We start from the raw sequence: 144179 nt of genomic DNA, 5'->3' as shown, positions 1-144179 counted from the left end.
AAAATTGTGCATTCATGAAACTTGTGCAGTGCCCATTCTAAAGCTGTGTGGAATGGTCTGTTCTCTTGGCCTGTGTTAATGCTCTGGAGAGTTATTCAGAATTATTCACTCAGTTTATATTGTTTGTGTGCTGGACGTTGTGTGCAGAGCTTTTTATATAGTGTGTGGTGCAGAGTGAAGTTAGAAAACTTTGTGTTCATCATACCTGGTTGATCTGCGATGAACGCTGTTGTGCGGGGATTCACAGATTTTATGGTCAATGTTTAATGAATTTGCTTTATTATTGCTCATGTATGTGCTTTGTATGTGTTTGAATGATTAATTTAATTGCTGTTATTTTGCCATACATTGCATGTTGATGTAGAGGAAGACATGCCCAACTTGGCCCGCAGACAGAAGGCGTGTCGAGATCTACTTTCTACAGGCAGACGTTTGTGAATATACAGATGTTATAAAATGTTATGTTTTCATTATTCCCTTTATTTCTCTCTGTGATTGTGTGAGGCCTTTGACACACTCACACACTGTAATTAAAACAAATTCCTTTGAAAGGACCTAATACCTCAGAAAGAGTTTGTTATTTGGACTGCAGCGCTTGCAGGCGATCCATACATTGTGCAGCTGTCTATAATTGATGCTGTGAGTGCCAGTTATTTTTCTTTGTGCAGTTTTAAAGCCCTTGCAGTATTTCACCTGGTTGGTCTAATAAACCTCCCCCCGCACACATAAAACACATGTGCTGACACTGTGTGGTGTAGACCTCACATACAGGGCATACAGTAAGATTTACTGTACTGCTTTGATTAGAGCTGTCATCATTCTTCACCCAGTCGATTTGATTGGCTCTGGGTTTCTAAGTGTGGCGTTCAGCTTGTGAAGCCTGGTGCTGGGTGGACAGTGAGCAGACGTCTGCTTTGGCTCAGTGTGTCATTACTGAGGGAAAAATTGGGCCCATGCCCCGTTAGTCGCCATGTCTCTGCTCCCTTTGGGACAGCGTACACCTCCACAGTCAGTTCAGACGTAAAATGTTTCCCACGAGTGCGACTACAATGATGAATAATCCTGTCCTCTCCATTGTGTGTGTTCTACCACCACCTCTGTTTTGTGACTTACTGCATGCAGGAATGTTTGTCCCAGGCCACACAGCTGCACTAAGGTACAGTATGGTGCTGCTGCCTGATTCACGGCCAAGGTTTCACACTCTCTTTTCAGAGCTGTTTTATTCTCAGTTTCACTGAGCAGATTTACACATTTCCCCCATTCTGTTCCCCGCCTCATGCTGGCAGGGTGTAAATTCCAAGTCAGAAATGGAGCTCCAACACTTTTTCCCTGTCGTATATGTCTGACTTTTGTGTGCATGTGGTCCCCATTTAGCTAAAGGGGTCGATCCCTGCCAGGGGTAGGGCTCTGATCCCAATACTGTGATGATGCATGTAAGAAATTCAAAGCAATGTGTTTTTTAGATGTGGGTTTTAGATTTCTGAAAGCTCTGTAATTCTTTTGCATGTATTTAACCTTTTCTCTGAAGGAGGACTACATTATAAAGACCCTCATGCACGGAAATAAAAGCTGCAGTTTTTACACCCTCCTAATCCACAGTATTTGCATGGTCACACAGTCGGACCAGCATCACCCTGGAGGTCTTATAAACCTTCTGAAACCTGCATGTGCAGAAGCTTGTCGAGGGCAGCACCTCCAAACCACAGACCCTTCTCCTTTGTGGCCTTGTAATGTTGCTAACCAGCGGGTCTGACCGTTCAGATCTGTCCTCTGTGTGAGGGAAGAGGCTCCGTCCTCTCCCACACAGTGTGTTAATCCCTCCCGTCCGAGGAGGTCATGGCCATGTATGTTGTGAGGCATTCCAGACATAGCCACCATTTGTACCCCATTAAACCAATCACTGTCAGCCCTCGCTGCCCGGCTAGGTAGCCCAGTGTGACGGATTAGGATATAGCTTCACATAAATTCAACAGCTTTTATTTACATTTACGATAAGTTACAGTAGCACTGCTTCGATTTATGGAGGTCACACATTAGACGGGGATTTTTACATTTTTATTTTAACATTTTTAGAAATTAAAGATAAGAAGAAATCGTTCTTTATCATCAGGAAGTGTTTGTGCTTTTGCAACATTTGGGGCAAGTGGCTCGACTTGATTATTTATTGTCTTATCTACAAAGTGCTTAAGTAACATCCTCTCACTAAGAGTTGTAGTCTTTTTCATCATTGTTTTTCTCACCTTAGTGGTCTTTCATTGCTGTGATGTTTCTGCTCTGCAGCTCGTGGAGAAAAAGGACGTATTGTACCGCAGTTTGGATTTCTGAAGGTAATGCTCTTTTCTTTTTTTTTTTTTTATACTTTATTTTTAAAGAAGCAAAGATACATTGAAACATACATACATACATACAGGGAACAGAAAGTTGGTCACTTATACATTATAAACTGTTGGTACACTGATGGAAGTAAATGTCATTTTACACAGTAGAAGATCAGTGATGGTCCTGTGAGGTCACAAACACAATCCATTTTTCCCAATACCACAAAAATGTATCAATCCGTAGATTCAGCGAAAAAGTCATTCTCTCCATATGTTGAACATCAGTTACAATATCTGTCTAGTCGGTCTCTGTTGGAGGTTCGGCATGTAGCCATTTTCGTGTTACAGCTTTCTTGCTGGCTGCTAACAGTATCTTTACCAAATATTTGTCCTGCACCAATAGGTGAGCTGCGATGTTGCCCAGATAGACTGTAGAAAAGGAACAGTCGAATCCATCTCCAAAAACAGTCTTTATTACTTGTATTACCACCTGCCAGTATGGCCCAATGGCTGGGCAGCTCCAAAAAATGTGGAAATGATCTGCCAGCTGTTCTCCGCATTTCCTCCAACCTAGACCCGTTCCTGCCTCACCTGTTTGTGCATGTTTTAATTTGGGGGTTATGAAGTATCTAAACAGATTACGCCAACAGAAATCCCTCCAAAGGCCCGAGCTGGTGGAAGTGGACTGCACAGAGCACATATTTGACCAGTCCTCCTCCGAAATGACAAGTCCAGATTCTTTCTCCCATTTTAATCTAACCTTATCTGTTGAGTGTTTTCTATTGGATTGCATACTTGAGTATAATTTTGAAACAAGTTTCCTGTTGTCCATTGTTTTATACATGTCAATAAATATGTCAATTAAATTGACACCACATTTATCCTTGGATTTAATCTCATCATTAAAATAGGACCTGGTTTGTAAATACCTACAAAAATCCAGCTTTTCTAAACCATACATCTCTGACATTTTCTGAAAACTATCCAGTTCTCCCTTTGATGAAATTGAACAGTAAGAAGTGATGCCAATTCTATGTCAATATCTAAACCTCCCATCAATCCCCGCCGGCTTAAAGTCTGGGTCAAAAGCGACCCATCTCAACAGTCTAGACCGTCTTTCAAATAGTGGTGATCCACATTCCTTAAACCAGATTCTAAGAGGAACTTTTGTCCATTGATTTAAACTTTTAACATGTTGCTCGTACAAGATTCTGCAACCCAATATGGATTGTAACAGTATATCTAGCTGTGAAGTTTCCAAATCTTTCCATTTTGCTATATACACTGGGTTACAGCAGCATGCTAGTGGTCTTAATTGCGCCGCCTTGTAGTAGTCTGTCAAACATGGTAATGATCTACCCCCTTTTTCTTTGGTAAGTTGCAGTGTTTTGAATTGAATTCTTGGTCTTCTACCACCCCATATGAATCTTGATATCCACTTATCCCATTCATTAAATTGTTGCAGTGGTACTACAGCCGGCAAGGATTGAAAGAGGTACAAGAGTCGGGGGAGTACATTCATTTTTATCGTTTCTATTCTATTATGCATTTCTAAGGGCAGTTGGGACCACCTGTCGATATCTGCCTTGATGTTTTTACTTATGGGGCCATAATTGCGATCATATATTTTGGAAATGTCTTTAGGTATTTGAATTACCAGATACTTAATGTCTGGGGAGTTCCATTTGAAACCAAATCTATTTAGCATGTCTTTCTGAGGGGTGTAGTTATAACTTAGAGTTTGCGTTTTTTGCACGTTTAATTTATATCCAGAGTAAGTTCCAAAATCTTTTAGCGAGGACATCAGTCTGGGAATGCTGACCTCTGGTGTCGTAATAAAGAGCAAAACATCATCTGCATATAGACAAATCTTCTGCTCTGAACCTCTAATCATGACTCCTCTTATCCCCTCATCATCCCTGATTAACTGTGCCAGGGGCTCTATAAATAAAGCAAAGAGGGCGGGGCTGAGGGGGCAGCCTTGGCGGCAGCCTCTATCCAAGTTGACAACCTGAGAGAGGTGTCCATTAATCTTTATTCTGGCATTTGGTGAGCAGTATAGAGTTCTGATACAGTTAATAAAATCTTCCTTAAAACCAAATCTTCTCAGCACCAAGTACAGATATTTCCAGCAAACCGAATCAAACGCCTTTTCCGCATCTAAGCTAATCAGTGTGGCTCCAATATTCTCCTTATTCACATGGTCAATAACGTGTAGCACCCGTCTAATATTATCTTGTGTCTGTCTTTCACGCACAAAGCCAGTTTGGTCTGGATCCACTAGTTCTATTATTATATGCTCCAACCTTTTTACTAATATTGACGCATACAATTTGTAGTCTATATTGAGTACAGAAATCGGTCTATATGCGCCACATTCTAGTCTATCCTTTCCCTCCTTAGGAATAACCGAAATAAGTGCCTCTCTCCATGTACCTGGTGGTTCACCTTTTTTAAGTGTATAGTTAAAGCACTCAAAAAGCATAGGCACTATTTGATCCTTAAAGGCCTTGTACCACTCGGCTGGGAAGCCGTCCGTACCCGGCGCTTTATTAGCTTTTAATCTAGTGATTGCTTTCCCTATTTCCTCCATAGTAATCTCTGCCATCAGGGCTTTATTCTGTTCTTCACCTATAGAGGGTAGATCCAATGACTCCAGGAATGAATTTATTTCCTGAGGGCTAGTTGTATTTGGTTCCTTATACAAGTCTCTATAGTCATTTTCAAAAAAATGTTCAATATCCTCTAACTTATGGCATACATTTTTAGTTTCAGGGTCCCAGATTTCATATATGGAGCTGTCTGCTTGTTGTTTCCTTAACCTCCATCCCAGAAGCTTCAGGGCCCTTGGTCCATTCTCATAATATCTCTGCTTTGCAAATTTGGCTCTTTTCTCTAATTCTTCCTCACATAGTTTGTTTATTTCTTTTCTGACATTTCTTATTTGATCTAGAATATTGGGTTCCTTACTTTCAATGTGTTCCCTCTCTAAAACTTTAAGATTCTCTTCTAATTCAGATAGTTTTTTATATCTTTCCTTTTTTCTATGTGAGGTCAGTGCTATAAGCCTTCCTCTAATCACTGCTTTTGCAGCGTCCCACAAAACACTTGGCGATACTTCTCCATTATTGTTATTGTCCATATAATCTTTAAGTTCCTTCTGCACATATTCCTTGCATGTCCTGTCATTCAAGATGCTTGTATTAAGTCGCCAAAGCATGTTTTTATTTTTAATGTACAGATGCATAGTTAAATAAACAGCTGAGTGATCTGATATGTCTCTGACCCCTATCCTACAATCTTTAAGTCTGTGTCTGTCTGAGTTGTAAGTGAAAAAATAGTCAATTCTTGAGTATACCCTTTTACTTGCTGAATAAAATGTAAATTGTTTTTCTTTTGGGTGGAAGTACCTCCATACATCGATCTGTCCCAGCTCCATCAGCATTTTTTTTGTTATCCTGGCATTAGGAGTAAGGCTCTTAAGTGTATTAGAAGAGTCATGCTTAGGTTGTAACTGAATGTTCCAATCCCCTCCACATATCAAAACACCAGAGGCCTCAGAAGCTATCAGATCAAAAATTTCCCTAATACAAGAATTATCCTGCCCTGGAGGAATATACACATTGACTAATGTGACTTCTTTCTGGTCAAGACATCCTTTAACAAAGACATATCGACCCTCAGCGTCACAGAAATTAGAGACCAGTTTGAAATTTACTCTGTTTGAAATCAGTATCGCCACCCCTCTCTTTTCATGTTCTGTGTAGTTAAGATGAGTCTCCTGCCAGAACATTACATGCAGCGTTTCCTTTTTCATCTTTGCAATTACCTTACCCCTCTTTATTGGATTGTGTAGACCATTTACATTTAGGGTAATTACACTATATTCCTGACATTGCATTTAATCCACTGTTAACATGAGAGTTATGTACCATTAGTGACCAAACTTGAACTATTCTTGAACCATAGAATGAACTCAACTCGTGAATACAAGACAAAACAAACAAACATATCACAAAACTCAGGTAGACCTCCATTTGGAAGTACCTTCTTTTGGTGGGGCGAGTAGTCTAGTTAACCCCCAGGGCCCCCTTCAGTGCAAACTATAATACCTCTACTTAATGAGTGTATTTTGTGCACTTTGTGTGTTAGCAGATCCCTTACCCATATTTGGTCAACTATATTCACTCTATAAGCTAAGGGCGAGCCAATGTAATTCAAATGAAAAATAATAAAATTATCTTATATTGTTTATAGGAAAAATAAATTCCTCTTAGTAGGATGGATGAGGTTGAAGGGGAAGCAACAGACAGCCCCCACGCAGGCACATCAAGGGCATACAGTTCCATCCCTTACAACAAACGACATTAATAAATGTCCATAACTGGGCAGTAATCTTGCTTACCCGATTCTTTGCTGTTTAATATGAGCAGACGTGTGCCAGTCCGTTACCCCCCGTCCCCGTCTCTCTATTTTGGGCGCTGAAAACCTCGCAGCTTCTCCTTAATCCGCTCATGGCGGGTCTGTCGGTTGGGTGTAGTCCCTGCTCGCTGCCAGGTCCTCCTCATCTTCTCCGGGATCTCAAACTCATCAGCAGGCTTCTCCAACTCGACGGAGATTCCCCTGGTCTTTAAGTCCCGTGCCGCATCTGCCGCGCTCCCGTAAGTTATCGGCCCACCGTCGAAAAAGACTCGTAGCTTGGCTGGCGGTGGTGTTTGGAATCGTATTCCTTTTTCCCGAAGAATTCTCCTTATTTGCGCATACTCCTTCCTCTTTGCCAAAGTTTCAGCAGGGTAATCGTGGTCGAAGTAGATCTGCCTGTCGCTGTGGTAGATCTCCTTCTTCTTCCATGCAGAGTGTAACACCAGTTCTTTAGTTTTAAACTCCTGGAAGTATGCAATCACCGACCTGGGCTGCGCATCATTGGGTGGCTTGGGGCCGAGCGCTCTGTGGCATCGCTGTATACCAAGTTCAGTTTCGGCGAGGGGCTCCAACTCTTTTTTAATGAAATTAACAATAAACTGCTGGATGTTGTTTCCCTCGGTCCCCTCTGGGATGCCATAAATCCGAACATTGTTACGCCTCGAGCGAGCTTCCAAATCCGTAAGCTTCACCTGTAAACGTTCCTGAGTTTGTAGTGACCTGCTCAGCACCTCCATGAAGTCAGCGTGACACTCTTCCAGGTCGGCTACGTGCGTCTCTGCTTCACCCACTCTGTAATTTGTGGCTTTGAGGTCGGCTACTACTTCGCCCAGCTTCTGTTGAATTTCCTCTCGTATGTCAGTTAGCTCATTTTTCAAATCTTCTCTGATTCCGTTTCGCAAGTTGCCCAATTCGGACTTCATCTCCGGGACCATATTTCTTAAGTCTTTACGTGTGGCGGCGGTGTTACCTTCCATGTCCTCCGCAGCTAGTGTAAGCTCGGTGTTAAGGCTGCGTCCGCCATGACACTCTCGGTGTTCGTCCGTGGCGGCCCCTTCGGTCGCTGTTTTACAAGCTTTATCCACTTTTCCGTATGGCTTTCCCTTGCTCTTCTTGTGTTGTTCCCCTTCCATCATTATTGAGCACCTATTTCAAAAGTTATTCGAAGTAAAATTGGGGAATAAACTCCGACCGGCCGGGAGGTGTTGTTTATGCGGCTGTGCACGCCAGTGTCAACGCCGGAAGTCCGGTAATGCTCTTTTCATTTGTTCATTCATGCTAGGTGAATATTGTTCATGCTTAAAAAATTGTTTACATTTTAGTGAATGTGTTTCCTCTTTGTCTTGCAAGAGTTGAATGATGTAATTGATATCCTCCATGTCTAAGTACTTAGAAGTTACAGACAGTTTTTGGTTGTCTTAGCTTAACGTAAAGAATGTAAAATCAATCTTAAGCTCGGCCGGAAGGTCACAAAACCCTATCATGTCCATGATAACACGGATAAAGAAGATCCATGTTTATGTCCAAGAATGATTCTGGCCAATTACTAGATTTTTTTTCTACTAATACTAAGTATGGATTAAACAAATGTGGATTTTGTTTTTCTGCTGGAAAGTGAAAGGCCAGATTTTTTCCCTATTCTGTAAGAAAAAAATAAGCATCTTCTGGTAGTTACGTCACCTTTAACTGATTGGAGAATGGTATCCTTTCTGAAAATGTCCTGATATATACTGTTAGTGTGACTTATGTCCCTGTGTTCCTAAAAAGGCATTATTCCCAAATGGTCCTGTTTAATTTGTCTCCTTATTTTCTTCTTATAAACTTTTTGTTGTCCTTTTCTCCTTTTATACAAGCTCCTTGATCATATCATTATCCGGCAAGCTGAGCAAATCTATCAAAGTTGACAAAGTTTCGCACATGGTCGCTGCTGCACTGGGTGAGGTGTTAAGGTCTAAGACGTGCTAAAGCCAGAGAGTCTGTGTTTTCAGCTGCTGACTGCTGGGTGCACCTGTGAGAGAAAGAGAAACTCTCCCCTTCAAAGCGCTTTAGAAACTATAAATCATGTAGAGCTTGTGCAGGTACGGTAGTGATGGCAGAACTCAAAAAGAGCAATAATGGAAGTTTAAACAAAACTTTTAGCCGGAAACCATTTCTTGATTAATGCAATTTGTTCTGGCTACAACTAATGTTATTTAAAAATAAGGTAACATTGGCAGGAACATGATATGTTCTCGACAGAAAGCCAAAAGTCTGCACATCTTTCAACTTTCACCAACATTTACACTAACCACCAAGAGCCTGACAAATGTCTGCACTAGTCAACCAGCAGTCATAGATAGTGAGCTGTCTCACCAGTAAACCTGTATTTCTTCTTCACTATAAATGTATATAGTTTGAATATAACAATGATTTTGATTCATGAACCCAGCAAACTTATGAATATTTATATGTAATTTCCAGAAGAGCCCTGCGTGGTTCTCGAGCTAAAAGTCAGACGTTGAGCAGCAGTTTGAAGGGGGAGGGGGGGGGGGGGGGGGGGGGGGGACCAAACCTTGTAAAGTAAACCTAAAAATAATTTTCCACTGGCCGCTCCACATCTCTAGAGCTTTTTATAAGCAGGAGAGAAACCTACGTTTTCCAGCTTGAATTTCATGAAACAATAAGAGGTGATACCGCACTGTTTTTACAAGTTCATACTTGGTCCCACTGGAGAAAAGACCCCTGCAGGTCCATGTTCGTGTGAGACCAGTGGAATAAGGCATTTACTCCATGACATCCTGATCTCAACTCCTGCAGAAATGTAATGAGACTCAATAAAGAGACGTTTAAGTGATTGTTAAAAAACATGTTCGACTAAATCTACTGCTGTAATAGAACCAACTAATTGCCAGAAATAGTGAGCTTAAGAAATCAAACCAGCCAAAGTATTTTTCCAAAGGTGAGCCAAAATGTCAATTTATCAACTTTTGCCTCTGCTGCACACAAACCAATAGTGAAACATTGTGCAATGTAAATCCATATTAGAGGCCGGGTGACACTGATGGATAGCGTCTGTGTGATTTGGCTCGAACAGTCAGGTGTTTACTGCGATAAGAGAGACACTCACATTTCTGAAACTCCCTCAGTTTCCAAGCAACAGGAGTCGAGACAATAATAAAAACAGAATCACAGCATATTTGAGTAGAGGAAGTTCCAGCTGAGGCTGGGTCTGCCTCATAAGTCTTGTCAGTATTTTATGACAACATTCGATGGGACTATATAGCTAATGGCAATGGAGGACTATGATTATGAATAAATCTAATAGAAACATGAAGAGCCTGGTGTATAGAGGCTGTAAATATCTATTTGTCTTCCGAGCACTCTTGTAAAAATAAGTTATGTCCGTGCAGCTCTGTGACATTAGGTCACCATACTTTCAACGATGTCATCAGCAAGAGAGATTTTCATTTTTTGCAGGGGCTGGTAAATGTTTCTTATTCAGTGTGGATGTCATGATGGACTGTGAGGGATAAAAACATAACATTGGTCAGAGTAGTTCTCTAAACGTGTGTTTTTGTACTTAAAGAAGTTTACATATATGTCTCTGGTGTTCCCTTTCTTCAGAACTGAACTGCAGTTGTTTCACCAAATTAAATATAATTTAATGCCAAAAAATGTCTGTGCAGCATTATATCTAATAACGTTGTGTAGTATCCACAGTGTATTAGTCCTTTTATTTAATTCTACGAAGGGGAAACCAGCTCTTAAAATGACTGACACATAATCGAAAAAGGTAATGGTTGTCTAAAGTGATGTGTGAGAGAGAGTAAGAGAGTTTATTCAGGACACATCTTTTGATACAATTCTAATACATAAACTATAAACTTTTTGAAAAAGAAGAAAAGCATCTTTATTCGTTTAAGACTGAATATGGAAGAAGGACCCGTGGACATGCTTTGTTCTGATGAGGAGAATATGTTCTCATTTCCATACAAGTGAAGGTCAGTCAGCGGGTAAAATAGATTTATCACCAGAGTTTGTTTTCCTTTGAGTTTATCTGTGAAGGTTTTCAATCATCCCGGTTCCAGTATCTTCAGGAGTTTGTACATGTTTACAGAGCAACTGGACTTGCTTGTGTGAAGACTTTGTAATTTCCAGGAACTTTTATACTTCCTTCAGGACTTCACTGGAAAGATGTGATGAAAGTTCTCCATGTATCTGGTCAGCGTCAGTTCTGAAATGCTGCCTCACTCTCTCATTGAGTATTTACTTCTTAGCCTTAATTATGCAGGTTTCCTAGCTTGATTGCCCATCTCAGTTCAGACCAGATATAAGGGAATTAATTCATTAATGTTGTTTTCTTTGCCTGCAAAATGCAGTCTGCAAGTTTTTCTCATACATATACCCGAGTTGAAGATAAATTGTGTGGCAATATATCTGTGAATCATCTGACGTGGGCTGTTGGGAATTATCATTTGTTGGCTGCATCTCAGGTTAGAAACACAAGTAGTTCCTGTTCTCTGCATGTTTCAATACAATCCCTTTCATAATGTATTTTTCCCCCTATCATAAAGATGAAGAGGCCTTGTTTTACTTAATTTATCCTAGTAAAAACAACCTCAATATGATAATAATGTGAGAAATCTGTGATTCCTTCATATTCACATGCTGAGCCTCCACTTGTATAGAAATGTCTGAAAGAGGCGACTTGAATCTAGAGATTCCAATGTCCCCCATATAGATGGTATCTTGGACTAAGCCAATGTAGGGAAGGACTCCTGATGACATTTGACTGATGGTGTGTTGATGAGAACAACATTTTTGGTCTTTGAAAGGAAGGCACTTTAAAGTCTGAGATTGAGTCACCACAATACATCAGTAGAATAGTGTGGTCAGCTCTTTCGAATGCCTGTCTGTCAGCAGTGCTGTGACAACTTGGCTGTGAGGCAGATCAAATGACGATGACATTGTTGGTTACCATCAGAAAGAATTGTATTTATTTAAGTGCACAATTTTTAAGATACATTTCCTCCCTCATAAAGTATTTGCAAAGATTCTGTGAAAAGATTTAATAATAATAATTTTTTCAAATTTCTAGTCTTCCTTCTTTTTACATGAAATATTAACAGAACTGGGTCTAATTACCACACTAGTGCTCTACTGCTCTGGTTTAAAGCTCTTTTATGGGAGGGCCCATTCATTATTACTCAATCTCAATTAAACACTTGCATACTTTACTGATTAGGACTCACACGAATGCATCTGTGGCTTCAATGGAAATGCTGCTCATTTACTTAGACCAGGATGATTTCATGCGTTGTTGAACTACGTTTTGGTTCTGCTTGTTGTACAGCCAAGGAATCGGCCAATCAAATTGTGTTTAACTAGATACTCAAGCACAGGCAGCAGCCAATCAAATCACTCTAATGTGTAAGAGGAGGATGAGGCAGCTGGGGAAACTGGTGTGTTCATCTGGTTGTGGATTTTAAGTGCACTTCTCGTTTAGCACAGCTTGGCATGTTGGCAGGAAACGTGTTGTATTTCCATGAAACTGATTGTTGTCGTTATGAAGATCACGTCAGCACCAACCAACCAAGTGTTAACATACATGCATGTGTGTCATGCGTCGATGTTTTCATCAAATTCGTATCTTCAAATAAACATAGCTTCCGATATAAAGTATGCAAATGTATTCTTTGTGGGGCAATATGATCTTTATCCTATTACTACCAGTGAAAAGTTTGTGTGCCTTTTAAAAAATGATAATTTAATGATGAATCCCATGTGATGCTGAGGACTTGGTGGTAAAGAAGTACAAGTGTATTCCCAGTGGCTAAATGTGACGAGCAATACTCTGTCCGTTTTGTGCTACAACTTCAAAATCCCCTCTAACTCCTTTGGGAAGTTGAGCATTATGTCTTCCCTTTTATGCTTCACAACTTTCATCCATGAATGACAAGCAGTTGGTACCGATGAAGAATTTGGCCCCAGCCCTCAATGAAAACCACATTTCTTCCAGTGTGCTCATAAGCAGATAGACAAACACCAAATAAAAACCACAACCTAAGTAAACCAAGACAGGAGACGCTATCCTTCGTGGGAACAAGAGGAGCCGTGGCCTGTGTGGTCGTAATAACGGAGCAGAGACCTCCTTTTCAACAGCCACCTTTTCCTGCGGTTCTCTAATAATGTTGCTCTATGTATTTTATGAATTTATTTGATTCTGTGTGGAGCGAGCCAAAGGAGACTGTAGGATTTAATTTGACACAGTCTCAGTGCGTGTACGCAGCCTGTGTGTAAGTGAGTGCAAGTGTATTTCTTGCATGATTCATTTATGGTGAATAAAACCAGCTGTTTCTATTGAGCAGTGGCCAAGAACTCCATGCACCAGGGGGAATAGACGTGTAAGAGACCAGCATCGCCTGACCAGCATCTGACCACTTTGCCGTGCTTTCCACAGAGGTGACTATTGGTCAAACCACTGCTCTCACAATAATGGAATAACCCTTAACTTCATCATAGGGGTCGTAAATAACAGTCATATTCATGTTCTAACCCTCCCTAATAATTATATCATATACAGGAAGGAAAGAAATCCTCCAGAATGTTATTATTCTGATAAAGACTTGTGCTACGTGTGAGATACTTGCTGTGAAATTATGACCTCATGCTACTTTATTAAGATTAAGATTATACGTTTACGTTTATTTATACCAAACACATACACCGACATGCACAACACACTCATGCAATGGTAGGTAAACGTATCCACTGCATTTAACCCATCTGGTGCAGGACACACAGAGCAGTGAGCAGCCATGTACAGCGCCCGGGCAGCAGATGTTGGGGGAGTAAGGTGCCTTGCTCAGGGGCACTAGACAGGGTAGGGAGCATTCTCTTGGATTTTTGGACAGATCAATCCAGGTTCGTCTTTTGTTGTCTCTCCGTGGAGTCGAACCAGAGAAGAACCAGAGACCTTTTCTGCGCAAAGTCCAAGTTTCTGCCACTAGTCCACCGCCTCTCTATGCTGTTTTTGTGTCATTAGTGTTCTTTATAATACTTAATACATCCACTGTTTTGTAGTGATGATGTGTAATACACCACAAATATATTTTAGAGGATTTGTTGCTTCATCAGGTTCTTATAGAGAAAATCTTGAGCAATATGAAACCATTTGGCTCCGTTTTCACCCCATTACTCTTCCAGGGGCAGTTCTCATTTGTATTAATGGTATTTTTTATTAGTGTTATTTCCTATAGATCGTATGTCAAGCAGAGGGATAAAGATGCAGAATCTTGTTTAACAGGAATATTACAGAAATGAGGCATATTCTCTTCAGTGCTGGTAAAATCAAACAAAAATATAAAGTTAACAAAACTTTAATGTGGTTGTTTTTCTATATTAACATAAAAATTTGACTATATTGTAAAAAAAAATACACATTCTGTTAACAGTTAATCAGATAGCTGTAGGAATGGTCCAATTCCTAAAGTCCATGGCAGACTTACAGCTCCGGTAATGATGCTGTGATTCCAAGTACGATAAAAAACAAACAACCACATGAATAATGAGCGAGTCTTATTTATAGAAAAGTGACCTCGGTATGGAGGCTGTTTTTATGAATCCTTCTGTCCTCTCCTCTTGTGTTTTAAGTCCTCCTCCCTTCACGTGTAGCCTTTTTTCTTCCCTAAAGGACTTACAACTCTCCAGTGTTTTGTGTATGTCCACAGTTTTCATTTGCTTTATAAAAACGGAATCCAAACTGTTAAAAGAGATTGGATTCAATGAAAGGGAAACTGTATTTGTGTAAGAGTGTCATGTTTCTGTCTAATGTCCATGAAACAGAGCAGATCTGGATGCTGTGACATGCGATAAATGAAAATGTTATTTCTTCAGCTTTGGCACCTGAAGCATCTGCAGTGAGCAGCTCTTGGTTGATCCAGTGATTATCATGTCCTTAACCTTTTCTTCTCTTATCTGCGAGCTCCTTGCTCCACTAGCACTGGCAAGTTGTCTCATGATAAAGTACACACAGTGCTCAAAATACAGATAAATCAACATTGCTTTAATGATGCAGATGGCTCTCATGTTTAAGTGCAGTGACTCGAGTGCCAACATCTCCATAAATATAAATGGATAGATAAGTTAAAACATTAAGGTGGCAAAGAGACTTAACCTGGATGTACCCACCTTTACCTAATGCTTGGATTGGCTCCTGCTCCATGCAACCATCAAAGGATAAGCGGTATAGATGATGGAGGGATGAGAAGAAAGACGGAAAGTCAGTCGTCATTTAACTCTCTGCCACTGAATCATATTGGATTTCCACTTTAACAGTTTAACATAACTCATTAGGTCGTCTATGCCTTAATACTGTTCTTTCAGACAGCTCCAGTTAACTGATCGATGCCCAAGACCTAACAAGGACCATCCCACCGCGTCTGTCAAAGCTCTGCCCTGAATTTCCACTCTGTAAAAGAAATAATCCTGCATCTTTATAAATCACACTGTTGTTCATGGCCAAAAAAAACATCTTGGATCCTCTGCTTCAGCAACTGCACAGTAGACTAGAGGTTGGCACCAGTCTGGCTGTTCACAAAATTAAATCCAAACATGGAGAAACTGCTTTTAGCTGCACATATATGGAACCTAGAAGACCTGTGACTTAACTCAAAAAAAAAAAAAAAAAGCATCTGTTTGTCATGCTTTGTTTGTATAACCTCCACCAAGGAGGTTGTGTTTTCACCCCTGTCCATTTGTCTGTTGGTTGGTTTGTGGATGAAACTTCCTTTAACATTGCCAGATAGGATGTTTTCCATGTTTCCCTGGGGATATTTCATGGATCTTAATGAAAAAAATCAGATTTAGTGAACAGATATCTCTGAGTGTGTGAAATTTGGTGCAGCTTGATTCAATTTTAATGGGGCCGATGGTCCGTGGCAGAGGTATACATTTTACTGAGAGCCATTATCATTGTTAAAGGGTCAGTGCATCAAGTAAAACGGTCTGCTTGGCGTTCTGTACTGTGCTGTTGTGATTTTTGTGATTTGTGATTATTCAGCTCAGTACGGTGGACCTGAAGTGCAAATCCCAGTGAACAGTGAAACAAAACATCACTTTAAAAAAAAAAAACAGCAACATATCACAAAGCAGCCTGGTACCAAAGGTATATATTTATAGGGGCAGTGCATTCAAAACAGCAGACACCTCAGTTTAATCAGTCATATTTAGCTTTTCCATTTGTTGTGTTTTGTAGTTGTTCATTTGCTGTGTTTTGTAATTTGTTATTGTGTTTTCCCATTTGTCGCTGTGATTGCACTCCAGGGACACCGCATTCCTTCTACTTTTGGTGCTGAAGTTTTTTTATTCCCAACTTGAGTATAATTAACTACATTTATTACATGTTGCAGCCCACTAACTCCCCAGTTCCCGAATTCTTTCCAGCTCATGTTATGAAACTGAAGTTAGAAAAGTGTTTTGGACTTTCAAAATATCATAAGAGCTCGGTGTTGATTCTGGGATTGAGTTTATTATTATTATTATGGCTGTTGTTGTTTTTATTATGATGTTGGATTAGGCATGTTGTTATACGTCATCACAGCGTTGGGCAGAGAGGCTGTCTACTCAATTGTGGTCTTTTCTTTGGAAGCAGGAATGTAAATCCAGAGGGATTAGTGAGCCGTAAACCCCTCAGTAGCTCTCCAAGGGGTCTGCCCCTGCCTCAGTGCGTAAAGTTGGGCTCCGGATGCGCAGCGCAGCTCTCACTGTCCACACAGGCTCCACGAGCATCAACTCCGCGGGACACTTGACGAGGATTTCTGATGATTCGGTGCCACCACCTTCTTGGGTCAATGTCAGCTGAAAACAGAGGCGTCCTGTTGATGTGAGGGCGTTTTTTTATCTCGAGCAGATCGTCTGTCCCGGAGCGCAGAAGGGGACATGGGTCAACTTTATGGTGCGACTCTTTTACCGTTTGGCGCAATCTGTGTGGTTTTCCTGTGGGAATCCGGTGCCAGCTCTATCAGGACGACGCTCGCAGTGGACACATCGAGGTGAGTCCTGATAAGTGGATACTAAAATATATCTGTGCTTTTTGTGAATGAGCTGTAATATCAAGACAAACTGATCCAGGGATAATGTCGGTTTTTTAATCATGACGCACAACTCTCAGAAGTTACTTCAATGTGTAGGTATTTCGATGTATATCATAATAATTGAATTGGTTTACTTGTGATTATAATATTAAAGTGACAGTTAAACTATGTAAACCCGCTCCCCACTCACATCGCAAAGTTTGTTTCTACTGTTAATTTAAACCCTAAACAAGGATTTCTCTGTCTGATTTACGCACGGTGCCAAAATCCATAATAGAGTTTAGTCTGTGTTTAATTGGACGCTGCTTTTTCTACGATACTCAATGAGCGGACTGTCAAAGAGGAGACCCTTAGATGAACCTCTGGTGCGCGTCTAATCTAATGTGAACTTCAAGGAAATGCAAAAAGGCAACAGGGGGACTCCAAATGGTTGGAGTCGATGAGCAGAGCCAAATGTTACTTATGCTCAGACACAACATGACAGACGCTATCAACGTGCCCGGAGAGAGGAGGTCAGTGTCAGGGGATGTGAGGGGAGCACATGCGAGCAAATATACCGTGGAACCACTGAGGGGCAAACCGCTGAGCAGCAGCGTAAACCTCAGATAATAAATCAACAGTAGCCTATTCTTTTTTTTATTTCTATAGTTATTATTTTCGGCTTTTCCAATTACAAGGAGCCACATCAGGTTTATTTTTGTAGAGCTTCAGTTGAAACTCACTGGGTTTTGTTACAGTGGGATGAAATCATCCAGTGATGCCCCCAGTCAAATAAAAACATACAGAAGTTAATATCTTCAAGAGCCTGGACATGGTTTAGTTGAAACAAATGTGTAGGCTACCACTGTACTGTAACACAAATCATATGAGGAGCTTGTATGTTGTTAGTTTGGTTTACATCTTGAAATCTGTATGACATAAGTTCTACAGCTAGATCAATAAATCAGCTTGGCCATATTGGTCACTTCTAGTTTTCCTCATTTTCTTTGTGCTACATTACATAAGCCTAACCAGTTTGAGCCCCGACCAATTTTCATCCGGATTCTTTACCTGTAATAAATCCTAATTCTAACTCTTTTTGTCTTTAACAATTATTTGAGGTATCTGTTAATTTCCTCAAGAATCGTTTAACAATTTGGCCATAAAATGTCACAAAATATGGAACAATGCAATGCGTCACAATTCGACAGAGGCCACGATACGTCTTAACATTTCGTGATGGGTCTAAAAAATTGTTCAATAAAACCCATATCCTGATATTAAATTATAAAGTTAAATAGGGAAATATATCATCATGCTGAAGAAGCCATCCATTACCTATACCGCGTATACTGCTCAAGGACCGCGTGACTTTTTTAAATGGCTAAAGCCAATAGCAGCACAAGCTGTTGTCTGAGCAGTGGTGGTGAAGACCACTCCCATGATCCCACACTGCTTCAACGTTATTTGTTATTGTTAAGGCCAAAGCTATATATTGTACGTTTAAAAACATTGAACAGATTGTACAGAATGTTGCGAAAGTTGTTTTCATCAATGGGTTATGATCTTTCATTTCCCTATCAATGTCGATATTGGCCTGAAAACTGCAGTATCAGCAGGGCTCCACTATAACACTATGTATTTATAATATTGTGCAATGTCCTGGGACATTTAGGTCAAACCACTTTTGGTGTTAATCTTCATGAGGCACTCATCCCCCACCAGGTGTAAGTGTTTAAACTACGAGCAGGGGGGAGCCCTGCTGGATTAGAGGTTAACGTGCCGACCATGAGCGCCAACCCACGACCTCTGTTCAGTGTCATTCCCCATCTCTCTCTGTCCCCTTCCAGTTGGAGGCAAGCTGTGTAACAACTGTGTAAAAGAGCAGATCAATTACATCTGTTTCCGTGTGTCTTTGTTTTCTCAGAGCGGAGTGTCCAGAGAGTAAGATCCTGACTGTGGAGTATCCCTGTGTCAGAGCAGGAGGGAAGAACAGCACTTGTTTCAGGTGGGACACCAGCTCTCCTTGAGCCACTGATTGAATCCACAGTCACTGTACTTTATGTATTTGCATTTTGATACTGAGCTGAACAGAAAAGGACAGCCTGGACAAGTGGCAGCCTTTCGGGAGAATTGAACCTGAAACATTCTGGGGTTGTGGGAATATTTCTTTAACCACTAAACCACCCCGCAAAGTCATATCCAGAACTCCACACTGTGAATCCCACTCTGGGAAACTGAAATATCCTCTTCATAGAGAAAATAGTAATTTTCTGTAAACCATTATTCATAGAGGGAAGATGCACTTGGTATAACCACCATAATTTGTCCACCCACAGCACCTACTCACCTTTTCCCCTTATCTTTTATTGCTAACTCTTTTTTAATAACCAAACCACAGTCTGCACATGGCCAAAGACACATTCATTGTAGAACCATTTATTCTAACCTCCCTTTGTAGTGTGCTGCGTGGTCACTTTTATGAAGACTTATAACTTTCCTTTGGACTGCAGTTTCCATCTGTGCTGAACTGAATCCAACCAGCCTGGCTCTGTGACAGTTAAACAAAACTTGAACTTGAACTTTCTCAGCTTGGGTCCAGAGCTCAAACGTTAAGGGAAGGAGTCCCCCCCAGGGAGTCAGGCCTGCATCGTAACCTAAAAAGTAGAAGTAGTCTGACAGGAGAGGATGTGATTAGTTATTTTTATTCCATTGCATCCATCCAGGGGAAGCTATGGACATCTGACTGTTTATAGTCACTTCCAGCAGTGATTATCAGCAGCAAGGTTGTTTTAACTATAGGCTCACAGAGAAATGTGTTCATATATACATTTACAGACATTAGAGCGAAGAAAATCAGAAGGTTAATTCATGCCGCTGTCTGTTTGAAAAGAGATATGTCCATTTCAAACCATGGAACCATCGCTACCCATAGTTCCAATGCTTATCTACAAATCCACTAGAGGGCAACTCAGCGTAAATTGTGAGTGTCTGATAGTAACAAACATGTCGATGGTGGAGGAGGTTGAGAGCTTTAATTTACCTCTTAAAGCTACACAATTCTCTCTCGGCTACAATTGGGCTTACCCTACAGGTGGGATCCAACTTCATTGTCGTAATTACAAGTTGCTTTCCGAGTCTTCCGATGCACACAGCTCTACACGAGTGCGTTATTTAACAAGCTGACAGAGAATAAACAGGGCACCTCAGAAGACAAGGAACCAAATCGACTGAAAAGGTTTTTTGGGTGTCTGTCGAGAATCAGAATAGAACAGTAGCTCACAAGGTAACAAGCTTAAGCAGCATGTAGCCGACACAGTTATCGATGTTTGAGCAAGTGTATCGAATCGGAGCGAATTGTATGGCTATTTTCAAAACAGTTTTATCTGGCTTCTGTTGTTGTCAGAGAGTCGACAACTTCAGTTACACTGCCCATCATCCAGCAGAAAAGCTGAAGTCAAAGCAAACAAGGTCGAGATCAGTCTGGTAAAATATGCTCTGATATTCATTCAGTTTTGGTTTGTTACTTTGTTTCTCTTTTTATCTTCTTCTCTTCAATGTTTCCTCCGACTATGTCCTCTTCAGTTTCTTTGGTGGCACTACCGGGATGTCCGTATTGAGCATGGCAGCTAGCTGTCTCTAGCTGCTAGCCCTGGCTCAAAATAGGTTGTTCCTGGATGGTACACCATTATGATTTGTAGGTATAAAAACAACTTTTATAAAGAGGCAAATTATCTGCATTGTTAACTAAGTTACAGCGTAATGACGCCTCAAGTTTCTTACCAATTCTCAAAGTCCATATCTAACCATGAGCATAAAAGAGCCTTAAAATGGGAATCTGGGGCCAGGGTTTGAAAGATGTGACATATTACTTGAAGAAATTGGTTTCTTCTTGCTCTTCTTTGAAAACATTCACAGTCTCAAGGGGTGTATCATATCGCTACTCCATCATATCATATGAGCTTGTTGAGGTCAACATACGTTAAAGGTAAGTGATGAATCCGATGCAGATGCGATGGCAGGCTGTAAGACTTTGAGCCCGAGATACATCACACACAACAGGAGAAATTCCATGAAAATCGATCATTTTGACATTTTGACATAACTTTCTTTATAATCTAAACTTGCCTTGGCCTGGAGTTGTTTTTTGTCATGAGAACATCCCTTTAATAAATGATTCACCAGGTCTGGTGTGAGGCCAGACCATCTGATCTGTTTACCTTCACGGTTAGACTGGAACAAGCTCTGTGTCTTGTTGAATTTCTGGCTATATAAGAGATGTGCGGTGCTCGAGGAGATGGGTATTTTCCTTTTACATGTTTCTCAAGGTGGTTAAGCAAAGATCTGGATCAGTTAGAGTGTTGCATTGAACTACAGAGAAAAAACTATTGATCTAATATGTCGATGTGCACGTGAATATTACATTCAAGTCAGAGAGGAGCACGTAGAAGAGGCCATCACATTTTTTCATTTGAACAAGTTGAAAGTTGTCATTTATGAGGATTGATGTGTACTTTTTAACAGGTAGCCTTAAGGCCCATCGAAGAATAATGCTTAGGGAGTTAACTGGATTGGATTCTTACTGACCATGTTGTTCTAGGTTTTCTTGATAATTCATCCCGTCTGTCAACAGTGGACTGAAAGATTAATACTGGCAGGGAATTTGACTCAATCCCAGGCCGCCATGTTCACGCAAACCACCAGACCACTAATTTATAAGCCAACTTTGTATGTTGATTTAATACCAGGCCAGTTATAAATCTGGCAGCTAATGTTCATCTGGGTGGAACATTATCCAGACAAAGAGTAGCGTACTATGGTTTCAATGTATACTATAGCTATTCATCAAACCTCAAAAACCCTCAGGAATACATTAATCACAGCTAATATAACTCTATATGTATATATACAAAGCCTATGAGATAGAGTTATCTGTATTGTTTAAAGTATTAAGTTTATATTCAAAAATAAAGAAACCATAGGATTCAAAAACTTCACATCCCTGAACATCGAGCTCTCAACGATGTGAGTTTAGCTGGTGTTTATGACTGTTGTCATGTGACCCTGCCTATACTTTAATGCCCTTTGTTTCTAACATAGTGCTTTTTTTTTACATTTTCATTGATTTCCCAGAGAATAATGAATGTGTTTTGATGAAAATCAGGCCCATGTAGGAGACTGATATCACTGAGTGTTAAATTTGGTGCAGTTTGATTGCAGTGAAGAGGACTAGTGAGTGCTGGAGGTCTTCAGCAGTCCAGTTTCCTTGGTTTCAGAGTTAGACCTTTCTTTAGGTAATTGAGGGGGATGAGCTGTGTGCCATGGCCCAAAGTGTGGCTGGCTCAGTGTTTTCCCCTCTTTGTTCCTTTTGGTTGACATCTCCAACCCATTTGGTTTCTTCATTTTATTGTGATTTGAGTTTGATTATTGTTTTTCTTTTTTTAATGGCACTTCCATGGTCTTGGTGTTCTTTCTCATATGTGTCAGTCTCCAACTGAGCCATTGTTAGTGGAGTGAGGTCATAACAATGACTGACCAGGTCTTTTATTAGCAAATATTTAGTTTTTTGCATTATATACCTGCATCTGTGACAAAGAACTTTTATTTTATATTTCCTCTCTGCTCCATTTTCCCTTTTTCTTTTTTCTCTTCTTCTTTCACAACGATTTTCCCTTTTTCCTTTTTTGGTTTAAATCTTGACACTGCAGCAAGTGTGGCGCCTGATGAGGTCTGTTATCACTGCTGACTCTTAGCTGCGCATGCAAACGTTGACCCTCAGGACAACAGGAAATGTGCTTTTTAAGCAATGGGTCCAAAATTTTATGCAGATGTAAATAAAACAGGCTTCTCATTTTTAGTTGGTGTAAAATAGTTTTAGTTGCTCCAGCAATGATCTCTGTCAAATTTGATCACATGTGGCCAACCATCTAATTTAGGCTGAAGCTTCATGAATCGGTTGAAAGCAGTATTTCAAGAAAAACTATGTATCTCATTGCAAGTATTTTATGAAAGAGGTAGAAGTATCCGCTCCGGTGGTAGGTCAGATGATAAAGCAATGTACTTGTACAATTTACACTGGGGCTGAGTAGTATAAAGCAAAGACCAGTACTTCAAGTTGTCAATAACACTGACTGCATCAGTGGGTTGCATCCACACAGTGGATGTGGTCCTTTGCCGTAGAGGCAACATTTACTTATAAAAGCTTCTTAACCTGACAGGTTAACAAGTGATCTGATTATGGTTTTGGGGGGGATAAAAAAAACTACCATCCTCCCGACATATGTAGTGTTGTTTTTTAGCCTGGATGCCAGACGAACTTAGCCCCCGCCACAACATTTGAGGTCGGGAAGTTCTGTCTGGAGTCGCTCCGTTTGGGGAGAAACTATCCGTTTGGGTTGAATTAGTTTTCAACAAACATGCCTGCCCGCTGGACAGCTGAGATGTGTAGATGATTGAGTCTGTTTTAGAAGACATCGACAGCGCATTCGTTTTGAAAGAGGAACAGAGAAACGCGATCAAGGCATTTGTAGATCCAACAGATGGTTTTGCTGTCCTTCCTACGGGATTCAGAAAAACTTTAATTTATCAGCTGGCCCCGATGGTCGCGAAGAAGATGGGACACAATGAAAACCCAGTGGTCATTGTAGTTTCTCCTCTGGTCGCACTCATGGAGGACCAAGTGAAAGAGGCGACCGAAATGAGCATCATGACGATGCAACTCGGCGTGCACGACGAGGTGGACCTTACCAGCGGTCGTGGCCAGCTCCTTTTCGGAAGCCCAGAATCCTGGCTGCTGAACAAGAAGTGGAGGGACATGCTAGGCTCCAATGTTTTTCAAGCCAACGTAACGCCGGGTTCACACCCGACGCTGAAGCGACGCCAAAGCGTCGCCTAAGCCCAGTGCCAAGCCTTAATTAACAGCTGGCTCCCATCCACTCCCATGTTAAACCTTTGTGCAGGTCACACCGGAGGCTGAAGCGCCGCGCTGCGCCAAGGCTGCCTAGCGCTGTGCAGCGATTATTCTCCACATAGGCTTGAGTGGAGAATATGTAATTTACCCTCAACACCCGACATTTAACGGAGCAAACGGCGGAGAAGTTCTTCAACATGGATGACATCGGAACATGTTTTATAAATACAACACCAAAAAAGACAAATGTTGGGACGCTGTTGCTTAATGTTGGAGCAACAAGTATATGCTTGAATACTACTGGATCAACGGGTGATATTATTAGCGCTGCCCGGCGCTTCAGCGTCCGGTGTTAACCCGGCGTTATCGTCGTGGATGAAGTTCATCTAACTTACAAATGGTAAGAGAAAGACTGTCTGACTTAGTAAATAACTCACAATGTCGTGATATTAATCAAATGTTGTGAACATAGTATCATAGGTTTTTTTCTGGTTCGGTTGAAGCACGGCCCATAATAACAGCCTAATGGAGCGGTATCAGACTCACATTCTAGTTTGACAACGTCAGGCTAGTTGTTTTTACTACATGTATAGAAATCCAAGGGTTTAGATGACTGCCATTATGGCTGCTAAATTTGGATTGGACAATTGACGTTCGTAAACTGTATTTGACCCAGAACTGGTCGCTCTAACCACAGGTCTGCCATGTCGACAGGCTGCATTTTCCAATAATAACTGATTATCTTCTCTTATTTCTGCACCTGGCACTATGTTCTCATATTCAAATAATCTGGGAAAAAGTAATACCCGGCATATATCTATAGAGTTTTGATTGAATGTGGCATTTTAACGATTTGGAAAAGTTCACACCTTCCCAAAGAAAGTGGGCTCAGTTGCAATGAAAACACTGAAGCAAATGATGGTTCTTAAATTATGGTAACACTTAACATTGAAGTTGCTTTTCTCTGTGAAATCCCAGGAAAGTGATCCTTTTATAGAAAAGTCCAGCAATCCTATTATAGATCTATAGATAAATATACTGAATTTCTAATGATGTTGACTTTGTCCAAGTAGAAACTGCCGTTTAGAAATGAATCCAGATTCCTCAAACCTGTTGCCAGCGCACTAGACTCTTAACTCTCCCACTTCTTGCCCTCAGTCTCTTTTGCCTTTGCTGATCTTTCCAATGTCTTCTCATGCTCCAATCAAAATGCTTTTTTGTGGAGAAGAGTTGTTTGTTAAATGCCTGCAACATGATTGTTGGTCTGTCTCAGATGGTTTTGGGGGCGTTGTGCAGACGTAAACCTTTTGCTGATCTCACCATCTAAACACAAGCCTGGTGAGCCGCAGGTCTCCCACCCCCTCTGCTGTGGCTCTCACAATGATGACGTTGAATCAGCGCAATTTCTATTGTTTTGCTTGTTTTGTGTTTCTTATTCTGTCTTTGCTGGAGGCCGGATTGCAGTCCGTGCCAAGCAAAATATACATAGCTTGTATTGAGTATCTGTGTGATGGGTGTGCGTGAGCTTGCATGTTTATTTATGCATCAGTATGAAATGTCTCTGTATTGTCTGTGCAGGAAGTTAGAGCAGTGGATTTTCTGATCCTTTCTTAGGCCTCTAAACACTGTCAGCTGTAGAGTCTGACAGGACCTGTGGGGTCCAGTAATCTAGGAACCAACATTTAACTCGATTGGCATAATGTTCTGGTTTGTGCCCATATGATGTGTTTTTTTCCTTTCCTTTCGTTTGCCACGTTGGTTTTTATGTCTCTATGGCGGCAATAGACAGTGGCCTGAGGCGTCATGTTTTCCGGTTCTCTGTCTGTCCATCACATTTTTGTAAACATGCTATCTCAAGACCGCCTTGAAGGAATTTCTCCAAATGTGGTACAAATATTCACTTGAACTCAAGGATGACCTGATGAGATTTTGGTGGTCAACTACTTTTCCTTCCAGGGAAAGGCTCTCCCACCCATCTAGTTACAAAATAAAACCTTAAGTCTTGTTTGCAAAGGTAGTTTGGGTCTGTGTGACAAATTATGTTTATTTTGGACATAATAGCATGTAAACCTATTGTTTAGCCCCAAATAAGAATTATGAACCTCTAAATGGCCAAGGTATGATCTGTCTCATTACTGCAGTAGAAAACACGTATCACATCACTTTACAGTATGAGGTCTCAGGCTCTTACTCTGCTAAATGAATGTAAATGTATGATTGATATTATTGTTTTCATACTTGATTGTACTTTTTTGCCACAATAATCCAAGCTGATCTGTTTCTACAGAGGCAGTGGTCAGGGTATATTAGTGGTGTCTGCTGGCAGAGCGATGCAGTGAACACAAGTGGTTCATATTGCAGAGAATAGATTTATTGTTTGAGAGACTGAACTTAGAAATGGCTCTAGCTGATAACTGTCATTCACACTCAACCAATGAAAGGCATACATCACATGCAAACATTTAGCAGCAGTACATTCACACTGGAACCCACTGACTGTTCTGGTTTCTTAATGGTATCACTGAACAGTAGTGCTCACTAAAACCAGTCCTCAGTGTTCATGGTCAAGCTGATTTTTAGTTATTCTCACACCTCCATTAAATATTTAATTATTCTGGTGTAAAAAACAAATGCTATGTATTGCTGCTTTGAAATCTAATTGATGGTCTGTAACACAAATGTCAAAACACTGTTGAACTTCCACATATGAATTTAATATGAAGCAGCAGCGGTAGGATGTTCAGTTTACATTAACAGAAACAATGTGACGAGAGTAAACACTGAACAGTGAGGCCATTATCACTGACATAAAATTGGACTGGATAACACACTGAATCGTTTCCAGTGAATCCCACATGCTGAGGCAGGGAATCTGAATCCAGTGCAGGAATCCAGTGAAGGACTGACCGACTCCACCACAACCAATAGAAACTTCTATGTCGAGTTAATCACTGAAAACTGTAAACACATCCATCACTCTATCTCTCTACCACAAATTCAAAACCCATGGCTGGACCGATATGGGTTTGTGAAATTGAGAATGTAGTGAAGATATATTGTGACACTGATGTAAACAGCTGCTTTTATTGGAAAGTAATTAAATTCTGCTTGAAAAGTAACTAAATGTCACCATATGTAACAATCTGCTAATGAGCATATCCTTTGTCAAGTTTCTGCTGATCTAGCCCTTTACCTGATTGCTTATCTTCTACTCTCTATCCTCACATTTGTTTTTTTCAATGGAATTCCCCATCAAAGGAGACGTATCTGATTTTACACCACATGTTTACCAGGGGTTACATCCAAGTCATCACCAATCTGCTGCTCTGCACTGATGAAATCCAGATTTCTGTAACACTCCGTGTAATACTCTGTCACGTGACATCCGGCTGACTTATTGTGTAACATCATCCCTAACTGAGTGAGCTGCAGACATTTGTGTTCATAGGAGTCTTCTCTCTTCTCTGTGCTGGTCCAGTCAGTTTGACTGGCTTACAACAAAGAGCAGAGCAGTGGTTGGATGAAAACAGGGATATATATTTCAGAGAGGAAACTAAAATATGAATGCTTACAGTCAGTGTTTCTGGACTTTACACGAATAAGTCAAGGCTGAATCAAACATGCTTTGGTCATTTTGACAGAGTTCTTTTCTCAGAAGCATCTATTTGGGAGTCTCTGATATTACTTCGCTGTTGGCTCCATATCTGCTGATTTATTAGCCTGAGAAACTTCCAGAGATTCTCGTTCACCAGCTGTTCACATCGACAGATCTAACCATTTGCCTTCAATTGATATAAGCCAACACTTTATAGTTGGCATGGAGGCCATGTCTTTTCCCCCCTATCTTTATTCAGGAGTGTGGTCTTTCAGGTGGGAGCGCTGGCCTTATTGATTTCACCTTCAGATTGTGTAATGCTTCCAATTATATAGCGCTTACTTCTTTGGATTTGGTGTCCTTGTGCCCAAATTGTTGGTTGGATGGATTTCCTTCTCTTCTCCTCACGCTCAAGCCTTCTCTTTTCTCTCTTTTTGAGTGAAAGCATTCCCAAATCTGAATTTGAAATCAGACAGAAAAAAGTCCAGCCCTCACACTGAAAGACCATTCTCTTTAATAAAGATAGGAAAAAAAACATATGAATATATACATTAAACTCTTCCCCATACATGCCGTGTATTATGACCAACAACTGTTACAGTACAAATGAGCCCCGCTGGTCAAAGACATAATGCAACCTTTAACAATGTGTGAGTTCGGTTTCAGTCAACCTTATATTATAACTACAACCACCTCCTGTCTTGACTCATTATACTACTCATGTAGGCTTTAACTCTGCGGACGTGTGATCACATGCTGACTGGTGGTCAGAAGGCAGGAAGGCCTCTTCACACCTGGCATTCACATGCCTCTTACATGTGTATTGTGTTCAGAGCAGATTTATTGCATTAATTTCCTCTTTCCTTTGAACAAATGCAGTTTGAACAGGGGTTTCCTTTTTGATTTTCATACTTTAAATCGATACACATGTATCCTGAAAATACACTAAGTAGCAATCCATCCAAGTTGTGTTCAGTCACCGTAGTAGCGTGGCTCTACTGGGACGACAGTGTTGGCCTGTGGATTGGCAACAACTCTGCTCCTATAATTCAACAGGTATCTGATTGATCACCATGACATTTTTGGTATTTAATTCATGGTTCCCAGAGGATAATGCACTGAATTTTCCTTTAGCGCCACCAGCAGGCCAACATTTAACTTCTCTTACCTTGTCCTTTCGTCCACTGAAGATTGGTACGAGAGTATTCACTGCAGAGAGTAATGGTTCTCAGACCACAAAACCTAATGAGGTTTACATATGTTGTTTTGAGTGGAATGTTTTGACAAGTTTTGGCCATGTCTACACACAGTGATGTGACCCACAGGATGAACTGTTGTATCTTTGGTATCTTTCTCTCCTGACACCCTCGTGCCAAATTTGTTTCTTCCAATTCTTTGGTTTATGACCAAATACTTGCAGAACGGATTACATTCCCATATGCTTTGTGTTTAATGCTAATTAGCAAATGATTGTGAACATTATGCCTGTAACCCATTAGCATGTCATTGTGTACATGTTGACCTGTTTATTTTGGCTTTTAGCTAAAACCATCAAGCTTAAAAATCTTCTATGTGGTTCTAACTCTTGTTTGTCTTTGCTGCTCTGCTGGATGTGGATAATTTTGTTTGTGTCTATCTGCAGTATGTATTGCCTGTATGTGGTCTGAATACTGATTCAGTCGCCTCAGGGATGAAAAAAAAAAAGAAAAACTCTTCACATCATTTGTGAGATTAATCGTAGCTCATTTAAAATCAACTAAAGCTGATCGCCGAGGATAAAATCTGGCTCCCACCTGTTGTCCCCAACAACTTCAACCAAACACAAGAACCAATTATCTGGAATAATTATTCCCTTTTATTGAAATGTAAAAAATCTATTTGAAAAACATGGCACCAAAAGAGGAAGTGATTAACAAAATGACAATCTGATTTTGAGGTATGCTATCTGTCTAATGATTCTAGAAATATCTGCCTTTACGTGAAACGTATATCTCGAGAACTGTTCATCTTGGTTTCAGACCAAAAGGAATTGCAATGTTGAATTTGATGCAATTTTCACTCTCGGTATGTTCATAATTAACAAACTTTGAAAAAACAGTGCAACTTTTACCACAGGCCAAGCAGACAGCCCATTCCAAACAGGCAGGTTGAGAACAGATACTTCACTAGTATCATCCTTCTTGTTTAATATGTGTAGCCATGACTCTGTAAAGATCATATAAATATCAGTCTTGCATTCAGCCTGTGAACATTGTTGTGGTCTTGACTCAGGGACCTGAAATCGTGGCTGGTTTGAGTTGTAAACTGAACAGATGGGATCTGTTTGTTCCACAGAGTGAACCACAGTGTGGGTCTCTGCTGGGTTGAGTTAGTGGTCCAAAGCTCTGGTCTTTGTTTTGTGTTTTATGCAATCAGACTTCCTCAGAGGGGTTACTGAAGGTTACCCATTTGTTGTCACTCCCTTTCTTCCAATAAAGCACTAACTGATGACACAGACCATGACAGCACAAGTAATCGTGTTCTGTCACGGACATAAAGACCTTGAGAGGGATACCAGCAGTTTTGAAGGTCATGCCACTGTGCATGATTATAGCAGGATTACAATATTTTGCCAAACAAAAGCTCAGAAGTAATTTTGTTACTCAGGTTAGTACATGAAGATTATAAAAAATGCTTGGGGATGCGTTAAGAAGCCATGAAATTTTATTCCAGATCCAATAATTTTATGCACTTTCCTAAAAAAATGTAGGGTTTTTTTCCGCCATGTTTTCAATGTTTTCTCTGAGAATAATTCATGGATCTTGGTGAAAAGAAATCAGGCACAGTCAGGAAACTGATATCTACGTGTGTGAACGATTTTGTGCAGCTTGATTGATTTTAAAGGGCCTGTTGGGCCTTGACAGAGGTATGTGCTCGACTGAGTGTTATTCTGGTTTTACTGTTTGGTCAGAAAGGATGAGGAATAACTGTAAATGACCTTGTGAGTGTTGCAGAATCCTTCACAAACCCCTCCACCCTACAACTCACCCAAACCAAACTTGCCCCGTATGTCACCCAGAAACATTTAAAGTGGTCATTACTGAGACTGACTCAGATGCGGGCCTGCACACCATCTCCACCTCCACTCCACAGCTTCCTCCTCCTCTCTTGTTTTCTTGAGCCTCTGTATTTAGCTCTGCAGAGACAGAAGCCAGGCCTCTGTCTAGTAGCCTGAGTATTAATGCTGAGGGTTGAGGTCAGGTCGAGTGGAGTAAACATGGTTCTTACACGTTAAATGTTTTTTGAAGTGAACTTTGACAGCGCTGTGTTATCCAGATAAGGTCAATGAGGTCAGTGTTGAGAAATTGATCCTGTCCTTATCCTTGTCAGAAGTAATCATGTGTGATCGTGTCAGGTTGTTTCAGGGCTAAATAAATCTGAATGACATGAAACATTAGTGTCAGTCTTGATTTGAGCTGAGCACCAGCAGCCATTACATGACCTGTTTATCCCTCCCCCTGGGAAAGTGGTGCCCAGGGATGGGACAGAAGGGTGAGACCACAGGGGATCGTCTCTCGCGTCATGGTCCCCCTGAGAGATGAGGATCTCAGCAGTTAAACCTCTACAATAACACTCAGCTGGGAGACAGAGAGTCTGGCTTAAAGGTGAATGACACCGTGGCTTCAAACCCTCACACACTGCATGATTGACCATTTTAATGAATGAACAAACAGACTGATTGACTGGTTTGATGACTCATTAACTCACTGACAGCTGTTAGCTGGGATCCAGGTATGTGATGAATGTGTGCATGTGAACTTTGCTCATTGACACCTTCAGTGCAGGACCACAGATAGAGCCATAGTATATCAGATTCTTAAGTTTCCTCTCATCTCCTTTATTTCCTTCTGGAGTTATGGCAGTACACTTGGTTCCTACCTTATATCTGGATCTTAGATAGTCTTTGTACGTACTTTCAAAGCTGCTAAACTTTGCCCCACACACTCACACATATACACATCATTACGCCCTCAGCCAAGCCTCAAAATTGTTGATCAAGCTTCATAAAATTGCACATTAGTCAGTGTAAAACAAGGTAATACAGGCCAAACTAAAGTTTGCAAAGAAAAGAGCCAAAAACCTTGTTCAGATCAGAGAAGAGGGAAAATCCAGAAAGTTGGATATAAAGTGAAGTTATCCAGCTAAGAGAATGCTGACAGTCCCTGAGGGTGACACAGCACACAGATGGAAAGCATAGATACAAAGATGAAAGCCAGATACATCATCCCATAGAAATAAGAAAGACACAACATGGTAAACTGCTGTACAGGGGTGAACCACAAACACCATGTCTGCTGTTAATGCACTCACCAGCCAATTACCCATTTACTCGACACAAAGCATGCATAACAGTTATTTCAGGAATTCAAGACCAGCAAAGTGCAGACGCATTAATCTTTGAGAGTAATCTGACACTTGCAACACAGACAATTTGAAACTGAGGGAGCAGCAGGAGACACGGATGAAAGAATAACTCAGTCTTCAGTCCAGAATACAGTTGGCAGTACAGTTGTCCTGAATACAGCGGCACAACTATACCGTCCCATTTCGAAGGCTCCTCCAAATGCGACTGACAAATGTGTACTTTCATCCCAGAGAAACAGAGGCTCCAACCTATCCCAGGTTTATTAGCTTTGGAGATGAACCATAACAACGAGGTATTGGCACCAGGAGGTAACGAGATGTCCGATGCTTTAGTATCATAGTTAAACTCAGCCAAACCGCTAATGTTACACATAATAAAAAACTGCAGCTCTGTTGCTTGATGACAACAGTAAGGCCACTACAAGCTGGGGATACCAATCCCAAAAGTCCTCCATAGAATAGACTAAACTATTTCATTTTGAGTTTAGCACTGCAGCCCCTGAATTGGGACATGGTTCATGTTGAAGTACTGTGTATGTGTTTAGAAAAGTGTTGTGACATCTCATGAATTGTTAGCGACTAAAATTTGGGAATTTAAGAATAGGATCCTCTTCCAGAAACTATTTATAAAAAATTTTACCCAGCAAGTGTCTTTCTTGTCCTTCCCTCTTTTCTTTGATATTTTATCTCTCGTAAGCACAAAAAGACTGAGCAGTTTGAGGAAAGTGAAATTTATTCCATCTGTTTTACTTTGTTGCATAATCATCCATCTTTTAGTTAGCACATGGAAGCTCCCGGGCCATTAACAAACAGCATAGGGATATTAAAACAAAAATATAATTAAAAAAAATACAAAAATATTCAAAGCAGGGAGAACTGCAGGAAGGTGGCAAGGAAATAAAGTGAGGCCGGGGGTGTGGGGGGGCGGTTGGAAACGGAAACCTCAAAACGGAGGTTTCCAACCGCATATCCCAAACGAAATAAAACTGCTCCCTGGCTGAGTGCTGCTCTCAGCAGGGGGTTTGCCTGGAAAACCATGTGAAGGTCTATAAAAAGAGCAGGAAGGGGAAATCAGAGAAACTGATGAGTTCTTTTGTTCACCCACTCTCTACTGTACATGGTGGGGGGGGGGGCAACTCCACTCAGCCGACATGGACGTGACATTCAGCTCTCTGATGATCTCTCCTCTGTGTCGTCTTATTGCGTCCAGTAGTGTCACTTCTCTACCCCTACTTCGTCTCAATCCACCCTCCATTCTTTTTGTTAATTTATCTTTCTTTGTTGTGTATTTTTTGGTGCACTTCATTTACTCTTTTTGCTCTCACAAGGACACATTATTTACACCTGCTGTTTTCCAGCCGTAACAAAACAAAGTGTCTTTTTGAAAATAGCTGTGAGGCACGACTTTCAAATTCACGACCCTCTGACTCCGCCCTCCTCCAATAACCTCTTTCTGGCCAATTCATGATTGCAGCTTTTTAGACACGTGTTAGTAAGAAACCTATCATTAATAGAGTATCATTAATGTCTCCATTTTACCAAGGATATACAAAAAATTACTCACGACTCTCTTTGTAATATACACTCAGTATTTACACTACATTGTGCAGTAAATTGAGATTGCATGTATTTGTATTAATCCACACATGTTTTTTTTCAGATCTACAGGAAGAACATGACACTGTGGGATTGTTAGCAGAGTCGCTTTCATGCAGTGGACAGATGTGTGTAACAGACAGATGCAGTTAGGAAGTGGGAAACAGGCAGAACGTATCACATGGCTGAAGAGTTGTTCATCTGCATCTGGCTGAAGACACAGAGGGCTGTTTTCTATAGCAGGTGATGAGAGGCAGGCGTATGCGTGTCCACATGTTCTGTAGGTTGTGTTTGCGTAGCTCGTTCACTGCAGAGCTGGACACTCGGGGCCTGCTGGGATCTGCAGTCGGTGGTCCCCCTCTTACGAGCCATAAAACAAGCTATTGTAACGGTGCTGTTGCTGGAAAAACAATCCTGCAAGGTTTCAGTTTTTCTGGCTATGAATGAAAAGGTGCAGTTTAATCCACGTGTTGCGTGAATTTCATCGTCTCTCACAGTCCATAAACGCCCTGTCTCCCCACCTGACAAATCTGTTGCTTGTAAACCCGCTTGACTTCATATTTGACTCGGTGTGGGTGTAAAACACAGAAATGGTCAAACAGAAGGCAGAGAAATTAGGTTTAGGTCAAACAGTAAGAAACCTCTGTCTAAAGAATACAAGGTGATTTGACTTTGCTCTGAAATGGATAACAAGGACCAGATGCCTCCGTCACTGTGTGTGTCGTGTGTCTGGACACGTGTTTATGAGTAGTATCGGAAAATGTTTGTGAAAGTGTCCACGTGTATATGTTAATGTTTTGTAGATGTCTGGACTAAATAGCACAACCTGTGATACTTTAATGTGTGTCTGTTTTTGTGTGCACACAAACACAGGTGCACATGGCCGACATCATCCTTATTCCTGTTAATGTGTGTTTGTATTTATTTATTTATTTGTGTGTGGTCTAGGTATTACTCCTTATGGGGAGAACAACTTTTAACGAAATGTCATTGTATAAGCCTAGGTTAGGTTTAGATAAGTGTACGTCCCCAGGAAGTTAGTCTATGTCAACTCTCAGGTAATTAGGGGTCTTGTTTTTGTTTCCTCTTTAGAACCTTTTCCAGCATAAAATCTGAATTCTTCAGAAACAGTAGACCTCTCAGGGACCAAAGCCTCGTCCTCATGTGGCAAAACTTCATCTCTGAAGTCCTGGTTAAGGGCAAGATGTGAATTATTCGATGGGTAAAGGTTAGGAATGAACTAGTCATGGTTAAGGTTATGGATGAGGTTTTGACTATAGGCTGTCACTAATAATTCGATTTCAATGTTAAGTCCTAATAAGTAAAGGACAGGCAAGCGGGCGTTCGCGTGTGTGTGCGCACGTGTGTGTGTGCGTGTGTCTTAAGCTTACTAAACTTGCTTCACTTTTTAGAAGCCTGGTGCCTGTGTTTTTTAAACTCACATGTGCACTGCCTGCATTCTTCTGTTTATCATCTAGAGAGGATTTAGCTGACTTACTGACAGCTCTGTCTTCAGCTCAGTCCTCGTCATTAACACAGTGGATAAAGTCATTTTTCACCTTCAGCTCACGAGCTGGGATCATAAAATGCTCAGTGAGATCTCAGAAATGTCGCCAAGGGAGAAACTAATAGTCAACTCGCACTTTAAGTTCAGCACATTCGAACCGAACGTGCTCAGCTCGTGGATTGTTTGCATTGCACCCAGGAGTCCTCTTGGGCGTCCTATTCAAACTATCACTCTGTTTTCTCCCCGTAGCGATTTCCCTCTGTGTACTTTGGATGGTGGTCAACAAAGCTGAAGCTGTGGGAACAGCAACCTGTTCATTTTTCTCACACTGGATCAGCCACAAGATTCTTTCAGCGGAGCTATACCGCTCGTTCTGCTCTTTCATTACACTGAGAAGCACTTACCGCTGTCCCCATCTTCATTTTCTGAGAGGGCTTTATGAGTCCCTCGCTTCCTGCGTTTAATGGATGTATAATTGTCTTCGTAGAGCCGTATAGAGCAGAGACGGACCTCCCCAAATAATTTCCAGTCATCATCTTCCACCTTTTACTGATTAGCATGCACCTGAACGGCCCTCTGGACAAACACAATGGCTGTTTTTTTGCATAAAGTCTGTGATAGATTAGTGGGAGCTTTTTTTTTTTACCCCTTTTTTTATGGCTGCTCTGTCACTGTTAATACCTCAACAAAACAAATCACTGGCCAATTGATAACAGACCGGAACGGGATCATTGCTGCGCCCTTGTTTGAAGTCGACGAGCCCGGCGAGACGTATGTGTCTGCATTTATGAAGCATTGGCTCATGTTGCAAAACTGAAAACGGAGAATATGGAGGAAGTGTGCACAGTGTAACAGTGTAACAGCTGGGGCTCCACAACTGAAAACAGTTATGAATGTCTCACCTCCAGGATTTTCCGACATCAAGGCACTCCCGGAGCCATTACGAAAGACTTGGAAGACCTTCTTTGTCTTGAAACAGCCTTCCTGTCTGGCATGAAAACTTAACCAGACGCGTCATTATGAGGGATCTGTCGTTAGCTTGACCTCACGGCTTAGCTGCTTTCACTCACTGTTGTCTGGCACTTACCCGTCCCACTTCAGTCCCTCTTTGGCCTCCCCTCTGTTTCCTTATCGCCACATCGACAATCCGTCACTGTCTCCTGCTCAATTCATTCAGTTTGGTGTGTTTTATTTGCATTACATGTAAATATCATTTTCCAAGTGTTTTTCTGTGTAACACGCACATCATTTTTTTGACATTAACTTTAACTAATGTCCAGACAATTGAATCTGGAAATTATCTGGTGTTTGCCTCTGACACATGAAGAGCACAGCAGTGTAACAACCCTGGCGATTATCCTTATCACCAAAACCCTTCGAATCTCGTTGTCTTTTCAAGTTGACATCTTCGTCAGCATCTTCTACATGCATGACACCTCCCGTTCATCCTGAGATTTCTTTTTTGTTTTTGTAGTAACGAGCCCTCTTGTTCACGATTAACCTTCTGGACATTTCCTGCTGTATTCCTGATATGGGCTCTACAGATTTTTCCCATGGGGGGTGGCAGGCAAAAACACTAGAGAACATCCAGAGCAACTCAATCACACATTTTTGTTCTCACATTCGGTCCTTCTGGATAATCTCTGGAAAATATCCTTCAGACTTCAGTGTATGTCTGAAAGCAGCTATACAGATGTTGCACATTGTTGTGGTAAAAAGTGATAATGCAGATACTATCACAATATAAGCTGAGGACACTAACATCTGGTCCTAGACAAAACAATGCGTCTGAAAACATCTGACAAAGAGTTTTGCTGACCTGAAAGATCAATACTGCGTTAGGTTGTTCATGATTATGTAAACAGATTTTTGGTGTCATGTATGATACCAAATCTCCAGACCTCTGCAAAAAGAGGAAAGCACGTGTGTGTCTGTCACAGAAAGCAGCTCAGAGGGTCAGAGATGCCACATTCCTGCAGTGACACTGAGCCGGGACGGGTCATAGAGGCCAGAGACCACTGGGAGAGACTCTGTCAGACAGAGACACACACAGAGAAACATAAACACACACACACAGCATCACAAAATCCTCAGAATCTCCTCAAAGCAAGTAAAACACATACAGCAGTAAAAATTAAAGTTCCAGTCCCATAACTGCAGAACACTTTGTCCTGAAACAATAGTACTTAAAAGTGTGAAATTCTGGTTCATTAAACTCTGCTTAGCTTTTACCGGGAATTCGTGCCTGACGAAACGAGGCAGGATCATTTACAAAATGTCACGGTGATGTGGTGAGATGCTGCATCATCCTCCATCATCAAGTTTAGATGGAAATCTGGTATGTGGTGTCTGAGGTTTCCTGGACGAGCAGGAAGAAAGAGGCCTGGTCTCACTCTCACTCCTTTAACAACCATTCCAATGAGATGATTTCACTTGTTTTGCTTGTCGTACATCTTATTTTTAAGGTTTACGTTTATAAGGTTCCACCAGCTTTTTAGAGAAATAGCAGTCAGGATGTTTTTCTGCTTTGCTCTGGGACTGAAGTCGTTTTATCATATGGTTGACATATTTGGTACCACTATGTTTGTATAGACTAAACCTGTAACTAAACTCTACCTGGATGCCTGCACTTAAGTTAGAATGCTACACAAAAGTGATGGATGGAGAAATTTTTGTCATATAATCGGATAAGAAGATCATATTTTTGTTTTGTCTGTGCAGTATTAAAAATACTCTGCTGAGCTGATTTCCAATACAATTTAGATGAGGGGGCTTTGGTCCGTAATGTTTTTATCGTTAATGCAGACAGTCACACCTTAGTTTCAAGGTACAAGTAAATGGCATCCAATGCAGTTTTCTCTCTCAAGCAACTGTCATTCTGTGCAAAACACTGTAAAGAAAGTGAAACTATATTCCTGCTTCTGCCCATTTATTCTGATGTTCTATAAAATGGAACAGGTTCTACCTTTGGTCATGAACGAACACATTTTTGTTATTATGAAAAGTGTAAAATAAGAAATTGGTTCATCACTAAACCGTGGGAGGACAAAATGTAATATGGAGTTAATAAACACTGCTTAGTCTAGGTGGAGGTAAGCGATTTTCTAGCTCCTTTTGAGAATAGCGTATTTCCCATCATATTTAACTACTCCTTTAGGTCATCTTTAAAAATTCCTTATAATTGTAGCAAAAAGGGATATTATAAATAAGTGAAATACAAATTTTAGATATACCGCTGGATCTTCTTTGACAAATTAACAGTTTGAAATATAACCAACCAAAAATAACAAATTGATGTAATAAGTTTTTTGAGGGTTAATCTTTCCTATTGTTTTCAGTCTTTATGCTAAGTTAATCACCACCAGCAACCATAAATTCATCAAATGTAAATCTCTGCAAGAAAGCAAATGATGAACCACGGAGAATAATAAACTATACCTTTCAAACCTTAAGATTTGGTTTTACGTTGTATAAAACCAAATCCCCCCCCAAGGGATCCAAGGTTAAAGGGTGTTTTTAAAGAGGCGATCAGAACGGGAGATGGTAGGAGAGTTAATGGAAAGACGAGGCGAGAGGTGAGGCATAACATGGAGGAGGAGGCGGAGGAAGGGTTCAGGTCAGCCTGTGTTCTGGTGGAAGTGGTTCAGACCTCCTGTGTTCCCAGTCAAAGCTTTCTCTGTTAGACCAGAGCTCTGATGTTTCCCCTGAGGCCTGGGACCTGGAAGTGGGATATAGCTGAGCAAATAAACAGAGAGGAGGTGCTCACACTCGCCACACTAACACCTTTACATATGTATGTTCACACAAGTTTAAATGAACACACACATTAACGCTATTGCACGCCAACACCAGAAGGGTTTATCATGCGGCTGTACACTGCACTTTCGCAGCTTTCGAGGGAAGCTGATGTAGATAGTGGTTTTGTGTTTTTAATTTAGGATTATTTTGATGCAGGTAAAAGTAGGAATGTGTTGTGTTTCTTGGTAGTATTGTGGGACAAATGGTTGGAAGGTAATAATTAATTAACCTTTTTTATGAATAGTCTTTCACTGAGGATTAAAAAAGAAACACAAACGGTGAATGGATAGAACACCTTATGAAAAACTGTATAAAACTCCCTCTAGTTCGCGCAGCAGCAATAAATTCAACATCACAAATGAAACAGGCTTACTCCCATAAGAAAATATGCAATAAATGAACATATGTTATAGCAAAGTTTTAGTGTTGGATTCATCAAACTAATGTGTTTCGGTCTAATCCATCATCACACCATCATATACAACACGACTAGCCAAGTTTCTCTAAACTGCTTTCAACTGTGAGCTCTGCAGAGCAAATAAATCAATTACAGCATGGTTGACGAATGCAGCATGCTGTAGTTGTACCATGTATAAGCCACTTCAGTGAGAAGCATCCATCAAAATGACGGAACGTACACGCACACATGGCCACTCTCCTGTCTTCGCGTGTCAATAGGCCATTGACCCTCACCAGGCTTCACTTCCTGTGTTCCTCTTACCAGAGATGCCCAAGAGGGAACAGTCTGAGCTGACAACAACCTTCATCCCTGTCTTCAAACCATTCTCCTCTTCCTCCTTTCAGTGTCCTCCCTCATTTCTTACTTGTGGCATTTCCTCCCACTTCACCCCCTTCTCACATCATCCAACATTTTTACTGTTAAGACGATGCACCGAAAAAGAGAAGGGATTTGATAAGAGCCCAATACTGAAGTTTCTCATGATCATATAGAAACCCTTTCAAACCAACATAATGGTTCCAAAGAGTACTTCCATCCACAACTATTTGCTTTTAAAGGAACCTTTAAAAAAAGGAATGGTCAAAATCATAGGTGTTGTAACACTCTGAACTTGAATATTCAAGATTTACCCATGTTTGAGAAGTTTTAAATTGATATGTACAGTATCTGGAATCCCTACTGTCAATCAGTTGAACTTGGGTTCTGTCATATTTTACATCATTGCCATAATTTCATGCCTTGGGTAGATGTGACATGTAAACCCTATAAGGTGGAACGGTTCTTGATAGAAACCCCAGGGAAGGTTCTTGGTGGAAGTATTACATCCTGAAAGGTTTATCTATAAAAACCTCACACCTTTGTGATGGGTTGTTATTAGAATCATTTGAAAGGGTTCCTGATCGAACCTTAATAATATGGTTATACTGGGATCCAAAAAGGGTACTCAGATGGGGACAAGCTAAAGAACCCTCTGTCGTTCTACTAAGTGCTTTAATTTCTTGAGTGTAGATACGTAATTTGAACTGGATTCATAATGCAGTGTGCCTGCAGTATAATGCATCATCCATGCTGTGCCCTGTTCACTGGAGGGGCACTGTCTAGGTTGAGGATTGAGGATGTATTGGGGGTTGGTGGGGTTATCCCATCTTCTCATTCCTGCCTGCAAAATCACAAATAAATCCCAGACACACTGAATGGGGAACCTTAACAGTGAGCATTCCCCCTCTGGATGGAGACCCCTTGCTTAAGAATATAATCTTCAGTGTAAGGCGATCCAGGTCCAGGCCTGCCTCTGGACCCCGTCTCTGCGTTTCCTCCCAGTGCCTATGTGCTGATTTTGGCAGCAGCTACAGCAGCAGACTGGGGTTGTATGTGATCCTGCCTGCATCCCTGAATGAGCAGGAAGCTGCTTGGTCATCCAGCAGCACAACAATTGACCGGTTGGTGAAAGTTGGCACCGTATGTTCAGAGAGGAGGATGAGCAGAAATGAGATTTATGATGCTTTGATTGATGGGTCCATGTCAGGATCCTTTGTATTGTCTTCTTTATTTCTTTTGAACAGGAATAAGATTGCGAGTCATTCCACTGTTACATTTTTTTTTTATAATTTCGGCAGTGGTACGAAAAAGACCATTCACTGGTTGCTACAGTTTTAATAAAGTCCCCATCAGGTTCTGCATCAGTGCCAATCAAGGCCTTCTAGAGGATCAGTAAAGTCCAAAACATTTCCACTTCTTTGTAAATTATAATATCTATTACACTGGGTACAGGAGCTGTCAAAAACAGCAGCCAGCAGTCACATTTTTTGATATCCACACTGACAGAGTGTTAGCCAAAGCCAAGAGGGGCCGTTCAACTCCTGTCCAAACCTTTCTATCATCATGCATTATCTAAGTCTGCAGCTAATCAGCACTGAAATGTACAAATTACTACACACATGGATTTTAATGTGGACTCACAAAGCCAGAAAAGTCGATAGAGTGGGACAGCCTATTAAAAAGTAGCACTTTTAGTCTGAACCATAGCTGACATGAGCTGAACAGAAAAAAACAGATAAACTGCCCTCAACATAAGAGATAATTATCCTGTTACATGTCTGAACTGTGAACTTTGTTATTTTGGTCAAAATTCTCAGATTTTAAGACAAATTTAGGATGGTCACTGTATTACCAAAACTTTGGAGCTATGCAGCTCTGTGAGGCAAAAGGTGAAGCCAAAACATCTTGATTGCCCCCCTGGTGGCTTGATGCAGTTTAGGTCATGAATCCGGCTTCCTCCATGTTAGTTGATGGAACATGGACCTTCCTAAAAAGAGGAGCACATACATCATGATTGAAAGCTGAGACCGACTAGTGATTGGTCGAGCATTGTATCGACAGCACCTCAAAAATAGCAATAGTCCTATTTTGGATTTCTTGTCTTCATTTAAAGGCTGTGGGAGGAAGTTAAGATGGGTCGTCCATCAGTTTATAGGCAAAATGCTCACATCGACATTCTAACATTCTCACAACGCTACCTGTATTTTAACAATGTGTCCTGGTGATTAGTGAAATAACAAGATATCAATGTCATAGCAATTTGTTCCCCTTGGAATATGTACACATCTGAAAAGTGCATTAAACGCAACATAAAGTGAAATTCCTCAGGTAGTGAGATTTGTTCTCCCTCTGCAAAACTTTATTGACAGCATTTGTAAATAAAAGAAGAACATTTGATCGTGGGGGGGGATCGACATTTGAAGCCTTGCAGATAGATACTCCTGTTTAGTGTAAACACGGCTGTTTGCGGCTTGCAGCTTTTTGGCCTCAGCAAACCTTCAGAGGACAGAACACTATCCCTGTGAACGAAATAAAGATCGAAATGGCCGACTCGTGGAGTTTCATGGACAGGGGGCAACACTGAGGCCGACAACATGTCGTTCTGCGGAGAAGAGAGCGAGAGACGGACAGAGATTACGTCAACAACCCGGGAACCAGTGGCATCCGCAGTAAAACAAGGGGCCAATAGGACGACCTGAATATTAATCGAAATGTTTTCAGATGCACAGTGTACGGCGAGTGAAGCAGAGTGCACAGAGAGGACATTTAAAAGGAGAGAGGAGGTGAGGGAGCTTGCTAGCGTAATGCATCACTGTCACTAATAAACCATGACTGACGTTAAAAGGCTGTACCAAATTACTGGCAATGTCCCAGCCCTCACACAGACTCCCTGACACACACACATACACACACACACACACAGCTAAATAGTTTTGGGTTTTTGAAGGCAGGTTGATGGCATTTTCAATCTACAATGTGCACACACACACATTCTAGATTCACTGGGTGTAATGGTGTGTGTTTTGGTGTCATGTTGACCGGGGCCTGTTGCCTGTCTGACCAACATACTTTCACATTCCTAAACAAAAACACACGGGTCACTTCTCCCTCATCCGCTCGTCCTCCCATGTCCTTCAGGGACACCCAGGGGAGAGCTGCTGAGGCCGCCACATTTCTGACTGACTGACCTGTCGATGTACGTGGATCTTCTGTTCTTTAAATACTGAAGGCTGTTACCCTCTGCAGCAGTGTGCAGGATTGTAAGCCACACTAGCAGCTTAGCTTGTGGGATGGAAACATCTGGACTGAAATTTCTCTACTGAATGGATGGTCATGGTGCTCGGAGGAAACTGACTTTGATGATCCTCTGACTTTGTGCCACCAGGACTATTTTGTTTATTTAGAGATATAATTGGGACACAGGAGGGACTGTTATAAGACCTTTAGCATGGCCGTAGAGCACGGGGTTAGGTCATGCTAAAAACAAAAGATTTAATTGATACAGGATGAAGCGTGACTACTTACAAGGCCCAATGTGTTCATAACTGTTGTGAACAGCCACACCTAAAGATGGACAGTAAAGACTTCTCTCAAGAAAGGGAGGAAGGAGAGACATTTTCAGTCTCTCCTGTAAGAATTCATAGTGATGCACTTTGTCAAATGAAAAGAAACGGCAACAGTCCCCTATAGTTCACACTCTTTACCAATCATTGCTTACATGTATTAAGCTTTAAACATGGTTCCACTTTCTGACAGGCTCATTTGTTGCTCATTAGAAGAAAACAGACATCAGTCCACATTTGTAACATGTCTCTCGTGGCCTAACTGTTCTCCAGAATGCTCAGCTGCAACACATTTATACTGGGATTGCAATGAAATCAATCTCTGTTCCTCAAAAAACTTAATCCAGCCAACATGTAATTAGATCATTTCACAATAAAGCACCTGCTTTTAATGGGGATGCTGATATGACATCAATGCTAATTTTCCCTGTTGTTGAAATCAGTTCATCACAATGTGTGTAGCTAGTTTATATCAAGTGTTGGGCCACTTATGTGCTGTGGCTGCCTGTGCCCCGTCTACCTGTCTATGCTACACCTCTCAGTTTGATGATGTCATTGACAAAGAAACAAAGAGACACCACATCATGGCTGATACTCAGACCTACATCAATTTGGCAGCAAAGGTATGAGCGTAAAGAGCACCTCCGCAGGAAAGACCTGCATCTGCAACTCATTATCCCCTTGCTAGATGACTGATGGATTGATTGATTGATCATCTGACTGACAGACTGACGGTGTTCGTCTCAGTCTTCACCCTCCTGTCTGCACCTCAGCTCCGTGCGCTGCCCTTTCCGTCCCTTTCTCAACACTCTCAGCTAACAGGCTGCAGATTAAAGCAGCTCTCATCTGGATCTCATCAGTTTAGGCCAAGCTCGACATTTTACAGGTTATTTTTCATTCGGCAGGAGGAGGAGGGATCATAGAGTGATTTAGGGTTTCGATGCATGGAGGCTGGAGGAGAATAAAAGCAACTTGTTGCCTCAAGGGGCCCATGAATGAGGCAGCATGCTACATCACCTCTCGTAACAGCATGCCATTTTTAGGACGTTTGCATTTCTTGTGCATGTTTGTGTGTCTGTCTGAGTGTGTGTGTGTGATATTTGTTGCGTGGCTGTGCCGCTCCAGTTTCTGAGCCATTTCCTCTCTGTTTTTCCATCTGTGATGTCTGTAACATGTGGTGAATTGTTGTGGGATGGTTGGATAAGTGTAGCTGCCAAACACCATGAATCAATTCTGGGAGGAAACATTGCCCAGTTTTTGTTGCACAATTCTGTACTTGAAAAAAAAACTACATCCACCAATGTGTTACATCACAAATGCAGTAACTAATAACTTCACTTCTACTGATAGTTACTTTCTTGTTTATTTGGTCAGAGAGCAAATACTGTGCCGGGAACAAGAAGAGAAATTAGAACAAGTTCAGTTTAAACTGCAACTGCAGAAAAATTCAAATCAGCATTAATTATTATTATGTTTCTTTTACCTATGCTAATATTTTGCCATTGATTTTAAATATATTGTATTATATCATTTGCTGTCTTTGATTTGAATGTTTTAATAGATTATTGTGTGTGCTATCTTTGTGGTTATGAATTGTGTTAGCACTTTTGGCTGTTTTGAAAGTTATTATACAAATAATTATGTCATTATCTCTATCAGTAGCATTATTGATTAGTAAGCTTTAGAGTTGCTGGATGTTACTTGTGTTACCTGAGCCAGACCAACTGTTCCAAGCCTCCCAACTGGTCAGAGAGTGATATCAATCTCCTCCTCTAACCTAATCTAAGTATATTTACAAACACTGAAATGAAAATGGCGCTACAAACATCTGCTTACACTTTTTTTTTTTTTCAGGAAGAAATGCTGTGAAGGTTTCAGGTTTGTGATGGGCCAGTGCATACCTGAAAGTAGGTAAACCATACACACTGACTCTTGAACCTCATATGCTCTTAACAGTGGTTGATTAGAACAGTCTGCAATACGATATGAAAAAAATTGGTCCATACGGACCAACAGAGATAATGTTTTTGTTCTTAGGACTGATCTTTGTCAATTTGAAGTAATTATGTTTTAGGAGCCCTTGCACATTTCTGCGATTCACTGAGCCAAAAAATAATCTACCCATTGTTTTGACACAAACAGCTGCTACATGGTGTTCTGGTCATCGATATAAAAGCAATTTGTTATTGTGATCATTGGATTTATCATGATCAACTGTGAACATGCCAATACAGAGTAACAGTGACTTACTCTGACCACTAGAAGGCACTGTACCCCACCTTGTTTAAGCTGGATGTTTGAAGAGCGTCAGCTGATGCTTCTGGTATAAAGTAAAAACAGTTAAACCACAAAGCATTTTTTCCTTATACAGTATAAATAGGCTCACATACAATAAAAAATATTTTAAATATGTGTTTTCAGTTTGTGGTTTATAGTCAGAGGCTTTAATCGAGCCCCTGGATTCATGAATGAATGAATGTTTTATGATGCAAGACCATTTTTCTTTTTCTTTTAATCAAATAATAATTAATCGTTTAAATCATTCTAATAGTCCTATTTCACACCATTCATGTTGGCTATAGGATTGAGAGACAGAAACCAGTGTAAAACTTTACCCTGTAGAGATTTTGGTGCAGACATGTGGAAAGCATTTCATAGTTGAGAAAAACAAATTACAGTCCTGTGACACTAAACCCGTCAAAGGTAGCAGTTAACAGAGTTTTTTTTTTATAACGTGTCATTCTAAGAAAAGCACCTAAACAATAGCTTTGTTTTATTAAGCATGAGTGTCCCTGTGAGCCATGACTATGTGAGAATGACCCAGAAACCAGCACCTGAAGCTGCTGAAATGATCATTTCATCTTGTTATTTACACTTGTGCTGTTTCTACTCTGACACGTCAATATGTCTCTTCACCAAAGCACAGAAGAGGCTGTATTGTTCAGTTTCCATGTTGATGTGGAACTTTCTGAATGTAAGGAGGTGGTGATAAAAAAGCAGTTGCAGGTGATTACAGTTATGTTTTGATCCTGAATAACGTTATAATACTTAGTTCACGCACACTCTCCCTTTTCTCTCTGTCTCTGTAGGTGTAGACATGTGTGATGCATCGCCCTGCGAGCAGCAGTGCACTGACAACTTTGGACGAGTTGTCTGCACGTGTTACCCCGGCTATCGCTTTGACCGGGAAAGACACCGCGGCCACAAATCCCCTTACTGTCTGGGTCAGTACTGCACCACACCCATCTCTCAGTTAATGATCCTGACTGCGATGTCTACTACTGGTGTGGTAGAGAGAGTATGTCTCACTTATCACAGCACCCCACAGGGCTTTCTTAAACTTAAAACAAAGATTAAGTGGACATTCTTCAAAAGAATAACCTCATAGGTGTTTCTTCAAATAGCATCAACACACATAGATTTTTTCATAGCTGTGAAACAGTGGCCTTCTCCTGGTTGATGCAGCATAAAGCAAATCAGCAGTTTTTCTTCCAAATCTGCACCCTGTATTTACATTATGTAAATGCTATTGACCTGCAGTCATACTATGTGATGTCTCAGCAAGGTTCTCATTGCTCTAGGGTTTATCAGCTCCTAAGATATATACAATAAAATATTCCTGCACCTACTGAATGCCCAAGGGGGGAGGATTGCTACTGAGATCCACATGAAAAGATGCTTGCTCTCTTTCTGCCTGTCTGTCATTTCAATTTGTGTCAATGCATGAATAGTATTCATATCATAACAACGAATGGATTTTAATTGGATGGATCATCTCATGCAGACATTGATGAGTGTGAGCACCCAGGCAGCAGTGTGTGTGACCACGACTGTGTGAACACAGTGGGAAGCTTCCTGTGTCGCTGTCGCAGCGGCTACATACTGGCCCCGGACCAACGCTCCTGCATCCCTGTACACAACTGTAAGTTCCTGTTGGGATTAATAAGTCTGGATAGGAAACTGAGTCAGGATCCAGCCATTATGGTTCTTTGATCTGTGAAGGTGTTTGGCTGAAAATATGGATACAATTCTAGCAAATTGTGAGCTTATTTATTCGTTTTCTCCTTCCACCTGCTTAAAGTCAGTAAAAGGTTGTTTAAGCATAACTAGATGTCAAACTGTTACATGTCAAAACGAAGATGTTAAGTGATCAGCTCATAATAACAACTACCGATATGTATTTTTTCAGTGTAATTGATAAGCAGACTTTTAAAGAAGAGCATTTGTTGCCCTTCCTGAATTTGTATGTAAATATAGTTTTATGTGAATGTTTTGTCTTGCAGTGAGCTCATCTGGGAAGTCAGACACCTTGATGAGTGCTGGTTCTTGTTCATTCACCTGTCAGGATTTTATGAACATGAAAAACAGTTTGCTGCAGCTGAAAATGAGACTGGGAAACACGCAGTCACCGAACCAGGTAACATGTTCACTCTAGAGCAATATTTAATCTATGTTTCCCACCTTTGACCAGTAAAGACAGAGGAGACTGTCCTTAAACATCTATCTATCTATCTATTCATCTATTCATCTACCCATCTATCCATCTATCCATCTATCCATCTATCCATCTATCTAAAGTTTATAATTCATTTTTTTTATGTTTGCAGGTTCCAGGCCTGGCTAACAGAAGTGACAAGCCGTCTCTGGGGAGGGCAGGAAAGAGTCCTGATAGTCCTTGTCACCCTGGTCTACCCGGTCCTCCAGGAGCTCCTGGGGTCCCAGGTAAGGTTGAGATAACAGTAATAGGAGACACAGAATCAAATCTACTGGTCCCAAAGTATGAAGAGGGAGAGTTACTGGTTAATGCACTTTACAGAGCTTTAGTCTCCTTTAGACTATTGATTTCTAAAACCAAAGTTTTAATGTGAGCAGTGTAACATATGACCCATCCAAGAAGATATTACGGTTTTCTATTAGGACATTGCTGTTATTTTAATAATTATCTAAAGTTTCCTCCCTACTTATCTCTTTAACCACCTGTCCTCTCCAGGACACCCAGGTGAACCAGGAAAGCAAGGCGACCCAGGGGACAGGGGCCCGCTTGGCCCTCGGGGTCCTCGAGGGGACATGGGCCCCATGGGTCCAGAGCCTGATTTGAAACATATCAAAAGAGGCCGCAGAGGGGCAGTGGTAAGAAAGAATGGGTTGTTACAAGACTTAGTTCACACTATCAAAGTGACATAAAGACATATCTCCCCAAAAACGTTTTAATACAACATGTCCAATCATAATAGTATATAATCCTTTTGAGAGATTTACCCAACACTAAAATCATATCGTCACCGGGTAGATTACTCTTTATATTCTCCTTCCTGCTTTGTAACCAGCTGCAGTTGCAGTACACACTGCAAAATAATTCCCTACTGCCCCAAAACCATTTTGTCTGTAAACCACCATTTTCAAAGAAGCATCTGCAACAAAATCAAACAGCCAACAAGGTAAAATACAACTATTATGAATTTGTAAACTATAAAGGTTTAATACTCGTAAAACCTCTAGAAAAGCTCATTTCTAGTGTGTGAAGTCATCCCATATGCCATAATAATGACTTTATAATAATGGATATGAACACATGTTGCTCTAATTACAAACACATCCACTGCTCTACACGTGTAACATCATACATGAATGTGTAAACAAGTGTACTTATTAGTCTGCAGCATGACGGCTCATTTCTCCTCATTGAGCCACTGTCACAGCTTATTACCCATGTCCTCATTCCTATCATTTCTACAGGGACCACCTGGAGCAGCAGGAAGAGATGGATTAAAGGTCATTATAACATAGTTTTATTTTCTACATGTGTTGGACTTCTTGTCTCTCCGTGTGTATGTGCAAGCTCCACTGTTGCCATCTAGTGTCAGAAATCATTAAAAATGCATCATTTAGTGTCTCTATATCTACAGTAACTTTGTCCTGTTTGCTTCTTCCCTTCCAGAGGATTCATTGACAGAGATCCCGTTCTATTAAGCAAACCCTAATAATCCAGTAGTAGCTGCAAATATATACTGACATTCAATTGAACCTGAGTAGCTGTGTTCAGGACAATATATAATAATATAGTTTAATACGTGTGCTTGTGTCCTGAAAGTATATGAATGGTTCTGACTCTTGGGAAGCTCTTCATGTTGAACTTGGAATAATTGTGCTGTTTGTCATCTACAGGGTGAAAGAGGAGTTCCAGGTCTGAGAGGCCCACCTGTGAGTGTATGCTGTAGTAAAAACATGTATTCATATTTTACTTTCTGAATCTAGTTAGAAAACTAGGAGGGACAGTGTGTCTGCCATCAGGGCGTCAAGACTCTGGAATCAATTGCCTGAGTAGATAAGGGTGTCTGAGACAGTCTTCTTTAAAGGCGCGTCTAAAACATGTTTTCTCAGAATATATTTTGGTGTCCTATCTCTATTTCTATCATTAATATTACTATTATTTATTAGCTTCTTTCTTTATTTTAACCATTTGTTTTCTCATTGTGAAGCACCTTGTTCGGTGCTCTATTGTTTTAATTATTAGTATTATTGTTATTCATATATATTGTACTTCTAAACCTCTTAAAGAAAAAAAAAGTTTTCTGAAAATGTTAATCAATTCCTGAACTTCCCGTCTGTCTCCAGGGACCTCCCGGCTCCTTTGACTTCCTGCTGCTGATGATGGCGGACATCCGTAATGACATCATTGAATTGCAGGAGAAGGTGTTTGGTGAGCGACGAGGCATCTCTCTGGACAGTCCTCCTCAGTCCAGCGGGGATGTGGATTTTGTAGATTTGGGCTCGGGTCAAGGAGATCGGATGGTCAATACTTGACCTATGATCCTGTTCACAGTAACGGTTACTAAAGCCCAGCAACAAAATCCCCAATCTTGACTCTTTTCTTCACTGATAAAGGACATTGGTGGTCAAAGAGCCAAAATGTAAATAATTCTTAAAATCACAGCTGGGATGAAGTGGGCAGGGAGCCTCAGCGGCTACACCCTCAACGTTGCCACAGTCTGTAACACGGGGAGATCCAAGGATTACGAAATGAAACTCATTCTCTCTCCAAGCGAGGGAGTCTCCTCATATGTGTGAGTGAGGGAATTGCGTGCGGGACATAGAGTGAGAAAGACACAGTGTGAGCCTTCATGTCTGAGTCTCTGAGCTGTGCCTCTGAGCTGAACCACTTCAAACGATGAACTTTATCGTCTACATCTCTTCCTGTTCCCGAGTCTGTCCGTGGAAGCTGTGCAGCCGCTGACAGTGTGCCTGCAGGGCATTGGTACAAAGACCCAGGACCCGCGCCCTGAGCCTCCCCTGCACCTGACTGCAGCATTCAGCCCTCGAGTCAGAGATACTTTCCACTCCGAGGCACAGACTTCAGACACAAATTCAATGCAGACAACCGTAATGTTGACAGTAACACTAACGCCTGATGTAATGTTGATAATGCCTTTAACATCTCAATTCAAGTATGATTAAAGAAACATTTAATGCAGCAATACATTCATTTAAAAATAATATAAATGTCACATATACAACCGAGTCAGTCTTGTGCCTTGTTAACATAAGCAGAATCTGCTTCTTATGAAAAAGAGAAAAAAATGTTAAAGTATAATGAATGAACATATAATAACTGAAATTGTCTAAAGGGAAAAGTTTCATGGAATTTGGTCTCCATGTTTCCATACTGCACATATCTTTCTGTCAGTAGTTTTTTCAGAAACATGTTCAACATGAAGAAGTAAGGCAACTTTAAAGGTTCTTACTGTGGAGCAGCAGCTGCCAAGAAGGATCAACCCATTGCTCAATAAAGGTTTTGCCTAATATAGATTTGAACTGTTTAATGTGGATTTTTATTCATTATGTTCAGTTATTATGTAATGTTGATCGTCAAATTGCAAATGTTCAAGATTAAAGATCTAGTTATTGCATCAAAAACTAGAATGTCAGTAGAGAGCATACCTCCACCAAGGCCAAGCAGACTTCTCATGAAACTGAATTAGTTAAATTCACATGATCCAGATTTTTTATTGGTTCAAATTCAAAAACAAATTCCTGTATTCGCCCCTGATCTTAAGCTACACCAAAATTGAATGGCGTCTTCCCAGGTATCCGTCCAGTGATAATACTGCTGAATAACAAACAAGAAAATGCAGATGAAAACATAACTTCCTCTGCAGATGTAATTAATGTTTGTAGCTGTACTAGATGCTTTTTCTAGGAAATAATATTTAGAAAGAGGGAGACATAGTAGCAGTTCAACGTTTTAGGGAAATGTGATTATTTGCATCATCAAGCGAATATTTATACGACTCATGTCAATGAAATATGAAGTTATCATCTGCACCAATTAAACAAGCTTTGCATGAAGACTGAAAACACGCGTCTGTACGATAAAGGAGATTTAATGTCATTAGTCAGCCTCAGAGGAGCTGAGTTATAAACATGTTGTCAGAGCCAATTTAGCTGCCCGTTTCAGATGATAACTGCTGGATTCTCTTATTTTTCAGGGCAGAATGAGAAATCAAACCTTGAATATCAAAAGCGGGCAATAGATCCACAAAATCTGAACGGATTCAAAACCCAAGACGAGTGGATGAGCAACAATGTGCTGTTGATAAGCCCTGATGCAGAATTTGTCTAGAGTTCCTTACCACGAGCTGTTCCACCATATCCCTGTTCCCTAAATTATTTTTTACTCAGTGCCACCAGCAGAGGGTACTAATACACAGATAATCCCCCCTTCTAAAATTAATCTCTGTGAACACAAGCACGGTAAAACAACCAGATTCTTGAGTTCTACCAGCACTATTTCCCTTATGAGTAATTATAGTAACCATCCATAAAACATCCTAAAAATATCCAATGCATCCCAAACATGCAACTTATAGAAAAGAAGTAAATCATCCTAGCATTTATTTGCGAGGCTCATGCCCCCTCCTCATTGGACTGCCACTGACTGTGGGACTGTAGCGTGGCTAGGTGTCATTATAGGTGTAAGAATCAGAGGTCAGAGGTCAGAGGTCAAATGCCTGGGCATAAACAGCTGGAGGGATAATTATAGGCCGTGGGCTTTCTGAAGTGGGCCTGTCTGGGCTCGTACCCACCACCAAGCAGAGTGTGGGTGTGTGTGTGGGTGTGTGTTTTACTTGACAGGCTTCTCACCTAACAACCTAACAGCTCCGCCCCCTGTCGTGCGGTCACTGCTCACAGTGCAGTCGTTGCCAGGGCAACCAGGATCAGGAAAAACAACATGAAACAATTTAAGAACCATGTCAGTGAGAGAAAGAGATTATCTTATTTCCTTCACCACTTGTCATGCAACTGGAGGCGCTGCGCTCAGCCTGTAGGGGACAGCAGAGAGGAGGTCACCAGAGTCCAAGTGGAAGCAAAAAGTTCATCCCGCGTCAAAGTAGCTGTTCATTATCGGATCAGCACTCAGAGCAGAGACTGTCTTACTGTCAGTGAGGCAGACGTACCGCACACGTAGAACTAATATCTCACGTCAGCTTGTAAGAGTCATTGTCTTTTATTATCTATAGGGTTAATGTCGATGTATTTTCCTTTTGCTCCTCATATGATCATATCTGTGACTGTCAGTTACAAGTGCGTCCATCCCATCTGAGGCAGTTGTGATGGCAGCCTCACTGATGTTGCACTGCGAGCAGAGTTGTGCAACTATTTGCTGGCATCTTCAGATGAGAATAAATACACAACAGATCAAATTTGGCCAGATATTTCCGAGTATGAGGGGAAATTCCACACTGGCACACAATGGCCAACCATAAATACACCTCATGCACGACAGGGCTGTCACTTCAAACAGTCTGGGCCTCACTGTGTATGTGTGCGTGTGTGTTTATGTGGGAAGCAGCTTATGGGAGCCAGCGAGTTAGCGTGTCTGTGAGTGGGTGTGTGTGTGTACTGTAGTGTTATCGGAAATACAATTGAGGGCATTTAAGTACACACTCAGCTCAATTAATGCAGTAGTTATGGGCTCCTCTGCTGATCTGTGTCTGAGTCTTTTTGGCCTGCTAGAGTTAATGTGCATTGTTTATTTTTCTCCATCTCACTGTGCACCAGTTATTATTACTGTTAAAGACTCAATTAAAAAAATACTATGAATCACCGATAGTACAAATGATGGGATTTCAATTTATTGATTCCAGGTGAGAACTGTTGTCAGCAACACACAAAATTGACACTGAGAACCTGTGTAATAGATTGTTACAGATAATCTACCGTAGTGATATTTTCAAATGTATATTTGTTTATATTTTTTACGTCACAATAACAATGTAATCTATTTCAAACCGTTCAAGTCAGTCACACTTTTCGCCGAATTACAATGTAATTGTTGCCTTCCTTAGAAAACACAATTAAAATGTGGCTGTCCTGTCATTTCACTACTGTTAATTATATAATACGTATAAAAAATTCCCTAATGACATAATCTTGAAAATGTCTACATTATACAATAATGATTTTGTTCTTTTATAAACACTGGTTGATCATTCCTCTTCACTTCATGCTCAAAATCAGATGAGGTCATGTTAATATCTATGTGTGGGCTTCCTGAACTGTTATATTAAAGCCTCACAGTACTATTGGTTATCCTGTCATATGTGAGCCTACGTGAGAAGTATAAAAATAGTTTTCAGAATGATTGCAGGCTTCAGTAGCAAGTCAGTAGAGCTGCAAGTTTATCATCAATCGCTTCTTTGTAATACGTGAAGGCAACGCCTAGTGAGAGAAAGAAAAGATAGATGGAAATTGTGCTGATCTTTCGAGGAAATACCACAAATGTATCAGGCATATCTAGGTCAGGTTCCCACTCATCAGAGGTCCAACACACATAAAAATGTTACAGTTAAAATCTGCTATTCTACTATACACAGGGGGTCTCAGGACGTCTACGTGACTGCTTGATTGACACTTGAGACCCCCTGAAAGCCTAAACAGCTAAATTCTGTGGGCTTTGGGAAACTATTAAATAATTGTCATTAATATGTCTTTTTAAAGCGTACTTTGTCCAAATCTAGGTAGCCAGGGTGTCCACTATGCTCATTTTGAAGCAGTGGCCTGTCGCTGAGGAAACACACACCTCGCCACTTACCCATTGACCTGCGCTCACTTTACACTTTAAGTTACAGGACCTCAACAGTACTGAAGTTTAGATTGTGTGTCATTTTGGTTGACTTTTATTTGAGTCATATTAGCTCTGTCCATCTCTGCTGTAACCTTCGTAGCGAACAAAGTAAGGATCCCTATTATTTGCTGAGTAACATTTAATATATTACCTCATCAGCAAACATTATTTGTGCCCGAGTCACATAAGGTAGATTTTCATCTGCAATTGTGATGAAGACAACAAATCCTCATCATCAAACAGGTCTTTGTCCTGATTGAAAGACCCATAGAAGGTGAAGTTACATATTGTACACGTTCAAAGCTGCAGTAATTCATTTTTTTTTTTTATTATAAAGGCTCAAATTACTATGTGTAGGCCAAATCATTTTCTCATTGAATATATGTGTAATATATGTAATATACATGTACTATAAAAAGTTCAAGTTACATAAGGAAAACCAGCAACTAACAACAGCTGCAGTCAGTACTGGTAGGTGCAGCTTCAGTCTGACTCCATGACTAAAATTGGAAAACTAAAGATATCGTGATAATCGGCTATTGTGATATTCAGACGTGACAACCTCAACGTGTATGTAATCTGATTTAATGAGTCAGCAAAAGGGCGAGGAGGTTGCCTGGCCCAGCAGGGGAAGATCTCTACTTCTTTTGTAAATACCTGAGGGTCCGCAGCCATGGGGGGCGTTAGGTAAATCACATGTGTCCATCATCACTGGGGTATGCAGCTGCGTGCAACAAGAAAAGAAGCACACACATATGAAAACATGTCTTACTATCTAACATGCAGCCTCGCACACACACACATGATCTCCCGCACGAAACACAGGCATGCCACAGAACACCTGACAGGTGCAGGCGTGGTCTGCTGCGAGACACGCTATCTTGACACGCTAACTCATTCTTAAATCTGAGTTACATGCCTGAGGCAGAGTACTGAGAATCCTAGTTTACTCTCTGAAGCCTGTTCCTCTTCCAGTCCTTGTCTCTGGGCACACCCTCTTCCGATTGTAGGCTAACTTCTGTCACTCTGCTCATAATGGAGCGGCTAAGAGCCCTGAGAATATGAGCTCGTCTTATGAGTAATGGCCTTATTAGCTGTGTCAAAAATATGCCACCAATCCCATGATCAGTATGTATTATCTGTTGTCCTGCAGGTGTCTCTTCAAGAAGGTACTGGAAGAGACTCTGTCAGAAGCATTGATACCTCAATCTAGACCTGACCAGCGGGGGCTGAACTTAGCCGCCCCAGTGTCATTGGTGGTGCCTTGTAGGATTTCTTTGCAGGTCCCTCTGAGGCACATATGGAAGCTCATTGAAGCTCAGTGTGCAAACAAATGGTTAAAAGACACATTGTTTCAATGTAAAAATGTGTGTGGCTGTGGCTGCCAAACCGCAAGCTTCCTACATTTTCTCACAGTTTGAAAAGCCAGATTTATTTATCATGTGAATAACACGTATGACTTGATTCTCCAGATTTAACATAAGTACTATACCATACATATTTTAAAATGCATAGCAAAGAGTTGCCAGGAGGTTTCACTTTGCTTCACAGGACAGTTGCACTTGATTGGCATCGTTATGGCAGAATAGGAAAGAAGAATCTGAGAGGGCGGATTAATGGCAACACGCTGTGTAAACTCCCCTTGCCCGAGGCATTTGGTCTTTATACACCTTGGCTTCCTCTGTCATTAACAAGCTGTTTTCATGCACGTAGCAGAGCCAAGAGTGTGAAAAAACCGGATGAGCGAGTCCACAGGTCTCTTGTCTTTTGGGGAGAAGGAGAGCGTTGCCTCTGGTTAAAGAGTTGCATGCTTGCGTGAGGACAACAGCTTCATCAATTTAGACCTCCTGACCCGGCCCATGGCAGCAGCACGTTTACACCTTGCTTTTCTTCTTTTTGCAGGCTCAGAGGCATTCATATTCTCTATGACAGGTGTTAACGTGCATGTATTTCAGTTACACGTTGACAGATGCATGTTTGTCATGTGAGCAGCAACCCATTCAACAAAACTGTGAAGGGGTTGTTCAATGTCTGAACCTGGTCAAAAGTTTACAATAGGCCCTCAGGGCCCCTATTGAGGGTGTAAAAACAAATTAGGTCCCAGGACAGCCTTCCTCAAAACAGTAGGGACACTACTCATTTATGAGAAGAACCAGGCTTGCGTCCTAAAAAAGCTGCACAGACATGAAGTCTGCTGTTGCCCTCTGCTGCACAAACAGCTTTAGTGACTTTTAGCTAATTGTTTTGATTTCATGGGCCATTAGACTGCTATTTACAATTGTTAACATGTTTCCGGACGCAACATGCAGGCATTTAAGCTAACCAAACAGTTTCACGATTAGCCAAGCTCAGAGCCCATATGAGCAAGTGTCTGACCACGAATTAGCCTCTGGGGACAACAGACAATGCTTTAGGGTGTCTGGTGTAGAAAACCAGTACAAGAATCTGTTTGTCGTACACTTTTAACCATCCGATTAGTTCTGTTTACACAAAACACAAAAACTGATGTTGTCTGTAAATGCTTTAGATCCATGCAACATTTTGGTTAATCTCTAATAGTCCAGCCTCCCTGGCTCTCCTTACATGGACTACCAAACCAACTAAAGCCTGCTCAAACGTGATTGGTCAAACTAGAAATAGAAACTTTCAGTTTTCTGCCAAACATCTTGTCCCTTGCACTAACTTTGTCATATGTGACCTTTGCTGCAAAGTCAGTCCCAGTGACTTGGTTGTATAGAGAGATTGTGACTTAATCCAATCAAAAGGTAGCTGAGGTAGGCCTTTACCCTCACATTTACACTCTGAACTTGTTTTTGTTGAATGCAGGAATACATAACCAATTTTTGCACATATCACCTATATGCAAATTAGTTAAATGGAAACTGGCTTCTCTTCCTCTTCAATCCAACAAAACATCTATTAGCCTATTTCACAATGTCACCAGTGTCTTGTGCACATGATGAACACTGATTAATGTTTGGAGATCAACAGTTTTCCCGAAGCCGCAGCCACTCTTTGGAGTCTGTCAGTCATTTTGCTGTCAGCAACATAATAGGAGTATTTTACGCTGGCTTGTTTTATGATGATGAAAATAGCAATGTTGCTTTGATGACGTCTGTTCCTACAGTCTTCACATTCTTCAAAACAAATGCAAGTTGTAACATCTCCTGTCAACAGTGTTTTGCTCTGCAACGGCAGTTCATCTTCTGTGTTCTTCCCAGTTAGTTGCTCTGTGAATTTGAGGACGTGCTGATGTGCTTGGGCCAAACCACAGCTAGATAACGCCGTTGGCATGCTGACAAATCCCTAAATCAACCCATAGCACACATGGAGGCAAAACAAATTATCTGTTTAACACATCTGAAGCATTCAATCTCAAATAGAAATCACCTTGATTGTCAAAACTGATACATCCACAGTCATTCATCCTTCTGACAGTGCGGACAAATGGACACAAAACACACACACATGTATACAGACCCCCCACACACAGTGCGACGTCCCTGACTGTTGTTTTTGGCTCCAGCAAGCTGGGATTTTTGGCATGATATGGGTATCTAAAATAATGGAAGTTCCAAGTGGCCTCCTTTTGGAAGACAGGCTGATAATTCAATTTGAACTTGGCAGCCAATGTGCAGTCACTAGTAGCATTACGAAATGACTCCCACCATAAAAAAAGGTCTTGCTTAGCAGCCGTTGGAGAGTGGCAGAGAGTCTGGAGGATAGTGCCACTCTTTGAATCGTTATTTTATCCATACTGCCAATGCTTCCTCTTGTATTGCAGTAGTGTTAAAGGTTGTTGACGGCTTCTTTTACCTGCCAGGCAGTGGTTTTCTTATGAATCAACTTGCAGAGACTTGCCTTCGGGTTAATCTAGGACTTCCTATATTGTTTAAATTTTCACTAAACTTGCCTTACTGACACAATAATTAAAACATGCAAAAATGAAGATGTGAATAAAAATATGACAGGTCCTTGGAGACAAAAAGCAGTGCTACCAAGTGATTAACAGTGACATGTTTAATGACAACAAAATACCAACAATATAAGAGCCAATAAAGAACTCGACACCAACACCTTCAGTTTAATTTGAAGGTGTAGGAAGGTAGGTAGCTAGTCGGCTGGGTAGGTGGGTACATTGGTAGGTAGATCTTTCATTGGGTGGGTAAGTAAGTAGATGTTTGTATGTTGGTGCCTGTGCTTGGGTGCTGATGTTCATCTATCAACACGTGTGCATACTGAAGGTGGAGCTTTTCATCTGTGAATAGTCCTGCAGGATACTGTCCTCACTGCACTTCCTTGAGTCTCTTGATGGATTCTTTCTGAGGGCAAATTGGCATCCCCTTGACAGTATGCTCTGTGGAACCTATGACTAGTGAAAATAATCCAAGCATATAAAAGTAATTAATGTTGCTGGTCTTTTAGATCTTAATGGTTTTGCTACAGTGACACTGAAGAGGTTGTTTAAAGAATAATGTTTCATCTCTGTCTTTCTTGCTTTGCTTATTCATACATGGTTTCACACATACTCAAAAGTTAACACACAAACACACACACACACACACTCACACACACATAGAAAGAGAGAGATCATGCCTTTCCTATGTGTCTATTAAGGTAAAACAGGGGAGTGCCTGCTGGGTGATTAACATGACTGTATAATAAAGCCTGGCGCTGCTCTCAATGGGATGTTTTGTTTTTGTGCTTTCTGTTATACTGCGATCTGCCACAATGAGGTGTAGAGCAGTGACTGAGGGTTAAGTACAAAACATGAATGCCATTGACAGCAACAGGATACGTTCATCACACACTTGTTGTTGACTCATGCAGTGAAGGTGATAATTATAATAAGTTTTTTGTTTTCGTTGGGAGGAAGTAGACAATTGACGCTGTCCTGTCCCTTGAATAATGTCAAATCTGGTCCTTTTCACCTTTGAAATATTCCGGGTCTCTGTTACTCCTCTGTTCTGGGTACCATGTTCTTGGAACCTGAATCTTCTGTCAAGGTGGACAAAGGCAAATGAGTCCCAGTTGACGAACCAGATGGGATGTACAAGAACACCTTGTACAGTACAGTATTAACAGGCCAATAGAGGCTGACCGCTGTCATTCTTGTTGTTATGTCACGGATGACACATATTTGTGGGACAGTGGCCTCAGATTTGCAAAGACGACGGTGAACACACACACCAGTGGCCATGTGAGGATGTACTTAGACACAGGAAACAAAGATTTACTGACGGCAAGAATCAAACAAAAGATTCATAGACTGTGCTAATAGCTTCAAACAACTTTAATTGAGCATCTTTTCGATCTACCAGACATTTTCATCAGGCGGTATCAAATCACCATCCATCACATGCAGAATGAGGCGGTACGTAAAGATGCAGATACATTCATCACTCACGTGTTTGGAATGTGCATGACTGGTAAACAATTAACTCTCAGGCTGGACCAATCGGAGCAGAGATGGACAACACTGTCCTATACTCCCACATGAGGGACAGAGCATGCCACTATGAGAGGGGCAGAGGCCACTAAAAACATCAAGACCAACATTATAAAGTCAAATATAGGTCATCAGACCTAGGTTAAAAAAAAATAATGATGTATTTATGTATTATTTACCTGTGTGGTTGATGACCTATGTTTGATTGTAGATACTGAATATATGAGTAGTAATAGCTGTAGCTAATTTCATATTCACATTCATTAGGTGTTGAGATATTTCAGTCCGGGCAGAGGTGGTTGAAGTGTGGGATCTACCGGCGTATACTGAGGTTGCTGTAGCAATACATTCATTAACTGGGTGTTGAAAGTCAGAGCTGTATGTTTACATTCTTGGCAGGAAGTGGGGCATGTTGGGAATGGGCACTGGATTCTGGCAAGGTTGGTCAGTTGGTCGGGGCAGACAATACTTTAATATATTCGATTCTTACCACCACATCACACATTGGACTGTCACAGCTGGACACATCATCTGTCAGGCTCAATCAACTTTTAGTAAATTTTCTGCAGCGAAAATTGATTTCACTTTGGTTGTTTTGCTTCCTTCGTCTGATAATTACACCATATAAACATGACGTGTTCAATCAAGTATGTTACAATTAGTTTTTTTTAATGCAACACGAGATCTGGGTTCAGTCTTGTCTGCAGTGCCTCCAGCTCCACTGAGTACAACTGGTGGTTTTTATTGCGGGCAGGCCCATAAGAGATATTGTTTTTGTTGCACCAGTCACTCCCCACTGCGTAGCAAACATGCAAACACTTAGCATTGGCCAGGTGAGTTCACAATGAGAAGCGCAAGGAAAAGACTGCTATAATAGTTGTACATAGTTTGGCAAATGACTGTGGTCGAAGATTCCGAAAAGAAATGTGGGCACAAGTCTTTGACAGACTGCCAAAGGAGACGTTGTAATTCAGCATATTGGACAATGTCAATATGTAGAATGTAAAATCATGCATGAGATTATTCAATTTATTTGGGCAATGAACTTACAGTTACACGTCACTTTTCCTCTCCCAGGACTATTATCTGTTTTAATACATTGTCATTCCAATCACAATTATCTCTAAACTGCTGTTTTTTTCCCTTGGTAACTACAAAAATACTCGTTAATATGGTGCTTTATTTGATATTTTTTCTGCAGTGTACTATAGCATTGTATAGTATATTTAGTGTGCATCCGTCAAAGTATAGTATAATACTTAACTCCAGAATATTTACCAGAGTGCCAGTAAGAAGTATTTCATTGCTACGTGATTAAAGGTCCACTGTGTAGAATTTCGTGACACCTAGTGGTGAAGTTGCATGTTGCAGCTAAATACCCCTCCCCTCACACTTCCCTTCCAATCATGAAGGAGAACCTCTGGTAGCCAGTTCTCATAAAAACTCAAAAAACATGGCGGCCCCCGATCCCAATATAAATATTAGATGCAATGTTGATGATTACACACCAGTGAAAACCTCATTAGGCTTGTTTTATATTTAAACTCTACCAATATATCTATTTCACCTAAATCTTACACACAGATCCTTTCAAACAAAAATAATGACATAGTTAATCAAACGCCATATTTCAAAGTGGTCCCCCAATCTTTATTGTCTTCCGGGGAGAGCGTGACCTAGGGAATAGAGCGGGAGTTCTGCAACAATAAGGTTGCCGGTTCGAATCCCACTCTTTCCCATCTGCAAGCCTAAGTGTCCTTGGCAAGATACTGAACCCCTAAAATGGCCCCTCATAAATGCTGAGTGTTCTAAAAATGTAAGTCTATTATCTATTTATGTGTTCCTACATTGTACTTGCGAGGATCCAGACCAATATTACCAAACCTGCATTGTTTTATTGTTCCTTGTGCAAGGAGAACCAGTTGAACCGAATTAACCTACTCGAGTGGTTAAGACAATAACAATGGTAAACAGCTCCCATGTCTTTACTGGCAGAGTTCTTCTCTGCCCTACAACTGCCAAATAAAACAGCTTGTAAACAGTGCGAAAGATCCTGAATGACAGACAGAGAGAACACTTTGTCAAGCTGCTGCTGTCATTCACAAAAAGCTTTTTTCATTCATCTGTTCCTGGGAGTGGCTCCACGATTGTTTACATGCTCACTGCGGTGCTTGGAACACCGAAATTACAAGTCGAATGTTCTGTTTGATGCTTCATTTATTTTTCTTTGATCAAAATAAAAACACGGACATAATATATTGTGCATTTTACCAGGTCGATGTATCTTTGTTATCCACATCATTATTTATCATACTATATTTTACAGAACTTTTGTTGCAGCCGCTACCACCTCTCTTCATAAGTTACATGTTTCCCTGATATCAAAGAGCTGTTTGCAAGTGGGGAGCACTTGTTTCCGATTGCTCGAAAGTGTACGTATGAGTTGCACTGTGGCAGCTGGACGGTGAAATGGCATACCTGCACATTGACTCACATGTCTTTGTGCATGTACAAGAAACTGAGGCGTATGCTTAGCAAGGACATAGTTGGGGCCACACCTATGCTTTTACATAATTCCTCCTTATGACCTTCCTTTATTGCCCTCGCTAACCTCACTATATTTACAGATATTTAGAATTACAATAACAAATATTTGATATTATGTCAATGATAACTCCTAACAGTTGTCTTGGCCTTTATTTTATCAACTTATATAGTTTTTTTTTGACAGGTACAATGCAGAGAAACCTGATTGCCAGATTTGGGCCACAAGTAAGCCTGCATGTTAACCAAAGGTGTCCCATATTTGTTTTTTGCAATTTGGGCCATATTCCCTGTGTTCCACTTGAGCCACACATTAGGTTCACATCCAGCTTACAACTTGCCTAGATTACTGTGTGCATGCCAGAAAAAGGCCCACATTGGTTTGAGGATATTTGGGCAACATTTGCTATTTTACATGTGGGACACTTAAGGCTCACATCCATTTTATCCTGGGACACAAGAAGGACTAAAGGGGTAATTCAGGACTTTTCCATTTAAAAGGTCAACGGATGAATGATCAGTGACTGCAGGCTTGATGTAGTTTCAGCGTTTACATTTTTTTTTCTGCTCAGATCAGTTTGTGTTCATATATATGTATGTGGCTAAGGGGAAAGTTAAGGTAGGAAATTGCAAAAAGATTCTACTATTGAGAAAGATGACTGGCCGAAAGTAGTTTTTCACTGTGTCATCCTGTTACCGGTCTCCGATCCTCTGGGGGTTTACACATATACAAGCCATTTTTACTGGAAATGATTTGTTATAAAATTCGGATACAAATTTAAAAGGGACGTTTTCCAGTATTTTCCCAGGCAACACGGAAGAGCCGATGTTATCCTTTGAAACAATCGCTGGCCTTTTAGGAAAGGAATCTTGCAGGTTTCAGTCGGACACTTTACTGTAACTCACACATGATTGTGTTATGTCTACGTGTACAGTCACTTTGTCGCTCCATACTATAGTTGGATGTGCTGTATGATTGTTGGTTGGACTGTTTAACACTGGGTCATGTTGTGTCATTGTGGCATGACAGAAAGTGCAGTCACTGAGACTATAGACACTAATTATAATCATGTGGGAAACAACGTTTGCTACTTGTGGTGCGATCACACGCAGAGATTGAGCTCACAGGTCACAGAGACTGTCCTCAGTATATAAAGGAAGTGATGTCATGGCTGCAATGTGAGCAGGGAATCATAATTGTGTATGTAATTTGTTTCGATTAAGTTCAAGTTCAAATTTGGCTTGCAGCAGAGCACAGATAAAACAATGAGAATATTGACATGCAACATAACACAAAACACAGCGATACAAAGAAAGAACAAAAATAGTTTTTCATTTGTAAGAACAGGCATAAACTTAAATTTAGTACAACATCTGAGGAAAAAGATGAACCAAACCATCTGCATCATCTGCTCAGCCATGTGATGAGATTTAACACAAAGTCAATGCAAATATGAGGATACATATGCACCAGCACAGAACTGGGCAATGCCTTTAAATGAACAACCTCTCCATTTCCAAAAGAAACTGCATTACAGCCACATGGCTCATATCGTCCGATTAAGGTCATAGTTTGAAAAAAGGTCCAGTTTGCCAGAGCCGTCCAGGAGCTCGCACCAAAACAGGAAACTCATTCTTGACCCTGAGCAAATATTTACACAGGCTGAAGCTTGTGACTTCTCTAATTATCTCACTATCACAGCAGCTATAGTATCCACCTTTTCAGCTGATGTCAGCACTGGGTCAACAAAAGGTCTAGTGTTTATTTGACACATCAAAAGGCACACAACAGCATATACTAGAACCTCTTCACGATTTAAATGGTTAACATGACAAAGAAAGCATTGATTGAATGACACATTTTGAACAAAGCTACATGTACAACATGTATGGGTTTAGATGACATATTGTACTATTTTAATGCAGCAGGGAGCTTGTAGAGGTATCCAGATTGTGTCAGTGAACATGAAAACATTATCATCAAAAACATCAGAGGCACTGAGTCCGACAGTAAAATGCTACAGTACATTCACCTGAGGCCAGGCAGAAACCCTTTTTATTTTTTGTAACTGCTACAATTATGATTGCTCATAAATTACATTTGAAAGTTGAGAACTGGCTTGAGATCAAATCACAATAATTTCTCACTTGACTGGCAGGGTAATGGGCTGTTGGCAGATCTATTTGTAACCTCATTTGATGTGGCACTGGAGATTAGACTGTGTGAACTCTTCGCCTGTCACCACACGTAAAATGACATAAGCAGCCTTTCCTCAAGTGATGGTCTTCTCTTCCCCCAATCTTAACTATAAGACGGATACAACTTATCACACAGGATTTCCATATCATTCATAAGTTTTTGTGAAGCACATTCGCTTGAATGGAGAAGGCCTGCCGAGTGTAGACGTACAAGGAGTGAATTTGGAGGAGGAGCTTAAAAGTAGGCAAGAAGAATATCTCTTTATTTCGATGACTAGGAGATGTTCACATCCCAGAGAGGGGTGGATGACAAGCAGGGCTGCCCGGCGAAGAGCAACATTTATTTAAGCACGGTTACACCCATCGGCGACAAACAACTAGACTCACGCCGCTGTCATTTTCACACACTCAGGTCTGCTTTTTACACGCATCTATACCTCCACACATATCTACATAGACCATCACACACACACACACACACACACACACAGACGAGTATTGCGACATATACATGTCGGGTGTGGCAGTTCCTCATGAAAAACTCCAGTATTTTTAAACCTTAATTTCCCATGGGTCTGTACCTGTTAATGGGTAAAAGTGAAGGGGAAGTAAAAGTACAAATAAACACACAAAATGTACTCAAATAAAATTCCATAAAAGTACAGAATTAACTTTTCTTCTCAAGTAAACGTAATTAATACTTGCTTAATGTAAAAGTGCTTGCTGAGAGAAGCCTATTCCATAATGGTCTAATACATCATTAACTGTATCTCCTGTATATTCTGTATTTAATACAACAATACAGACTCTGTAAATCACACTCCTGAAAACGTGAATATGAAAGGCAATGCACTGTAAAAAATAATGTGAAGTTAAAAGTACAGGTATTTGCTGATATATGCTGTGGAGTAAAAGTGAAAAGTACCTAAAAATAAATGTACTTAAGTAAAGATATATAGAAAATGTATTTTGTTTTATATAGCCACTGCTGGCAACAGTGAGATGCAATGTGATTTCAACTAAAGATGACAAAAAAGGTTCATGTTTGTTCATTTTGTGGTGGCACAGTGACCCAGGACACAAAGCTCTCACAGATGACCGTTTTCGGATTAGAAACACATTGAATTTTTGGCAAGTCGCGTTACAAATGTTACATTGCTCCTTGATGACTATTTTGACCATACTGAGCAGGATGAAGACCGGTTTTTGAAAAAAGGAGAAGAAATCCTTCACCAAAGTTTTTATTCATGCAGAAAAAAGAAACTCCGTCTGCAGTCCTGCTGCAGACGGAGCGCAGCTAATGCTATTAGCAAGTTATTGATGTTGTTGACCTGGCATCAGTACTTGACACAGAAAAATGCCTCATGGGATTATAACACAACATTTCTCAGTTGTGCTGTCTCTCTCTCTCTCTCTCTCTCTCTCTTTCTCTCTCTCGATATTGCACATGTTCCCAATTTTGTCCCTAATAAAACCTGAGAAGAAAAAGACGAGGAACCGGGAGCCCAGGTTTAAAAATACCAGATTTATCCTTTAACATTCCTGTATCATGATCAACATGTTTAATCTCCTGCTGCGTGAGGGTCTGAGAGCTAGCAAGCTGCTGGATTACTGCCTTTACTTATCACACATGCCGGCACAGCAGCCAGCGGAATTACGTTACCTCCTCACCTTCCATCTGCTTCTGTCTGGACTGCATTACATTAAGTGCAAGATCACTTCTCCTGATCTAAAATAATATGTGAAACTGCACAAACACACATCCACAGATCCTGCATCCTTGCAACACACACAAACCTAAAGCCCACATGTATCATCCTTCAAGTTTTTTTGTGTTTTTTTATTCTCTTATTGTCATAAAAAGAGCACGTTGAGACAAAGAGGTCCACATTTGCTCCACAATACACACAATCAACTCTATTCCCACAGGTACGAAAATGGACATTACGCCACTGTCCAACGGCTAAGTCAGCATTATCAGGCATGGTGTCATCATCCTGCCTCTGTTCTCCCAGTGCGTGTAATGAATCCAGTGTGTCTGAGCCCTGGCATGCACAAATGATTAACTGGTGGCAAAGAGAACTGATTAAGGAGATAAAGCTTGGCACACAACCGCCTCAGTGCTCCACGTGTACCTGCATAACTAGAGCTTCCTCACGCAAGGGAATTATTCATCTCTGCCAATCTTTCTTGTCGGATTCTTACACCCTGTCCACCAGAGATTCCTTGAATGTAGAGGACAGAAAATGTGGACACTGAGAAATACATGGCTAGCTCTCTTGTTAACTAATTCAAAATATACTGATCAGATTGGTGTGTAGATCTACTCTGTATTGTGCTTACTTCAAACTTTTACATTGTATGTTATGTTATTTTTAAAATTCAACATTTGGGAAGAGCAGGATAATATCCAAAGAAAGTTAGGTAAAATATTTATGTCATACTGAAGAGACAATGTAACCAAAAAATGTAAAAGTAGAAATTAATTTGCAAACACATAATAAAGTCAGTATACACTCTGTGGTATGACACGCAATACCCACATGAGTCCTTACACTATGTTCTCCAGACCAAACCTGGTAGCGTTCACCAGTAAAAATGATTTTAGTCAATCAGACCAGAGTGAAGCAGACAAAGAACAACGTGCAGCTCACTTCTAGTAGCTGTGTGGCTGGGGCTGTGTGGTGCACCCGTGGGCGACATGGAAACGAGGTGGGCCCAGGAAGAAACCATTATCATACATTATCAGTGGGTCTGTTCACAGCTGGCTATAATCACTGACATTCACAGGGGCTTCTCTCATCTCCTTAAAAACCTGAGTTCTCCGTCACAATGTTCTCCAAAGAAATTCCATTATCCAGTAGCTCACACATAAAATATACCAACAGTAATGCAGTTGGTTAAAATCAGGGGGAAGAGCAGCCAAGGAATCGCTAACAGCGGGACGGGTTGGGATTAATTAAATAATTGAATGAATAGATGAATATATAAATAATGTATGGACATAAATCTATAATTGTAATGCTCATGTTGTCATTTTCAGCTCAACTCATCCCTCCAAGCCATTTTCCCCCTTTATTTTCTGCTTCTTTCATTTTCCTTAACAAAGCACACGCTCCTATCTCATATGTTGAGAGTCTGTAACCAACACACATGGGTCGGTCTCATCACCAACAAATTCGGACATTTGTTCTGTAGCTTCATACGCATGAGATTGTTCTTAAGCTTTGATTAATTTTTTAACTCAGTTTTTATAGCTTTCCTAGATTTCCTTATATCTCTGTTATCTAAATTATGTGTGACCTTCTAAATGTTCCGCATGATTATCTATTCATAAAGTAATTGTGTTTACTGACCCTGCCACTGACCAACCATGTTGTACTGGATATACAGGACTGTGGTTAATATTTGTATTGTTGATGTTGATGTGCTCTGTTACATGAGACATCTATTGCACTTCTGTCCGTCCTGAGAGAGGGATCGCTCACCTGTGACTCTCCCTGAGGTTTCTGTGCTTCTGCTCTGTGGAAAGGGTTTTTAGTTCAAGGTGCGACAGAGGACGTCACACCTTGAACAGATGATTAAGTTCCAGGAGGCTAATTGTGGTTTGTGAATGAGGGCAATACAATTTAATCTGACTGGAGCTGTATTCCTGGTATTCTCTGGGTCAAAATTCCATTGGGTATGTACTAAAATATTAATAAGCTGATTATTTATCTCCCTAATGCCAACAGAGGTGTCTGGCCACAGAATCCTACTGAAATGCTCCTACAAATATAATTGTCAAAACCAAGTTGTCTGCAAGTCTCTGAAACCAAGATAGCCGGCAAATATACATGCACACTCCAATCACATCAAGCTCTCTAACCTAAATACTTACCATTAGTTTTTCAGGCAGGAAGCAGTAACATGCATGGTGTATTGATATGTGACACGTGTCAATGCCTTCCGTCGAGTGCCTAAAGTCAGATGCCAAACTATGCATTAACCTTTGACCAGCCTAAATCTCATCACCACTTAATGAAGAGGTTTGAAATCATAAAAGGATGGGTCATTTGCACTACTCAAACTTACTCTGTCAATTGTTTGTGACGAGCTGCATTGAAGGAGGCTTTCATTTCTTCCATAGCATTACACTGTTTTTGCTTTGTAATGTTATGCATTAAAAACCCTATTGACGGACATGGAGAAAACACAAGACAGCCTGGAAACCTATAGAAACATGCGGTATAGGCTCCGAGGCACATCCAGTGGATTTAGAACAAATGAGCTGTTGGCCTTCTTTTTTTTTTTTTTTTTTGCTCAACTTAGCGTGCTGTCTAAAAAAACGGCTGCTGATTGTTTTGATAGAAAAGGGTGCCCGATACCTCCCTCTGCTCTTTCTGTACACAACCTCCCGACCCTTGGCTCTGTCCGAGCAAACACAGTCTGCACGCAATGCACAATGATTAACCCGCAGATCGTCTAGCGACGGAGGACTCACTCGGTGGGCAGAACAAGAGCCGCTCGTCTGGGCACAGCGAGCACGCACACTGCTGCTAGTCTCTCTCTCTCTGTCTCTCTCTCTCTCTCTCTCTCTCTCTCTCTCTCTCTCTCTCTCTCTCTCTCTCTTTCTTTAACTTCTCTTGCTAATTTTCCCGCATTTATTTCTTATCTGAAATGTGTAAACTGATTTTTGTCGGACAATTAGATTGCACATGCTCCAATTCTACACCTGACAACTGTATCACTCTGTATTGGTTTCAACGCTAATGTGACCTTAAGTTCTGCCTTAATGAATATATAATATATAATTCATCAATTGAGTTCCTCAATTGATAAATTCAAGTGATTGATAAACGTTTTCCATTAATGGAAATCCCCTGCAATCAAATAGCATAACATGTTCCGCTCCTTGTAGACTCCAAAAAATGTGTCAGAGTGAGACCTCTTTGCTGAAATCATCCCCTGTGGATTAACCCGTAGATGATAGGCTGGTTGACTGCCCGTCGGTTTGCCTTGCAGAGAGAATGAAGGTTGTTGTGGGGGCAGTATGTGTGTGTGTGTGTGTGTGTGTGTGTTTGTGTGTGTGTGTGTGTGTGTGTGTGTGTGTGTGTGTGTGTGTGTGTGTGTGTGTAAATGTGTGTTTGCGTTCGTGCGTGCGTGTGTGTGTTCAGGGGGCACGAGGGGTTAACTTGTGTCATGCATGACTTCTTTTGCGTGCCAAGCTTATCCATATCTTATTTCCCAAAAGAAAAAAAGGATTGTATAGCGGCGCAGAACTATACACTGGCATTTATTCTATAGAGAGTAAATAGGACATGAGGCAACAGGCATGTCAGTGAACTGATGCAACGACTCACTGCTCATATGGACGAACAGCGGAAGTTGTTATTACTGCTGACAGAGGCAATCAAACTACAACTACCGATGAAGTTTTGACCAAATTAATAAGCTTTATTTTTTATCTGTACGTTTCCAGAGAATCATATGTTTTTTATATAAAAGTTTTTGACACGTAGTCAGACTACATGTAGCTGTTTTCCAATCAGAGCCTCATCATGTGCTTTGCCCATGTGCACATGCATGTGGGTGATGAATCTCACCAACATTTGGCACAATTTCTCAAATCTGCAGGTGGTTTTAACACACCAGGGTGTTAAGAAGAAGGAGGCTGCAAGTATTTCATGAGGAAGAAAATTTACATAATATATGTTTGTTACACCTCGATGATACACGATGTTAACATAACTTATATGTTAAAAAGAAAACTGTACAAGGATTTGCCTCATTAATCAAATCACCAGTCATCGGCACTGCTTTATAAGAGGGACCACTCCAGATTTGTCTTAAATCTGTGTTTCTTTCCACTGTTTGTTGAATTTGGAATTTAGGTAAAAAGTGTTCAGTTGTTAAAAGAAAAGCACAATCATTTTTATTATATAAGAGACTGATCATCCTGCAATGGTCTCTATTTTTGTGCTTGCATTTATAAACATAATATATATATATATATAGTAGTTACAGTGGTTCTGTGTGGCCTCTACACTGATGATCAGCCAAACCATTACAGTCTGGGAATGGTTTCACTGTACAAGTAGCAGAGTCCCTTGAGTCGATGTCTCACTGAGGCTCTGAGCTCCATCACTTGATTGATATTCATTCTCCGTGTTAAGCTGATAATGAGTCAAATGTTCACACACGCACAGTGTGTGGGTCATGACTCTGCGCAGACACGCATCCTCAGGGGTTCCCCTTTATGATCTGGCCCTCCCCGGCCCGGACTATTTACACACGGCTATGACACCTTCGTGCTCCGGCGGAGAGGGAGAGGTGACAGAAAGATTGATGACCGAGATATTTTTGCACGCAACTATTGTTATTGCAGCGCAGCTCGGATACATGGCTTGCATAAGGACAGAGCAGGGCTGTGGGGATGGGAGGAGGGAGGGGAAACCATTAGCTCAGTTACTAATCTGGTATTCACGCCTGGTCAGGAAGGGAAGGTGATCCAACACCCCCACCCACCATTACATTCACACAAACACACACGGGCACACACAAACACACACACACACACCCACACAATCTTTTTCTGATGAAACACACATACCCACACACCCACACACCCACACACACAAACACACATGTTCACACAACATACACACAAACACACAGAGTGCTGCATGGTGTGTCTGTGTGTACTCGTTGGTGGTTCAATTGATTTTGTCTCTTGTGTGGTGACCCATCCTGACCCTGTTATCTATTGATCGTACCTTGTGTTCTGACCTTAACTGATCTAACATCCATTTAACTCTGTCCTTTAATTTAATGCAATCACCTATTGCAGCAGTCACAGGTGTTTTCAAATCATACAGTATTATTTATTCTGGGATCAATTAAAAAGAGAATGGAGATCAAGCGGTTTATTGCTTTGTGACGTTTTGAAAACTCAAGCTTATATCTTCCACATAATTTTGACACTGATTTTTAGCTAGAAACAACAACACAAAAACAATAGACTAAAGGTAACTCAGAGAATAAGATTAATTAATTCAACATCTAAAATATTGGTTGTGAGCCTAAAAATGAATGGAATGACTGAATGAAACCTGGATACTGTGGCAGCAGAATGAATTTGTCATGCTCAACTTAATGTCATAGTATTGAAAAGACAATATACAAATCTGTGTGTATTACATAGTGTATTCAGTAATGAATTGAAATGACACCATAATTCCCTCACTGAGCTGCTTATTCCATTTATTTCTTCATATTTTAACTGGTGATGACAGCTTTTTGTTCTAGTCTGAGTTGATTTATGTCTTACTTAATGGTGGAGGATTGCATCAATTCTTCATATAATTTATTCTTTGAGGGCTGTAACAATCACCTGGCATTGGGCGAGAGGCTGAGTACACCCTGACCAGGTCGCCAGTCCATCGCACGGCCAAAATAAGACAAAACAACTAACCGAGCTCATCAATTTTTTGGGGTCGCCTGGAAACATTTCCGGTTTCAATCCGGTTTGATTGACACTATCACTCATTTTCTGCATTTGCATGTCGTCCAATTGATGAAGTTGTTTTCTTATTTAAATGGGTTTCCTTAGGAATACACCAATTACAATTCAGTGAATGTGATATTCTTTAAATTTGCATTAGGTCATCGCCAACATTCATGAATGTCATGACCTGCAGTCCAAAATAATCCCATTAGGGTTTGCTCGATTGGGCACAGGCAAAGGCAGGAGGCTGTTCAGCGATGTCCTACTGGTCAAGCCATTGTTTTCCACCCACTCTACGTATTATTATTTTTAAATTTCACAAATGTTCAGAATTAATGCATCAGTAGACAACAGCAGTCACACTGTGTCTATCGAGGGAGCTTTACAAAGTTTGCCCAGGAGTTGCAGCAGGGAGGGTCCTGAGAAGAATTATGCAGAGTTGCATTATGGGAAATGTAGGGGCTGAGAGCTTGGCCCAATCTAGTGTTTCTGCCTCTGCTGCTTCAACTTTGGTCTTAGGCAGTTTGGAAGAATCAAAATTCCTTCAGGTCCAAATTCTGTGGCTGGTGGCCGCTACTCACTGCACAGTGGAGACAGCGTCACAGCAAGGCAACACAAATCGGTCTACTGGTTAACAGTCAGAACAGAGATTATACCATCACATCAAAGGTAATTCTACAACAACACAAAGGGGTCTGCGTGAAGGCAAAAGGTGAATCTAAGGATTTTAGGACAATTTAGTGTTCCTATGTCTCTTAGCCACTCAGCTGACCTGGCGTCTCTGCTGGTTCAGGGGGGTTCTGGTAAATTGAATACACATGTAGGCAAGCGGGTTTTCTTACAGGTCAGCTGCCTGGGAAGTTGATTCTGTGGTTTCACAGGTACCTGATGTTGAAAGAAGGAAGTTTGTCTCAGCGCAGACCTTAGTGTCATATAGGGGAATAAAGGAACTGGATCTGTTTTCATTAATCAAATACAATTCAGAGGGAAACAAAATGTTGGTAAAATGGAAAAAAGGGAAAAGTATAAGACTGTTTACATAATTGTTTTAGGATTAAAGGAATTACGCATCACGTAAGCCATTGCGAATGATGCCAGCCTTCAACGACTTGCAGCACTTCTACCTGCTACTTGTTGTAGTGATATCATCCTTTTGACCCTTTTCCTCATCACTATCATAATGTAATGCATAACCATCCAAACATAGCCAACATGACTTCTGACGTTGTGCAAACACTTCTACAGTAACAGTGCGCTCCACCAATCACAGACGTCTTCATTACATCTGAGGATTGTGAGTAGTGTACTTGTCCTTGACATTGTGAATAAAAAAAACATTCATCTAAAAACACAGTTTTGGATTCTACAAAAGTGTATAACATTGTTTCCCAATCTCGTAGCATTTCGTAAGTCTACATGATGATTACAATATTATGGCTAATAATAATGACAATGTATGGGATTTTTACTTATGGAACCATGCTGTTGACCTCTATATACTAATGTTATTACCCTTTCTATTAGAAATGTGGAATGATTTATTGGTTAAAGTTTTAAAGTAACTTGCCATGCACTTCTTATGAATTCCCCCATTATATCAAAGTGTAAATGGGATTTGCTGGTGTAGCCCATTAATTGCTATGTTACCCAGGTAGAGTGACCCCTACAGGTAACCAGTAAGTAAAACGGGTCAAAGGTCAAAGCCTTGTTTCACCGAATCTTGGCGTCTAAAGTAACATGAGAAATGAGGATGCTTTACCTGGAATCATGTCTGTGTAACTTACAAAAGAGGCTTATTGTTGCCATTGGTTACCAGGGACACCGCACCACATTGCAGGAGCAGTAAATGTAATGTGATACGTGACAGATAATTGAAGGTTTTCTGTTTGTACATGTTTTCTTTCCTACTTCCTTCAGTTTTATAGGTCATCAGTCCTGGATCAGTTTGAGACTGCACTGTTTCAACATGGTGTTCCTTCAGGAAGGAGGTGATAGTGCTTTTATGAAGTAGACACTTCAAAAAGAGTCGTAAAGGAAGTGTAATCTTTGCCAAGCAGACTCCGGAGTACATCTTTATCAGGCAAATTCTTGATTTTGACCTTTCAAAAGCAACAGCAAAAGTATGTTTATATGTATAAACACAGTAGAAGCAACACTGACTTTGTGTTAAATGATGCAAAATACAATGAGCCTCTTCCGTTTGTTTTTTTGGGCCTGGGAATTTTAGATATTTTTAAGAGTTTTATTGCTCTATGAAAACTCGGAAGGAAAATTCCGCTAATACTAAATCATGAAAACCATCACAAAGAAAATGCCAGCCTCGGACAGCAGCGGTATGCAAAGAGAGCTATTCACACAGTGGAGCAGAGGTACACACCTGCTCTGAAGGTGTGTGCGTGTGAGCCTTTGCGTGAGTAGAACAACCATCACAGTGATTACACCTGCTTTTATGTCCAAGAATTCTTTAAGCGGTATATGGCTCTGGGCAAAACATATTTTCCCTTTTTTTTTCTTCCCCCCTGTTAAAAATGGACAAGGGCAAAAGCCAACAGACCCCCAGGCCAGAGTCCAGCTCTAAATGTGGCCCACTCTTTACACACGGCTATGGATCTGTGCAGCAGCACTACTCCTCGCTCCCAGTATTAAACTTCAATCTCTTTAATCGTTTTTAAGAAGTTAGTAGACTACTTCACCAATGAATCTCCCCACTGACTCACATCCAATCCTTCACATCTGTCCTCCTCAGTCCAAACAAAAGATGACTATCACTTCAGTTTTGAGGGGTTTTTATCTATTTTTTTACTTGCATGAGTCAGGTTGACTCTGGCTGATCACAGGAATAATTTTTAAATGCCTAGAACTTTAAATTTAAAGGGTGGGGGGTATGGTTTTCAGTCCCTTGTTGGTGACATTTACAGTTACTCCATCTCAAGCTGTGGGTGCTGCTCACCTGCAGGGATCTGACACACACACTCCTGCAGCCTGAACGCTCGCTGAGAATGCAGCCATGCTCTCGCCTCAGGCAGTCCACACACGATCACAGGGCACGTTCATCTTTAATCAGGTTCAGTTTCATCCCCGGGGAGCACGCACACACACAGGCACACACACACACGCACAAACACACACACACACGCACACACACACACACACACACACACAATGCTACAAACTGAGCAATGTGACTCACAATCCTTTTGCTGAATACAGTAGCCGGTGTTTATTTAAACATGATGCTCTAGGTTTCCAGTTTATCCAGGTTCAATACAATGCACTTGTTCTGTATACTGTAATGCTCAGTTCATTCATATATCTGCAACATGGGTTTGCCCTCACTGAACCACAAGAACAATAGGATGTCATATAGAATACAAAGACACTTCCCATGTATCCATCTAACCAGTAATCTATGTATGAACAACAATGTATTATATCACTGATGGAGAAACATGACATATGTACTAACAGGAGAAACAATATTTTTTAATTCACAGTAATCATAATTTGACCCAAGTTCTCTGAGCTACAGACTACTTTATCATATATCTGATAGCCTGTTAAACAGATTGGATAAAGAGCTGGGCTTTGTTTCCCATAATGGGATTCTCAACATATATGTATAATGGATGTTTTACATAGAGAGAAGGTGAGGCCATGGGTCATTGTTGCCACTGCCCTGAGAAGTTGTATTAAAAACGTAAAATAGTCTTGTATTAAAACAATGTTAATTAATGACCCTCTACACCCTCTCCACCCTCATGTTCCACTGTGGGACGGTGGTGCGTGAGAGTCAGGGTGACTGGTTCACCTTGTTTTATAACTTCCAGTTTTGTAACTTGTTTTTCGATTGGTGGGTTCTCGCATGTGTGGCTGCTCAGTCTGGCCCCACCGTGTTGCATGACTGCAAAGAATGAAGCCTGAGTGGCAGATTGCATGACTCCAAAGCCCCAAGATCCTCGCATTTACAGAAGCTATAGCGAGCAAATATGTGCACCTTCGTGCCCAAGCGGTGGGGGAAAGGGACTCTCGCGTCCTGCGCTCTTTGTTCTGGGAGTTTAAGACCCTTGTGTCTTTTCCAGAGGCGGCTGCCTTCGCGTGACTTGACCAAGCAGATTTAGGATTGTCCAGAAGACCGAGACCCTCCCCTCTGACTGAAGCTCCGCTTCTCACGCAACCTGCAGCACCAGAGGCGCAGCGCCGCGGCGCACGTCGAGAGTCCCCGGAGAGTCCACACACAGTGCGACAGGATCAGTGCGGATTACGCATAATAAATGAGCAACCAAAACGTAACCTGTCGGACTTTTTTGTTATGAAACTTATCTTGGCTGCACAGCTTCTCTCTTTTCTGGTACATTGTTGAGCTGTGGTAAAAGACGCGTCTGGCGCTACAGTATGTGCCTTTTACGCATTTCTACAGTAGCTTTGTTTTTGAATTTGGTCTTCAAATTTTATTTTAAGTCCAGCAACGTTAATGATAACCACTACTGTGCCAACATCCTTTAACCCTAAAGATGAAAATTGTAACAAAAAAGAAGAACTTATTATTGATCAATTTTAGAACTACTCCTCTATCTAACTGGCTGCTGTTATTGGATCTTAAAAAATCAAAAGTCCTAATGCAAACATCTATCTTGGACATATATAATCTTATATTTGTATTTATTGAAAATAAATCTTGTTCATTTGTTTACATTCGCCAGTCACCAGAGTGTATTGGATGTATTTTCTGATTCAGGCTGTGAGGGACAGTTTTTATAATTTAAGGAGACACAAGGAAATTTGTGGCTCCCTCAAATTCTACATCATGAAAATAAAATGTACAATTCAAGCAGGTTTGGAGTCCCACCAAACCTGCTGGAAATTTTTTAAAGCTCATATGTAAATTTTAATGTATTTATACATTAACTCCCGCGCATTTTGCCCCCATTACCACAATCTATCTGACAAACAGTAGACCATGCTTTATTCGTTTTATTGTAAAAGAACTGTGACATTTTGTCATAGATATAAATTTACATCAACTGTTAACGAATAAATATCATTTTTTTAAGATATTGACATTGACTAGTGTCGAGTGGCATGCTGTCTGCTCCATTGTATTCAATTATCATATGGCTGCGATCTTCCGTCAGTGTTCAAGTCCAATAAAAACCCAGTATCACAAGTGTCAACATTTTTAAAAGTAAAATAAAAAATCTCTCAACTTTACCTGAAGCATCTCCGATCTTATCTGAAGAGAAAACATTAACCAGTCATCTAGCAAAGATGAGACAAGTTTTAAGAAGGATAAACATATACAAATAACATTCTTATAGTTGTTGAAAAGCCTACAAAGAAACGTTGTCATGTTTTTAATTTGCAGCTGAAACCTGGTGAAACTGGACAAATGCCCCCCCCCCCCAAAAAAAAAGCAGTGCAAATTACAGAAGCAGGCTTACGCTAATATTGTATTTTACTCGAATATATATTTGGGGTCAAAGCTACTATCACCATAACCCGAACAGTAGCGCATTTTGACAGCAGTGATGGTGGAAACTTGGCCAGTGTGGTGCGTAATCCTGTTTTTAAAGCCATCACTCTTTTCCTGCTCGTCCCCACAATCTGAAACAGACCACAGATACTATTGCACAATCCAACTGGGAGCGACTGTGTCCCATGTGTAGTGAAGTCTCCACAACACAGTGGTTTGACAGATGTGAGATGTATGTAGGAGTTTGAAAAGTCAATGCCGCCACCATTTCAATATTTTAAATCGAATTGTCATATACTTTTATTGTGATGCTGATTTTCTGCAGAAAATCGAAACCTTTCTTTTCTTTTCGATCAGAAATGTTAAGCCCCACGAATAAAACCAGAGCAATGGCACACATTTCACTTCTATGTGAGGAAGTGCGGTTGAAACTCAGAAACTGATCTGTCGGTCTAAAAGGTTCAAAAGGGTAAAAAAAAAAAAAAAGACAAAACGGAGGAATAGTAATGAACTCATCTACCCTTTATCTCCAGCAGTGTAGCCTGATCACCCCCACCCTCCCCAGCATCCTCCTCAAAGGGGAGGTGAGGGTTTGATCACTGCGCTCTCACGCAACTGGTCAATCTTTAACTCCAGCGGAGAACCAACAGGTACAAGCACGCAATGGCATTTGACTGATTTATAAGGACTGAGTTGTCCGGGTGGCTGCTGCGTGTGGCAGGTTGTCAAAATCTCACATTTTCACACCAAACCTGGCATGAGGACGAACGTTGTGTAACTGAGGTCAGAAAGTAAAACCCCAAAGACTCTTAAAGTGGTTAAAGCTATATAAAGTTATAAATATAAGTTGTGCGTGAATTTTTTTATGAAACTATTTTGAATCATCTCCCTATTTCTCGTCTTAAACTGCACTAAATGAATACATATGTTCCCTGATATTGACATTAATTTCCTTTTAAGACAAAATATCCATGTTACTGTTTACTATTTAAAAACCATGCCGCGTGTTTAGCATTGATTCGTTGCATTGCACTAAAGAAATCTCCTTTGCATTTATTTATACATCAATAAAAGATCATTAATCATTATTATGGGAAAAAAACTATTTGCAATACACACATTGGTCTGCCAATTTGATTATATATGAGAAAGTTGGCTGAAAGGAGATTCCTGCCTCGGTTAAAGCGCTAGTTTTAATATGGACAGCGCATAATTAAAATAATATGTAAGCCACATTTTATCTTATAGTCCAAACATGGCGTAAAACACAGACGGCACGAGTGCCGCCGGAGCATCAAATTAAACAGTTCTATCGCCGATTTCAAACGGTTTTATAGTGGTCGAGGTTATATTTGCCCTTTATGGTTATAACGTCTTATCTGTCCATAAAAATGACACATATACACCGCAGAGCTATTGAGTCCTGATGGTTTCAAACTTTGCCTTAACAACTGGGAAATGTACAAATTGTGCGCGAGACGGTAGTTTCAAACTATTCTAGCACTCCCTCACGCACGTACACACACGCCACACAGACACACACGCACACATACACACACTCACACCTACACTTTTCCCCTGCACTAAACTTCATTCATGACAAGAGAGGGAGAGAGAGAGACAGAAAGAAGGAGAGAGATTACGTCATGGGCAGCAGCCAATGAAGCTGTGGAGCGCACTATAAAGCCAGAGCCCATTCTCTGTTTTGAAACATTAAGAGAGTAAGCTCAGACAATAACTCAACTGAACTCTTTCTATTTTTCTGCAAACCACTTTTTGGGGATCACGTCATCGCTCCTCACTGACCGCTTCACCGAGGTAAGCTCATTACGCGCAGAAATGAAGACGGACTGCAGAGTCATAATGTCAGAGAAAGGAGCAGGAGTGCTGAGCTAAGCTCTGCAAGAGAAACGTGTCTGAATAGGAGATTATTCTTTGCAGTTGCAGCTTTGAATTTACTCGTTATTTTTAAATGTTGTTTTGTTTTCATTGGTTCTCCGTGCATCATTTTGTCGTGGTCATAAACGTAATCACTTTGCATGGACCGTCACCTTTAGAGAAGTGGTGCATGCAAGCTCATGGAGTCAGGTTAATAATAAGCAAATGGTTGGTGACAGAGTCTCTAGTAACTTTAAACTTCACGGTGCATATAGTCAACATGTTGCACAACACCTTTTCTCCTCCCTGCCTGCACTACTCTAATGCCCCACCTTTTTCATTTCCAGATTGTGTTGAAGGCAGAAAAAAAAGTCGTCATTATGATGCTAATGATGCTACCGTTCATTGGATCTGTGTCTGTATCTGAGAGTTTGGTGGCCATGACAACGATGTGTCTGGTCTACCTGATTCTTAAGTTTTTCCAAACTGAGATTCCTGAAGGGCTCCTTCGGCTTCCTGGGCCGAAGCCCCTGCCTATCATTGGCAATGTGCTTGGATTGGGCAGCAAACCTTACCTGAGCCTCACTGACATGAGCAAGCGATACGGCCACGTCTTCCAGATCCAGATCGGCATGCGTCCTGTGGTGGTGCTGAGCGGCAGCGAAACGGTTCGACAGGCGCTCATCAAGCAAGGGGACGACTTTGCAGGCAGACCCGACCTGTACAGCTTCCGCTTCATCAATGCCGGCAAGAGTCTTGCCTTCAGCACGGACCAGGCCGGCGTCTGGCGTGCCCGCAGAAAGCTGGCCTACAGTGCCCTCCGCTCCTTCTCCAACCTGGAGGGGACAACTCCAGAATACTCCTGTGTTCTGGAGGAACACATCTGCAAAGAGGGGGAGTATCTCATCAAACAGCTCAACACTGTCATGAAGGCCGATGGCAGCTTTGACCCATTCCGCCACATTGTTGTGTCTGTGGCCAACGTGATCTGCGGAATGTGCTTTGGCCGACGCTACGACCACGACGATCAGGAGCTGGTCGGCTTGGTGACCCTCAGTGATGAGTTTGGCCGGGTGGTGGGCAGTGGAAACCCTGCAGACTTCATCCCCATCCTTCAGTACCTGCCCAGCGCAGCAATGAAGAACTTTTTGCGCATTAATGGCCGCTTCACCGAGTTCGTGCAAAAGATCGTCACCGAGCACTACACCACTTTTGATAAGGTACACCACTCCTTGTAACATTCATGAAATCATATATTTTTCACTCAATGTGTCTCAAGCTTTATTGAGATTGTCCAACCATTCTTTCAGGACAACATCCGAGACATCACAGACTCCCTTATTGATCACTGTGAGGACAGGAAGCTGGATGAGAACTCGAATGTCCAGATGTCAGACGAGAAGATTGTAGGAATTGTCAACGACCTGTTTGGAGCTGGTAAGCCATATATGTTTAATGATGTGATCACAAGTGACCTCTGCAAAAATGAATGAAAAAGTCCTAACAGAGGTTATGTTTCTCTATCTAGGATTCGATACCGTCTCTACTGCCCTGTCATGGTCGGTCATGTACCTTGTGGCGCACCCAGAGATACAGGAGAGACTTTATCAAGAAATAGGTAAGTAGTTTTGTTTTAGGCAAGATACTTGGATTTTCAATCTTGCTTGATTCAAGGGTGCAACCGATTACAAGATAGATGAAGCCTCTGTCCTCATCCTGAATTGTATTCAATGGATTTTTTACTTTTCAGAGGACAAAGTGGGTCTGGATCGCATGCCTCTTCTCTCTGATAAACCCAATCTGCCTTTCCTGGAAGCCTTTATCCTGGAGATCCTTCGCCACTCTTCATTCCTGCCCTTCACCATCCCACACTGGTGAGGTTCATCTCTTTTAGATGATTGATTCTACCACAAGTGATATATTAATGACATGCTATCATGGAACCACAAAGGAAAGACACAAATACATGGTGTTCCCCAGTACGATAACATACACAGTTCAAACTTGTAAATACACAATACGCTTTGTTTTCTTTTTCAGCACCACTAAAGACACATCTCTGAATGGCTACTTTATTCCCAAAGACACATGTGTCTTCATCAATCAGTGGCAGATCAACCATGATCCGTAAGTACTAAAAGTTACATTAAATTTGTTTTATTCAAATATGATGAACGTTGCTGATAGAGAGACAGAGATAGAGTGAGATGCTAAAGCTGTGGAAGGTTACAAGTCTTGCTCAAGGGCATCCTATTAGTAGATGTAACAGAAGATACATAGTAGCCTTCATTAATTTCCCCACTTGTCCTGACTGAATCAAGAAAACAAACCTCTAATTCATCATTCTTTGGGGGCATGCATACACCTTTCTTTAATGTATTTTCCTTCATCCGCTGCAATTTTCAGAGAGCTGTGGAAAGATCCATCTTCCTTCAACCCAGATCGCTTCCTGAGCGCCGACGGCTCCGAGGTCAACAAGCTTGATGGCGAGAAGGTGATGGCCTTCGGCATGGGAAAGCGGCGCTGCATTGGCGAGGTCATCGCACGGAATGAAGTCTACCTCTTCTTGGCGATCATCATTCAGAAGCTGCACTTCCTCCCGATCCCGGGCGAGAAGCTAGACATGACACCTGAATACGGTCTCACAATGAAGCACAAACGCTGCCACCTGAAAGCCACGATGCGAGCAAGGAACGAGCATTGAAGCTCATCGCCACGTACAATACGTGACTCAGCAGGTCACAGTCAGATTAAGAGTCAGTGGAGGAAGAATAATCTCTCTCTGAATGTAGAAGGCTTGATTCCAGATTTGATGTTCAGAGTGTGTGGCATTGAAGCATATAAGTGACATGTGTCTGTTGCGGAGTGTCAGAGGTGTCTGGGTTTTTGTGAACATATCTCTGCTATGATTTAAGTTGAAGAGATATTCCTGCACGAGGCAGATTCTTCTCAGTGAAGTATAAGGAGATCCTTGGTTCATCTGTTGTGTTGTCCACTAATCTGCTTCCATTCAGAAGTTGTCTTGTTCAACTTTGGGACAGACAGTATATGGTTTAATTGGTAGGCATTATCATTGCAACATATTTTTTTCTATTGAGAACAAATATCACCTTATGACACCATTTATACTTGTAAGCTACTTTTTAATTCCATTATAATGTCGACGTAAGACACTGAAGATATATTTGTATCCCAGAATGTGATTTTGTGTGTATATCAAGTTCTTTCGTATTTTTGGAAAATAACTATTTTTTGTGCCCAGTGTTTGTATATATTTGAGGTGAAAGTGTTTTTCTGTGCATCTACATGATTTATGAGAATACCAAAAGAGTTCCAGTGATGTTTGGAATATATTAGTATGCAACACATTTTTGTATTTCTCTCTCTAATGTATTGATGATTGTCTATGATGTAAGGATGGAGCATTCTTTAATCAGCCATACAAATAAAGTAAAACAAATGTTTGAATTAATCCTCCTCATTGTATTCTTTGCTTAATTTAAAAAACAAACAACATCCCCGTGCACTGCAGTCATTGATCTGCTTCTCACCAAACCACAAAGAGGACCAGGTCACAATGATCCACATGAAGTGACTTAAACCTCAGAGGGGAACAAAATCACAACAAACCCACGTGGGAGATGAGGGAACTGACGTCACGCAGCAACCCGGAAAGCTGCCCAGACAATAAGAGCTGCAGCTTTGGCCTTCTTGACACCTCGCTACTGACTTATCGACAAGGTATTTCTATCCATTATCGATTAGTATACTCCGGTTGTGTGTTGGGGCTGTGGAGCAGACTCTCTGACCAAACTCACAACTCTCCGCTGAGATCAAATCGAAACAAACCGGCCGGACAGGAGCGAAGCTAGCGTTAGCTGTTAAGCTAACAACACTGCTTACTGGTTGTAAAGCTAACCTTTGATATTTACCACTCGTTTCTGAACCGCTGGCCTTATACACTTTACAATTGAAGTCAACCACTCGCATAAACAAATAATAATGATACAACAATACAAACACAGTCATCTCTAACCTAGCTATTAGCCAAGTTAGCTTTAGCTTGTATTTCCATTAGGCTCGCGTTGGAAACATAAGCGAATACCCTACAATCAAATGATCCAATTTTAATACGCCAACCGTTTATAACATTGACTCCTCTCCTAATGAAATAACTCCTTTTTAATTCATTATGTTTCTTCTATCCACCGATGGGAGAAACGTGGACCTCACGCAACAGTCTGAAAAAAAACACGTGTTGTATAAGGACAACTCACCGAGTGTAGCAGAACGCCACATTCATTGTAAACACGTCTTAGCAACAGTGACCTGGCACAGAGTTTGGTTTTCAGCTTCACGCCAGGGAGGAGAGATGCTCTTAGCTGTGGAAATGAACACAGACATACTCTTCTCTTCTCAAATCCTCCTCAAACAACCCCAACCTCTCACCAACTTGTATTTATTTTTTGGTCTACAAGTATTCACAGATGAATATGAGTCGAAATTGCCTCAATAAGCCTGAGTAATGTGTAGAAGTTGCCAGAACCATTTAAATCCATGTTGTCAACCAGGGAAGCTACTCGGGCTGAGCAATATGTACAAGACCTATAACAAGATATTAATTTTCATATTTTGTGATATCGATAATTATCACAATAAAAGGGTCATATTATTTTGTATTTAGGATTTTGGCTCCTAATCGAATGTTGTGCATTTAAACTGTTCTTTAATTTATGATAAAGCCTTGATATAGAGCAAACAGTATTTTACCAATCATAGGTAGATCAGTTATGTTTTAGACCTCCTCACTGTGCTACGTAATGCTTAAGCATTGTATTGATATATATTGGACTTGAATGAAAATAATGAAAATTATATAGAGATAATTGTTAATATTGTTTTAGTTCCCAGCCCTAATAACTACAATCATAGCTGAAATATACCTAAAGCAGTTGTTAAACATATGTATAGCTTTTGACATAACATGGATACATTAAATTGTAATTAGTCTTGTTTGTGTCTTTTAAATCACAGGATCACAGTGAGCAGAATGGCCACCGACTGGTTGGGGAGCGTTGTGTCTATAAACTGTGGGCTGACGTTGGGGGTTTATCAGGGAGAAGTGTCATCTGTCAATCACGCCAGCCAGACCATCTCCCTCAAACAGCCTTATCATAATGGCACCAAGTGTCCTGTCGCTGAGGTCACGTTCAGGTAAGAAAGTAGAAAGTTTTCATCAAATGTTTTCATCCAACACAGCCACTTTCACTAGTTTTGTTTTTATCCCCCCAGCAGTGTTTTAAGACGTCGCTGCTAGTGGATATTTGTTTTTAACTTTTCCTCTAACAGTTCCTATAAAAAGCCAGAGGCCTTGAAATTCCCCTCAGCCTCGTACTTTGTAGTTCTGAGTGACATTTGGTGGGAAGTTGGATCCAGGTGTGCAAAGCTTCAGTATTTCCCATGTGAGACAGGCCATTATACCTATGAGAAAACCCAGCAAAAATATGTGGAGCTCTTGCCTGCTGTAATTTGTATGTTATTCATATCAGAATTAAATAATTTAAAAATAAACAATTTTAGGCATACATTTTTGCTTTGTATAAATACTATAAACATTGATACAGCCTCCATTTATGCAGAGGAAACTGTCTTTTCTCATGAGTGTTGTAAATATAGTTTTTTTTTTATAACTTCTGTCCATCCTGGGAGAGGGATCCTTCACTTGGGACTCTCTCTGAGGTGTTTTTGTTTTTTTAATCATTCTAATCATGGTTTAAGGGCAGAGGATTTCACGCTTTGTTAAGCCCTATTAGGCAAATTGTGATTTGTGAATATGGGTTACTTTGATACATGTAAAATCTGATTCACTATTTCTGCAAAAGATTAGCAAATTGTTTGTTTTCTAGTTCCATGGATATCAAGGAGCTGAAGTTCCTAGATATCCAGAATTCAGTCAACAAGCCCAGTTCTGGTCAGGGGGCTGCAAGAGGACAAAGCCTCACATCAGCAGGTCAGCGTGGCCAAAGTAACAGAACCACTCGCCCTCCTGTGACAAGCAGCAGCACTCACTCCGACATTCCTCCAATCACCATCCTACACAGAGGTAGGTAGACGGCTGGCCTCAGGTTTATTCACCCCTCACTGAAAAGTATTTACAGTGTTTAGAGTCACAACTGTCATAATGGTTGATTATGACTTATTGTTAATTATAATACCTAATAACATGTGATGTTTTAGAATGTTGTATGAGTATTCGTCATGAGTTGAAAACAGTACAACGTCAATGTGTCATTTTTTTCTGCTTAAAGAAGTGAGAACACTGAATTATAATCAATTTAATTTAAGACAGGCATAACTGTACTGCTCCACAAGCATGAATACAACAAGGAATATCTGGAACCTGATTTACAACTACCGGTTCATTTAGCCATGTAAACTGTGCTCTCTCAACAATGAGTTAAGTTGGCTATGTGCATCTGCAGCAGATACCTCATGTTCTTTACTGAAGTCCAAGACCTTTACGCTCTACATGGCAAGTGCTAATCAAGCTTCAAAAACACACTATGATTGTGCAGTGGAAAAGAGGAAGACTGACTCAACATTTTACAATTGTCACGAAATATGAACACATGATATTTGTAAGTAGGGAAAGTCCGGTTTATTTAAGGATCATGCTTGTTCATTGTGAAGCTGCATTTCCTTAGTGTCATATCACAGAGCAAGGCTGTGGTTGTAGATTTCATATTTTCATGTTGAGTTCATTGACCACAGCAATGGTCATACAGTACTCCTCTGTTAAAGAGCAGAAAATAGTTATTGTTCTGCCATTTTAAGGAAGTATGACTCGAAAGTGTGACATATTACAAAACTCCATTCTAATCCCCAGATTGTTGTCAAAGTACATATGCACCACAAGGCACAAAGCATAAAGGTAGATAACAGAAGTCACTCAACAAAACTTTTAAAGATTTTTCTGAAGTAAAAATGTGCAATGTTTTTTATACCACAAAAAGTTTACACTGCATCAAACCACAGTACTGTGCTGCCGCCAAAAGAACGTTTCAGACAATAAAACTTTTCTTAATGAATTAGGCTTATGTTATTTTAAGCAAGAGCGGTGTAAATGGCTCTTAGACGTATGCCCAGTAATAATAGTATATTGAACTTTATTCATCCAGCAAGTTAAAAAAACTGAGTTTATGAAGTGCTTTGACAGCAAGGTAAAAAGGCAAAGAGAGATAACAAGATAATTAACAATTGGCAGGATGAAAGAAAAAGAAAGGCAGGCAACAAAGTTTAGATGGTTTAAAACTAAGTAGTGGTCATATAAAATAAATAAATATAAGACTGTGTCACATAAAAACATGTTACATATTCCGTAAGTAAGAAATTCAGTGGAACCCCAGACTTGGTGGTAAGCCAGACATTCTCAAGAAAAATATATGTCAATATCAATCGTATCAATCAATATCAGTGTCTTCTTTCAGAGAACAGATGAAATAACTTAAATATTACTAATATATCATAACTAAAAACATATATTTTATATAAAACTGTCCATATATATGCGTATATATATTATATGAATAATCATATATTACATGTGATGCCATTGATTATGGTGTTGGTCATACAAAGGTGTCTGGTCTGGTGTCTTACATTTTTTAGTGAATGTGACAAATCTTAATCTTTTGCAGCTGAGAGACATTTTCATTCATCTCTAACTGTAATTGTAACTGTACCTCACATACTTCATATTCTCTTTCTTATAAATACTTTTGATAATTTGGGCTCTGCACCTGAACAGATATAGTTTTGCTTTTTATTTTATTTTTTACTCAAATTTTAAAACCATTTTAGGGTAAGGGTCACTTTAAATGAATGAGCCCCTTTACCCGAAATGTGATTTGATGAAAACATGATGACAAATAGCAACTGAATAAGATCATTGAGAATCAGTGATGAGATGAGTTCACAGAGGTCAAGCACCTCTGCACTCTCCTGTCTTAACTCGCACATGAAGCTGTAAAAAGGAGAATGTCACTCAACCTTGCTGATTAGATAAGGGTTAAAAGCGGCATTTCCGCTCATCAACATCCAGTCAGCAGGAAGTCTGCTCGGACAGCTCTGTGGCCTTTGCAGGAATCAGTTAAAGTCTATTCACTTTCACACCGCGGATAGCTGAACAATGGTAAAGTCAGAGGCCAATAGACTTGGCTAATGGACACTGTATAATAGTCTTCAGCCTGGTTGTAAAAATGACCTCTGCCTCAGTGCCTTTTCCTGTGCATGGAAGCTGAAACTTGCACAATAGGAAACCACATGTTTTTGGTTTTATCTTACAAGAAAAAAAACTCCGCTATTAAAAGAAATATGTTCCGAACTGAGTCTGCATATTTCATCATGTCAGTAAGGCTCGTCTAACACGGTCTGTTGTTCTTTCCTGTGACCACTAGTTCATATTGAGAAGCTTGAGCAAGGGACCAAGCACTGTCTTGCCGTGACTCCCCCAGAGATTCCCATAGCGTGCTAAAGGCCTGTACCAAAGTTCCTCTTTACAATATGTGTGTGACTAAGATCAATAAACATTCCCTCCGCCCTCTCTGTGTCTGCTCCTAAAGAGAAGGTTATGCAAAGCCTGGCTTTCGTGTCTTAGTACCCTCCTGTCCTCCCTCTCTCTCTCTCCCACTCCCCCCATCTCCACTGCCTCCCTCGCTCTTGCTCAGTACAGGAAACCCCCTGCCCCCCCCTTATCCCCCCCGACAGGAAGCCATGTCGTCCCAGTGAGCTCAGAAGGCCAAAAGCGATATCAATTGTGGAAGCAATGTTTACCTTTGCAGTTTTTATTTTAATCTCCTGCTTGCAGGCTGGTGGCCTGGGAGCTAATGCCCAAATTGCACAGGGGCAGAGTGCTGAGTGGCTTGGGCAGGGCTGGTCCATTCACACGCAATGCCATGCTTCCAAGAAGGTCCCACCTCCCCCCACCAACTACCCCTCGGCCACAATGAAGGGAAAACAGGGTGGCCCATTGCTTATACAAGATCACGGATTCCAGAAATGGTTTCTGAATATCTGCACTGATCTTTCTGGGAGAGTAGAATGGGAATTCAGAAAAGGGCTGATCTTGTAAATAATGCAGAGGCATCCAGATTCTGCCAGATTTCTATAGAAGGGCATTTTGGAAGACACTGTTCCCATACCCAGTATTATACCTCTGTATGTGGAGTGATCTGATATTACTGTTGACCAGGTGCTGCCCGTTGTGGCCAAGGTTTAGAACCCTCTAATTGCTACTTCCAGCATGGTAGTGCTCCAAGTCACAAAGCAAATGTCATCTTTAACTGGTTTCATGAACTGAATCTTCAGTTCAGTGACCTCAGATGGTCTCCCCAGTCACCAGACCAGAATCCATTGTCAACTGACTGAAAAAAATTCCCATGAACACCATCTCTAGTCTGAACAATTACTGACGTCACCAGTTGTATACATATAAACATAATTTGACAATTAGCTCTAAATCGTAGCTTTTAAATTGAACTTTATAACCATTTCTCACAACCCCTTTTTAGCCAATACAGACGACTGATATGAGCTATGATTTAGAAACATGTCCGTCACTGCTGATCCTTCTTTCTTCGGACTTCATTATTATGCAGTTATTGGAAATAGGTGTCATTGTGTAATGTAACTCAATTACAAACATAAAAACAACACGTGTTTTTTGTAGCATCTATATTCATGGACACACCAAAGTCAGAACAACTTCTTAACATTGGAACTGGGACTTTCCGAGGACCCACCAGTACAACACCTGTGTGAAGTAGAACAGGAGTTTGGCAGCGTGCACATGAAGCTGATAAATCTGCAGAGACGATACCGTGCAGTCGTGTGAACATAGAGCCGAATCTCAGAGGAACAGTTCCAGCATCTTGTGGAATCCAGGACATAAAACAAATTGAGGCCCTACCCAGCGTTAGCATGGTGTTCTTAATAAATTACTCTGAGAGCTTTGCATGTGATCATGGGGGAATTTTACCATCACCTTTTATATCAGGTGAAATATTCCCATCCTGTTTAGATGCCCTAGTTTGTGGCCTCACAGAATTACTCACTCCAGGTTACTCTGTGTAAACTAAAATCAGTGAAGTTCCTGGTGTATTTTCATTAGCTTGTTTGTCTTGGAGTACTGCCCAGTTCATTCAGATTTTTCAATCATAGCGAATCACTTTCCTGTTAATAAAGACATAGCTCCCTTGTGGTTATAGGTATGTTGTCTTATCCCTGTTCACACAGCTGAGTTCACACACTAATCCACCACGTAGCTCCCTGATTTGTTGAACCAGATTTTACAATATTTATTATTTTCGTTTAATCATAATGAAGTGAAATTACAAAATCAAATCAATTATATTCAGTAGAACTATTGTCTGTGACAGAGGGAAATAAGGCTCATTAATATTACTTAATGTCTTGTTGACACACCAGCTCAACTGCTGAATGAAGCTAGGAAAAATATAACAAAATCATGTCTTGTGTCTCTGAGTGGTGGTTGTACGGCCGTGTTGTGGTGTTGAGTCAGGTCTCAAATAGACTCATAGCTGTCTAGTGGTTGTGTACTATGACTGAGCCTCCCACTGTTTTGCGTGAGAGTCCAAAGCACCTTAGCTGTCACAGTGACAGTAGCGTGTGACTGTGCCTCTCTGTCTCCAGGTTAGCGTGAGAGCTCAGGATGATTGGGGTTGAAGGCCAGGTTTTTCCGGTTTTTGTTTTTTTTTCTATCTTCATTCATGGTTCATTTTAATTTCTGTTTGTGCCTACTACATGTATGTAAACTTTATTCAGCGCTGCTCGGGCGGCCAATTTATGTTTAGTGTTTCAGCTGCGTTTGGTTCTCAGCAGGTTATAGTAACTAACTGTGAGAGGAGTTGCCAGTCAGAGTTCCAAGAGATAAAAAGCAGTTGCGAGCATCCCGTCACAATTGTAGACGGCTGGTACTGAGTGCAGGAACTTTCTGTGTATGGAATACAGCGTTCATAATGCCACAATGTAAAGTGTGACAGCTCAATGCTCATTGGTGATTAGGATGTGAGCGGAGCTGAGAGATGAGAGGATTTCTGGGTAATCCATGCATTTTGGGCTTGAGGGGTGGATAATCTTAGTAGTTTCCCACTCTGTCTTGGACCCTCAGTTTATATAACTTTGTCCCAGAGACTCATACTAAGATTATCTTTTAATAATTCAGTATTTATATAGCTGGAGGTACTGTATGATTATGTTTCTCAAACTGTAGTGCAAATATATATTTTTTAATTAAATTTGGAGTGAAAACATTTTCAATGGGAACACTTTCCCTCCTTTTCACTGTCCTTTTACATTCTATATATTATTGCTTGATCTAAATAAATAAGCTCTTTGTGTGTTGTCACATCTTGTACTCTGGTTTATATCTAAATCTTCTATTAGCGATATAGAAAAATTTGATATACGATTAATAACACACTTGAATGTGGTTGTATCCATCTCTAAAGATTTGAGGGTTTGTTAATCAACAGTTATTTAAGAACAGTTCTTACTTTTCCATTACTTCTTTAATTATATTATCCTTCATATCTATTTATAAACCAAATCCTCAATAAGTTGAAGGTATGTTTTTCAGCTGCTGGTAAACCTTGACTAAACTGATTTCATGATTCTATGGACTGTTCATTATTTTCTCTGTTTTATTAGAATTTCTAGGTCACCATGTTGTCTAGTAACTATTTATAAAATGTAGTAAAAATGACTAAATATAAAATAATGTCAGTAGGAATATCCCATTTTCTAGATTATGACAAATTAATCTGTAAGGAGATAATACAAGGTCCACAATAAGTGAAATATTTTACATGATCAGTCACCAAAATTAAGAAGTTACGATATGTGTTTTTGCACCTTACGTACAGAAACTTTCAGCTCTTGTGAAATTAATCTTTGTGTTCTCCAGCCTCTACAGGCTCGTCCAAAACTAGAGGGGTGACACAGGCCACACCCAAGAAGAACAGTGCAAGAAATGGAAGCACGTCTGGGTTGACTAGGTCAAAGGATGACGAGTGCTTCGGAGGTGGGACCGATGAGGATCTGGAAGCTGACTTTGACTTCGAGGGAAATTTGGCCTTGTTCAACAAAGCCGCTTTCTTCTCCCAGGTCAATGGGACTGGTAGCCATGGCAGCAGGACGCAGCCTCAAGGCACACAGGTCCACCAGCATTCGCCATCCTATCGCCATGATGAGAATGTCCTGGAGGTGAAGCCTGTCATATACCGACAGATAACAGTGCCCCAGCATGGGGGTAAAGAGTACTGTACTGGTGAGAGCAAGATGCATTCCCACCGAGGCACACACACACACACACAAACACACACGCACATTTACATGCAAGTCTTTGATATGGTGCTGACAGCTTTTATGGAAGCAAAGCAACAGTCGGTGAATCACAAGTTTTTTTTTATTTAACACTCAGCTAGAGTTTGCCACAAAAGGACATTGTTGCACACTTAAAGATAGGGTTGGTAATCCTGGAACCGCTCACAATAGCAGGCTACACTTTGAAATTATGCAACAGATACATCCCACCCCCTCCCATCAACCCTCTCGTCGAAGCTATGTCTCAGGACCTGTGCATTGTCACATACAGCCCTTGCAGAGAACTTTGGAAATTGTGTGAACTTCAGTGCATGTCGGAAAGCAGGTGAAGACTAGGTCAAGGATGACAGTCGATGGAAATCTAGCTAGAATCTATAGTAGGTTAGTGGCAGGTTGCTGTACTTATGATGTTTCAAGGATTTACATCGCAGACAGCCTTGCGGTAACACAGCGTAGCTCAGCGGGGGGGGGGGTTGCAGTCAACCAATCATCAGACAGCTGCCAAGCAGAGCCTCCTTTTCTTACCATGCGGGCAGATCTGCTTCCCAGGGCTGTCATCATAATCCCCATCCTCTGCACTCTGTAATTAGCATGCCGCTGTACGGCCTTACATAAACAGCACCTCCAAAACAGGAACAAACTGCAGCGCTCATGACCTTGAATCTTTGCCAGTCAACGGATAAATCCACCACACAAGAATATAGAAATGAAAACAAAGAGCCTGACTGTATGTTTGGGTTGCCATAACGCACAGGCATATTGGAAGTTTGACAGGCCTGTTTCTATAGACTATTGTTTATTGTGTAGGTTGCAATCTGTGTAAGTTTAGTTCTGTTATTGTCTCGCTCTCCTGTGGGGGGATTGATTCCAGATGTGCAATCTACAATGCTAACAAGCCGGGCCGCAGGACAAATCTCGCAAACATGCCAACTGTCAGCTGGTCTTCCAAGTTTTTTTTAGGCTTTATCGCTTTGCAGAACGCAAACTTAAAAAATTGTATCCTCATAAACCATTTCAACCGATCTTGACCAGTTCAAGAGATGGCCAGTACTGGGGATTTAGAGACATAAGGACCACAGGAGACATGGGAAAGGGATGCATTTCAAGTTTCTGTTTTTCACTTCTGATCCTTAAACCTTGATGGAGGCCTCGCTTACAAAGCTGTCTTTCCTGTGGAAGAAAAAGAAAAAACAATTCTTATTTCCAATGTCTCAATACTAGACACAAATTCATTTTTGTAATTGCAGTACTCTTTACCCTAATGAAGGAATCAGTATAAAATGGAGTAAAAGTCATCATCTATGTGCAAGATTCTTGGTTTCCTCCCAGTCAATAGCCCGTGAACTGATGCACCTGCTAAAGAGATTTTGCGGTTTGTAAAATCTTTGTAAGACTTTTCTAGCAGTCATAGGTTGTTTGGACGTCAGCAGTGGTACTCACTGTGGCTGAACACACAAATTGTCAATATTGCCACCTAGTTTAATTGATAAGTGATTTGTGCAGAAAGCCACAACAATGAGATTACCAACTATGACCAGCTCAGGTATCTGACAGGTCACCGCATTGAGCTCATTTTCTATGCCCTAGTGCTTCGGTGTCCCATCTTGCTCCCTCTGCAGCTCCTGCGGTGCAGCAGAGAGGAATGGAAGCTCCTCGTCTCACTCTCCCTACCCTGGCGCGACTCTTAGTCACACATGGCCTGCATCCAGCCAGCATGTATTGCTTTCAGTCCCGTCGGTTTCCTTGTCATGCTTGAAGGATTGCTTCCAGCTCAGTTTATTTTAGATGCATACTCGAAGCTACCCGGCTTAGTCAGTTGACTCTTGAGGTTGTTTTCACACCACATCGTGAGTGGGTGTGTGTGCGTGTAAATCATTGCATGTGTGAGACTGTCAGAAGGGAAGAGATGGCGTGAGTGTGTGCGGAAAGTGGTTTGTTCTTGTAGCGGCAGACTTCAGCGAGATGGTTATTAAGAGGTGCACCTGGTGGGATGCTTGAAAAGCAATTAGTGCATACTAGTGCAACACCCACTTCCTCTGAGCGAAGCAGTCAAGGCAATCGTTTGCATGACAAGAGGCAGTTAACTTCACTGTGCTTACACCTCACATGAGGATTGGCATGTACCAAACTTCTGTTGCTCCCTCAAACATATTAACAGTTCTTTGTGCGGTATCAATAAACGAATAGTGGGAGGGCCGATGGGCCAACCTTTATATAAGCCAGAATTTTAATAAGGCACGGCATAAGTCTCTGTGTTTTATATATCTTGTGAGGGCGTGTGTGTGTGTGCGTGTCACTCTGTCCGGTTTGCATGCCACTGTAAAAAGTTTGGTGGGTGGATATTCGTTTGTACCTTGCCGTGTCGTGAGTGTGATGTAGGATGAGGTGTTTGTTAGCATGGGTATGTGTGTCAGTATGAATTTGTGCATGCCAAAGAGGCCTCTAAGTTGTTAGCTACCAGGCCAGAGATCTGTTGGAAGCCATTAAGGACTTAACTGCCTCCCAGTAGCTTTATTTATCAAAGGGATCCTGAGCCGCGCAGTACCCCCAGCTTGACTTTCATTACCCCTTTAATGTGCCACAGGCGATATACAAGCCAGAGATTAGCACATGGCTCTTTAAGAGTTTACGCACACTTTAGTTTGCGCTGTGTTAAAAAGGCTGAATTGTCATTATGTAATAGAACAATACAACAGCTACACAAAAGAGAACAATTCTGACAAAGGTTAGGTTACTTACTAACAAAGGGGTTTAAGCATTTTCCTTGAAAGAAAGATGAAGACAAAAGATGAGGTGAACTCAGAGATCTAATCTTGGAAAATGAGGGGTCAAATGTTGGAAGTGAGTAGTAATGTAATTTGTTTTCATCAATGTTGTTGTAAAAATTCATTATATCTCACCTGCTTACAACATTATCTGTACGAATATACTGTATTCAACAAGATATAAGATAATGTCCAAATTGATCCCAAAACTAATATTTTTGTTGGAGTGTAAATCCTTCACATGCTCTATAAATGACAAATTGAAAAAAGTTGTGCGTTCCTTTTAGATGCTTTATAAATTACTACATGTGAAAATGAGCTGACAAAAGGTCGGGTGACATGTCCCAACTAAAATTAGACAGTTCAAGAATTACAATGGTTAGTTAGAAAGTTTGTTTTTGTTTATCATTGGCGGATGAGTCAACATTCTATTTTCAGAAACTGAGTTGAACCCATAATTTCTCACGCTCACCTCCATACCTCCCCCATGTTTTGTCCTCCCCAATCTCTCACCATGAACCGTTGGGATACAGGTGCAGGTGTTCGTATGTATATGATGTTTGTCCCCGTTTCCTGTCACGCTAACCCGCTGCATGCGTGTTTTGACTGAGACGGCAGCCAGTGTGGGGGGTCCAGCCCAGTTCAGCCCTGTCTCAGAGCTAGGGGTCGGAGAATGGTCAGAAAGCATGTGATGGTGCGTGTGAACTCAGGCCCCGGTGGGGAATAGGCGTCTCACTCAAGCTGACTTATGTTTGTCATGTTTTGTAAAGGCTGCCAATCTTCCCTTTGTTGCGGCAGACAGCAGTGACAAACAGGAGAAGAAATGGAGAATCTTCCGTGATGGGAACAAGATCAGGTCATGAGGAGGAGGAAGGGCTTTTCCCTGAGGAATGGATTCCTCACATGAGGATCTGTGTTACTTCCACATAACTGCCAGCCCCTTAGAACCTAGGAGCGTTCTTATCTTTAGTCAAACATTTGTCCTCATCTCTTAGGTCAGGTTATGGGTTTTACTTCTAGTCAAGCTATTGTGTTTCAAGCTACACCGGTGAAGATAGATACATATGATTTGTGCAATATGCTTCAGATCCAAATCAAAATCTGGATCTTGGGGAATGTTGCATGGGCCTCGGCGAAGGTATGCACTCTACTGAGTGCCCTTTTAGTTTAGAAATGCAGACCAGCATGCAAGTGTGTTTCTGGAATCTGTCGGGCCATTGTAGTGAATGTAACAATATGAGAATAGAAATATGTGTATGAATATTATTCAGCTTTTTAATTCAAACCTTTCCCCTGAATTCAATGCCTGCTCCTCTGCCTTTCTGTGTTTCAGAGCGAGAGTATGGAATTTATGCAAATATTACATTGCCCTGTCGGTATTTATTTACACCACTGATCCAACGTATTGCCACTCTGAATCTTAACTAACTATATTTATAAATACATGCTTTTTGGATTTGAATAACATAGGACACACAATTATTGGAATCTCATGTATAAATTTAAATTAATTTCACAAACAAAACAGAACAAATTAATTCACCTGTACTTTTGTCACTGTTTGTATCACCTGAGTTAATCAATGGATGATGGTTATCCTGTTAAAAAAGGAACTGGTTGTTTCTTATTTCTTTTTCACATTAGCAAAGACTTGAGCGCATCAGAGATGTTATTTGGATGCAGGTTTCCTGTTCAACAGGAAACTGGCTAAAACAATCACCAAAGATCTTGTAATCCTTGCTTCAACAGTTTGTAATGTTATCAAGACATATGATAATCATAGCACTGTTAATGTTCTTGGGTGAGGTTCTAAGAAGAAACTCAATGAGAGCTGTCTGTTAAAGCTGGCACACGTTGTGTAAAACACACCGCACAAGAGCTTCAGGCAGACCTGGAGCAATTGGGTTTGGTGGTTTCATCCTGAACCATATGACACACTATAATAAGAAATGCTTCATCGGCCAAGGACAAACACACAAAAAGGCCAGACTTGTCTTTGCAAAAGAAGAATTCCATAGATAAGCCATATTCTTATAGAAAATCTAATAGATCTCAAATGAAGCCCTTAAGAAAAGGAGAACCCTGCCCATAGTAGAACATGGTGCAAACTCATGCTGTAGGGCTTTGACTTAATCAGATGAATGATGAAATCAGAAAGTAACCTATGCATTAGAAGGGGAAATGTGTACCCAGTATCAGAAAACTAGATTTGAGAAAAAGGTCTAGGATCCTTAGCACACCATAGTTCCACCATACAAATGTAAACATTTATTAAACACGCACACACACCCATATAAAGGAGTCCAGTAAAGTGCATAGAGAAACAAATAAATCACTTCAATGCCTGTTTAAACAGGTACGATTTTAACTAGTTTTTGAATGAATACATCAAATCAGCAAACCTGAAAGATGTCGGTAGGACATTCCACAACTTTGGTTCTTTTGTCTCAAAAGCCCTGTCAACACAAGTCTTGAGACGAGTGCCTGGGATATTTAACAGTTATTGATTGTCAGATCTGAGAGAGCTAGCAGATGACTGAGGGTGGAGTAGATCTGTTAGATATGCAGGGATTCCAAGGTGCAGAGATTGATCTGTAAGAGTGAGAACTGTTGTGATATGGGACCACCTGTTTGACCTAGTGAGAAGTCTAGTCCAGCATTTTCGATTGCTCATAGATGATAAAGGACTGATCTATGGAGCGAGTAAATTTAAAGGAATGGTTATGAAGGAAAGGATGGACAGTAACTCCTAACACAAATATGAAATCCTTTGAGGAGCAAGTCATTGCAAAAAGAAGTCCTGCAAACTTCAAAGAGATTCTCTTCGGAACATTTTATGTGTTTGTATAATTCAAGTTTTGTTGAATCGTGGACATGAAATCCATGGCTGCCAATAATTTTAACCAGGACTGTACCGACCTACTTGCCACTGTGTCATGATGTCAGTAATACTGTGCAGTTATGCAGAAAGTCAGAAGTGGACTACATTTACCAATAAGCAAGGCAAAGCTCAGCTGCCTGGTTTTGGCATGTACTGTGACGTGACATTGATAGCTACTGAGGATTGTTGATGACTAATTAATTAGTCATGGTGAAACTCTCTGTCTGTGCCTCTTGTCTTTCTTAATTATCCACACCTCATTTGGGCAGATGTTTTGCAGCGTGATTTTTAGTAACCACTACACCCCACTGTCTCACATGTGTTCTGCTAACATCTGAAATTACACAAAGTAAAGACACCTTATTCTCTGTCTGACCCCATGTTTTCCCTCTGCAGACTCAGGCCTGGTGGTTCCCAGTGTGACCTATGAATTTCATCAGCATTTACTAGCTACTGCAGAGCGTTGGGGCCTCACTCTTGAGCGAAGGCTGGAGATGATTGGTGTCTGCTCCAGTCAGATGGCTCTCACATTGCTGGGTGGACCCAACAGGTAAGGAGTACCCATCTGGAAAGTGGTATGGCTGTGGAGAACGACAGAGGATAAGGGCCATAGCAAAAAAAGGAAAAAAAAACTCAGAGATTTCTAATATTGCTCTGTAATATTTCAAGAATGAAGTCAGAATATTACGAGAGTCCAGTTTAATTTAATGAGAAATGTCATAATATTACGAGAATAAAGAAAAAAAAATCTTTAGCAAATAAGCAAAAAGGAGAACTTGTGCTCGACAGACTTTCCTCTTCTGTATCCAAAATCATTGTTTCTTTTTACTTGGAATAGACACAGTTTCTTACACAATCTATTCAAAGTCCTGATACTCCATGATAGTGTGGTGCTGTTGTGCCAATGGATCACTACTTGTAAAACCTACACTGAAGTATAAGGCGAGAGGCAGATCTTTTGATATACACCTTCTAAAATGACTTGTAGCTTATGGCTTTATTCTCATATATTTATAACTTTTAGCTCATAACATTACAAGTTAATTATTGTAAATTTATAACTTGTATTGTAACATTACAACTTTCTCCTTGGACGTTTTGAACTTATTTGGAATATTACAACTTTATTCTCGAAATCTACAATATTAGCTACAGAGCTACTGTTATTAGTAAAAGAAGAAGTAGAAGAAGAAGAATTTTCAACAGTGCGCCAAAATCCCTGAGAAGCTATGCAATCATAAGAGCTTGTCTGTCCAACTGATTGTTGTCATGTAATGTTTTCCAGTTTACATGGCAATCTGCTTTACTACCATGTTTCTACATGCGTTAGGTGATGTAAACCTTGACCCCCCCCCCCCCCCCCCCCCCAGGGTTTATAGAGGCAGTAATGTGACCGGTCAGGTCGAGAACGCCCTCACAGACTGACGACTCCCATGCTACCTGTGGTGTTGTTGATCTGCACCTTTATGAGCAGTGGAGTCTCCTTTTCAGATCAAAGAGCCTCAGTTCAGGGGCTCATATGACAAACTGGTTCGTTTTCCTCACATCCCTTTTCTCCAGTTTACCACTGTAATACTTACGAGTCTCAAGTTTACTCTCTGGATCTACCAGGAGTTCAGATCAGGTTTAACTTTATATTGTAATGCTAGGATCAGAGACACCATAATGTTGTTCCTCTATTTGTATTTCCCCTGTTAAGTCTACAGACACTCAATCCTCAAATCAGGCGTCCAAAAAAGTCTTGCTCATACAGTATGTGCAGTTATTCATGTCTAATGGGATGTTCTAAAACTGATGGTGAATAAGACGGTGACCATAGTTTATGAGCTTTAGCAAAGTGCCATCTTCATTACTAAATTGCCCATAATCTCTTTGAAGAACTTTCTGGTAGGACGCACCTTTTATAGCAAAGGTTCACGTGTTAAGATGATAATCTTAGTAATTTGTAAAAGAAAATGTTAGGGTTAGGGTTAGAATAACAAAACAGTAGGATATTAGGAAGATCTCCAACTGGCCTGGCAGTTACAGCAAGGTTCTGCATTACAACTAGTTTAGTCTCTGACGTTGCATGGCTCCTTGTTGAATATATCACGGGCAGTCAGACAAGTGTCTATTTGAATCACTGTGAACCAATCTAAAACTAATTCCTGATCAATCTTCATTATATCAACTGCTTTTTAATTTTAACTAGAAGTTTATTATTTCCCACGACTGTCTGATGTAGCCCTGATAGGTTTTAGGGAGCAACATTTTCTTTTTTTATCTGACCTCTCTTTTCCCTGTGATAACCTGAAAATATGTTTTACCTCTAATAACAAAGACTCATTATTCCAACCAAGAGCAGTAAATTCGGACAGGAGATTGTTTTGGCAGCCAATGAAAGGTTTCAAATCTATACCATGAGTTAAATTAGAGACTCTCTATTTGTGTTTGGTTAGAAGGTGGCTAAAACAAGAAATACCGATAGAAAGGTTCTATGTCTAATTTGATACAGATTATGTAGTGTTGTGCATTTGTTGTTGCCTTTACTTGTCCTCTTGTGGCTGAGCATGTATGGATTCTCTAAAATGTCCCCAGACTCACCCCAAAAAACGTCCACCAGCGGCCCACTGTGGTTCTCCTGTGTGGGCCCCACCTCCAGGGAGCCCAGGGCATCAGCTGTGGCAGACACTTGGCCAACCACGGAGTGGAGGTCATTCTTTTCCTGCCCAATTTTGTCAAGATCCAGGAGGCGGTAACCAGTGAGGTCAACCTCTACAGCAGGACCAGTGGCCAGCAAGTTGCAAGCATTAAAGGTGCAACACGCAACAGAGGACACTTAGATTATGAAATCCTTGTCTACTCAGGAATCAGTGACACAGATAGAAAGAACCAAGTTTGTCTTAGAAACTGAGACAGAATGAATTAATTTTGTCCTGTTGGAACAGACTAGCACAGGCAAATGTTGCCCTCTAGTGGAGTAACAGCTTTTTGACTCAAAAAACAAAGCAAAATACAAAATAGCTAAAAAAATTTGGAAGCATGTTTGTAACATCTTTAGTGATATTAAGAAAATGTGAGAAAAGCTGATAGTGATTTATGATTTCTTATTATCAATATGGTTTGGACATTACATACTTTTAGACTTCAGCCTCTTATGATGTGTGTAATTAGATAGAAAAGACTAACTTAGACCAAAAATACATTCTTTTGTGGTTTTGTGAGGCACTTTGAAACACTGTGTTCACCATTTGTTTTTGTTCTATTTCCCCCTCTCTTTACGCTGTGTCTCAGAACTTCCTGCTAGCCCAGTCGACCTGCTCATCAACTGCCTGGACTGTCACGAGAAGCCACTGCTGAAAGAAAAGTCCTGGTACCAATCAGCAGCTGAATGGGCCAACCAGAACCGGGCTCCGGTCCTGAGCATCGACCCTCCTGTCGGCGAGCAACATCAGTCTGTCGAGGCGAAGTGGACTCTCTCTTTAGGTCTTCCTCTTCCTTTAGCTGAGACGGACAGCAGAGTCTACCTCTGTGACATTGGCATCCCTAAACTGGTGTTCCAGGAAGTTGGAATCCGCTACCTCTCGCCCTTTGGATGTAAATTTGTCATTCCCCTGCACCGAGCATAACAGAATACCCTCTTTCTTCTCGTTACACCTAGATACAATTGTGTAAATAAGTATATGACCAAAACAATTTACAATTATACGCTTTTTACGACTTCACGAGACGGTGAGGGGGCTCATGTGAAACACAGATCTATGCTTGTGCTCTGTGATTGTCCTCTTACTGTGTTGCTGCATGTTGCGTGCGACACCTTGTTTTTGAAAGGGGAAAGGTTTCCTGTTCTTTGTGGTGTTTTGATAAGGGCTCTGTGACTATGTGATTATGTTTACAAAATGCTGACCACTGTGGGTCTGTCTGTGACCTCTGACCTCCTGACACAGCAGCAGAGACTCAGTTCCTGTTTCCTCCTTTAAATTGCATGTGGAGTCTGGTGCTGACCCGGGGAACTGAAACAAAGCTTAGACTAAATCTGCCTGTCCTGAGCCCCACAGTTGATCTCCATGTCTACGTCTTTCAATTTAACAGATTTTCTCTTTTTAATAATCACAAACGGAATGCGTTTGTAGCATTTCACTGAAGATATGGTATTATACAGAATTTATATTTGTATTTTTTTGAATATACCTCAGGGCTATTGTTTTGAATTCTTTATATTTGCATTAGAATGTCCTCTTCCTGCTCTGCTGGTCTTTTAGAATGAATAGCCACTGACACTGAAAATTAGAAGTGGCAGCAGATACCTTGGAAGATTTAATTACTGTATAAGAATACGAATTTGAGGTTCACACTCCAAGCACCAAAAACACATCTCGACCCAGGTTCCTCTTCAGGGATTAAAGCTTGTTATATTTAGGGAAACCTAATTATTAAACATCTTTAACATGTGAGATTCAGCTCCATTTAGTGAAAAAAACAATCAAACCAACTTCCTCTTTTCTGGTCAGCTGTGAATTTGTGTGAAAACTTATCACCACAATGTCAAGTTCATAAGGACAAATGAAGCAGGCTTATTTTTAGAATGGCAGCTATTCACAAAATTACACTGGTAGGGCTTTTTGAGGGCTGTTACATCTTTGTGTCATGTACTTTCTTTTTCTTATCACTACTTTCATTAAACGCCTAAAAACAAAACTTGTCAGTTATGAATGAAAGCTCTCATCCACTTTGCAGGGTTCACACTTGTCGACCTCCTTCACCCAACAGCAGTTTCTGGACACACTGCTGTTCACACTGTTAAGATTAAGATGCATTTATTCATCCCAAAGACATGCACAGACATGCAAAGGCACACTCATGCAGGAAAATTTAACCTCTGCTTTTGACCCATCTGGTGCAGGACACAGAGCAGTGAGCGACCATGTACAGCGTTCGGGGAGCAGATGTTGGCTGAGTAAGGTGCCTTGCTCAGGGGCCCTAGACAGGGTAGGGAGACTTGGATTTTTGGACAGATCAATCCAGGTTCGTCTTTTGTTGTCTCTCCATGGAGTCGGACCAGAGACCTTCTCTGCCCATAGTCCTGCCACTAGACCAGATTTAGTTAAATTACGGCCATTGGTTGTACCGGCACAAACTGTTTGAGTCAAACTAGACGACAGCTGCTCATGAAATGTCCTCTAGGATCTCTTGAGCTTCCTGAGAAAAACAGAAACTGCCTGGTCTGAAAAGCTGACAGAGGGGAGAAGAACAGGTTTAACTCAATCTGTTGTTTGACAATGCTAAATAAGAGGTCTGAACATTAAAGGGATAGTTCACAGAATAATTTAAATTCACTATCTACTCACCCCTATGCCTATGGAGGCATGGGTGAAGTGTTTGAGTCCACAGAACATACTTTTGGAGTCTCAAGGGTAAACAGGGTTTCAGCCAAATCCTATACAATTGAAGTAACTGGTGATCAATTAAAAAACATAACATGTCTCCATACTGCTCTTGTGGTGTCATCCAAGTGTCCAAATGCCTCAACATCTATATTTGAATCGAAACGCTGTCATTTTCAAGTGACAGTGTTAGGCCTAAAGGTTTGCAACCAGAGGTAGTGATGCTGGTTTAAATAGCGATGCTAACGCATACCCTGTGCGTACCCTTGGGCATGAGCTTGCGCACAGTGTGTGCGTGCGAATGTGAATGCGGCTCCAAGGAGGATATCAAAGAAAATTTAAGATAGAATCATGGTGTAAATGACACCATTTCAAGTCTTTTCTACGCCACTTTGAGTCATTTTTATACATTTGAAGAATCGGTCACCAGTTACTTAAATTGTATTGGATTTGGCTGAAACACTCTTTACCCCAGAAACTCCTAAGGTCTTTTGTGGACTCAAACACTTCACCCACTCCTCCATTGGTGAGTAGATTGATGGATCGACCAGAGTTAATTTGCATTTTTTTGGGTGAACTATCCCTTTAATGTAAATTATATTACCATTAGCTGGAAAGCCTGCCCTTAAAGTTTCAGTGTGTATAATTTAGTGACATCTAGTGATGAGGTTGCATGTGGCAGCTGAACACCCCTCACCACATCCTCCCCTTCCAAACATGAAACAGAACCTATGGTAACCTTCAGTATTCATTAAAACGCAAAGGGTGTTTAGTTTGTCCGTCTGGGCTACTACATGGCAAGAAACATTGAGGCCTCCGTAGAGAGGACCCCCCCCCGATGTAAATATTAAGTATTTCAATATAAAGGGCCCATTCTAGGGTAAAAAAAACAATTGTATAATTTAGATGAAACACACTCTTGAAAACCTCACTAGGATTATTTTATATAAAATGTCTGTCATTAGTTCCCTTTCAACCGAATCTTACACACTGGACCTTTAAGGAAAAACAGTCCAAAAGATTACAGCTTATACTACTCACCACTTTTATATTTCTTCTATACTGCAGTAAAAAGAAAATAAAAAAACAACACATTTGATGATGACTTTAAATAACAAATCAAGGTGTAAAAACTACCACAAAGGTTTTATTGTAGATGAGGTTTTGGCTGATTTAACGCCCTGGTTTAACGCTAAGAAAGGTACTAATTTTGACAGAGTATCTGCTAGAATCCTGTCAGGTAGCATATTATTATTTCTATTATAATTGTTAGTTGTTATAGTTATTAACTATAGGTTATTATAGTGATAAGAGGGATTTTCATGGCTGTGACAAGAATGTCAACTTTATTGCTCTATAGCCAACAGGAAATTACTTCCATATGTACCTCACTGAATCAGGAACTTTACATGATGGATGTTGGACATGGTTTAAATTGGGACCTCTGAATGGCCCCCTATTAAAAAAAAAAATCCTAGATCCAACACAGCTTTGAAATTTAAAAGAAAGATCTTACTTCCACTTAACTACAAAAGTTAAATTAGTACTTGTACTTTTACTTGAAACAAGACAAAAAGAACACGATACACCAGATAATAATAATTCCACTATCACTTGCTTTTCAGACCTCTGAAATAGCTGACTTGCAATGTATGGAACAATATGACCAGTTAAGTAAATTATTAGCTAACGTATATTTGAGCCACACATGGAACAAGAATAAAGCAAATTTAGTGCAGTATTTTACTTTTCATTCTGAATGGAGTCTGCTGCTGAAAGAGCTACCAATTAATAATAATAATAATGATAATTTAACAAATGTTATTTCTCAGGAAACCTCCCGATACCCAAGGACACATTGCATTATATCAACACCAAACACACAAATCATCTAACTAAGACAAAGCATTGAGATCCATTAAGAACACAAAAACACCCACCAATACAAAATATGTGACAGAAGAAAAGGACAAAGTAAAACCAAATCACTACTTGGTACTAGTAATATTGAATGTCCTGGTATAAAATAGCACAATGTATTCCTGGTATAATACAATATACTGTATTTGATATAAAAAACAACACCCTGAGTACCTCGTACATAAAACATACTGTACAGCTGGTATAATCGAGAGGATACTCTATACCTGGTATAATAAAACATACTATATGCCTGATATAATACAACATACTTTAATCATGGTATAATAGTCAATACTATATACCTAGTATAATATAGAATACTGTATATACCTGGTATAATAGAACATACTGTATACCTGGTATAGTACAACATACTGCATACCAGTTATTTTACAGAATACTGTATACCTGGTGTAATAAAACACACCGTCAACCTGTTATATTACAGAATACACTATGTGCATGTCCTGCAGCAGTAACCAGTCCTCCACCTGTTGGCCACACGGTTGCGCTCACACACCGCTCGCCCCCGTGGCTCTGCCTGCTGCACTGCGCAGGCGCGGTGCGGTGACGGAGCGGAGACCATTTCCTCCAGCAAGCAGGCCCGAGCTGCACACACACACAAACACAGTCACACGCTCACACGCTCACACACAGATGCAGACAACCGGACGACCGTCGAAGCGAAGCCACGTCCTGGATTGTGTTATTTCCCCGCTGCCCGAGCTGGATGCGCCCGCAGCGCCCGACTCTCCCTGATGGGCCTTCGCCGCTAGTCTCCAGCCACATCTGCCCCGCTGCTCTCCGCTGTGTCTCGGGTGAGTTGGCCACAGCGCAGAGCCACTGTTGTGTCTCCGTTGTTTTCGCTGCTCTCTGTAGCCCGCGGAGCCGGGCGGTGGAGAACCCAGCGGCCGGGGGTCTCTGTTCGTGTGGACACGGTGGTTACATCAGCGCCACTGGCCGCGGGGAACGGGTCTCCTGCTCCTCTGGGGCTTTTCTTCACGGAGATAACGTGAAACCTGTTCGAGAGCCTTAGCCTTAGCCTGAAGCCTGAAACATGCTTCTGCGACTGCGTCTGCGTCTTTTCACGCCGCTGTGGCGCAAGACTCGTTTTCATTCATGCTTCCCCAACCGTTGCGCGTCTTAAAAGCAATTCCGCGCCAGAACACTAGGCGGAGTAATGCTTTTTGTCGAGACGACCTTAGAGACGCCTTCTTTCTTCTTCGTCGATTGTTTATTTACATAGCCACTGCGGCTCCTCGTAGCCTTTTTCTGGCGGACAAATCCGCCAGTCAATGACAGGTTATACAAGCTATCATACTATCGGATATATTCTGCCAAGTGCTCTTCTATTTGGTCCATATTCGTTCTTCTAAATCTTCCGTGATTTCTGCCGGTATTATGGGGCATGAAACCGGAAATGCAGCTCCAGAAGGGATGTAGAGCAGACTAATCACAGCCTTGCGGGCTGAGTGAGCTTGCGGAGCTTTGCCGTAAATTTTAGAAAAGGGGGTCGACACCCGTCAGCACGTAAGGAGGGATACATAAGCACGTAAGGGACCCGGAAGGGCTCTTGCGCTTACGGGCCCGTGAAAACGCAGAAGCATGTTTCAGGCTTTAGCTGCTAGGTAACATACAATGCAACGAGATCCATCATCGGACAGTGTTTATTCCCAACTCCCTGTAGGCTGTAGCCCGTTTATTCAGGAAACACAAAGTGAACGCGGCTGTAGCTCTTCCACCGTTGCCTTGTTCGCTTTCATGTTCTCATATGTTCTTGGGAGATTTTTGCACAAAAGCCCCCATCCTCTCACCTGCTTCCATAATCGGACACCTCGATGGTGGCTAACGCCTTTTGGTCTTGACCTCCCATTGTGACTCCCCTCTCTATCCACAGTGGGTCTGGGGTTGAAGGGATGTGCAGCCATGGAGATGGGAGTCAGTAGAACAGGAAACCTTGCAGCCTTGTGTCCCAGGCGATGCAGCGGTTCGGGGTTTTAGTAAAAGCTCGCGGAGCTGGCTTTAGAGAGGCGGATAGCGTATCATCGAAGTCAGAGCCATGTGCATGGTCGAGTTGTGACACTGCTTTGGTTTGGCCTTGTTCATGGTTTTTTTGTACAGGGAACTGAGGAGAGTCCCGTCCGAAAATAAACACAGGGCTGGAGCTGAGGTTCAGCCTTCGCATTGATCTTGGTTGCTGGAGAATGTGTGTCAGTATTTATGAAAGTGCTACACACAAGTTGTCCTGTTGATAAAAACAGCAGATCATACTGCCATGTTATGTTTTGACTACAAAGAGAAATAGTTTGTTGTCTTACACTGCTCCATGGGGAGGTCAGAGGTCAGGTTAAACTACAGAACACCATCCTGGAGCAGGTAAAGCTCCATGGTCTTGCTTAAGGACACTTAGGCCAGGTGTATGCCTGCAAACACAGAGGTATTCAGGTTAAGGGACATGAAAAATACTATGGTTTTTTTCAGACATGGCCTGAGGCTAAAATCCAGAGAATTGGCTTCGGAGTTTGCCTTCCACACATGCACAACTCAGCGGGAGGGTCATGTTCACAACAGCATCAAATCCTCTGCGTAAAGCCTGATTCGTTACTCTGCGTTGAAGCCACGCTTATACTTGTACCCTACGCAGAGCTACGCCACACTCTCATGTGCACCTCCCCATAAATGTAACTACGCGTGGAGCAGTCCACAAGAGCTGTGATTGGCCCACTTGGTAGCATCCTATTTCCAGCAGACTGTGCGCCACTTTTGAATTGAGTTGAAGGAACCAACATGGATGACGTCTTTCTTTTCTTCAGTGCAGTTCTTTAAGAAAGGGTAATAGCTCTTCAATATCTATAAGGTCCAACTCCATCACGATCTGCTTAGTAACACTTGCCATTGTTCCGAAGTAAACAGCGACGTCAGAGAATTTGTAATAGGTGGACCAGAAGCCGGGAGAAACTTCACACCAGCATAGAAACTCTACCGCCACTAGCGTGTCCGCGGTGTAACTCCCGACCAACTCTCATGGCATCTTCATTGCTGTCTTCTGTGTTGTGTCGTTGCTTTCTCACTGGGAGAATATCCATTCTGTATATTTTTTACTGTACCTTTGGTGAATCCAGTGGGACATCCCCTGCTGGGTTCACACATCGACTTCTGGATTTCGACAGACTTTATACTAGACAAGCTATGGAGGAACCGCGGAGTCCAGTGCTTGTATGAAAGCTAGCGTGTGTTATTATCTAATGTTATTAGTGTCAAATGTTGCTCTGGCCTTGTTTATGTTCTCCGCCAGTGTTTGAAGGTAAATGTCTGAGTGAAATGCTGAGATGTGCATACCTTTACAAGCTGTGGCATGACTGACCAAGCCAAGTGGGTCTGCAGTGTATTGTTACATCGGGACTCAACTGATCACTTTCAGTCTCACTCGCTGGTTGTTTCAAGGGAGCAAATCTCATCATTTAGTTATTAAACCGTGGCTTTACACGTCGTGTGACATGTGACTGCTCAAAATCTAAAATACCATCGACATAAGATCCCGTAGCTTTCATATATCTCTGATTACTGCCGTCAGTTTGAATCTGATAGGCAACTGTATTTTGCATGATAACTTGGATGAAGAAGCAATTGGAAGGGATGTTATGATAGATAATTGTGATATATTATTTGCTGTCTCACTTGCACAAATTTTTCCTCAGAATTTCAACTAGATTGTATATTATTTTTTCGCTTGATTAAAAACCCAACCAACAATCAGCTATACATGTTGGTACTAAATAGATGGTATATTGCAGCCAATCGGTCTTAAATGCCATGTGGATCCCAGTGAGTGCTGATGTAGCAGCAAGGTGGATTTGGGTTTTCCGTCAGAGAAATCTGATTGGGGCAAAGTGTGGTTTATGAGAGCTTTGCATTCATTATCCCCAAAAGTATCTGCTGAACCAGACTGCAACCTGTTAGAGATCCATATGCTGCGTCTGTCGTGTCTAACCTGCTGTCGTCACGCTAGGCTGTCCAACAGAATGCCTGAAGGGTCTTTAATGAGATAGGTGGCAATTAAGTCCTTTTGTATGATTAAACATCTTTTCTATGCAGAAAGAAATAGTTCTAATTGTTTTATTTCAGCACACTATCCCAGTGCTGTAAACAACGTGTGGCTCAGCTCTATGTAGTGAGAACATACATCCCTCTATCTGTGCAGTCAGTTCTTTCTCCACCTGTCCCCTGTTTGTCAATAGCTCTCTCCGATTCACTGACCGACTGATGGCTCGATCGGAGTACTCTAATCGAGGTGAAGCCTGGCGTGGACCAGAAGGGACAGGACAAGTGTGAAGGCCTGGCTTCATGTCCACTCTCTTCCTTTTCAGTGATGAGTTGTGTTGAGGTGGGGGAGAAAAATAAAATCCCTGTCCGGTCGATCCTTGAAGCTGCTTCTGTCTCAAGCTAAGCTCTGAGTGTGTCTAATGTACTCAGCTGGGAAGTGCTGGTTCCTCTGTCTGTACACTGACCATCTCATTGCACATTTGAAGCCCGTCCAAGGCCCTGCTGATCTCAACACAATGCCGGCATTTAGTTCATTTTTCCCCTCCAGCCCATTTTCTCCAATGCCCACTGTCTCTTTAATCAGCCAGCACAACAACAGTGTGGAGATTTATCATGGGGCCTTTGGTGCAGAGATTAACAGTATATTGATGCTCATGAGCAACAGGACATCACAGATGGTGCGAGACTTAAACTTTGCACTGTAGGCTGTTTCCCTTCTGCGTAGAGGCATTCAGTTCAGTCACTACATTATCGTCTGCATTTCAGCAGCCTGGGTCACTGTGTTTAATACCTGTAAAAGGTTATTTCATTTTTAGCACTGCATCGTATCTGTCACCGTGTATGATAGACATGTGCCCCACTCTGAGCTATGCACGTTTATTCTAGACATTGCCCGATGCAAAGTCGCAAGCACTGCCACGGTCTACTTATTTTGGAAGGGTGATGGAAAGTGGACCTGACAGCAGATCTGCACTGCACCTGCACTGCTTCCTCTTTTTACACCACTGTAGAGACAGAATAGGTGCATCTGTAGCACCATACACACTTGTTGTGGACTGTACAACAGTTGCATTGTGTCAGCTGATTGATGATCAAAGCGGTCTTTGTAATTTGCGTATACCATACACCACTGTCTCTGTCTCTCTCTCTCTCTCTGTCTCTCTCTCTCTCTCTCTCTCTCTCTCTCTCTCTCTTTCCTGTTAGGGAGAAGCCTTATAGGCCTACTCCTAACCAGATTATTGTCAGTAATGCTACTAAATGATTATTAATCTGCTTATTTACTGTCTTTATTAGTCAATGACTTGTTTATAACATGAAACGTCAAAGTAATTACAAATGCCGGCTGTACTTTCTCATAGTTGATGTGTTTAAATTGCCTGTTTTGCTCACATTCCAGCTCAAAACTCTGCCAAAAACTGTAAATACTCACATTAGAGAAGTTGGAACTGGTAAAATTGATTGCTTTATTGAGTGCTATATATATAGTTATTAATTAATCGTTTATTGAAATAGTTGGTTGTCTAATCTACTAACCAACTCATTGTTTTCTATTAGGCCATTTAAACAAAGGTTATGATCTCTCTCAGTTTGGTCTGAGTTCATTTGGGGCATCACTGATGATTCCATTGGAATTATATAATTTGACAAACATATTTAGTGTATGCCTGTTTGACGTTTTGTTTTAGCCCCCCTTTAAACAACATTGACTTTCTACACTGTAACTGTACTCGAAGCAAACACTTAACGTAATAATAGTGGAAAAGTGTACATCAGATCATCAGTGTTCCTGATTTGTTCCTTCTTAAAGTGTCATTCCAACTTCTTTGTTTCTGTGCGGCGCCCGCAGAGCTTTGATATAGGCACCCCCCCTTCACACTCTCCATCCTGGTGATCATGCTTCTCAGTAGAATAGTGGCATTGTAGCTGCCATCTTGCTCGCAAACTCAGTGTGGCCTCTCCATCTGGTCAGCGAGTGGTCAGTTAGGCAGCCCCTTGAAGGCCGGGAGGCGTCTGCCGCCACGCCTGCTGGCTGGCTGCACAATGTAGGCAATGAGCAGAGCTCGAGGCCTGACACATGCCGGGTCTTGCACTACACCCACAGCATCCAAAAGCTTCCTCACTGAGAAGGGCTTCACACAGCGACCTTGTTAACTCAAGAATTTGGCAATTTCGAGAATGTGCCATTTCAGACAAATTCATGTCTTGTTTTTGTTTCCTTTTTTAAACTGTTTGATGCTGGTGAAACTGTGTTGGAGTTTAAACTGTGGGGACTTCATCCCTGCATCAAGGAGAAATGTTCTTGTTTTGAACACTTTGCATAAACTTTTTAAGGATGATGCAACTGTGCACAAAAGTGAATGACTAAAAGTCAAAGTGTTTTTTTTTACCCCTTAAAATCCCTTGGTGTGGCAGCGTGCCTGCTGTAATAATACCAACGTCTGATCTGTCAGGCAACAGCCAGACAACCCCCACAAGCTCCTGTAACCAGCTGAAATGGTTTATTATCCACATAACCATGTTCTACCTGAGGTAATAATTTAGAAATGGCATAGTGAAGAATTCCTCAGGCCCATATCATAAAACACCCAAAACTGCCAAGTCACCATGCAGCTTCGCTATAGCTTATTGTTCCCTGCTTGTCCGTCACTTATCAACCCGCCTCTATTCCCAGAAACCCCCCACTGTGCGAACCAGCACCACACAATGGACTCTGAATTCTCAGTGTAGTGGGTGCTTAAGAAAAAGCGGGGGGAACTTTGTGGCTTTTATTAAAACACCAACATGTGGAACAGTAAAGAGAAGAACACAAAAGAACATGTTGGACTTGAATTCCCATTTCACTACATAAACAAAAATTGCAAAAATAATAAGAAAGAGGTGAGGGTGTGTGTCTCCCAGAGTCACCACATCTGTCCCACAAGCCCAACATAGTTCAGTTCAATCCAGTTCAAACCACAAAAAATAGATACAACAAAAATAACTAAGACAATATTAAATTAATAATCTGCTCCTGAGTGTTGACAGCACGCTTTTGTAAATGTAAAACTGATGATCCTCTTTGACCTCGCTGCTGAGAAGCTACTATAGTCAATACTGTGTGTTGGTTGAGATTACGTGGCGTTGTGATTCGATTGGAGTGTGATTGGACACACACACATGCACAACAAGCTGCACCTGCTGCTGTGGCAGCGAGTGGGATTGGGCGCCTCTTGCTGTTCAGACTTTGTGTATCGTGAAACAAAACCGTTTACATTTGGATCGTGATTTGGATGAATTACATCAGTCTGTGTTTTAGGGCTGTGCAAGAACTGACTGGAAATAACGAGCAGAAGGATACATTTTCAGTTTAGTAAAAGAGTTGGACTACTCTACAACTATCTCCTTTATAATTACATGCATATATATATATATATATATATATATATATATATATATATATATATATACACACAGTAAAAGACACATCTGTGCGTCATCCACGACAAAGACCACCTTGTAACCTCAGATCATTTTATTGCATTATTTGTGGAGAGCTCTGCTCTGTCACATACACACTGTCAGGTACATACAGTATATGGAGGATCAAGTATCTCAGAATTTTAGACAAATGTTCATTAGCCGAGAAGGAAGTAGAAAGTACCGCAGACCTGTGTCAACATGTAATTTATATTTGGGACATCCCCTGCTTACCCCCACTGTCTGATCACCTATTCCTCGTTCACTGAAGTGCACAGTGTGATCTTGATGGAATTTGTCTCCGTTTACAGAGAAACAAAACCCTCCTGCCATGATCGTGACGCTCCTAAAAAGAATACAGAAGGAATCGCTGATGATGATGTTGGTGACAATGAATTCCGTCTCAGCGGGGGGGCTCCAGTGGTTCCTCTTTTATCTGCTGTTCAGTGTGCCCCAGAATATTTTTGTGCAATTGAGCCATCTGATTGACTTCAAAGATACGGTGACAGCAAACGTGTCTGCTCTGATGACGTCACAGAGGGTGACCTGAATTGGATTTACTTTAACACTGGGTTTTCCTTTTTTAAAGCACAATTCCATTTGATCATATCTATGCATAGAACTCCCCTCAGGCTGTCTTTTTCATAAAGGCAACTTTTTCCCCCTGCTGTTTTTCAGATGAGAGATTAAGGCAGAAGATCTACGCAGTGTAGAGATGTTTATTGTTGACTGTGTCCTACATCTGCGCATATTTCTCATACAGCAGTTAATGAACCCAGATTTACTGAGAGGTAAGTGGCTGGATATGAATGCATAAATAGCTGCAGAATGATTGATTTAGAGGTACACAGATGTGCTCCTCTTTAGGCCCTCTAGAATATTATTGCACACAGAAATCCTGTTAGCACCTGAATCTTGTCTGATTATTGTGGCCCAAACCTCTTTACATGGCATGGGAATTTAGAGATATTGTCTATATCTTCTTTTTGCACTTAACACCTTGAGGCAGAGTTGCTGCTAGAATGTCAAATGTTTTGCTCACACTGAAGAAGCTGTGCATTCTGTGCTAATCAATGAGAATCAATACAGTTGATTGAGGGCAAGTGCTGTTTCCATAGAGTTACGAGTATTTAAGTAACACGCCATCAATGAACTCGGCAGGACGATTGAACAACAATCTCTATCTGAACAGCTCCCTGAAACAAACTGTTTACTAGGAACAGGAATTTCCATGAAACAACCAGTAAAGACCGTATACAGGATAGAGCTCCTTTTGTCAATATGAGTGTGCATGTAAACACTGATTCTCTCTATCCTCTGCTTAGTGTATGCCTTGAACAAATGTCAATATCAAATTGCCACCTGATACTGTCTTTGCTTTTTCTATCAAGGTGAATCTCAATAAATCTAATTTCATGATGAATTTAGATGTCAGGTGACAGCCTAAATAACACAAATGCTTAATATGTGACGTGAGGCTTTGGTTGGCTGCCGAAATCCGGTGCCAATCAGGCACTGGTTCCTATACGCCTGGTATCTACGGAACCAGATCTCAATGCAGATTTCGGTACCTCATTGTGGTGAGCTCTGTGCTGAAATAGCTGGCCTGCTTACCGGTGCGTGTGTCTCTGTCCCTCTTCACACACGAAACCGATAACCCTTATGTCCTGACTGTGGTCATGTCAGCGGCAAAGTGAAGAGTACAGAGACTCTGACACCGGACAACCAGAACTTTTTAATGTATGTCTGTCTAATCCTGAAGCAGCTCTGGTTATTAATTCTTCAGCGGGGGGACATCGCTAAAACAATGAACGTAGAGGAAAAACATAATTAGATTATGTTCTGTCGGCATCGATGCAGAATCTTCCACGTCCGCAACTAAGAATCGAGGAATGTCTCCTTCTCTGATGCAGAGCACATCATCTGGGAGTACTGGCATCCATGTGGAAAGGCGCTTGATGACAAATTGGGAGCTATTTGCTTTGACACAATTATTTAATATTACATTATTGTAGTTGGGTTAGGTTTAATCTATAATAGTAGTTGGTTTTGTAAATTTTTGCACTTATTTTTGATATGTTATATTTAAGTTATTTAGACTTTTAACAAGTAACAAAAAGTTGTATGTCTTAATTTTTGCAAAATTGTCGCTTATTTTTTTAAACACAAATCTTCAGTGGACCCAAATATACTAGACTGAACCGAATTGGTATGTGAAAAAAAACAGATACACATCCCCTTTTGAAGTATCTCTCCTTGCCTCTCAGAAACTTCTTAGTTCAGTTCCCAATGAGGAAGTGAAATTATTGCAGTCGAGTGTTTTGCAGTGATTATAGTTGATAGCGCTTTGCTAACCTCCTGACTTTAGCTTGTTCTCTCCTACTCGCTCTACATTCACATCTGACTTTCACACAACATGTCTCATTCAGCTCTCTAACCGTTCTGTGTTATGCGCACACATGTACAGTCACCCACACCCATTCAGATCCATATACTATTACTTGGTCACTCACATACAAACCCACACAGAGATTATCTGCTATTCGCGGCGATGTCCAAGCATCTGAGTAGACCACGACGTGGTCAGTGACGGAGGAAAATACAACCACCCGTCTCAAGTTTCAGCAAAGCTCCATCTTGAGTCTCCTGGGAACGTAAGAATGTACCAACCGTTTAGGATACGATGACCCCTCCCTGCATATCCCTTGGCTTGTTTCACTGTTAACCTCATTGTGTCAAGTAATGGGCAGAGATTGTATATAAATTGGGTTTTAGATTATTCTCATGGTTGGTGCCAAATGACCCTCCTCCATTCAGCTTCGTTGGGTAATCAGAGGACTGTGTTGATATTGGCAGACGAGCCTCTTAGTGTTGTCACTGAGATGTTATTGCAGTAATCGGTAATTAAACACACAAGCATTTTTTATTCTTTCTTCCAATCACTGGAGGTTCATGTTTTTTCTTTAGGCCAATCAGTGCACAGTATTCAGGTCAGGTGATAGACAAACCTAACTTGTCTTGGAGGCCTGCTTTTATTTTTGTATGTCTTTGCTGTGTTAGCCGTCCTAATGCTACCACGGGACCCGGCAATGGTCCTTAAATATTACAAAACAGGTGACCATGCAAATTTAGGCAGAGTGAGTAGGGAGAGGTAGCCTGGTGCAGTATGATCTCATCCCAATAGAGCTTATATCAAGATTGAGGAAAGGCTCTTTGCAGATGTTACGGTCTCCTCCTGTCTTCGGGGTTCTTGGCCATATGTCACAGGTAAAAGCTTCTTGCAACATCTGGGTTTGTTCTGAGCCCTCAACTGCAGTTGTGGGCCTCACTCATAGACTCTGTATGTTTTGACATGGTTCTTGTGTAGGTCGTAAATGAGATTCATAGTCTGGTGTGGGGACCAGGCTGCGACATTATTTTCAAACCACAGTTTCCTTGTCTGTGTCAAACAAACCACGTCTGTGTTAAGGCACTAACCACGTATACCACCTCCTCATTGTGTCCCGACCGAATAGCAGAAGTTATCATCATAGAGAGTGTGATTTGATGCACTAGGAAATAAACGATAGAGAATAATATGAAACCATGGTTGTTTTTTATTTCTGTGATGGCATGATATAAATCATCGTAAGCTATTTTATTATTAGCAAATATTGAAAATGAACTGTAATGTGAATTCAAAATCATTCTGCTTAGTTCCATTTGCACAGCATTTTCTTTAAAGCTGCCTTCCCTGGGCTGCGAGAGTGACCGAGGCTTATCCCTGCACGCACTGTGTGTCTGGTGTGCAAGTTTGCGCGTGTGTGTGAGCCTTCTGTGAATTTACCGAAGAAATCCTGAAGCCGTGTTCTCCGCAGGCAAGATTTGCAGGAGCTGCCTCTGCAAACACTGCCTCTGCATTCACAGATACTCTCCTCTGTGATGCATCACGTGTGCCTCAGTGTCCTCATGGGGTTTCTCTCCCACACCATCACCTTATCACCCAACGTCCTCATCCACAGGTGAGCACAGGCTCTGGATTTGCTGTTTTTCAACCTACACTTGAACACAACAGAATGTTCTTTTGGTTGATGTGCATTTGTACATTGTAGGCAGTGTTTGAATTACCCAGTGGATTTCAGGGGAGTCCTTTTTTCTGGTGAGCATCTGTCTCTATGTGCGACCTGCATGCAACAAACAAATCCGACCCAACTTGGTGAAAAGAAGTATAAGAGGCAGTGTAATGTGATGGATGGCCATGCAGGAAAAGGCACCATTTTGTGTTAATTAGTGGAGACATTTGATAACACACAAGGACATATCTTTTAGTTTTGGCAAGGACAATATTCATCTACATTTGTTTGTTTGTTAGCAGCCATGAAACCAATTATCATGACATTTTGTGGAGGAAGATTTTGGTGCAGATCTGGATGGGGGCGCAACCAGGATGCTTCTTTTAAACACGTTTTTTTATTGCGGCATTTGAAAACATTTGTTTTGATTTCTCATTGAATAATTCATTGGTCCTGATGAAAAGATTTTTTAAGAGGCCTTGTATTTTGTGAATGGGAAATTAGGTGCAGATCCAAATAAAAATGTGCATTTACTGAATATAATTGTTGTTTAATAAGGTGACTGGTATGTACTCTGAGTCCCATTCGATTGTGAACCTCACTGTACAGAAAATCTGGGTCTGTAACCTGTAACAAAAATGATGTTTCAGAGTTCCCTCTAAAAAGGTCCTGTCCTTTTCAAGGGAGTCAAGATCCTCTTAGCTCACCTGTAACTCAAACCACTATTGTAGGCTGTTGAGGATTAAATATACGTGCCTCAGTCTTTTGTCTGCGTATTTTTGACTCTCACATATTAAAGAATCTTTCAGACATGCACTGAACGCCACAGATCTTCTATATTTTCCCTGGAGGAGGAGCAGCACCTTTTGAACGAAAAAGTGAGCGGCTCCTGATTATTTGCAGACTTCCTCCACCTGGCCTAGTCGTACAAAGTCTGTAGAAATGCAACAGATGCATAAAAAGGAAAAAAAAAAGTCTCCCAGTGAAAAAACAGCATGATCCATTTAGAAAACCAAAGATGAAGATGTCAAATGTTTGTGTGTTGTCAAGAAAATCATGTTATCTCGGCAGCGGAGTTAACACGTGCTGTACCCGCTGGCTCCACCTCTCAGCTGAATAATGCAGACGATCTGATGCTGCTGGGAAGGCGTCTGTGCAGAGAACCTCCCTCTGTGTTGTGCATGTGTGAAAAAAAAACTCTGGGTAAATTCCGGACCCAGTTCACCGGACTCTACCCGTAGGTCATGTCTGAAAATGGCTTTAGACAAAGACACCCGACCTTCACATTTTCACTTTTACTGATACAGTGTGTAACATGTCAAAGCAGTGTCAGGCAGATCTCCTCTCAGCTAATTAGGCTACAATTCTTAACATAGCCTATTAAAAGAAACTATTGACCTAGTTAGCATTGTCTCAAGGGATTTACTATTGTGGTGGAAATGGTAATGATTATTAACAAATTGTATTGCTACATATTAAGAGGACAGGAGTTAATCACTCTGATCTCATATAAATTTGGGGAAGCAAATGCTTTTCCACTTGTATTTTATATCACTGTATTTAGAGTATCTGATACTGTCATTGAACAATTTCAGTTCCTGTCAGTTAGTATTCGTGCAAAGAGGAATCTCCTCGTGTTAAATGGCTTTGTTCATGTTCTGAAGACACACGCATGGTCACTTCCTGGGGGTGAGGATGCGGGCGTACAGCATGTGTCTGTGGCCCACAGTGGAAAGTGCCCCACACCGAGTGCTAATGCAAGTCTGTGGTTGTGAATTAATAATTCAGAGAGCTGGCATAGTTTGGCTGAGCCTCTATTATTCATGCTTGGCATTCGAACTGACAGATGACTGCTGTTAAAATTAAGGACCAGCAGATACAGTCCTCGGCCAAAGAACCCAAGAAGTCTTCAACTCTTCCATGTCTGTCTCCATCCTCCAGCCACTACACCCACCACTCCCCTTCACTCCTCTAGCATCTCTTTCTCCCTCACTTCGTCTCATCTACATATCTGTCTCCCCACCCCCCGCATGCCTCTCTCACCGTGTCTATCTCGCGTCTCCTTTTCATTCCATCTCCCTGTGAAGTCTTGATTGAAATTCAAATGTGCTTCCTTTAGAACAAGATGTCTCTTACAAGGATGAACAAAACACCGAAATGATGGGGATAATTTGCAGTTAGAAAATGTTATGTAACACCAAAGACATTCAGCAGGGCCTGAAATTTAACTCAAGGACGATAATGAATGTGCAATCCTCAAATGTAGAGCGCGTCATTTGTTATAACACCTTTTAATTGAATTTGTAGAAATACTTTTCATATCAATAAATAGTCTTCTGGAGAAAAAAAGAAAGAGCCAGTTTCTGTGTTCATCGCCAAACTGTAATAACCACTACTAGTCATTTCCGTTGGACCAAATAAAATAAGTTGGCTGGTGTACCTGTCAGTAAGCGACCGGCCTGCCCTCGCTCTCACTGCTCATGATTAGAGTCGCGTATAAGTCGTCTCTAGCAGTTGTCAGTCAGTGCACGTTCATATTTTTTTGGGGGGGGCATAGCTTTGACGAGAGGGCTGAACTGAGGGCCTGGGATGTAACGGTTGCATATTTTCATATATATAGTGTAGCCTGCTCTTGATTGTTTTTCTTGGAAGATTTAATGGAGTGATCTGCCAAGACTTTGGTCTGGTTGATAAGACCAAACACTGGTATGTCTCATTTCCCCCTAAAAAAAGTACAGCTCTGTTTCAGTTTTGTCCGTGTCTACCACCACTCAGTCAGCACAGAGGCCATTTATATCTTAGTGTGGGATTACTTACTGCTCAGGTAATCTCTATAATCTCTATTTTGAGCAAAACATATTTTTCAGTGCCATTTGAAATTTAGCCTTGAGCCTCTCGCGCTTCTCTATTTAGTCCACAGAGTGTGAATGTTCTCCATGGTGTCAGTGCTGCTGCCTTTGAATGCTTCTTTTATTAAAGAGATTTGGAGCTCCAGTCACGACTAAGGCCGCTGCCATATTGTACCAGCACCCTGCTGTGGCTGCTGCTAATGACATTCTTTGTGTCTCCATCCCAGTGCATCGCCTCCCTTCGTCCTCTTCCTCCTCCGGTCTGAAAAAGGAAATTTTCATGTGTGGCCTTCAAAGGAGGAGGGGGAGGAAGAGGAGGAGAGGCCATGAAAGGGACAGCAGACAGCTTCTCCTTTTCCTCCTCGCTCATTCTCGCTCGCCCATGGGATGTTTGAAGCCAGTTCAGTAGTGGTTGGACGGCATACATATCAGGCCACGGTTGAAGAGTGTACATGCATATGTATGAAAGTGACAGTGTATACATGAGGGCATGTTGTGTGGGCCTCTGTGGTTCAGGGAGAGTTCAGTAACATTGACAGGATAAGCTGGGGCTGATAGTGTGTTTGTGTGTGCGACTGTGCGCGTGCACATCAAGGCAGATATCCTGTCAGAAGAGCACAGAGCTTCCCAGAATCCCCAACACTCCGGCTCGAAGCCTGCATCCCCTCCTCCCATCGTGTCACCACTTTTTCTGCGTGTGTCTGCCTCAACATACCATTTTGTACGTAAACCACAGTCGTTTTCACTTATTCTATCCTTCTGTTTCATTCAGCATTTCAACACACACCCCTGCATAGCTCTATCAGCAGCCAGACTTCCTCTTCATCTCGCTTGTAATAGCTAAAGGATAAATGGAGCCAAGTCTGTGCAGCTACACGCACACCAGCATTTACAGTACATTTGAGAATGAGTCAGTTTCTCTGTTAATTACTTTACCCTCGCCAGTAAACGTTCATCATAAGCTTGTCTGACGAGCTTCATATCCTACTATTCAAGACAAGGGTCGAATTTTCAATAATCATAAGCTAATGTGCTTGGATAGATTAACCTGCTATTTCTGTATTATAACCCTAGAAGGACACAAACCAGTGCTCTTTTTATCTATTAATCGTCATCAGCACCAGACAGCATTTCCATATTGGCCATGTTGCACTGCACCGCTAGTTCCATGAGCTGTATGGAATTAATACAAAAGACCACGTTTTGTAACGGTCAAGTCTGTAGATTTTCAAAGCTTTATTTTCCATGAGGACTACTGTGGAGTTAGCCACTCAAACAAAACCTAAAGATAATGGTAGGATCTGGCTTCAGGATTCCATGTCTTTTGAGCTTGACCCCTACAAGGGACTCAAATCCTGTATTTCTCAGTCGCTGCTGCTTTCTTTCTTTGATCTGTCTTGACAAGGCCAAGAACTTTCAAAAATCAATGATATATTGCCTGTGCTCGGATTAATCCCTCCCACGCCTAAGCTACTCCTATATTTGAGTAGCACTAACATTACAGAAAAATAAGGGATTTCAATTAGACTTTTTTTTTTGTAAAGATTCATTTGTCTTTACTTTATATTTAAAAAGCACAGTGTACAGATGTGTAATAGGCAACCATCGCTGTGCAAATATGAATGTTGAAATTGTGTAGGAAAAGTAATGGAAGCAGGAAGACCCCCAGTAGGCAGACTCTTTTATGCAGCGCCTCCATAATATATGCAATGATAAAAACGACTGCAGCCTGCCTCCGCCTGCACGGATATTGAGAGGATATAAATAGCCGGGGCTGGATGAGTGTGCGCTGAAACTGGAACCGCAGCACACAGAGCTCAAACAATAAGCTTCACCACAACCCTTCCTCCCCTCTGCTTTCTCCAGTCCAGCAGCCTCCCAGAGCTCAAGAGGGGGGAGCACTTCTCTCTCTCTCTCTCTCTCTCTCTTCCTTTCTTTTTTTCCACTTCCTGCCTCCCTGGTTTTGTAATCTTTCATCAGTGGCGAGCCCAAGTCCGTCACTTGTGACGTCAGAGAAGCAGGAGAGAGGAAGAATGGCTGTCTACCCACCTGTCTGCCTGTCTGTCTGTCTGCGGTGCGAGACGTATATCTGTCACGCAACTCTATTTTTCATTTACTTAGATAAAAATAGGACACAACTGCTGTAGACATGCACATGACTCCTCTGCTCCACCCCAAAGAACGGGTGTGATGTGAAAGGGTGCCATTGTGGGTTTATTCCCCCCGATTGTGTTCTATTCAGAATTTCAGTGTATTTTATTTGTATTTTTGTTGTCTGGCATTGTTTTAAACCTTCGGTGTAGTGCAGACATTTGGCCTGCACAAGGATAATGTTTGCAGCCTTGTGTGTGTTTTTGTTTGTCTGCTTATACAATGTTGCATAAACAGTCTTTTATCCTGTAAACATAGGACTTAACATTTTTTTTTTATTATTATTATCCATTAAGCCTCTTAGGTGTTTTTTGTTGGTGTTAATTTGTCACTTCCTAGCATTGATGATTCAAAATGTTCTGATACCGTTTCCTGACCCGATACCAATTCTGACAACTACTTTACCTTATTCTTTCAACCTATGCCAGAATGGGATCATCTGTGGATAATGAATGATTTATTCAAGCAGATTCTCAAACTGTGCAGCCATCATGTCTTATAATCGTTAGAGAGAAGGAGCAGGAAAAATGAATACCTGATTCCATTTTTAGTCTTAGGATTGTAGACTTATACTTTGAAGGTTATTAGTTAAAACCTCTGATCCAGCTGCTTAATCTGTGTAAAGGAAACTCTCACTCCTCTCCTTCCACAACAATTAACAACATGACACCCTCTAGTGCAGCGGCTGGTGGATGCTAGAGCTCTATGGTTGTGGTGGCCAGAGTTTTAGTGTACTAAATGTTTAAATAATTGTTTAAAAGACCGCTGAAAAACCTCAACCCAGAAGACTGCTTCCATCTGTCAAACGGGGAGACTAGTTTCAGTGGGACAGTGAAAGCGGCACCACAGCTTTAAAATAAGGTGCAGCTCAGGAGAAATGTTTCATGTGGCAGATGGCAGAGGCAGACTCACACGGTTCTACTGCCTGGGTAAGCCACAGCCTCCCTCAACTTCGTTCATGCCATTACCATCTTCTTTATTATTTACCATCCCTTGCAGCTCTCTCCCGTCTCTCTGCTCGAGGTTTCAGTGTCCCCTCCATGCTCCAGTTCGTACCAGGGTACTTAAACAACTTTAGTTTCCTACTTCAACTTTTCTCTGGTACTATCCCAAAAATATCTTTCAGGAGCAAGAATCAGTTAATACTGAAAGTATTTTACCTTTTTATTTTTCTTCTAGGTAACGCAATTTGTATTAAGTTGTATCTGATGTCTAAATTACCAGCGCAGCATGTGCAAACATTTTTAAAGTGGAAAGAAACTACTGCAGCATATTTTTAATATTGTATAACAGCTGTAATCTATTAAGAAGCAAACAGCACTGTCTTACAAACATTAATAGAGTATATATTTGATCCTCTGGAACGTGGTTTAAATTAAACAGTAGTGTAGATATGAACGACCAGGGGGCCAGATTTAGTTGTTAAGTATCACTTCACCTCCTACAAATCTCTTTGAGACACTGTATTGTGATCTTTCAGTTTGTTGTGGTGGAGAAAAGGTGTTGTGTTCGTTTTTGCTTTATTCCTGCACTGAACACTCCGTCAGAGTCATGTGATCACTGAAGCATGTGGAGGCTCCAGGAGCTGCTACCTGCTGTGCGAGGAGACCGCTCATCCACATGAAAAGGACATGAGGACACCGAGGCTTATTAATAATGTCTAGGGATACTGCCTCCATCTCTGGGCACACTATCCTTCTGCATTTGCATTCATCTGAAGCCTACTCCCTGCTTGGTTCCTTGATGCGGGTGGCTTAAGACATGGTGCACGCAAAGGCTGCCATCTCTGCTTTTGGCCACTTAGATGTAACCATGTGACTGTTCGGGTCAAGCAATCGCATTATAATGTCGTTTGAATGTTAGATTTGTTTTACTATTTGTTTGTAAGAGAAAAGGCCAGTAACAAATGAAACTTATCATTTAAAAACTCTTAAGTGAATTTACAACAATTGCAGTTGCACAGTTGTGCAGTTGTTTGCCTGATCTCTCTATGTGTGTTGTGTGGGATTTGACCTGGTACTCCAGCTCCCTTACACAGGATATTCAGCGATGGGTTTGGTTAATTGAAGACTCTTTGTTGGGGTGTCACGATACCAACAATTCAGTATTCGGTGCCAATACCAGTAAAACAACACGATTCTCTATGCCAATTTCAATACCACGGTAAAAAAAAAACTTCACGTCATCCTCCAGAGCAAGGTTCGGCAACCTGTGGCTCCGGAGCCGTATGCGGCTCTTCAGCCCCTCTGCTGTGGCTCCCTGTACAGTGTTGCGCATATTTTTCGCGAACAGCGAACTTAACGAATCAGTTTTCATATGTTGAACGTGAGTGAAAGTCACTTTCATGTTAATTTTTTAAATGATCATCGTATCAGGCCGTCATGAAATACTAGGAGCTGGCGATGTGTGTTCGCGCGCGCTCCGAGATAGAGACTGTGTCTCTGAGCGAGTGAGCGGGGCGGCGAGCGGAGCACACAGTGAGATCACAGCTCGTTCACGTGAAGCAGTCGCTCACTGACTGACCGGCTGCCTCTTATTAGTGGAAACAGTGAAAACGCAGAGTTTCTCTGGTCTCAGATGCTCAGAGATCAGCTGTAGGAGTGGTGAAAAGGGCCAGGGTCACGCATTGTTCACAGACCCAATGGATACAAATGTACACATACCCCAGTTAAAATGGCAGGGGATCATCTCCGGCAGCTGCAGCTGAGCAGAAACATGACGTTGCCATATGCCGTAGAGATCGGAGAGAAGTTGTATAGAGAAGAGAGAAGCAGGGATTTTGGCAGAATGGGCACAACACTTAGAATTGGCAGAAAGACGAGAGCTTTTAATTTATTGCTTTCACTAAAGGATTAGAATTCATCATCATCATTGGTCTCTAATAAGAGAAGAAAAAACAATAGACTATTGTCTTTTGAATCATTGATTTGGCTGATTGTGTTATGTAAAAAAAATTGATACCTCCACTTTTTCGTCTCACTGCAGCTCAGCTTCAGCCTCAGCTGAACGTCTGATATAATTGTGAGACAGTGACGGCTAGAATGCAAATTGTGCAGAATATCAACACTAATATATCTTACCTCAGTCTTTAGCACACATCTGTATTTGCATATTTGCCAACACGGTATTACTGTGCCATGACGACCACCTGATAAACCGTCATCCTGTATATGTTCATAATAGTCAATATGCTGTTGCAAATTGTGTTTGCGCTCAACTCCTTTGCATATGGGAAATTATATGCAGTCCCCAGTCATCTGTTGTTGACAGTTCCTTGCTGTCCTCTTTGCAGAGCATGCAGGCCTGTGAGCGTTTTTGTGAGCTAATACTGTATATTTGCATACCCAGTAGGTCACATTTCCATATTTCCCTCGTTTCTTTTAACTGCCAGTTCACTCTACAATACAAACTTTGTACTGATGCCTAACTGGGGTTGAATGTGACGACACAAGTCAAAAATATCATTCTCAAGGAACCAACACAAATTGCTGTGTAAAAAAACGTAAGCGCAATGTAAAGTGCTCTCTCTGCAGCATACAACGCACTTCTGTGGCATTGCTTGACCAACCAGCCTTGGAATTTAATGGGAATGTTGTTTACTAGTTAGCGCTGTCCATGGTGCAGCTGTTTTCCAATGCTGGTTCGGTAATTTGAATTTTCTCGAGTACTGATGATGACATCCTGATGTAAACAGACGTATATCTGGGACAAGCCTAGTTGTGAAGTTTTAGAGTTCAGTGTAGACCTTTCACTAGTAGACATTGTGCTAGTGGCATTGTAATTTGTGAATGGCCACCAGGCTTGCTTTAGAGATGTCTTTTTACATAACACAAAGCTTTGTCCGTAGTTTTAGAAACTGACAACAACAGTCTCAGTTGAACTTTTTTGATGCAGGGGAAGCTGACAGAGCAACAGGCAACTGAACATTCACACGGTAGAAGTCCAGTACCAACAGCACTGTGATTCTTAGATCGACTGTGAGTTAATCAAACTTGGATTTGAGTTGAAGCTAAATGTCAAACTGTAATTTAGTACTCGTGCAGAAATATGGAGAGCAGAGGCTTTAACCCATCAAGTAACAAATTCCTCGAGTTATACCCATATATTAGGAATAAAGATGGACGACATGTCTCCTAGTTCTTTCCATTGCACGATAATGATTGAACAAGCAATCGAGTGTCTGTCCCAGCTGTCAATCATGATGTTTCACCCTGTTTTCCAACAGTAACCAAATAAAAACTATCTTTGAGGAAAAATGTTTATGTAACATATAATTTGACATTCAACGCAATTGTCTTCTTCTGTACTGTCAGTGTTTCAAATCAGTCCCTCATCCAGCGTCAGAGCGGTTTGTTTGAGCATGGTGTAAAATTCTAACAGCGTACAATGATTAATGAATGAATAGCTATGATGAGCACCGGCATGTATCAGACTCCAGCGTAGCTTTCAAAGGGAACCCAGATGGCTTATAGAAAAGACGCATAACTTATTTTCCATATGGCGCGTTTTCACTGATTTGTAATGAAAACAGCAACAATCAGGCTCAGGAAGATGGATGGTGGATTATTACCGAAACACAACATTAACATGTCAAGTTCCACATGATTTTGCACACAGTGATGGTGAAAATGGCACATGAGACACAAACAGTAGTGATATCACTGTCATCTGGCATAGCATAGGACAAGGCAGTGTTGCACTCTGGGGGGCGCTATATCAACAGACGACTGTTACATCACTGGGTGTGTTGCCATGACAGTGTCACCAGCAGCTCCTGTCACACAGAGCTGCTGGTAGGAGCCGAGCGGAGAAGGAAGTGACTTTCACTTGTGCATGGAACATCTGGTAGCTGTAGACTTTGATGTGTGACCTTAACACATGAAGAGCTGGGAAGTTACTTTTTATTATAAAGAATCAAGTGCTGGTGTCAAGTGCTCAGCAAGTCCTTGATCTTGGTTCGAAGACAAATAATACGGCCGTGTTCAGACTTGTAATAGCTTTGTATCGAGAATACAAGCTCCTGGCTCATCTAATTGAGGCCATTGCATTCATGCAGTAGGAGTACCACTGCACACAGCTTGGGATGAAATAAAATAAAGTAAAAAGTATAGACTGACTAAAGAGTGGATTCTGGCTCCACATATCCCACAGCGCTGGGGTAAAATAAGCCAGCAGAGCATTCTCTCAAATCCAGTCTATGCCAGCAAACACACCAGCTAGTATACCCTGCACTGAGGAGAATGATGTTGAGGCAAAATATCATTGCTATGATAACTTTCCCCAGTTGTAAAGTCCCGTCTCAAAGGGGATATAAACGGATAATCCTTTCAAAACTGACTCACTGCTTCAGATTCCATCTTTCAGCATGCAACTCCAGCAGCACACCCAAACACACTCTTGTTTATTTATTTCTTGAAGCAGTACCATTATCACTGAACACAGCCCTGGGCTTCTACATAGACGTCAGCAGGAGTTCTGTTGATGCATACAGTAGGATAACACCCAGTGCAGGAGCACCACACCTTCTTTCTCAGCCAACACACCGTATATTCATTTCAGTGTGGGCGTTGCAACTATATTCTTCTCTGTGAGAAATCAGTGAAGTCTTGTGCCTTGTGTCATTGCTCCACAGTCTGCGATGGAACATTGACTTGAAGATGAACTCTTCAGTCGACTTCTTTACATTTCAAGGTCTTCAAGTTTGAAACAAAGTTTGAATGACGCACAGCTTGTTCAAATGAATTTGAATGTGCAAAGAAAATGGCAGCCCTGCTGGGTACCACTTGACTAACTTAAGAAGAGTGATGTGAGCAGCATGGTGCTGAAGCTCTTGAGTAGCTGGTAGGCATCCGTCAGCACTGGAGAGCGCTAAGAATAGCTCTTGCTTGTCTTTCTCCTATTGTCCGGCTAGTGCCAGTAGGCTTGTGAGCGTGGGGCTGCTCTGTTTCAGCAGCACTGCCTTAGACCTAAATAGTGTCTTAGAGAAAATAAGCGAGTGCCCTCCGGGTGCACCAGAGCAGCCTGGCCTTGGATATATTTGGCCCTGCCAGTTTGAATGCAGATCTGCAATAGTCTGCAATTATGCTGTTTCCTGTTTGAACACAGGATATGGAAGTGCAGTGGAGCTTGGCCATAGATCCTCTCAGAGAGCATGCCAGCCAGTAGCCAGGCCCTCTGAAGGAGATGCTTCATTTCCATGGATCTAAAATTACACAGTGCTAAAGTTACGTTAAGAGTGCTGATGGGAAACAACTAGCGTTTGCATACTGGATCTAATGTGAAGTACTTTCTGTTAAGATCTATAGGCTCTTATTTATAGAATAGAGCTTAGACATGTAGGGCAAATCATACTGAGTTTAAAACAGGCTTTTCAGATGGGATAATTGAGCTATGAATTATAGTCTGGTTGTTTGTTGCTCTTTTATCATCCATGTTTATTGATTCTATTCTGACCGAACTCCATTAAGCTGTAGTCAGGCAGGGAGCAGTGACGATTGAAGCTATGATCACACTGGACCTCCAGCTACAGCCCCTCCTATCCTCATACAAAGCACTGGAAAATATGCTTCAGCTACTTCCTCCTTCTCGCTCAACTCCCTGCCCATTTCAACTTCCTGTTCTCTGAGCTGGTCGGAAGTGAGATCCTGTTAATGGAGCCTTCAGCAGGGCGCCTTATTTTCCTTCAGTTACACTATCAAGATGTTGTCAATTCAAACCAAGTCCATATTCAGCAGCAATTCATAACAGAAGTAATCTAAGGGCAGGTGTCCTACACAGCAGGTCTTGGGTGTACTTATACAATATTATTTAGAGAGACTCACATTCCTTCATATTGTAGAAACCTTGAGCCGATCCCAGCTCATTGAAGGGCAGCAGTTTGCCCCGGCTGGTAGGGTTTCATCAAAAGGCAGAGGAGGAGAGAGGACAAAGCACAGTGAAGGCTCCACAATATAGGTGATGCCTCCAATCAAACATGTCCTCAGGGTCATCTAAACATCGAATGTACCAAGATGGAGAAGCTTGGGTGAAAGATGTAGGACGGAGTCTAAAATATTTATAGCAATGTTTGATTCATTGGAACCCTAACCTAATACAATACAAACCTCAAAAACCACATCAATCTTAACCATCCAATCCTGTTTTCTGAGCTGGTTTCATATATCCTGTGCCAAATGCTTGGAATATTTTGTATTGTACAATGAAATATCCTTAACTGAATCAAAATTGGAAATCGAATCTAGACCTTGTGAATCTGAATCAAATCATTTTGGTAAATCTGTGGTGATACCCAGCCTCAGATATGAAATCACCAATGTATATGTGAACTGTCAAGAAAAGGATTAATAGGTATTTTTTAGCAGGGAAACATTTTAGGACTACCTAAATTATGTGCTGGTGCACCTGAATGAAAGGGCACACCAGTTTGACCAATGTAAACAGTTAGGCTAGAGCCCTGTTTAAGCCGTGGGACCATGTTTCAAGCCATCGGCGTGGAGCTCCCCAAACAGAAAAATAAAGCTATTTGGATAGCAATGGTGTGACTGCTCGCAGACAGCTATCGCAGTTTATTAATGGGAAATATTCACACATCCAAAGTGTGTTGTAAAGTGTCTCTTGAGGAAAGGTCTGATATGTGCAAGAGCGATGTGATACAGAAACGTTATTTCTCATGACTTAAACCATCACATAGGCGTTTTTAGGGCTGTGTAGCATTTAGGAGACACAAAAAGGCCACATGCATATTCAGTTACCATCTGCAGGAAGAGACAATAGATACACAGATGAAGGTTAATGTAGGCAAGCATGGAGAGACACACCCGCAAAGGCACACACTTTCACCCACACATGTTGACACACCCAACTACACATAGGTCTCCCTCCTCTTCCTTTCTCTTCCTCTACATCTCCCTCTGTCTCCTTGTCACTGGATCAAGGTCACATCTAAAACACTGGTAATTGGCTGCGGAAATGAAAGGCTCAACACACTCAGCTTTTTACAGAGAGAAGCCTTCTGCTAATTTACTGTTACGTTATTTCAGTGACTATATCATCCCTAAAAGCATAATTAAAAAGTTAGAAAGCAAACTTTTAACTAGACATGCACATTTTATTAGCAGCTTTGAATTTGAAAGGAAGACGCATGTGTATCTCCGTGCGTCATTCTCTTATTAACACTGACGATTCCTATTTCTTTATTTATACGATTTTATGTGTCATACAAAATGTTGAGACGTTCTATATGAATACAGTTTCTTATTATCATATACTATTATGTACAGTTCAGGCATGTTTCGATTATAAAGAGGAAGTGTATACTTTTCATATGCTGTTAAGTCGTTTCTTATGTTCATTCTACTGCCTGTGCAAGAGGAAATGTTTAGTTCAGTTTATCTCTGACTTGCTTTCTGTTAATTTACACTTTGTATTAGTAGCTTTACACGTTTTAATGTAAATGAAATCCACTGCTGTCTTGGTCCTATATGTTTCTTAAACAACAGCTCTGTTCTTGCATACATATTTTGCAAAGACATATCTGTTATGCATTTGTTTAACATTATAACGTAAATTCCTTTTCATTAACATATTATTGGTGTTATTTCTAATGCCTAACTTCTTTTATTTACAGCTCTGATGGTACGAGTTGAACAGTGACCGCTTCCTGCCTGAGGAAACCTGCTGCCGAACTCCCTTCATCATGTCTGGGATTCACGTAAGTGCATATTTTAGTGTCAAGAGTCTCATGTAAATGCAATTTGAATGCAAGTCTGAACATTAGTATCCTCTAATGCCAGCAGTCCAGTTATATTGCTGTTTAATATGGGAAGTCAGTTCACTTGCTATATAGTAGGCTGCACTCTTGCCCAGCTCAGTTTTGGTGGTTTCACATTTCCAGGTTGACTCAGGGGTTTGACTAATGCCTCATGGTAGGATTACTGTCTCTCCTGTATCCTCTGCCTCCACATGTTCATATTGATCCAGGGTGTTTTCATCTGTCACACCACAGCACTTCACTACAGTCAGATGAAAGTCTAAAAGAATTTAGAAAGAGGCTGTGATCGCACTGAATTCTTTGAATCTGTTTGTGTTGACTGCGATTCAAAACTGATTCCTGGAGTTTCCATTATGTTTTATCTATAAATCTATGCTACAAGTTACATTTTGATTGATCAGGATGTTTGAGACATTAAACCCTGTGGCTTGTTGCAACATAAACTATTGTAGATTTTGTGTGGTTCTGGTCACCCATTGATGGCAGTGTGGTTATAAAATCAAACAATGGGTTTCTGTGACAATGGCATAAGGCCATGGGTACTTTCAACCCAAGATTTTAATGGGCAGCAATGTAATTTATTGGTAGTGTTACCAACTTACAACTAAAAGGTTATAGATGGAGTAATAACTTATATGCACCCATCAGCATTATGTGTTTTCTCACAAATTACTCAGTTCCGCTCCTTGTCCTGAACTATGTTACATCTCTGTGATTAAATGCTGGTTCCTCCTTGTCTCTGTGTGATGCAGGCACCATGGTCGACTGGCGCAGAGTGTGTAGCCAAATACAACTTCCAAACTGCCAACGAACAAGACCTGCCCTTCTGTAAAGGAGACGTACTGACCATCATCGGAGTCACCAGGGTAAGCAAGCCAGTAAATTATGGACATTATACTCGATAAACACACCAAACTGTTATCCTGCTCAATGTTCTGAATTTGGCTGAAGTGTTAATGCTAATATGTGACCCCTGTCGTAATTTAATGTTGCTATTCATGTCTTTGGTATTTCAACATTTCACCTCTGAAGCCGTTCACAGCGACAGTGAGATGCTCAAACACCAAAGAAAGAAAAGTTCACCTCCTCATGTTAGGATTCAAATAGATAAACCTCCCGACATGCTGCAAACAATCAAATCGAGCCCAGTACAAAACAAAGTATGTGAGCGCGATGTGAGTCCATCAAACAGCTTTGTAGCACCAGTCAGTGTGCTTCTCTTTTAGCTGGAGGCCCTCTCCGGCTCCCATCGGTGCTTTAGATAATACAGCAGAGCTCACTGTTTGCAGTAGCTTATTCCCACTCATATCTGATTGAGCCAGTGGTGTTGAAGTGGACTGCAGCATCCATTCTGCACTGTGTTATGTTGGTTTCTGCAGAATGACTCTGAGTTATGCAGAGATGACAGCATATGGTGTGTTTGACTGTTTCAGGATCCAAACTGGTACAGAGCGAGGAACACGTCGGGCAGAGAGGGCACCATCCCAGCCAACTATGTCCAGAAAAGGGAAGGAGTCAAGTCAGGAGGCAAACTCAGTCTTATGCCGTAAGTACCAGAGAGGCAACAGGGGAGGCTCAAACAGTATGTTCAAAGTTTTGTGTATGTCACCGTCATAGTGTTTATGTAAAGCTGAGAAATGTTCTGGCATTGTTTAAATCCATGTAATGTTTTATATACTGTAGGTCCTGACTAAATACACAAAAAGAGTAAATAAAGGTGTAATACGTAGTGTATTTGATGAAAAGGTATTTAGAGAGAACATTGTATGAACATGACACTTAAGTGAAGTGCATTACAGAATATGAAAGTATGCAGCAGTAATAGAAATAAGAACTGTAGATATGTGCCTCTGTTCACTTCCACGTGTGCGCTTCATCCCTCTGAACAAGATGATGTGCCACCACTTTACTTACATCTGATTCAGAAGCCTCAAAAGAAGGAAATTCCATCCCTTCACATCTTCTGGTTTTTACTGTGTTGCCTCCTCTTGTCAGTTTGTTGCTGCCACATAGGCCAGGACCAGCTGTGCACTTCCTTTTAAAACAGGCATTTTCAAAGTACTGCAATTAAAAAAAAATCCATATTATATTTAAATACAATGAGGTGCTTGATTTTAAAATGCATCAACTCTGCTACAGATACGTCCGGCGTCCACACTACTCCGGAGTTTTAGAGCTCCTAAAAGATATGGGGTAGGGTTAGGGTGAACTTAAACGTTGCTAGCCCCGTTTCAGTTTTGATAACTCCAGGGCTGCGTTTTAGTCAGGACAGAAACGATGACATAGACACTCACAACCTCTTGCTGATTGGGTCTTTTTGATTATGACGTAGCCTTTGATTATTCGTCACGTTCCTATCACACATGACCAAAACATAAGCATTAACCTCTGTTACCAGTTTACAACGCTACATGGATAAGCTAGTTCAAGCGCTGCTGACCATGTGGGTCTTGCTAAAAGATGTTGTGCAGTTCAATTCTGCATTTTACAATGTCACAACTTGCATACGTAGAAGGCATGGCACATGTATGCCCAGTATATGTATATATATATATATATATATATATATATATTCATTTGGACATGGTGTTTGTATGAAATCCCTGAACAGTCATGATAGGAAACATTTTCCCATGAATGAATAGTGATAAGTATGACAGTCTAAGCGACAATGACACTGTGAATGGCATACTGTATTAATATCTTGTCAGCAGGATTCGTTTTAAGTGGACCTTTGACCCTCTTTGTCAAGCTTCATCACCTGCTGCTCAAAGCTTTAACTCTCTGTCCCTCTACCGTTCAGCCGACCTCTCCACACCATGTGTCACACGCTTTCTATAACAGTATGAATTACTCAGGTCCAATGCCAGCTACAACTTTGCCATAGCACTGATTTTAAAAATACTTTTAACTGACATCAACAGTTGATATACTTCAGAAACAACGTTCAGCACCTGCTTACTTCTGTCATGAATTTTACTTAAAATTTCACTTTTAAGGACTGAATGCTATGTTATATCCTATAACACAAGACTCTCTTGCTGATCTCCTGGCCTTCAAAATGTTAAAGCCGCCATCACAAGTTGTTTCTGTGGAGGAATGAGCTGTAGCCCTCAGTGACTTGTTGACTCTGTTCTGAATGACTAACAGATGTTTCAGAAACCTCTCCCTCTCCTCTGGTTCACATGAGAGTTCAGTCGTAGTCCTCTGTCCCCACGGTCACTCTGACTGACTGATCCTGACCACTAGATACAAACATCGCCGCCCTCATTCGCAGATAACAGCCTGCTCTCTCTGCCGCCCCCCTGTGGCAGATATCTTCATCAGATTACAGCACCACCCTCAAGAGCTTGGGTGTTGAACACTGCTGTCCTTCTGCCTCGTTCACTGTTGTGTCCACCGAGGTTGGGCACAAAATACTGCACTTAATTTCTGCAGACTGAACAACCAGTGTGTCAACCAAGAGGGGAATGCATCTCTCTGGCCGTCCGCGCTTGGCGCCTGCTCTCGGATTAGTGGGAGTTAAGGAGCTGCTGTCCATCGGAGAAGCAGCCCGCACTGATCTAATCAACTCAACCCATATTAAGCTGCTTTACCACAAGGGCTGCGCTGTCTGAGGAGGAAGAGGAGGGGGAAGTGACGGAGGCCGCCACGGGAAAATGAGCTAAATCAATTATGGCTGTTGATTACCACCCATGCACCAGCCAAGATGGATAGAGAGACCCTGTGGGCTGCTACTGTTTGCAGCTAATACAGCCTTTCACACAAGGAGTGACATGAATCAATGGAATGCGGTGCAGTGTTTTGGGATTGAGGTTGTTTGGATGGCTGTTTTTTAAAGCTCACAGGTCCACAGAGATAGAACAGAAGTGATATCACAATTCTGAATCGTGAGAAAGAAGTCTCATAATTTTACACTGTATTTTATAGTAAGAGGCTACATTCCTTTTGAACAGTTTCATGTTACTGGTAACCAATAATGTGCTGTTGTATTTCTTTTAAAGACACAGAAATATTTATGTTGGCGTAAAAGAGATTGTGTAAACTATGGAGCAGGAGATGACAGTATAATCCATCCATTAGTGGTCTATAGACGTAACCACCAGGCCATATGGTGCGGGTGAAGCAGGGTTAGACATGAGCTTCTAGATCAGGAGGTAGGAGCTTTTTATAGTTCTCAGTTAAAAGCAGCAGAACTATTAATACCAGCATTAATGTGTTTCGTCAAAGAACAGTGATGTCATTCCGTTTACAGCTCTGATTTAAGGGTGCTGTTTCTTATTTAATGGTGAACTCATCTGTTGGTCTCCCTGAGTCAGTGGGTGACTTGGTTCTTGTCCTACACTCCACCTTGTCTGAGCACTCTTTGCATTTTCCTGTTATTGCAGAGTGCCTGTGTGTCAGTTTCCGACTCTGATCCCAGGCTTTGTGTGTGTGTGTGTGTGTGTTGGAGCACCATGCTTCCTGTTGTTTGGGTTCAGGTACTTTCTCTGTGACTCCTCAAGGCGAGACTGCCCCATAGCCCTGCTATGCTTCAGTTGAGCAGACTGGAAATGCCTCTCCCACCTTTTACATTACATTACATGTCATTTAGCTGACGCTTTTATCCAAAGCGACTTACATTTTTAGAACACTCATCATTTTATGAGGGGCCATCTAGGGGTTCAGTATCTTGCCAAGGACACTTAGGCATGCAGATGGGATAGAGTGGGATTCGAACCGGCAACCTTCTTGTTGCAGAGCACCCGCTCTATCCCCTAGGCCACGCTCTCCCCCATTACCCCTCCGCTGTTGTTTTTTGTACTTCTCATTTCAGAGCAGGCTGCATGTCTCTTATATGTGGAAGTGGATCCATTTGTGGGGTTGAAGTTGCAAATGAGATTCAGGAGAAGAAAAGGATGTGTGATCCGCTGCAGGAGCTGTTGAAGGATGTTGAATAATCTGATGCTGTTTTCACCGACACAAAAGAAATGAGAAAGTTCAGTCTCCACAAAAAAAAGGCACATGTGAAATTTCCATCCATGGATCAAACTTGTCTCCTGCTGCACACCACCAATTTAGCATTCACTTTTTTGTGCAGTTTGTTTTTGTATCGAACACCAACTCATCACCTGTTTTGGCTCTCTATCCTCTTCTTTCCTCCCTCCCTTTTGCCCTGTCCCTCTCTGCCTGCCTCTCTTCCGTCCCTGCAGCTGGTTTCATGGGAAGATAACTCGGGAGCAGGCCGAGCGGCTCCTCTACCCTCCGGAGACGGGCTTGTACTTGGTGAGGGAGAGCACCAACTACCCCGGCGATTACACCCTGTGCGTCAGCTGTGATGGCAAAGTGGAGCACTACCGCATCATCTACCACAACGGCAAGCTCACCATCGACGAGGAGGAGTACTTTGAGAACCTCATGCAGCTGGTCGAGGTGAGGGACGGTACCGAGCGTAGCTGCCATTCAAGCTCCTGTTTTCTATTCTTTACGTTATAATACTGATATGCATAATAACCCTGGTTTCTACCGCGGCAGCTGAAAAGGCTGATCAGCTGTTATTATCAGTGCCAAATAAGATGAGGTCGTCCTTTTATTGATTTCCCATGGGAAAAATTGGGGTTTTACAACAACCCAATTATAGAACTAGAATGGCACTCCGAAGACTTCATACCTCTGCCCAGGCCCAACCATCCTCTTATGAAAACACATTTAAATTCCCCAGATCCAGATTTTAATTTAGATCTACACCAAATGTCCCCTAAATATGCCTGATTTCTTTTCGTCAACAACCATGAATTATTTTCTAAGAAATCTGTGAGAATGTTGATTCATACATCTCACAATGTTAAAGAAAGAGGAAAAAAATACATATTATTGGGACCAGTGCAGTGGTTAGGGGTTGCACTCAAGTGTGTGTGTTTTTGTGTGCACATGTACTTATACCTTTGTGAGGACCATTTTAAGCATAGGCCGTACAAACTGAGGTCATTTTTGGAAAGTGAGGTAACTTTTTTTAGTGGGCTGTTTGAGGGTAGAGACTTAGTTTGCGGGTTAGAATTAGGTGTGGGTTTGTGTTAGGAATGGGCATTTGGTTTGGAGGGTTGAGGTTAGGGTAAGGGGCTAAGGAATGTTTAATGTCAATAAGTGTCCTCACAAAGATAGAAGTACAAACATACACATTTTATACACAACAAATATTTCATATATTTTGTATCCGTATCGACTTCTAACTGGTATCGTGACATGCCCAAATGCTGGTAATACATTCTGTCCTGAAACTGCGGCTTTGGCATGAAGTGTGGCTTTTCCACCAACTTTATTTCACATCAGAGTGCAAATAGAGTTGAAATGGTTTAGCAGAAAACAACTGGCAACTATATGCTTTTGTTATTTCTGTAATACATTTTTTAATTTAGCAAAATACTAGATACGCTTTCAAATGTTAAGGTATTTGCTGCGATATCTGATACTTAACTGAATATGATTTAAAGGACAAAACAGTGGTGCATTTTTCACTGTTTAAAAAGTCTGTAGATCAAATGATAAAGCAAGAAAATACAGTGTAACAAATTACAATTCGAACAGACAAGTAGTAAAAACTCATTCCAATGTGAATGTGATTTTTCTGACTTTGTTGCAGATCAACTGTTTATGTATTGTATTCATCTGCCCACTTATCCATCACCAGGCTACTGAAGCCTGGGTTCACACACTCAAGTTACCAGTCTGTTATCAGGCTCTAATATCAATGCTCTTTATTCACACAAATACTGTAAATAACCGTCAGTCTATTTTATTCTTGATAAACTAAATACGATATCTCATTAGGATCCATCTTCCAATTATTTTGTTTAAGTATTAAATATACTTTATGTGATTTAACTGTGCTGCAGCATGATTACATAACTCCATGAACACAAATAGAGCACAAACACATTCAGTGTCCCCTGGTGAGTTTCCCAAAAAAACTAAATCAAGTACATTCTTCACCAAGCCGTCTGATCCTCGAACTCCCTGCCTGTTATCTGAAGGCCGGTTCACAGAGTGTGTACAGGGGAAGACACGATAGCAGAGGGAGGATGAGCACCCCAGCCCCCCATCCTCTCAGATAAAGAGATGGATTGGCAGCTATCACACTTTTAATTGGACTTCATGTCTTTGCCTCATGGGGCGTTGGAAGTGGATGACAGGAAAGTGCCAACTGGCACCGAGAGCATCTACGTCCCCGGTGCATTCTTCTTATCTTCAGCCACCTAGTATCTCTGTCTCTCTGTTTCTCTCTCTCTCTCGTTCACACCCTCGAAGAATGGATCTTCCTCCGCTTCCTCTCTCCACCTCCGTCCATACCTCGTCCTCTCTCTCTTTTTTCCTTGTGGATACCTGGCATGTAGCTCTTTCTCCTCCTCTCTTTGTTATCCATTTCAACCTCTTAATTTGCTTCCCTCTCTGTGTGTCTCTCTCGCCCTTTCCGTCTACCCTCTTCTCTTCTGTATGCATTCCCCCGTGTCCCCACACGGTCTCTCTCTCCCTACGTCCCTCTCTCTCTCTATAATAGCCTATGAGAGGAGGATTCCTCACATTCTTGTGTGTTTTCCGTCTCGCTCTCTCTTCCACTGCTTGTTCAGCAGCTTCACATATACCTTCATATAGACACACACACACACAATATGCATATATGTAGACTCACAGACCCAGGCCCCCTTTGTCTGTCACATGCGTGCAGTGAAACAAAGATGGCTCCATGTGGTATTTAGAGGGTGTAACAGCACAGTGACTGTGGTGTCAGTTACAATGCCTGTTTTGTATTTTTACTCTGTGATTACAGCTTTCTATGTTAACTACATAAGGCAAGATTTATTTCATCTATTTCCATTGTCTCCTTAAAATATCGATTTACGTGCATTAAATGGTCAACATCCTCCAAGGCGTTCAGATATGATATCAAAACCTTGCAGGTTTGATAACAAATGATCTTTTACTTCAACACTGACACAAGCTGACATTTTTTTTGTTTATTTGTTGTTATTCTACATTTGTTGCTTCATTTATCAGTTGATGTGCTCAATAATGGAGAAGAAGCTGACCCCCCTCCTCTTGCATTATGCTGCTCCCTGGTGGTTGTAATGGCAACCTACACTCTGGTGAATTTTTACCATCGTTTAGTTGATGTGAGAATTTTTTTGTTATTATTTTGTCAGAGGTTGGATGCCCTACTCCTATTGAATATTTGTCTCTTATATTATTTTAATATTTTGATTTATTTCCATGTACGAGAATGTCCCTGACGCAAGATATCTGCCTGCTGGGATCTAACCTGGTTTTATAATGAGCACATATCAACTCGGTCTTATATGGTTCCTTGTGATTCTTGGGGTGAAAGGTCAAACACTTTGCCCTCTCCCACACCCACACACTCGTCCTATGCTGCCGGATCCCACAGTAAATGCTCACCAGCTCCACACCTCCCAGCAGGGGAGCTACTCCACAAGCTTTTCTTCAGATGCTCTAAGTCTAGGATGACATAATGACATTAATACTAATAGTCTCCAGCACAAGTAAGCTTCATATGTTTGATCCTGTCTCCACTACTGCTGTATGATTGAGCTGCAGGTGCCTGCATTTAATCTCTTCATGGTTAGTTTTCATTCAGATTTTTATGGTAGAGATATTTCACAGTTATTCCACGTTTCTGGTGAATTATGTTACAATGGTGAGGTTCACTCCATGTTGGGATCTATTCGTCATGTTCGCAAACTGAGATTATGATAAGAACACAAAGACTGGATACGTTTGCTTGAGATCGTTTTTTCTCAATTAAAGGCCTTACAATATGTTAAAAGTTATATTCCATTTAGTTCAGTCCATCATTACAAACCACAAGGATTTTTCATTTACTATTTTTTTTTTTTCGCAGGAACATATATCGGAATAAACATTTTATGCACTTGCTGTACAGTTTTTTTAAAATACATATTCATTTTGGTTTTCACCATATGACAGTAAAGCCAAGCCTGGCTCCTCCTCCTGCATCCCTCGCATCTCTTGTATGGAAACGAGGCAGGGGTTCTGTTTTCCCTCAGGACAACCCTACATCCCTTTTTAACGTTGATGCGTTTTGATAAAAGTTAAACCTGCTGTGCTTCATCTCTTTGTCGGAAGCAAGCATCACTGATCTCTCGTTCATATTAAGCAGGGGAACTCCTCGCATCTTACTCCCAACACAGTCTGAAGCTTCTTTTCATCTCTACCTTCATGTCCCGCTGTCGCATGCGGCTCAAAACAGCAGCCACGGTTTTGTTATATATTTCAAAAGCTTGTGTACGGACGCACCAATCAGAATTCATCCATGAATGTCAGTCCTGATCACTCATCACAGTTTAAAGATGGTAGAGGGAATGACTTCATAATTCAAACTATTATACTTAAGATTCTTCTAAAATCAGACATTGAAATTTGTATTCAAAAGTAAGGCAACTCAAATATGAATTGTCATTGTTTGCATTAAATGTTTATGTTTGCTCTTCTCGCCCTCTGTCTCCAGCATTACACCAAAGATGCTGATGGCCTTTGCACCAGGCTGATTAAACCCAAGTTGATGGAGGGAACAGTGGCAGCGCAGGACGAGTTCTCCAGGAGTAAGGACACACTGAGCTCATTACACTGCTCTACAGGGACACTGGCACACAGGGGCATTACTGTGTGTGTATAATGTCACGATAACCTCTCAAACACGGAGGGGATTGTAGAGGTTTACAGACCTAACCCTAACCCATAGTATACAGACTGCATCTCCGTCAAGTCTCTGCTATCATCCCAGTCCTAATAACATTAATCAACAGAGGGTAATTAATCTTTGTGTCTGGGGACGTCTGCTGGGCTTCACCCGCTCTCAAGGTCAATCCAAGTCCTCATCCACCCCTGTCTCTCTTCATATCTCCACATGTACCAGTCTGAACCGGTTAATTCCTTTCCTTAACAAATTAAAAAAGATAAATGTTGCAATAAATGATTACAACTTTTTCCCACATGAGAGATTCCTCATTCAAATAGTGGGACCTCTACTCTGACCAGAAGGCGACTGTCTGTCAAACTAATATGCTTAACTACTTCTTCTGATAACAATATAAATCAGAAATTAGTTTTTTTGCAAAAAAGCCTTTCCCTGGATTGAACAATAACTCTTTTACACCCAAATTATCTCTGGTCGCTGTCTTAACAAAATAGCTTGTTCACCTGGGTGTCATGTATCCATCACTTCGGCTTCGGAGTGTAGCCATTCCCGTTGCAGACACAACCCATAAGTTAGCTGGTGTTAATGGTTTTCTGACCAGTGAAAAAAGGACATTTACGGGTTGATAATGAACCAGACAATCTTATTTTTCGTCTGTGACGTCTGCTCACTGCGTCTTCTGTCTTCTCTTGACAGGCGGCTGGGCCTTGAACAGAAAGGAGCTGAAACTGATCCAGACCATCGGCAAAGGGGAGTTTGGAGGTGAGCAACTGAGCTTCTCAACGATCAATCACAGCATTTAATTTCATATGGGAGAGCCTTAATAACACGGACCAAGGTCGTCGCACACGTTGTCCTGAAACTTACCCTGTTTGTGTCCTTCACAGATGTGATGGTGGGAGACTACAGAGGGACCAAGGTGGCAGTCAAGTGTATCAAAAATGATGCCACAGCGCAGGCTTTCATTGCTGAGGCATCTGTCATGACGTAAGATCCTCCAGCTCTTCTGTCTTTGTCCTTCACACTACCTATAAAATACGTCTGTCCTCTTTCATGTGTCTATGCAATCTTATAATTGGGCGCTTGTGGGTTAACCCTCTACATCATTCTGTTTGTGTGTTTTTCCAGGCAACTGAGGCACAACAACCTGGTGCAGTTGTTAGGCGTAATTGTCGAGGAGAGGGGCAGTCTCTACATCGTCACAGAGTACATGGCAAGGGTCAGTCCCATTAAGTTTAAACCGTTCCTTGAACTCCCCCAACATTAGCGCACCGTCATATTACAGAAAGCGGTGGAAAAGAATTGATCCACATTCCACAAGTTTATCGGGATCTGCTCCAAAATTGGGTGGTGTCTTTCTTGGATCACGCTCGACCACTTCACAAAATCGAATGGCAATAGGTTCAACAGTTTTTGTGTAATCCTGTTAACTAACAAACAAATGCAGATGAGAACATGACCTCTTTGTACTGCTCTCTTACAGATGCTTGAGTCCTCCAGCAGCAGTTTGGTTCTGATCCAGCCCTTAGCTGTGTGTCGACCCCTGTTGTCTCTCCCCATTTCAAGCTCGCTGTCCATTGTCCTATCAATAAAATAAAGATGACAAATGTCCACAGAATATATTTTAAGTGGAGTGAGGCGCAGGTCGCATCCAAACCTTTCAGTCAATATGCATTTGGTCCAAACCCGACCCGGTGCAGTCAATATAAGAAGCGCTGACATTGTGTCACCGTTTCCCTCATAGGTCGTTGCTTGTTTATCCCGATAACAGTTGTGTAAACTTTAAAGAATCAGCCCAACCTGGCTCAAACCTGAATATAATATCTAAATTTGTTTCTGAACCCAACCTGCTGGAATTTGTGAATTAAAAAACCTAACGTGGTCCCATGTAGCGGGGTTAGAGAACACATTCACACTGTGAGGCTCAGGGATTTGTTCTTTACTGCAGCCACACATGGTTTAGTTGTGTCCTCCACATGATGTGTTGATGATGTGAACTGTGTCACAGGGCAGCCTGGTGGACTACCTGCGCTCTCGAGGACGGACCGTGCTCGGCGGAGACTGCTTACTCAAGTTCTCACTGTGAGTCCTCTCTGTTTGTTTGTTCAAAAGACTTGAGTCAGCAGAGATCAGGGTCTACAGCTTAACGGCTGCTCTTTAGCTGCCAGGATTTCAAATGAATTTCAAAAGAACAGTGTCAATGCACTTGACTGGCAACATAAAAGACCCATTTGTTTGCACAAGCAGCATCATGCTGGGACAAATGGCTGCTTTATCTGCGAGTCAAGTGCCTTAAAGTGTTTTTTTTTATTTTGTATTTAACAGTCATGGAGCTCAGAGCTGTAGCCTTGCACAAGTTGAAACTATTATGACCATTACTCTCAGATCAGTAGGCGTAAAATCATGCATTCATAGGGAAGTTTCAAGATTCATTTCAGCATGATTTTAGAGAATCATGAAAGATTAAAAAACTAGAAACAGGACAAACATGAAACAAACAATGAAGATCTGAATCAGTGTTTTTCCCTCCCATTGTAGCCACAGATACGTCCATGTAAATTAAGAGGTAGACATCGACCTATGGGCTGTCATCAGTTGTCTCACTCTTTATCTCTCGTGTCAGTGACGTGTGTGACGCCATGGAGTACCTGGAGGCCAACAACTTCGTCCACAGAGACCTGGCAGCTCGTAACGTGCTGGTGTCCGACGACAACATCGCCAAGGTCAGCGACTTCGGCCTCACCAAGGAGGCCTCCTCCATTCAGGACACTGCCAAGCTGCCTGTCAAGTGGACCTCCCCCGAAGCACTAAGAGAGAAGGTGAGAGGACGGAGGCTGGGCAAGTATCACAATTAAGTGTTCTTGCTTTTGTTGCATTTGTTTTTACTGTTTTTAACTTGAGCACCGGGCAGGTAACAGAAATTCGGTGACTGAAATAAAGTGGTTTAATAAAGCATTTATTGTGTTTAATTAACTTCAGATTAAGGAATTAGGTTCTTGATTTATTATGTAGAGGAGGACACTATTAATGCATGACTCATACAACAGATTTTAAAATTTTGTCTGTACTAAAGAAGAAATTAGGTATGAAAGACTTGGCAAATGAAAACTCTCTTGAATCAGTCATGTTTGCCAATAAAGGGAGGATCTCTTGGTATTAGTGGTTCTTTCATGAGGCTCACTATGAAATGCATTTAACTGCTTTTAGCCAATATTCTGCTCCTGGCATTTCCAGGTGGACTGAGCTGACTCTACTCTCTGTTATGAAAGCAGTGTAACTCATTTGGAGATTAAATCTTGAGATAGCTCCGCCTCACTTTGTTTGAGTAGAATCTGGCAGACATACTGTTCAGCTGTTTTGGGACATGGCATCTTTATTATCTTAACTTATGATCCATATTCATTTATTCTGGTCCAGTAGCATCTATACTGATGCTCACACATCTGCAGAAATCCCACAAGAGTTACCTTTATATAAATACCAATATTATTCAAATAGACCCTGTAGTTGCAGAGATATAGCTACTCATTTTTGGCATGTATTTTTCGAGCAGGAGCCTGAGAACAGGCCTGATTTTAAGGGATTCAACTAATCTTTTTTTGTCCCACAGAGATTTTCCACCAAGTCGGACGTGTGGAGTTACGGGATCCTACTTTGGGAGATTTACTCGTTTGGGCGTGTGCCTTACCCTAGAATTGTAAGTATAGTGGTTAATGCTCTGTATTCATATATAGCGCTTTTCTAGTCTTGATGACCACTCGTATTACTTTACAGGTACCTGAGCACCAGGTCTCTCTGGATGTAGCAGGCTTTAGGTGTACCAGCAGATGGCAGGCTTCATTTGCTGGGACTGTTTTTTTTTTATTTTAGTAGAAGATGAATGAAATGAAGTCTCCTGCGTCAGAGATGACCTAAAAATAATTTGATTTCTGCCCTTTAACTGCTGGAGCTCATGATGAAAATGGGATGTGTTGCGTTCTGTAAATTATGAATTAAATTATTCTCCATACCTCACCACTTTATACATTCTCATTAGCATACTTATAATAACCTTCTGTTGAGTCATTCTTTTGCATCAGCGACCGAAACGCTCCCGCTGAGATTCTGACATGTGCTTTTGCTCCGTCTCTGTGTCTCAGCCTCTGAAGGAGGTGGTGCCCCGGGTGGAGAAGGGCTACAAGATGGACGCCCCGGACGGCTGCCCGCCCGTCGTGTATGACCTGATGAAGCAGTGCTGGACCCTGGACGCCGTGGTTCGGCCCTCCTTCCGCATGCTGAGGGAGAAGCTGCAGCATATCAGAACCAAGGAGCTCTACCTGTGAAGAGGAGGCACGGGAGAGGGTGGGGTGGGGGAGAGAGGAGGGGGGGGGTGGCGTGAGACGCAGCCGAGCACAGCTGTAAGGCAGCAGCAGGAGGAGGAGGGGGAGGGGGAGATGAAGAGGGACCACAGCGCCTTCCTCCTGCCCGCCCAGCCTGTCGACCTGTGGGACTGCCGCACCTTGCCCCCTACCCTCCCTCGACCTTGGACTTCCACCAGCCTTCCTCTACATCCACACACAAACTGTTTCCTGTTTGTGTTGCATAGCTTTGGCCAGCTTCCTCTTCTCTCGATGGGCCAGCACTCTTCCCTCCTGCTTTACCTCCCACCTCACTCACTCTCTCTCTCTCTCTCTCTCTCTCTCTCTCTCTCTCTCTCTCTCTCTTCTCTCATGGTTTCTCC

General features: G+C 41.4%; 4 protein-coding genes across 4 annotated transcripts; all 4 read left to right on the top strand.

The window, feature by feature from the left end:
* The first annotated feature begins 16393 nt into the window (after positions 1-16393).
* LOC133954875 (collagen and calcium-binding EGF domain-containing protein 1-like) lies at positions 16394-50747 on the top strand. Its single transcript, XM_062389423.1, has 11 exons — positions 16394-16771; positions 18720-18800; positions 44798-44850; positions 46033-46167; positions 46728-46865; positions 47227-47360; positions 47551-47665; positions 47934-48073; positions 48680-48715; positions 49109-49144; positions 49559-50747. The coding sequence occupies exons 1-11, from the start codon at positions 16659-16661 to the stop codon at positions 49745-49747; spliced, it is 1170 nt and encodes a 389-aa protein (XP_062245407.1). The 5' UTR covers positions 16394-16658; the 3' UTR covers positions 49748-50747.
* Positions 50748-78906: 28159 nt separating this feature from the next.
* On the top strand, positions 78907-82562 carry LOC133954868 (cytochrome P450 1A1). The gene is made up of 7 exons (XM_062389410.1): positions 78907-79034; positions 79442-80314; positions 80405-80531; positions 80623-80712; positions 80845-80968; positions 81135-81221; positions 81501-82562. Exons 2-7 carry the CDS (start codon positions 79475-79477, stop codon positions 81796-81798), a joined length of 1566 nt encoding a protein of 521 aa, XP_062245394.1. The 5' UTR covers positions 78907-79034; positions 79442-79474; the 3' UTR covers positions 81799-82562.
* A 174-nt stretch (positions 82563-82736) lies between these two features.
* Positions 82737-101819, top strand: LOC133954862 (enhancer of mRNA-decapping protein 3-like). Its single transcript, XM_062389397.1, has 7 exons — positions 82737-82835; positions 84129-84308; positions 85001-85197; positions 91078-91440; positions 97539-97692; positions 99720-99937; positions 100416-101819. The coding sequence occupies exons 2-7, from the start codon at positions 84145-84147 to the stop codon at positions 100748-100750; spliced, it is 1431 nt and encodes a 476-aa protein (XP_062245381.1). The 5' UTR covers positions 82737-82835; positions 84129-84144; the 3' UTR covers positions 100751-101819.
* A 3189-nt stretch (positions 101820-105008) lies between these two features.
* On the top strand, positions 105009-143795 carry LOC133954858 (tyrosine-protein kinase CSK). The gene is made up of 13 exons (XM_062389383.1): positions 105009-105246; positions 129607-129690; positions 130503-130616; positions 131184-131296; positions 134943-135162; positions 139271-139364; positions 140156-140221; positions 140347-140446; positions 140588-140678; positions 141468-141541; positions 142083-142278; positions 143070-143156; positions 143599-143795. Exons 2-13 carry the CDS (start codon positions 129676-129678, stop codon positions 143779-143781), a joined length of 1353 nt encoding a protein of 450 aa, XP_062245367.1. The 5' UTR covers positions 105009-105246; positions 129607-129675; the 3' UTR covers positions 143782-143795.
* The last annotated feature ends 384 nt before the right edge of the window (positions 143796-144179 follow it).

The sequence above is a fragment of the Platichthys flesus genome, chromosome 1 (assembly GCF_949316205.1).
Source record: "Platichthys flesus chromosome 1, fPlaFle2.1, whole genome shotgun sequence".
NCBI classification, from domain to species: Eukaryota; Metazoa; Chordata; class Actinopteri; order Pleuronectiformes; family Pleuronectidae; genus Platichthys; species Platichthys flesus.
The sequence above is the reverse complement of the archived record's forward strand: the minus strand, read 5'-3'. Positions and strand labels throughout refer to the sequence as shown.

Coding starts and splice junctions, on each gene's coding strand:
- LOC133954875 (XM_062389423.1), top strand. CDS start 16,659: ATGGGTCAACTTTATGGTGCGACTCTTTTACCGTTTGGCGCAATCTGT. Junction 44,851..46,032: donor GGGCCAGTGCATACCTGAAA/GTAGGTAAACCA, acceptor CTGTCTCTGTAG/GTGTAGACATGTGTGATGCA. Junction 47,666..47,933: donor AGGAGCTCCTGGGGTCCCAG/GTAAGGTTGAGA, acceptor TGTCCTCTCCAG/GACACCCAGGTGAACCAGGA.
- LOC133954868 (XM_062389410.1), top strand. CDS start 79,475: ATGATGCTAATGATGCTACCGTTCATTGGATCTGTGTCTGTATCTGAG. Junction 80,315..80,404: donor ACTACACCACTTTTGATAAG/GTACACCACTCC, acceptor CCATTCTTTCAG/GACAACATCCGAGACATCAC. Junction 80,713..80,844: donor GAGACTTTATCAAGAAATAG/GTAAGTAGTTTT, acceptor TTTACTTTTCAG/AGGACAAAGTGGGTCTGGAT.
- LOC133954858 (XM_062389383.1), top strand. Junction 140,222..140,346: donor CGGCAAAGGGGAGTTTGGAG/GTGAGCAACTGA, acceptor TGTCCTTCACAG/ATGTGATGGTGGGAGACTAC. Junction 141,542..142,082: donor TGCTTACTCAAGTTCTCACT/GTGAGTCCTCTC, acceptor CTCTCGTGTCAG/TGACGTGTGTGACGCCATGG.
- LOC133954862 (XM_062389397.1), top strand. CDS start 84,145: ATGGCCACCGACTGGTTGGGGAGCGTTGTGTCTATAAACTGTGGGCTG. Junction 91,441..97,538: donor GGGTAAAGAGTACTGTACTG/GTGAGAGCAAGA, acceptor TTCCCTCTGCAG/ACTCAGGCCTGGTGGTTCCC. Junction 97,693..99,719: donor TTGCTGGGTGGACCCAACAG/GTAAGGAGTACC, acceptor AAATGTCCCCAG/ACTCACCCCAAAAAACGTCC.